This window comes from Mytilus galloprovincialis, chromosome 8 (assembly GCF_965363235.1).
Source record: "Mytilus galloprovincialis chromosome 8, xbMytGall1.hap1.1, whole genome shotgun sequence".
NCBI classification, from domain to species: Eukaryota; Metazoa; Mollusca; class Bivalvia; order Mytilida; family Mytilidae; genus Mytilus; species Mytilus galloprovincialis.
In genome coordinates this window covers 32,552,699-32,674,594 of record NC_134845.1, presented here as the reverse complement: position 1 = coordinate 32,674,594, position 121,896 = coordinate 32,552,699, and the positions used below count along the sequence as shown (strand labels likewise).

The 121,896-nt window shown below is 31.2% G+C and overlaps 6 protein-coding genes across 8 annotated transcripts; 2 read left to right on the top strand and 4 right to left on the bottom strand.

Moving 5' to 3' along the window:
• Positions 1 to 11,278: 11,278 nt before the first annotated feature.
• Positions 11,279 to 19,168, bottom strand: LOC143043239 (uncharacterized). The gene is made up of 6 exons (XM_076215641.1): positions 18,953 to 19,168; positions 16,862 to 17,017; positions 15,463 to 15,559; positions 14,312 to 14,445; positions 12,474 to 12,719; positions 11,279 to 11,625 (listed from the first exon to the last, which is right to left on the bottom strand). Exons 2-6 carry the CDS (start codon positions 16,917 to 16,919, stop codon positions 11,459 to 11,461), a joined length of 702 nt encoding a protein of 233 aa, XP_076071756.1. The 5' UTR covers positions 16,920 to 17,017; positions 18,953 to 19,168; the 3' UTR covers positions 11,279 to 11,458.
• Positions 19,169 to 19,542: 374 nt separating this feature from the next.
• LOC143043008 (exoskeleton protein RP43-like) lies at positions 19,543 to 67,443 on the bottom strand. Its single transcript, XM_076215504.1, has 8 exons — positions 67,273 to 67,443; positions 64,921 to 65,023; positions 40,779 to 40,906; positions 34,650 to 34,841; positions 32,641 to 32,737; positions 30,812 to 30,939; positions 26,515 to 26,706; positions 19,543 to 19,595 (listed from the first exon to the last, which is right to left on the bottom strand). Exons 1-8 carry the CDS (start codon positions 67,352 to 67,354, stop codon positions 19,543 to 19,545), a joined length of 975 nt encoding a protein of 324 aa, XP_076071619.1. The 5' UTR covers positions 67,355 to 67,443.
• On the bottom strand, positions 48,629 to 54,020 carry LOC143042909 (lysozyme-like). The gene is made up of 5 exons (XM_076215418.1): positions 54,003 to 54,020; positions 53,788 to 53,860; positions 52,609 to 52,643; positions 49,903 to 50,017; positions 48,629 to 49,023 (listed from the first exon to the last, which is right to left on the bottom strand). The coding sequence occupies exons 1-5, from the start codon at positions 54,018 to 54,020 to the stop codon at positions 48,821 to 48,823; spliced, it is 444 nt and encodes a 147-aa protein (XP_076071533.1). The 3' UTR covers positions 48,629 to 48,820.
• Positions 67,444 to 68,524: 1,081 nt separating the features above from the next.
• Positions 68,525 to 71,355, top strand: LOC143085587 (uncharacterized). Its single transcript, XM_076262040.1, has 2 exons — positions 68,525 to 68,597; positions 68,936 to 71,355. The coding sequence occupies exon 2, from the start codon at positions 68,948 to 68,950 to the stop codon at positions 71,258 to 71,260; it is 2,313 nt and encodes a 770-aa protein (XP_076118155.1). The 5' UTR covers positions 68,525 to 68,597; positions 68,936 to 68,947; the 3' UTR covers positions 71,261 to 71,355.
• A 3,151-nt stretch (positions 71,356 to 74,506) lies between these two features.
• Positions 74,507 to 92,641, bottom strand: LOC143085586 (dolichyl-diphosphooligosaccharide--protein glycosyltransferase subunit TUSC3-like). 2 transcript variants are annotated; one of them, XM_076262037.1, is made up of 11 exons: positions 92,485 to 92,641; positions 87,924 to 88,093; positions 85,839 to 85,956; positions 85,208 to 85,290; positions 83,293 to 83,350; positions 82,686 to 82,826; positions 82,116 to 82,205; positions 81,209 to 81,272; positions 78,382 to 78,456; positions 77,600 to 77,690; positions 74,507 to 75,072 (listed from the first exon to the last, which is right to left on the bottom strand). In XM_076262037.1, the coding sequence occupies exons 1-11, from the start codon at positions 92,584 to 92,586 to the stop codon at positions 75,057 to 75,059; spliced, it is 1,008 nt and encodes a 335-aa protein (XP_076118152.1). In that variant the 5' UTR covers positions 92,587 to 92,641; the 3' UTR covers positions 74,507 to 75,056. The 2 variants fall into 2 exon arrangements, with proteins under 2 accessions (XP_076118152.1, XP_076118153.1); XM_076262038.1 differs by lacking the exon at positions 81,209 to 81,272 and adding an exon at positions 80,566 to 80,623.
• An 8,847-nt stretch (positions 92,642 to 101,488) lies between these two features.
• On the top strand, positions 101,489 to 118,923 carry LOC143085585 (delta-sarcoglycan-like). 2 transcript variants are annotated; one of them, XM_076262035.1, is made up of 8 exons: positions 101,489 to 101,595; positions 105,281 to 105,512; positions 106,476 to 106,577; positions 107,018 to 107,105; positions 111,487 to 111,606; positions 114,515 to 114,587; positions 115,522 to 115,642; positions 117,116 to 118,923. In XM_076262035.1, the coding sequence occupies exons 2-8, from the start codon at positions 105,303 to 105,305 to the stop codon at positions 117,284 to 117,286; spliced, it is 885 nt and encodes a 294-aa protein (XP_076118150.1). In that variant the 5' UTR covers positions 101,489 to 101,595; positions 105,281 to 105,302; the 3' UTR covers positions 117,287 to 118,923. The 2 variants fall into 2 exon arrangements, with proteins under 2 accessions (XP_076118150.1, XP_076118151.1); XM_076262036.1 differs by having other exon boundaries at positions 101,508 to 101,609.
• The last annotated feature ends 2,973 nt before the right edge of the window (positions 118,924 to 121,896 follow it).

The window sequence follows — 121,896 nt, the reverse complement described above, 5'->3', positions numbered from 1 at the left end:
AGTAACAAAAATAACGAACTGTATTGAAAATTCAAAACAAAGAGTCCCTTTTCAAATGACAAAATCAAATGCTAAAACACATTATATTAAAGAAAAAACAAAAATAACCACACTGATCTTTGTACAAGGAAAAATGTATACACGGAACTTTGATAAATGCCTTTTAAAATCATAAAGCAAATCAGGAAAGTCTTTTGCTGACCACACGATGATTTAATGCTTTACGTAATGTCAGTATACGTTGTCTATTGTGTAGAACATGTAGAACTGTCACTCTGTTTAGAACTCTAGGTGTCTATTAACGTTTATGTCGTTGAGTTGTTTTTCCATTCCGATATATCCAAAGATCGTGATTAATACTAATATATGTTTATAGTTCAATAAATTACTCAAAGGAGATGTGGAAGATATTGCAAAATATATTTGAATCTATAAGTAGAAGATAAATAAAATTTGTTTCTAAAGAAGACAATAAATCTAAACTTTACTAGATTGAAGCTTAGAACAAAAAGGCCCTCAACTGGATGCAGTGCGGTGCGTTCACTTTGATGTCTTGATGTCTTTATGTTTTGTGTAATTGGATTAATGACATCATTGATGATTACACCGCATCTAAATAGCAACATTAACACTGCCAATCATCGCATACAAGAAACACGAACATTTACAAGAATATACGACACTGGTTTTTCACGCGTTCCATTGATTGACACTTTTTATTCTGTCAGTTTTTGTGGACTATCTTTAGATCTACTTTGGAGTTTGGTATTTTTGTTTTATATTTTTCAACTAAAGCCCCGGTCACAACAGATCGTACGATTTTTTGTCGTGGAAGATCTATAAAAAGGTTGTCGTGGCATTGTCGTGCAAAATGTCAAAATAATCTTTCGAGTTGTCACATCAGCTACGACAGCTAGAAAAAAATATGTAATTGTACTGTCGTGTGCTTGTCGCAAGTCGGTCGTGCGACAATCGTGAGTTGTTTTGGGCTATTTTGAAATTATAAATTTTCCCCACCTTAGTAGCAATATACCAACTTCACCTGCATATGGGATATATATTTTCCAACTTATTCGATATTCAAGATCTTGCAAGCACATATTACTTCAACAATTAAACGAATAACTAAGTTAGACCATTGAAATCTGACACAACTACCAGTACAGCGACATCTTTAAACATTTAATTTCTCCCTCTTCATATACGTCAAAGCTATAAAACTACAACATCAATGTTCCCTGCTGTCTTATTTCTTTCAGATATCCAATTAGCAAATAAAATTAGATATTTTTTGTGTTATCAGGTATACTAATGAAGCTACTTCCTACTCGTGTTATTAACGTGTTAATGTATCTGAAATATTTGTTCTTTTCATTGTCCTTCTTGTCATGTCTTTGTATCAACTATATTTTTATGCAGCTTGAAAGCGTAATGAATACCAATGATGGGCAGGATGTACATAAAAACCATGAAATATAATTATTTTTTTCATAGAACGTTAAGCCAGAGGATGGATTGAACAGGATTTGACTTGAGGTTTATAAATCAAAGGTATGTTTTGGTTACTTATCTATTTTGTGCCTGTTTTTAACAGTCAAAAAATAATTAAATCATATTGTTTTTTTATCTTTAAATAATTTAGTTCTTCAAATTTTGTACAGAAAATTTATATTCCTCTTTTTTGATAATATATTTTGATATCTACAGAACACACTAAAGAGAGTAATGTTTTTATTCGTGCATCCGAGTAAACAGAGTTAAAAGTTTATTTAAATTGAACAATACACATGATTTTCTTTTAAGTAAAATAAATTCAAAAATCTTCAAAATATCACCGTTATATCAACTTATTCTTGTTATTTGTAATTGTTCTAAAATAATCTCAATGGTTTTAAATGATACATTTAGATTTTGTTCGTCTAATGTTTTTACTATGACGATTGTAAAAGATATAGCGAATTACTAGTATATCACCATATAACAATCTATATAAACTCATCAAAGGTATAGAATTGTAACCTTATTTGGTACACAAGATCTCAGTTGTTCGTTTCAACTATATAAAACTTATCAGTGGTACTAGAATCAAGACGGTTGAAGGTGTAAAAACACTTTAAAAAGAATAATAAAAAAAGACAGCATGTAACCTTTTGTTTTTATATTCTTTTGTTGGTTACATTTCACATTCTGTTATTTGAATTTTCATTCTTAACTTATTCGTATTTTAACATTTGTTTGTAGTGAAATCATTTAATATTAGTCATTAGGAAATTAATTTCGTTTTGAAAATTTATTATTGTACTAGTTATTCGATCAGGGTTTCATTTTTGACATTAAAATTGCTGTTCACATCGTTTGGTTGATTAGTAGACAGTATACATTTCTCCAACCAGACATGCCAGTTTAAAAGAATTAAAGTATAAGAAAGCAAAATTAAGCACTTTGAGCATGCTTTTAGTAACTACAAGCTTGTTTGTTCTTGTTTTGTCTGTGCGTTTAATTTTATCAACTACGATACCTCTGTAGATAAACTTGATTACCGAAATATGCATAGAAGAAAATGTCAAGGAAAAAGTTGCAACACACGTACATTTATTGTTGTTTTTTATATTCAAAATGTTTCTTTTGTTTCTTAACCGTAAGCCTATGATTTACATGTTTTTTGTGCATTATGTTCACTTGTACTTTTAATCTGAAAATTATGATAAAGGGATGTGCGAAAGCAGATTTGACAATTATAGTCCTATATCAAGTTGCAAAACAAAAACTAAAAAGCTCGAAGTTCTCTGACAACATTTCCTAGATTTCCGCCTTTTTCGTCACTAGAATTTGTCATAATTATCAATTTTTCTTCTTTTGTTTTCCCAAGATCAAATTTATTACATCATTTTATAACACATTCCAACCTTTTAACCTCTATATCCCACTTCATCATTTTGTTTGCCTTTTATAACCCTCATCTCTACATTTTTATCACTTGTATCTCACATCTAAGTGTTACCACATCAACAATAAATAGTACTAGTCAACCGAATACGAACGGGTAAAAAATAATGTTAAAACAACAGGGTTAAGCATTATTTTCAAATATTTTCAAATATTTTTATATTCAAACTATATAAAATATATTCTTCACCTCAGGAACAAGCAAGCTTAACTTTTAAGACACATTCAACAGAAATCATATGTTATAAATAAATAATTTGGCCGAGTTCTACTTCCTTATGCTGTGCAAATAACAAGTTTCACTGGTTGTGCAAATACACCTCTTTAAGTGTAACCGATTTTGTCCAAAAATTTAGAAAGTTTTCAATCTTTGTTATTTGGCTTATAAAAACAGATATTCAAATTTGCCTTTTAAGGAAATGTTAAAATTTGCAAACAACGTTCTAAAAGAGAGAGAGAGAAAAGGATGCACATCATATATATAAGATGGAAGGAGGTGCCGCAGGAATAACTAACTAGGTCACATATTTTAGCTTGAAAATATTAAATCTTAAAAAGCAATCAGACCTATAAAGGTCTATAATTTTTACCTTTTGTTGTGTTATGTTTTAATTCTCCTTCGTCTATAATCTTTCATGATGTTCTAGGCTGTGTTCATATCCTCAAATTTCCCTCTTTTGACACTTAATTTGGCATTCTACTTTTTCAAAACACGAAACCCTACCAAAATATAGGACAAGACATGGTTTTACTGCAATTTGCCACCGACTTAAAAAGGGGCGAAATATACCAGAGGGACATTCAAACGTGATTTAACATCTCTTAATTAGTGATGTGTCCCTTTATAGCTCTTCAAGTGCTAAGTTCGGATTCTACTTTGGCTTTTTTATATAAGTTAACATTTCTAATAAAGGTAAATCAGAAAAGCGATTTGTACTCACAGTTTTTATAATACAGGGTACCTTTCATTTACGTTGCTTACAAATTCATTTATATAAAGTCAAAAATCATAAAAGAAGATCTAGAAGGTCACCGAGCCTCAAAATGTATGGCAAATACATATATGTTTGTTGCTCTATATTATATCTGTTTTTCGTTTATTGATTGTTTACATAAAACAGTCCGTAAAAAGTCTTCTCGTTTGCATTAAGTTACATCTCGTCGTATCGTGACCATTTATAGTTTACTATGCTGAGTTTTACTCAATATTTTCATTTTGTTTCTATTGAATAGTGTTCATATTGTCATTACTGTCACATCTCCTTATGTTTATAATCATGAAAAAGTCATGGAAGGTTATTATTATAGACAGACATGATTTAACTGAAATCATCTTGCGACCATTGTTGTTTTTACAAAAAAAGCCCTGCCATCAATTCCTGATGATCCCTGACCGATAGTGTGTGGTTTATCTTATCTATTCTCATTTACTCTCTGTGTTCATGATGTCGTTTGTAATTCAATAATAACATAGTATTTATTGGAATTTTTTGTATCCGTTGGCCTTTATTTCTATAAACCCACAATTTGGTGTTTATTATAAGGCAAACATACAAAACCACTGCGTACAAATGGTATCGATAATTAAAAGTAATGTTTTGATATCATTACACCAAGAAGCTAAACGAAACCAATAATGTAAAAATAAGGAGATGTGATATAATTGCTATTGCCATTTTACATATGACGTCGTTGTTGAATACGTTGACAACGGCACGTGTTGCCTTAGCTTCAAACGATAATTTTTTATATCACTCGACTCCGCTGAGAAAGAAAATTATCAGTCAGCAAGATCAGAGATAAAAACAATTATAGGTTACCGTACGGACTTTAACAACGATTAAAACCAATATTGTTTATTCTGCTATAACAGGCTACGACATGAAAATGGTTTAACAATTCAAACGATAAAACTTACGGCGTATTTATAACAAAACAATATACGAAAAACAGATATGACACACATGAACCAACGATAACCACAGTGACAGAACAATAGACTAGCTAATCGTAAGAACGATGAATTATAAACATGTTCACGAACCAGTGTTGTACACATATTTAGCGCAATAAAACCAGGTTTAATCCACCATTTTCTACATTTGAAAATGCTTGTACCCAGTCAGGAATATGACAGTTCTTGCCCATTCGTTTTTGGTGTGTTTTTTCATTTGATTTTGCCATGTTATCATGGACTTTCTGATTTAATTTTTCTCTGAGTTCAGTATTTTTGTGATTGTACTTTTTATAGTACGCTTATCTGCTAAGGAAATTCGAAGGCATCAAAAATGTAGAATTATACTGTTCACATATAAAGAAAGTGCCACATTGCTTTCATAACTAAAGTAGCAACACACATATACATAGAAAAGAAATACAAACCTAGAATTTTCGTTCAAAAATGTGCTAGATTGAAACACTAATGAAATAAGCAAAACGTGTTTTAGATTAATTGAAGACAAAAATAACATATATAAAAAAAAAACATATAGAAAAAACCCAGACTTATTTATCTGTGAAGCCATATCTTACAACCTAGGTACACAAATATAGCAGGTCGTGTCCGTTTTCCGGAAAACAATATAGGCATATCATTTATATAGACAATAAGTCTGGAGTTGTAAAACGGAAGTCGTTCAAATTTGTCACGTTATTATCAATGTGATAAAAACCCAGACGATGCATTTTGCTTTTTTTCTGTTTTGTATGTACAGACAGGGATTCAATTTATGTTAAAAAAGAATTTCTTTCATTTTCAAAAATTATATCAAAATTGGAAGAATATTTTTTTTATAATTTGACAAAACTCATTGCTAACACCCCATTAGTGGTCCGAACAGTTCTTTGAATATTGTTTTTTTTTTTCTCACGATGTTGTATTACGGTGAAAAATCTCCAATATAACTCTGAAATGTTAGTTGTTGAGAAGACATCAAACTGTACACTTAAGAACAGTTGGTAACAAGGATTTTCTTCTTGTTTTTTTTTTTTACAATAAAGAATCCGATTTAGTTAATGTAAATTCATTATTATTCTTTGGATAACAACTTTTATGGAATTCAAATGTTTAACGAATTACAAATTTTCTCTTGGCTTTATATGCAGAGATTGACAGAGCAATTAATTCAAAAATCCACGGAAATGCAAGTTTTCTCTATCCATGTTAAATGAATCAAGAGTAAATGAAAATATTATTTTTTTCACAGTTGAGATAACAATATAATTTCAAGTATAAGATATTTTCTGATTTGAGATATAGTCATAAGAAAAATTAGTTGCATACAAAAGATTTTTTTTAATCTAAATTAACATTTGAGCTATGTTTGATTCTAACTAATGATAATTAATTAATGAAATAATATCGAAAATGATATACACCTTTTACTTAAATGTTCAAAATATGGACAGTAAAGCAAGCAGTTTGAAGGATATATAGAAAAAAGCAAAATACCCAGAAAAACCGAACTGCAAAGGATATTCAAAACTGAAATTCCTTATAAAAAGACAAAATCAAAAGCTCAAACACATGAAACAAATGGAAAACAACTGTCATATTCCTGACGTGGTACGAGCATTTCCTTATGTAGAAAACGGTGGATTAAACCTGGTTTTACAGCTTGTTATACATTTATAGGTTTCACTATAAACTGCTATAAAAGCAGGTTTAATCCACAATTTTCAACATAAGAAAATACTTGTACCAAGTTAGTAATATATCAGTATAACAATTAGGACAGCAGAACAGATCCACGTGATGTCTGACACAAGACTGAATCGACGCCACAAAGTGACATCACACGTAAATCTCTAAAAAGTTTCTATAGTTCAAGATGAGGTTTGTAATTATGGTGTTTGATGTATTTTATAACAATTACAAGACTATAGCTACATGTATAAATATAGAATTGTTTTAGTAATAAGTTAATTTATTGTATTATTTAGCTTTGTCGGTATTTTTTCTAAATCAAACTGTAAAACAAATAAATTGTGTACGTTTAGTTGCTTTAAACAAGGATTTATATACTATACAAATCCTTGCTTTAAAGTAAAACCTTATAAATTAACTGGGTGATTGATTATCTTTACTTTTACATACGAATAGAAAGTGAAAAAAAAAAGAATTACAACTACAAACGATACGACATTTAACATTATCCGATCAGAATTACAAATACAACATCATAACTATATACATGAACGTTAAGGTTGGATAGACAAATACCGGGACACGTCTTATAGCAATGGTAATTCAAACTTAGCAAACAGTCATATTCGGGAATCGGTCATATTCGGTACTTAAAAGACCAGACGACGTAAATGGTAAATAACAATCTAAGGCGTGGTAAAAATGTCCTTAGTTAGTTTTGACAAAGACACATCGTATGGATCAACCAATTCCTGATGGTGTCCATTAAATTTACGGAGTGTCAAAACATATGATGGTATGACGTCCATATTACCAATAACAATGCTTGGTTAAATAGCTCTCATTTGTTTCCGGCATTATACATGTATGTGTAACTGCAAATTCCACATTTGAAATAGATCTTTTGTCGAAAAGTTAAATTCGTAATCCACTTATTCGTAAAAATCTAGATATTAATTCAGAATTCAAAAAGACACACATCATAAATGTTGTATACTATAATTCCAATTCACTTCGTTACATGCTATTGATAAAGCCTTCAAACTTTTAACTTTTAGTTATTCAATTTAATGAGATCATATACATATAGTGTCATCTTCGGATAAAAGATAATTATAGCATCTTATAGCATCTAATAAGTTTAAGAAAAATTAAGCACAGTTAAAATATTAGTCCCTCAAACGTTACAAACACCTTTTGGTATCCAAAAAATGAAAAATATTGCATCTGTTCATATTGTATATTTTTGTCAGGAAAAACTTTCATTTGTGTCTGTCCTCTTAATCAGAATCCTGTTATTTAGTGGTTGTAGTTTTTTTTACTGTATACCATATTTATTTTTCGTTTATTGTTTTAACATAAATCTTTCCTTTCCCTTTTTGAAAATTTTCAAATTTGTCATCTCTTTTATAGTTTACTTTATGGTATTGGTATTGCTAATTTTCTATGTGCCCTTTAGTTGTTACATTCAATTCACATTATCTCTAATAAATAGTTATCCCATTGGAAATCCTCCCACTTTTCCATTTTTGCTGTAGTGTTCAGTCTCTGTAAATGTTTAATCCTGCATGCTGAACCAAGATAGTGCTACTTTGGATTCAATGCAGAATAGTATGAGTCATCACTCAATGATTCAACTTAGAAAAAGACATACACAAAATAATTATGATAAAACAAACTAACCCCGTCACATTCTATTTGTATTTGCCTGTCCCAAGTCAAAAGCCTGTAATTCAGTGTTTGTCGTTTGTTTATGTGTTAAATATTTGTTTTTCGTTCATTTTTTTTAATGAAACTTAGGCCGTTAGTTTTCTCGTTTGGATTGTTTTACATGTATATTCGGAGCCTTGTATTGATGACTATGTGGTAGGGGCTTTGCATATTGTTGAAGACCGAACGGTGACCTATAGTTATTAATTTCTGTGGCGTTTAGTCTCTTGTGTATGGAGAGTTGCATGATTGGTAATCATACCACATCTTCTTGTTGATAATCCGTAAGATACAAGAAACAATATTCGAAAGAAAAAATGAAAAAGACATAAAACAGTTCAGTTGTTGAAAAAACCTTTTTTATAATTAAATTTGCATTCGTCTCAGTTGCCAACAACCACGGGCTGTTCAGGAAGTAAAATTGTTTATTATAATCAATTGTTCTTAACAGAAACATGTTAACAAATTAAAACAGATGAGTACTACAACACTGGCTCCTTTTGGTCTAAAAATCGGTACGATGAAGAATGACTCAAAACTCAAAAATCTAATTGAGCCGTGTGATTGACTTGCACTTTACATCGCCTTTAAATCATGTTGGTCGCATTTAAAAACATTAATTGAAATCAATCTTGTATACCAAGAAGATACCAAAAGGATTTGTAAGAAGAAAAATCACATACTGGCATACACCAGTCGATAAAACACTACACTGAAAATTGAAGCGTTAGAAAAATCTACACAACTACAATATAAGGATGGGGACTTTGTAGCCCTAAAAGGGTTAACATGGTTCTCTTGTTAAGATGTGTCGAAGCGTTTCATGCAGTGATTTTGCTACATTAAACCAAACCCAAGTCGTATATTTTATTCTAGGAATAGATATTTACGTTTATGGCAAGGTTTTTTTTAAGCAATTGTATTGTTGTTGTCAACTAATACGATATTGTGTCAAACACAATGTTATTCTTCATGACCTTGAAATTATAAAAATGAAAACATAATAAAAGCAATTTCAAATGACTTTTGAAACTTATGAATGAAAAAATAAGTAATAGTTTTCAGTCTGTAGGTATACATAGTGCAAATCACCTATTACTACGACGTAAAAAAGGTTGAAATAAGACTAGGCAGAGAACAGAAATATTAAAATGACAACTAACATGACTAAATATTTGATTTAATAAATGGGAGGGTTAAAATAACCGTGGTTTAGGATAAATTGATCTAAAACTTAAATTGTAGTATTCCTCAACATTGGTCTGGTAACATAAGTTTACTGATTTTCAGATGTCATTAACCAATTAGGCATACGAATCAAAATGACTAACTCACAATGACAGAATTCAATTGAATTAAAAGAATGAGGACCCCTGTTAGTCGGTATCGTAAGCGCCTTTGATATGCGTAAATCACTTGTCATGCGAATCCACAGGTATTCAAAATGTCACAATTGGAAAAAGGACACTATCGTCAATGTTAAGATACTCAAAAGATATGACTTTAAAAACGTATTGCTAGTTAGTTGATACACAAATTGAACGCATATGTAATTTTATTCGTGAACACTCTGTTGGCGACGTGTTATTGAAAGAAAACGCTACTGCTCATTTATTTCATATCGTGTGAACAAAAGAATATATATACCAAGACGACATGTACGAACATAACACTTCAATTGAAATATAAAATGCTATACAATGGGGCGCTTGGTGTGTTATTGCTTAGAAATGGGAAGATGCAATTGGAAAGTAGAAATCATTATTTATATTAAAATCGAGGAAATGATCAAGATATGAAACAAACCTTGTTCACTTTTGATATAAAATGTGAAAACATTTTATAATGATAGTTATTGCATGAATTTATTGATTGATTGGTGTTAAACGTCAACTTCAGTACTATTATACTATTTCGTGGTGGCCAGTTTGTATTAGTGAAGAAGACTGTATCCGGCAGTCACTTAAAGTTATCCTTCCTGTTCGTCCAATGTTCGTTTATTAGAAACAAAGAATTTGTGACATGTCCATCATCTCTTCACGATAAATGTTCCGGACATTATTGTCTTTTTTGAGTAAATAGTACTGTTACTAGTGTCCTATTTAAGAATAAGAATTAATTCACACTCATGTATTACCACATATAATAATATATCATATCAGAAGAATGCGATTTTCGAATAATAAGTCCTTCATATCACCATTGAACATTACTTTGAACATCAAATCTCTGAGGACTTACCTTGTTTAAATGGGATACATGAGCTTGAAAATACGCTACATTGCCGGCTCAGCGGCATGTTCTACAAAGCAATTGTCCTTCAGATTGAGAAACATTCTGTCTACAGTGAAAGAGATTCATCCGTAATAATGTGAAACTGATTGCTCGCGTAGTAGTATAAACTAATATGTAGATCATAAAAAAATTCTAAAGAGCTTCACAATAATTTTAAATCTTCTGAAATCATTTCTACCAAAAATTTAAATTCTCCAACCCTGTACACCATCATTTCCTAAAGCATAAGCCACAATGTTTTTTTAATATAAAAAAATAGCATACGTTATATTTGTCATTACTTTAGATACCATACGATATGTCATTTCATTTAACATATATACTTAGTCATCGTAGTAACAGAATCTCTGACAAAGTAGACTTTTAATTTGTGAAATTATCAATTTGCCCTTCTTTAGCAATATACCAAGAAGTAAAATCACATAAATACTAAACTCCGAGGAAAATTCAAAACGGGAATTCTAAAATCAATGGCAAAATCAACATTAAAGGAATGAATAATAACTGTTATGTTCAGGACTTGATACAGGCATTTTATTATAAAGAAAATAGTTGATTAAACCTGGTTTATATCTAGCTTAATCTCACTCTTGTATGACGGTCGCAGTAAGTTCCAATATATTGAAACGATATCTGAAAAAAAAACAGACATAATAGGTATAAATGTTTTAAAAAAAAGCTCCTGCATAGGAGATATACTCGTTAGGTAATCAAAAGCCCTGTGTATCCTGTCAGTTAAATATAAGCTCTTTATTATCTGATATTGAAATTATACTACTCTTCACTCTTATATTGGCAACAACTGAGGTATTCAATATTAATAAAGCAGAATAAAATAAGAATTTCTTCTTACTTATGTTTTCAACTGTTATGCTTGTTTGCATAATTGTCTCGGACTTTGCTTTCATTGTTACTAAATTTCTTCCAAATGATATAACATACGACACAAATGATTAACATGGCTGTAACTGCACATGCAACAGCTATATAAACTGGTAATTTACTATCAACCGGATCACTGTTTGTGTCTGAAAATATAAATATGAAATCATGAAAATTAAAGCAATACACACTTAGTTTTCAAAATCGTCATAAATATATTGTATAAAAATTAATGAAACAACAAATCAGTGGTAGTACTATTTTGCAGGGGTCAGTTTTTTAGTTTTAGGTACACGAGCAGTGGTATCAGTCCAGTGTGTATAAATCCAAATATTGCTATACTTCAATCATGCTAGACGAGCGTTTCGTTACGTCTTCATAAGACTGATAAATTGTCATGTAAGTAACAAATAAAATAGACCACATCAAACTCTAGGTTAAAGAGAATTTAAATATCAATGCAAAATAAGATAAAGGCCTTACACGCCTGAGAGTAGTAAAAACTTATTGTTGTGAGTAATTAAGAATGATATCATCAAACAGAAATAAACCATATCAATGAAACTTTATGACAACACAAAGTTTCGACAACTGCCTCGAATTTTTCCTTTTTTTTTTCGCTATTGCAAACCCACAGAAAACCATGCATTATGCAAGACGCAACTTCTTTAATACTGTGTTATTCGGAAATATTTACTCAAAGATCTAATTTATTTTGTTAACACCTGACTCGTATTTCATCTATGAAAGACTCATCAACAACAACCACACATGCCATAGGTCAGACGAATTACACAGCTGAAGAGCGTTGAAGACACAAAATTCTGAAAGTTTTAAAAATACATTTGTTTAGATATCAGTATCTTCCGATACGACTTCTTACATCCTTAGTATCTTTGCATGACGTAGAATGATAACTTTAACTTTCTATTAGAGTCAGGGATGTTATAAAGATGTACTGTAAAGTAATGAAACAAATTAATGGTCGGCTTACTTGTGATGATTCGTGCAGTTGTCATTGATGTTCTCTCTGGTATAAGTTTATTGGTGTTGACACGTGCAGTTGTTGTTGGTGCTCCCTCAAGTATGTAACTTATTTGAAAACCTTCCCTGCTAAATGTTTTGTCGGTTTGAAAAAGTATAAACATATAGCTGTTTGTGCTATTTACTTTAAATGGGACCGTGTCATCCAATGAGCTACAGCAAGTCTGTTTTCTTAGAGTTGCGCTTGCATTTGTACCTGTAAAATAAAAGAAGAAACATTTTTACAAGAAAGTCTACAGTTCTCCTCAAACAACATGTTGAATATAAATGTGACAATATGCAGGCTCTTGTATAGGAGTTGGAACTTACCGCGGGGAGGTAAGTGGGGAGAATGAACTACGAGGGTGACTAGAAATATTCAAGCAGAGTTGATTCGATTGCAATCTGTGATGAAACAGGCGATAATAATTTTCCAAATTTTTTAAAAAGCAAATATTATTTCTAAGAGTAATAAATTTATATCATATTTCCAATGAATTTGTGAGGAACTTTTCCACTTGATTTTTTCGCATTTTTGCATTTTTTGTCTGCTACATATCAGATTCATAATTTTCTATTGTTTCACAGACTTCATTAACCATCTTACTACCAGTAGTTTTTCTGGGTCGTATTTCGTGTTCCAGAAAATATGACAGCTCGATGCATGTTACACGGCATGCCCAACAATAACGTCAACCGATATGTGACGTCACGTCCTAATGACCGTCACATTTGGGAGTCATTGAACAAAAAATATTACACTGTTATATCATCTGCTTTTTATTTGAGAAGTTTGCATAACTTAAAACATGGATATATGATCGTCTGCATCAGATGCCGTCTTGTTTACAGTGTTTTTGACTAACAGGTTACAGGAAGTCAAATTCGGGGGCACTACTGGTTTTTTGACTTCTAGTGTCATTCTTAAATTCTATATCTTTTTTTTTATTTCACATAACTACATCCCATATATCTTATTAAACATTTTTCTACTATCTTTTCAGATAATTTTCAGATCGAAATAGCTATTTAAGGCTTAAATTAATTTGCCCTTGATATGTTTATAATTATAAATTAACTGTTACCAAAACTTTGAAATTTTGGAAAACTAAGGATTTTCTACCTCAGAAATAGATTACCTTAGCTGTATTTGGCAAAACTTAAAGGAATTTTTGGTCCTCAATGCTCTTCGTACTCTATTTGGCCTTTAAAACATTTTTTTATTCGAGCGTCACTGATGAGTTTATTGTAGACGAAACGCGCGTCTGGTGTAAATATAAAATTTTAATCCTGGTATATATAATGAGTTTATTTGCAACCACTGGGTCGATGCCAGTACTGGTGGAGATTTATTTCTCCGAAGGTATCACCAGCCCAGTAGTCAGCACTTCTGTGTTGACTTGAGTTATCATTGATATGTTCATAATTATACATTAACTGTTAACAAAACTTTGAAGTTTTGAAATACTAAGGCTTTCCTACCTCAGGAAAAGATTACCTTAGCTGTATTTGGCAAAACTTTTATGAATGTTTGGTCCTCAATGCTATTCAACTTCGTACTCTATTTGGCATTTTAAACATGTTTTTATTCTAGCGTCACTGATGAGTCTATCGTAGACGAAACACACGTCTTGCGTAAATATTAAATTTTAATCCTTGTACCTATGATGATTTTTTTTGCCAGAAAGTGAGGATATAAAGGACATAGAACAATCATTTTGTTAGATTGTGTTACTTATAAAAAACAAAATTGAAAAAAACAACACAACAAAACCAATGGATAGTAGGCACAATAAAACTATTACATACCATCATAAATATAAACGTTGTCTTCTATACAAATTCCTTTATTGTTACCCGTCTCCAAGACACATGCTTGGAATTCTATTGTGATTGTGTAATTAGGAATTTGTCCTGTAATCAACCAGTCGCGAGAATAATTTCTGAAACAAAATAAAAACATAGATATTCTTTAGACTCTGATATACGAAATATCAACTACTAGCTACCATTGATATTGGAAAACAAAAACCCTCATCCAAATTTAGCTCAAATTTTCTCATGTACATGACGGCCTTTTCGGGATTTTTTCGGCGTACACCATTCCAGTTGAGATTTCAGACATTCCAGATTATCAAAATCTAGAATATTATCACCTGGCCTACAACAAAATCTTAAGATCTTATGCTTTCAATCCGACAAATATGATATTAAAATATTAAAATTTACACGGATTATGATTTGGTTTTCGAAACGTGTGTTTTGTCTATATTAGATTCAACAGTGGCCGTCGACTCAAAACAGTTTAAAAGCAAAATAGAATGATAGACATTATCTTTATTCTCTTACGCCAATCAAGAAAGATTCAGAAAAGTGAAAATAAAATGCAATATACATAGCTTGATACATGGAGTAATTTATACAGAAGACAATGAAACAAATACGAAGCTGCAGAGCATAAACAAACCGAGAATTCTTAAAAAAAGTGTATCTAATAATTCATAGATATAAGAAGATTTGGTATGAGTGTCAATGAGACAACGTCCCATCCAAGTGAATCATCAGCATGTATAAACAGTAATTTTATCAACAAAATAACCATTATTGATATGAAATATTAACGGAACAATTCTGACTACTGGGCATTGTCTGGTGTTACCCTCAAGGCAAAGCCGTTAATGATTAAATTTCAGCAAGAGTCAATATCTATAAAACAAGTTTTGTCATTTTGATACATTGTTTCGATAATGATTGACTACTCATTAAAGGGGATCAATTATTATTGCATAAAACCAAGATTTAACAATGTTTAGTGATAGCGGTTGATCATTCTAAAGAAACTATAACGCGGTTGTCGTGATTGCTTGATAGAACGAAAAATGTCGAGATATACCTTTCTGAAAGATATATATCAATTATCACTTATCAAGATGCGTTATCTGATTATTAGATCAACTTACCCTTCTGGATAATGTGTTGTTCCATCGTACGAATCATGTGACACAAATGTCTGCAGATAAGGAGTTGCTGTCAGATGAATTGCCGTATTTACATTCTCTGTAATAGATTTGGGTTTTGTTTTTTAGTATGCTTTAGTGATCGACATATTGTAAAGCATTTTATTTACTGTTTGGAATACTATGTAAATCTTTAGATGTATATCAATATCGGTGCAATTCAACTTGTCTTTTTAGGGTATGTATTTTTCTTACGATTTTTTTTAGCTTTTAAAATTAGAAGGATATTTTGAAATCCATTAAGTGATACATATTTACTAAAACTAAGGTGTTATATTTTGTCCGTTTTCTTCATCCAAAAGTATGATTGGATAGTTCTATAAAAACATCAAAAGTTCACACATTTAGTTAAATGCCGAATTTTATTGGTTTTCATTTAAAGGGAATGGTAAATATGTTGTACTTTATCATTTACAAATACTTATGCGTGTATCTCAGCTAGACCACCCATTGAAATGATGAATACTTTTGATCATCATGGTAAAATAAGGGCTTTTTTTCTAAAACGAACAGAGTAATAATACTGGAGATTTATTGAAGAGGTTATTCCATAGACTCAAATTGTCCTCAATGACATAAGTATCATACATATATTACTTATACTTTAATACAAAGCTGAATTGTTGGCAGACTTTTTTTTTAAAAGCTCCGAATTATGCGTTTGTTATTTTACATTTCACTTATTTATTTGTCCGTTAATCTAGTGTGTTAGCTTTTAAATAATTAAAATTTAACTGTTGACAGTGGAGAGATATCGTAATACCCGAGTTATAGTGGTTGAATCTGTTTCTCTAATGATTTTTATCCTTTCTTTTCAAAGATTTGAGGAAAGCTGTGTACTTTTGATGTGACGTCTTCAGGCATGGTCACCTTTTTTCATGACGTCACAATAAGAAAATTCAGAAGAAAACAAGAAAATTCAACGTCACAATTAAAACTCAACCAACCATTTGCCGAGAACCGATTTTTATTTAGTGAGTAGAAATATTTTTCTCGCACCGGTCAGTAAATGTGAAAATAGCACAAAAATTAGAGAAATGTTATTTTCATCTTCAACAAAACAATACAGTAATTTTTACACGTTTATTAAACCCCGTTACGCGAAAAGCATAAACTGTCAAAATTAACACTGTCTACTTAGTCATCAAATCGCGCAAAATATCGACGAGAAAAACCAAGACATATGGATATTAATGCATTAAAAACAATCGCTTTTGACAGAAGTAATCAAATTTAATTATGAGTTGAGAATGTAGTTCAACAGTGTTCAGTGTCTTTTAGATACGTCACCAAAAGCTGTAGTTTTGTTGACAATATATAATTTTCATGCACACCAATTTACCTGTTATATGCATAATGACTGTGAAAACTGACAGACAAATGACAATAAAACAAGACATCTTCTTAGTGTTGGTATGGTATATAGTTTTTCAAACTATTAACTTCCTTCTTTACACAGGAAACCTTTGCGCAGGATTTTTCAGATTTTTCAAGTTCACTGAACAAATAATCATATAATTATAAATGATTTACAACATGATTTAAATAGAATATATAAATTGCAAAATTATAAGTAAATGTTGATTTTTATATCTAGGAATAATTCTTTATTTGGATATTATGTACATAGAATGGTTAACACAGGCATAACATATCAAATGTTTAAGTAAATATACTTCACTTAAGAATTGAATGCTTCTTTTTGTTACTTTATTGGGATGTAAAATCGTTGACCGAAGTACATTTTGTTCTGCGCTTCATTCTAAACATGTGCTAGGATCATGAAAACACGATTTCAATCAAGTTTTTATTTAATTTACCTGTGCACTTTATTGTGGGACCTCGTGTCATTATGAATGATAAATTTTATTGTATAATGAAGCTGCTTAAGGAATTACGCGAGATTGCAGTGTAGCCAATCAGATAAACGTATAATAATGAAACATACATCTAATGTAATTATAATCAAATCAAGTACGAAAAGACGCACATAATAGCAATTTTATATTATATACGTTTCAACTCATTTTCCACATAAAATAATTCATTATTAAGTCGTCAATATGAAAGTTTACGTTGCATTCAACTATCACAGGAAAAGCTTATGGCTAAATCAGATAGGCGGAAAAGCAGAAATGGAAAGCTGTCAATTAAAGGCGGAGGGGTATGTGCATTATGCAATAGGGTTTTGGGAGATTAGGCGAATTCGAATGTACTATGAGTTAAATGTTACAATTGGGAATACGACACAATCGGTATTATAAAAGATAAGACTCCGTATCGCTTAAATTCATATGTCGAAAATAAACAGACAATGCCATGGCTAAAACTGGAAAAAGTCCAAAAGACATACAAAAGTACACAAAACAGAACATACACAACTAAAGTCTAAGCAACACAAATCACACCGACAATTAGGAGTGATCTCGGGTGTTCAGGAAAGTGAAGCAGATACAACTACACGTGTTGCACCCGTCGTATTGCTCATGTTTATAGTGCAAACCCGGTAACAAGTATCATTCGGTAGATTACTGTAATGAAAACGGGACAAAATTGAAGTGGCGATTTGAGAAACATATTAGCTATCATCTGTGATACTAATATTCTATAGGTTGCATTTCTATAAATATCGACAATGCAATTCCCAATAGAAACTACTTTTACGGCTTAATTTGTACAATTTTTACTATGAAGTTTTGAAAACAAATATTTCCTATAATGTAATATTCATGTGCCCTTCTATTTTTTTTTAAAGGTCAAAATACGGGGATTTGCGGCATATCCTCAACGTGTATATGCCCCGATCTTCTACTTAAAGCTAAGAGTTAAGACTTATACTAAAATTCGATCTGTACTACACTTAGCTTGACCGTAGGTTTGCAATTGTCAACATATATCAATTTAGCCGATATGCATAATTATTATGTATACTTGCTGGTAACATTCCCAAGTTATGACTCTTCGAGATGAAACATGTAGATCATATCTAGGAACCAGTACGTTAACAAAATTATTCATCTATATCTCCACAAAAGAGGCGTGGTTTGAGAAACAGCTGTATTTACTCAGCACAAAAAAGTAAAATCACAAAATCACTGAACTCCAAGGAAAATTCGAGACCCTAATCAAACGGCAAATTCAAAAGCTCAAACACATCAAACAAATGGACAACAACTGTCATATTCCTGACTTGGTAAAGGCATTATCTTATGCAAAAAAAAGTGGATTAAACCTGTTTTTAAAGCTAGCTAAACCTCTCATATGTATGACAGTCGCATTTAATTTCATTAATTGACAGCGATGTGCGAAACCTTACAGCCTATTCTCCAGGACCCAGCAATTTACAAGGAGCAAACATAAGGTAATAAATATATTCACGTTTGAATATGCCAAAATTCGAATGAAAATTATTTAAATGAAAAAAAAGATTTACCCTTAATTTGTATTCCGTCTCTCAGCTTCTGCTATAGTGCTATCTTATTTCCGGTGTGTATGACAATGATAGATACACAGTGGTCATATGACACAAGTTCTGTCATGTATTAGTTCTTGGTATATACTCCAAGTCGAATATCTGATAAAATACAATAGACGAAAGATTATTAAAACAAAAAAAATAACCAATTTTACCATAAATCAAGCATAACAGGGTACATCAAAGTAACTTCTGAATTAAAAGTGTTTCAGTAAATAAAGATAACACTAGTCGATTAAAAAGAAATTTACAATATGATTAAAGTGGAGACAAATACATGTCAGAGTGTATAATAGAATGTTTCAGTATCTCAACATGAAAGCAAATTTTCATATCGATTTTGCAGCAATTGAAGATTTACCTGAGGCCTATGTGTAGTCTCCATTTCTGTGTACTTTCATTTTATATTTTATATCATTTTTAAAGCCGTATCGTGCCAGAATTTTTTACATTCTTGAAGTTTTAACACAAGCTTATTCACTATTTTGTTATTATTATTCTTTACCTTAAGCTGATATATCTACTTTTCAGTTTAACCCATACAGACCCTAAGTTGTACTACACTGCGTACTACACTTGTCTAATATAGAAACTTTCTGTACTACATGTATATTTATTAATAAATTACCACAAACTCATGTCATCAAATATATGCATTGCATGTCTGTATCTTATATATCATGTTAACCAACACGTGCCGCCTTAGAGACTGTGGAAGCAAAGCCAAACCGTGTTTACGGGAGTCTCTCCCTGTACAAAGGCAAACATAGACGTACCGCTGGTATATGTGTAACTTTTTCGGAATGTCAAATAAATGACGAAGGTTGTTTTATAATGAGCTTTGAGATTATTAATAGTAATATTTAAGAGTTTTTAAAGTGACAAAACCTTAATGATCTTTGGTTGAAGTATTTTTAAATGTAGAAATATAATTACACGCTTATATATGATAAATTAAAATTGTTTTGAAATTCTGTCTTGCCTTTTAACCAAGTAGAATTATTTTAATTAAGCAATTATATTCAGATTGACATCCGATTATATTATATCCGCACATGTTTTTTTATAACGAGTAAGATCTCCTTTAACGATCAAACTAGATATTTTCAAGATGTCAACTTTATTAAAAAGTCCCCCAGGAAAACAAATCCCTCTTTACTATACTAATCATGTTATTGACAAGTGGATAATCCATAGTTGCTCATTTCATATTTTTGTGTTTATTACCAAAGCCTCATGCATTTATTGCAGACATGTCAATTAGGGTAAAGGATACCACGTGTTGAACAGGATCAGTTTAACTTTTCGAAGGACATGAGATCAGTTGTTGTTATTTTTTAGCTTGATATGTTGTGTTTTGTAACATTGTTTTTTTTTCTTTTGGTCCTGTTTTTTTTTTTTTTTTTTTGTTTGGCAATGCGTTGTCAGATTTTGTCAATTTAATAGATTGCGAGTGCCTTTTGAATTTTTCACATCTCCTTTTATGGTGGATCATCATAAAAAGGACCCCCTTGGTTTTTGTTTTTATATATTTTGTAGATTGATTATACTTCGTTACAGTGTATTGAAATGTACATTTAATGGCATACCTTGCACATTTTCGTGTATGGCTGTTCAGTGCGTACAGCATATATAAAAAGAGAGTATAACTAACTAATACAGACTTTTTTCTTAAATAAAGTGTATGTGTAGATTTGAACATCTTTATTCAACAGATGCTTTTATTTTATATGATATTTTCGAGTCTCATAAATTCAAAATGTCCCATATTTCACGTTTGTTTTCTACCAAATTTATCAAACAAATCAACATTGCGCAGAAACTTTCGAAAGGAATTTCCTTTAAAACGATTATATTAAACTTGGGTTATATGGAACCTTTTTGACCTAAACATGAGGTCATCAGCCTTGTGCGCTTGGTACATCTCGACAAAGCTCACTTGTGCCCAGAAATTTGTACAAGTTAAAATACTATTCATCTTTACTTTATTTAATTCTACAAGTCAAATATTAAACGTGTTCAGCATAAGTAAGCATATCTTTTTTAAATGAAAACATATTCTTAATTGTCAGTTTAGGATAATTAACTTGTTTTTATACTAAAATTCTCCATTAGATATTTCACGCCTATCTTTACGTTACGAGGAATCTATATTATGAGGTCAGATGAAGAATCAATGGAGAAAACACACGGCGTATTTCATAACAGTTAACGAAAATAGATATGACAGATTAAACTATAGGTTCTTGAATTGAGACATGCACATAATGAATATGGCGGGTATAAAAAGGTTTGTCAGCGCTCATCCCTCCCCATAACCTAAGACTGTGGTGTTACAGCACAACAACAACAAAAAAACTGACTATGGCGGGCAACACTTTTTTACTGATTCTGTGTAGTTGATTCCAAATGCACTATATGTCATCAACACAAACTTAAGTATAACAAAGACTATTCACTACATCCAATTAGAGTATCATCCATGACAAAAGTATTTTTTGTTGAGAGCATGGCATGAAGGATCATTTAACATAACGGGACAAATCAACGACTGCCAATTGACAATAAAACACAGTTGGGGAAACTTCTGCCGTCAATGGTATATGCGGTTAAAAATTTAGTCAATAGAGTAGTTTGCTGGGAAGCAACGACGGTAAAAATATATACAATTTGGTTGAATCCATGCAAGAAATTATCAAAACTCGGATGGTGCTGTCACAAGCCTAAATAATTACCCCCAGAATGACATAAGAATGATAATAATGGTACTCAGGCTAATATATGGCTTAACAGGAGTATTGAATAGGCCATTTGCCGAAACGCCAGCGTTTTGATCGATATGTCGATTCAGTCAAGATTTCTATATATCAGGTGATTTTTTATTGATAGTTGGTCGAAGAATATTGAGGAGAAGCATCATTAACTTGTTAGCAGCTTAAATTGTATAAAGCATCAATGTATTGCTTTTATTCATTTTTATTTAAAGTTCAATTAACAAAAGCTGGTTTTCAACATTGAATCTTTTCCATTAAATTGATAATATAAATAAGGTGTACATTTACAAATGTATAATCGACCTATTTAATATAATCAAAGAGCATCGTATTACTAAGATATCACTAAGATAAAAAATCGCTGTAGGAAGCTTTTATTGGGAAAATAAAAAGAGAAAAACTGATAAACTAAATTTAGTAAAATAATGCAAAATTGCATATCCCAGGTATGTTTTACTCTAGAAATATTAGTTCTGGTATCAAAAGTCAATGATCCGACAAAGTGATAGTGCGGATTATATGAAGTCTCGAGACGAATTTATAGATTGTAATTTCAGCTATATCTGCTACAGCCGGCAACTCTTATTTTATTCCAATACCTTTGCAACAGCCGCTTGGACCTCCGTTATGCGTTATGGAATTGTCACAAGTAGTTCTGTATCACCAACCTCCGTAACATTCCATATAATTCTTAACACATCCTTTGGCACACTGCTCACTCTGTAAAATCTGCAGTCATAAGATATACTTAACTGAATTTCAGCTAATCATAATTTCTATTTACTTAGTTTTTAAGTTTTAATTTTAAAATATGTTACCTGTTGTACTATGCATGGCACGATGTGTTTCAGCATAAGCTCGTTAGAGATGAAAATGTGTAGGTGCACAGATGATTACACTTTTTTTAACAACACAGTTGCATAGGAAATAATAAAATCGTCAATTAGTCTAATATTATTCATGTTAGCCAATTGCTGCTCAGATTTATTACACCTATACATACAATATTGATTAAACACTTGAATATAACGAAACATTCAAATTCTTTTTGTATTGAAGCATTGACAACTGTGCACATTTGTGTTGATGATAACTCGTTATTATATGTTGTAGTACTGCCAAAAATGTATCTACAGACTTTAACTAGTGCAGGATAATTGAGTAAATATTACAACAGTTTGAGGAATAATAAGCAGTTGCGAATAGATTAATCTTTTCATACCGGTAATCCAATTCGCCAAACAAAGAAAAATGATAGACATGTAATGAAAAGAACAATGCTAGTTATCAAAATATATCAAAACTACCGTCTTATCATGAAGCATCAATTTAAAGCTAATTCCTGAAAGACATGGTCGTCAAAAAGCAAAAATTAAAATCTCAAAAATACTTAACTCCGAGAAAAGTCCGAAATTAAAAGGCAAAACACATCAAATGAATGGATAACAATAGACAAAACTGCAAGCTTAGAAAAATAAGATATTAGATTAACTGTCACAAATTCAATCATCAGCAAAAACATTAAAAGCTGATGACTTACATGGATTTGATTATAATTGTAAGCCTTTTGATCGAATACATCCATGGATTTCATATTTTTTTTCGATTTAAGTCTCTGATTCTATAAACCCAGAATCGCTTAAGACGCAAACAATTTATGTCTTATCTTCATTTAGTCGTACAATGTAAGGTATTCGTATTGTTTTTCTCATAGCATATTATTGCGCAAACCAGTCACGTTCGATGGAAACAGTGTTGTATGCGTTGTTTATATCAACCGTGGAATGCATGATGAAATTAACACAAAAAGCATATGTTTTATGTAGCTTAATCAACATTAGATATCGATGAAATACAATATTTCTGTTCCTTTATTAGTAAGTATAAAACTGAAAAATCACCAAATTAAAATTACTTTACTCAACTAGTATTCAAAGAAAACGGATAGTTGTAAAACATTTGTTGCAAAAATGCCATAACGATTTTCAATCAAACTCGAGCTCCACGAATGTCGTGATAGCCTGTTATGAATTACTCGCATGAAAGATTTGTCTTGCATCCCACGGAGTGTGATATAAATAAGTGATCGGAATTGTACCTTATGGAGCAATCATTTGATATTTATAGGAATGACTAGGATGAAATTTGACACAAGACAGGACAGGAGTTTTGAGTAAGAAAAAGGCATAATGAACATTTTTGCCAAAATATAATTCAATTTCAATAATGTGAATCACTTGTGAAGTGTTGTTTTTATAATACAAAAATAAAATAAAAAAGTTAAATTGATGTCAGCAATATGCTAAACTCACTCTTATAATTCACATATTATATACCTATATGGAGTTATTTTCTTTCAGAACGACAGGTCATTCTTTTTCAGAATCAACCCGGACGATACCATGTTTCAATGATATATGCTCCAAGGCATAAAATAATGACCTGTGTGAGGTCATTATTTTCCTTGATAAACATGCAATCTATGATTTACTTCAAAACTTTATTCGTCTAATAGTTTTTTGTTGCCGATTTGGAAATTTATTTTTTAAAGTTCAATTGATGAAAGGTGTAAAAGAAACCGTCATTGTAGTCCCGTATTTTAATTTTAGAAACAAATAACGTGAAGTTTTGTTAATTTATCGCTGTAATAAAGAAACATTATCACATATGTCAGATGAATTTTAATGTAGACTTTCATAAAATAAATCCAGATTTAACATATTCGTGTGTCCAGTGGCAAATATTTCATGCATGTTCAGAACGAAACACACTGAATAGGAAATCATACTGTGACCTACATGTATTTATATTCGTCTTCGTGTCAGTTCTTAACTTTTTAAAATTTACGTATACCTTTTACTCTATCAAATGATCAACTAATAAGATAATCTTATATTCTATTGAATAACATTAACGTAAATCACGAAAGGGTCAGGTGCGGAGGGTATATAATTATATCCAGATTATCTTTTAATAAAATGTATTGCTATTCAAAAGACAATCTCATTCGATTCAAACAAAATTGTTAAAAAAATAACCACTTTTCCGCGATAGAAATAACATAACAAATAGAAAAAGAAAACATACCCCTCCCCCTTTTCCATAAGCTACATTTGTATGTGGTACAATAAATTACTTACAATTACAATGTGTCTTGTATTTGTCATACACCGTTATCGGATGGTAACAATACATTTGTGTCTTACTTCATGCAGTTACAGTAATATTTTTATTGTGTATGGATAATAATTTTTAAAAGGTTTATATCTAAACTATTTATTGAGTGTTATTTCACATTCTAAATGAGCCGCAGGGCGTATTTAAAACCTGAACGCATTAGAAAGGAATATCCCACTTTAGTGTTGTCGGTTAAATAGGATACTGAATTTTAAAAATTTTTATAAAATTAATATTTTTTGACGGTATATAAGTCAGATAATGCATATTTTAAGGTTTTTCTTGTCGTTGAACGTACCGAGGGGTGTCATGATTGTTCAAAGAAAGACCTCCCTCCGGTCGGTCTTTCATTTGATCAATTTACAAGAAAAACCTTAAAATGCATTATCTATAACGTATACTAAATCAGCGATGTATATTGAGCTACAATAACTTACAATAGAGTAGATTCATTAATGTACAGATATCCAAATAAGTTGAAATACAGGTAGACTTACCATGTTTTCTGAAAACTATAAATGTAACAATCTCTCTCCCTCTCCATCAAATAAATACTTGTTTATTTCAAAATATATATAAATATTAATAAATTCGAAAACAAATGCATTCATGAATCACACAATTGAAATAGGCAATTATAAATAACGGCTAAAACTGATGAACGAATTATTCCTAGAAAAAAACCAAACACACGCCGAAGAAAACAAAAATAAATATAGCCGCTGTTCAGTCATGTATTGTTTTATAGAAAAATAAGTGAAAGGTTAGAAAAGCCGTATCATAGCTTATTAAAGTATTGTCTGACTTTTCATCACAAATTTTGGTGATTAAAGTATCAAATACGATATAATAATGTCGATATAGATTTAGCTGAATCCTACGATAAGAATCATGCAAATTTATTTCAGTTTTTAAATACATCCGCTTAATAATTGAGGTAATCAGTGATTGAAAAAATCAAAAAATCAAAACTCATAACGCATAACTTTTATTCCCCCACTTGTGTGCTATCAAAATTTAATAATTATATTGATACACATCGTGAGCAGTTGAAATCGCTCCCAGTTTTTTCTTGTGTTAGTGTTGCCCTGTCTCTAGTTTTCTATGCGATGTTTTGGGGACTTGTTTTTTTTCCCCGTCGTATTTCGTATTTTGAAATTGCCTTTTAATATCTGTTCTATTTATTAGTTTTAAATTCCCCCTTTGATTCTTTCCGTATTATTTTCATACTTACAAACACATTTATGTATATACTGATGTGTATTTGAAATCGTGCAGTGACATCTTACTGCAACTTCGTCAGTTCCAGTTAAATGTCATAATGAATTTGATGAGACAGAACGTGAAATGAATAAATGGAAGAATGATTTATTATTACAACAATGAAATGTATAAATAAGACACAAAATTAATAAAATGCATTTTAAAAAAGAGGTCTTTTTATCTTGTACAAAGTGTCACTATCGTAGTAAAAGTTAACATATTAATATACTTCAATTTGATAAGTGATGAATAGTTGATTTATTAATGAAAGGGAATAAGTTTTAAAAGAAAGAATGACTGGTTTACCTGTTGTGACTTTTACAGTTGTCGTTGGTGCTCCCTCCAGTATATAACTAATACGGAAACCTTCCCTGCTTATTGTATCGTCAGTTTGAAAAACGACATATAAAGAGCTGCATGTGCTTTGCAATGAGAACGGGACATCATCACCAGTACCACAACAAGTCTGTTTCAAAAGGGGCGCGCTAGCATTTGCACCTGTAAAATAAAAGCAAGAAATGAAAAGGCAACAGCTACTCCTCATTTATATGAATATGCCACATGTCGCTAAAGAGTTTGAAAATAAAACAAAGATATTAATATATAAATTATTGACGACGACGATTATAAATTATCAAACATCTGTGATTGAATAAGTAATTACCCCGAAGTTACGATATAAAAATTTATCATTTTCCTTATATTTTTTTAAGAAATAATATCGTATGTATCGTCCTAAAATACCAAGTTTTTAAATGAAACATATACTCATATATATTTCAAGTTAATGTTGCTGTTAAGCAAATATTTGTATGCACCGTGATGAAATAAAAGGAATGGAATATGCAACTTTGTACCGAAGCAGTTTAACAATTTAGGCACATATACAGTTACATCTTACCATTAATGTATGGTTACAAGTATTATAATATGTTAAATATCGCTAAATCTAAATCAAGTTAATAATATCGTTGCGGGCTACATGTTTCCTCGTTTGTTGTCTTAAGTTATGATTGACAGTAATTACTTTTATTTATTAGTTAATTAATTGACTGTTGCTTGACGTCCAGAGGTGCATATGTAATGCTTGTTCAGGTTGAGTATCAATTGACAATAAATACAGTATCTATGTTCTGTAAAAAGGTAGGAAGATATGGACTGTCACCGGAAAATAGGTTTATATTGGAAAAGGAAATCATATTTGCATTCAAACAATCACTTACGTACCACTCGAAAAGCTATGGCAAGGCTTCTTAATGTGTATAGAGAGAGGAGTTGTATCTACACATTTGATTTAAAGCCCTTATTCTCATCGGACATGGCTGTGTAATTGTACATCCAGCATAGCTAAAGTATTCCTCTCTCTGGCAATATATTTACTGTACGTTGAAAGATGATCAAGAGTGATCATATTTGTATTTTCAGTTATCAGTTGGAGGAGATTACGTTTGTGGATATTTTGTTGGCTTTATAAAACAAGCTTACTTTTGATTTGAGATTTTTCCTGCAATTTTCCTAAAAATCATATGAAACGAGTTTCTTTCAATTATACTATTGAAATTATTTAACAAATGCATTCATGTATACTAAACTAAGTCCTGTTTGCACGTAATTTACATTCATCATGAATTTATAAGGTAAAATGGATAAATAATATGACATTCAGTCCGTTTTGATCACAGGCTCCGCATCTTATGAATTTCTTTCCGAATTTTACCGTATTGTGACAATCAACGCAGAGCACTTGAGGCTTTTAAAAAAAATAATGAATTGTACGAGCTATGATGATGATGTTTTTCTTTTATACTTTCATTGCATTTCCATTTGACAAAATTATTTTAAAATGATTTGGTGTATTTAATTTGTTCTTTAAGAACCATCAATTTCCATTAACCTTGCAAAGCATATTATTTTCATCGACATGGTCATAATAATAACTTTACTATGAACAAAAGTTTGCAACTTTCTAACCAAGGAAAAGATAACATTAGCTGTATTTTGAAAAAAAATGTTTAGAAATTTATGGTCATCAATGCTCTCCAATGTCGTACTTTATTTGTCATTTTCAACTGTTTTTATTCGAGCGTCACTAATTAGTCATATGAATACACAAAGCACTTCTTCCCCTCGCACTTGCGCTGTGCTTGCGGTGGCTGAAATTCTTACTAGAGGTTTTGTTGTTAAATTCCCTGCAAACGGGAAAAAAACATCAGCGAAAAAGTGTACGGGAAGACAAGTTTTTATGAAGATTTTTATAACATTAAATACTAGAAAGTTCACGTACACTTGTTTTAAAGTAAAACTTATTGATGTAAGGGACTTTCAGTTATGAATTTGCCTCTTGGAAATCACTATTTGTTTCAAGTTTTAAGCTTATCTAGCATAAAAAAAATATTTCATTATTTTTATTGAATATAAAATTTCACACATGACATTGAATAGCTTTTGTCTGTTCTATGGTCGGGTTGTTGTCTCTTTGACACATTCCCCATTTCCATTCTCAATTTTATTATATTGACACGACTTTGTTGCTCTTCTCAGTCCTAATTTGCATCAAGTTTATGAAACCATTCAATTTGATATTAATTTTACAAGTTTTGACTAATCCAGTTATGGTAATGCCTCCCTTTTCGGATGTATATTTCGATTTGTTGTATATAGATATAGGAAGATGTGGTGTGAGTGCCAATGAGACAACTCTCCATCCAAATAACAATTTATAAAAGTAAACCATTATAGGTCAATGTACGGCCTTCAACACGGAGTCTTAGCTCACACCGAACAACAAGCTATAAAGGGCCCAAACATTACTAGTGTAGGGAAAACCAACGGTCTAATCTATATAAAAAACGAGATAAAAAACTCGTCTAGGAGTAACGATAAACACGTATAAATTACATAAACAAACGACAATTACTGTACATCAGATTCCTGACTTAGGACAGGTGCAACCATTTGCAGCGGGATTAAACGTTTTAATGGTACCGAACCTTCTCCCTTTTTCTAAGACAATAACATAACATCACAATATCGAAAAACACACGATAAAATATCAATTTGCAGGCTTAACTCAATCAAAAAACGTAAAATAACACACTATGAATATGCATTTTATTTAAATTTATTGTGAAATTTATGGCCACTGTTTCAAAGTTTACTAGGACAGGAGGCGGAGCCAGACTGTGCAATAACAATTTTCGGTTCGGGCATTGATCAAAGCTCTACATATTCTTAGTTTTTCCCATGATAAGCGGTATAATGTTAGTTTGGGAAATAAAATAACTTGAAAATTATTTATAAAAAAGAACATGTGGCATGATTGCCAATGAGACAACTATCCACAAAAGACCAAAATGACACAAAAATTAACAACTATAGGTCACCGTACGGCCTTCAACAATGAGCAAAGCTCATACCGCATAGTCAGCTATAATAGGCCCGATAAGACAATGTAAAACAATTCAAACGAGAAAACTAACGGCCTTATTTATGTAAAAAAAATAACGAAAAACAAATATGCAACACATAAACAAACGACAACCACTGAATTACAGGCTCCTGACTTGGGACAGGCTCATACACAAATAATGTGGCGGGGTTAAACATGTTAGCGGGATCCCAACCCTCCCCCTAACCTGGGACAGTGGTATAACATTACAACATAAGAACGAACTATAAAAATCAGTTGAAAAGGCTCTTAAATTCTCCCTCGCCCTGCTCGTCCGAATTTAAAGTATTTCTACTCTAAATTCAATAGGCTTAAAACAAAACAAACACAGAAATAGAGTTAGTTGCTCGCAGTAACATTATTATCTTCTCTTGCGATACAAATGTTATTTCACTCTATAATACAAGTTTCTTCGATACAAACAACATAATATAAATACATGTAATAAACATAGCAGCCATTAATGTGACTAACTTCGTACTATACGACCTAACTGCGAGCACCTTCGATACTAATACATTTAAATGCCAAACTTTATATAGTACCCCACCCGTAGAAACCGCCAAAACTTTACTCGTGCCTTGTACACGTAACATCAGACTTTATAAATAGTACATACTCTTGCAGAACTAGTTCTAAAACTAGTTACACTAGTTCCCATCTATATATAATTACTACAAATACCTAACGGGAAAACCCCAATTTCAAACGAAATGAAATATATAACTTATCAGATGGACAAAAATACAAGTAGACATGAATTCCTCTGAAATAAGCAAAAAGTAACTCACTCCAAATGCAAGAAAAAATATCTAGTTAACCTCTATATGTACATGTTGAAAAGCGTTTCGAGTGTATAAAAAACCCGACAAATGTTAACATAGTGTTGAATTTTAATCGAGGAAGCATAAATAAAAAAAATACGTTACAATAGCCAAATTGAATTAAAAAAGTGTACTTTTCATTCTATGGAAAACAAACAAAGTCACCGAATCCATTTTTGTCCGTCCTCAGTTTCTATAAATTTCTTAACAGACGAAAGAAATATGTGACACAAGAAAAACTTGTCAGCTTGTATAAATTACAGAAATCTGAGGAAAAAAACAAAATGTGTACAATTGGTTAGATTCGTCGTTAGTTAAAGCTATTACGTACCATCATAAATAAAGATATCATCAAAAAAGCATACTCCCTTGCTGTTCTCCAGGACACATTTGAGGACTTCAATAGTGATTTTGTAATTAAGATCTTGTCCTGTCATTAACCAGTCCCGAGAATAATTACTGAAAAGAAAAAAAGAACATAGCACAAACCTTAGACTCAGTAGGATTGACGCTCCTACTTAAATCTGTCTCTAGTTCTAACGTTTCTGAATGTCTATACATTATATGTATTTAGCAAAACACTAAAATATAAAAGCTTACAGTGACGTTTCTCTATGCCATTGTATCTAGGCATCCATTTTTGAATATGACAATCATTTAAAATAATATACAATTTGATAATAATATATAAATGAAAGTCATCAAGAACAATATATATACGGTTAAAATCTTCTAACGTACTAGACATGTTTCAAAAAGAAAAAAGAAAACACCAGGTCCCATTGACATACGCTTCAATGATAAAAACATGTTATTAGTATTCATGTTTTAAGAATCGAACAATTTCTGTGTTATATGTTTAAAGAAGAAAAACTGCAATGTTCACTGAGGTGTCTATATAAGTTTGTATCTCAAATTTAATCGTAGTTTAGTTAAATATTGCGATAGGGTATATCCAAGAGGCAACGTATATCTTTTAGTAATATCTATCAAAACCTTATATTTTTGTACGCTTGACATTACTATTCCCATGATTAATTGCAAGATTGACTTAACTGCCCATTTAATAAAGCTTTTTCTATAAAAAAAAAAAAAAAAAAAAAAATTGGAAACTTAGATTTAAATTCCTTGTTTCAGTTAAACAAACAATTTTCTTTAAAAATCACACTGATTCTAAACTCAAATACCCCGAAAATATTATCATCTTCAGATCGACAATATTGAGCTTGATGGAATAATATATCAACAGAAAGTTGTTTTCCGAATATGTAAATTGCAATTTTTTTTTCATTTCACTTACGAATATATTGATGATATCCTGTCGCTCAATTTATCATAGGGAACTTCAGATTAAGGTTACTACAGAAACTTTTCATTTTTTACATAAAAAGTGCCGTTAGTTTTCTCGTTTGAATGGTTTTATATTGTCATATCGGAGCCTATTATAGCTGACTATACGGTTTGCGCTTTGCTCATTGTTGAAGGCCGTACGGTGACCTATATTTGTTAATCTGTGTCATTTTGGTCTCTTGTGGAGAGCTGTCTTACTGGCAATCATACCACATCTTCTTTTTTATATTCATATCTTGATCTTGTCCGCGATATTGACACCGATGGTTGACCTCAAACTATGATATATGACAGACTTGATGCTTGTGACTTTCCTGTTGTCAATGAAATGTTTAAATGATAAGTTATGTTCCTTAATACTATGAATTATTAGTTTGCTATACTCATCCGTATTGTAGGGTTCAAAATTCATAACTATCAAGCACAAAGTAGTTACCATGATAGTCTTAATACAACGAATGTTGATATATTGTTTGGTTCATACTATGTCTAATAAGCCATATCCCCTCCCCTCCAAAAAGAAACTCGACACTTACAACACAGCATACAAATTACAACAACGAGAGAGATATACCGACAATCGGTGCGATTTACCATTTCAATAGATACTAATTATATACGAAACCCACTTGAAATTGTAGTGCATTAGAATTTGAATGTATCATTTTAACTTGTTATTTTAGATAGACAAAGACTTAACAATGTGCTTTTGTTCTCTATTGTGGGGTTTTATTGAGTGCAGAAAACACAACGCTCACTTTTTACTTTGATTTTGACTATAACTTTTATTAATCAGTCTTACAGTCTTACCCTTCCGGATAATAAGTTGTTCCATTGTACGTGTCATGTGATACAAATGTCTGTAGGTAAGGAGTTGCTGTCAGATGAATCGCAGCATTTGAATTATCTTTAAAAGAAATGCAATATGTATAGCTATTACTAAAACATATAGCCCATCTAAAATATTGTATGGATGATTTGCTTATTGTTAGGAAGTGTGTGTTGAACTCAAAATATCTATAGCTATTGATGTTTATGTTTTTCTCATTGTGGTATAACCCAAATTACTTTTTGATAATAATTTAAAACGTTAATAATGAAATAGATAATTTATGATTACCTAAAAGATAGACGGACGCTTTCAAAAGAATATTGAAACTCATAAGTGATAGGCAAACTGACAATGCAACGGCAAGACACTAAAAAAAAGGACGCACAAAAATCAAGCAACTGTCTAAAACTAAACATAGCCAAATGTTTTCTTCTCTTAATTTCATGGTCCAAATACAGAAATAAGACGTTCACACCTATTTCAATTATTTTATTTTTATTTTATTTTTTGTGAGAAGGATTTCAATGTGTTTTTCTGACTACATCCATTAGCGGGTTTTATATTTTCACCTTTAAAACGTCCTGAAATTCCTCAATCTCACCAAAATCCAAATTTTACACTGGTTTTTGAATGCAGAGCAAGGTCCTTAATGGAAAAACATTAAGGTGAAACGCAATCGAAGTTCCATGATGCTTCAATTAACGTTGTTGAAAAAAAATATCATTTTAACGAAATTCTAAGTAAACTATAATAACCGGCGTTGGTAGTAAACGATAATACATCTCCTACAGGGTCGGACCTGCTGTTTATTATCAGTACGTATAAATAATGATTAGTTAGATATACATCATTTGACTGTAGTGAAACTAAAAGTAGCCTCTTAGAACAAAGTTTACCTTAACCAATGTTGTCTGTTTTGTTCGTCATGTTCTTAAAAAAGGAAAATACCACATAAACATTTGAAACCAAATTTCAAATATAACGAGCACGCGACTCCGAAAATAGGGACGACGAACAGTCAAAAACAATATCAAAACACCAAAGATATTGTAACTTCAAAAAGATCACCAAAAACAAAAAAAAATATTTTGAAAAGAAAGAGAAGATATGGTACAGCCGCATTTTGCTGGCTTTAATTGAAAAATCAAAAATCGAAACTTATACTTCTTATAAGTTCAAATTCTTTGGAAATTTCAGGACAATTTTTTAAATGACTATTAGGATGCCTTTTCCTTTCAGTAACGAGTAATGAGAGCATTTTTTTTTCAGCTGCATTACCTATTTTTTGTATGTGAACAAAACTCATAATGTTGATGAAAATAATTTCATTGTCATGCGCACTCATTTTACTTTTCGTTTGCAAAATGACTTTAAAAGTTGCCAAACAAATGACTGTCGTAAGTGACATCTTCTGAGTGCTGGTATCCAACTTACGACTTTTAAATGACCCCCCCCCCCTTTTGTATTATCAACCTTTTTTCTAAGGTGACGCATTAATTGTTGACTTGATGTGTATTAAAAATTTAACAGTGACTTATATTAAAATTGTGTATTAACATGTATTAACATGTATTTAAACTTTTGTCAGTCTGAATCAAACTTAAAAATTAATTGCCAGAGCAGAAAGTGAAATGAATTAACTGAAAAATGACAAATCTTTAATTTTGAAAATACGTATTAGAACAGCGATGACATTTACGTAAGTAAAACAAGTTATAAAAATTAATGCTTAGAAAAGAAGTTTGCACTTTTATTTTTACCCTGTGACACATCTTGCTTCCTTAGTAATCGCATCTATAAATTTTTGTTTTATTATCATTTTTGTTAAGGGTTAATTTATTAACATTGTCAAACTCACATCAACATCAACATCAATGATTTATTTATGTAATTATTTACTTTATATGAGTATCGAAAGAGAATCTTGATCAATATGGAAGGGAATTTGTTTTAATCTAAGAAAATAAATAGAAAATGACTGCTTTACTTGTTGTTGCTTCTAAACATTTCGTTGGTGATTCCTCCAGTTTATAGCTAATGCGGAATCCTTCATAGCTATCAGTATCGTCAGTTTCAAAAACAACATACAAAGACTCGTCAGTGCTTTGCAGTGAGAACGGGACTATGTCATAAGAACCACAACAAGTCTGTTTCAATAGAGGTGCGGTTGCGTTGAAACCTGTAAAACCGAAATGTAAAATCATACAGAGTCAACATCTACTCCTTGCACTATACAAACAATACAAATATTAAAATTAACATAGCATTGCCCATTTTGCCAAGGAGTTTGAACTTATCATCACATGGATATTTAAAATAACGACGATGATTATAAATCATCCAACATATGTGATCATACATATATGATTAGATAAGCTATCACCTTCACGTTGATTTTTTGTAATCAAATTGTTTCTTTATCTTTATTTCAGAAGTAATGTCTAGAATATCAATATACCAAACCAAGTTATTCAATTCAACATATACTCTTTTCAAAAATATATGTCTAGTTGATGATGAAGTCAAGCAAACGTTTTAATATTATTCCCTGGGTTGAAAGTTAAAATTTGGAATAGGAAAGTTTGGTTCCAAGCAGTTAAAAATAAAGTTACGAAAACAGTTGAATCTTAGCATTAGAATAGTATGTGTTGTTATTTTATGCAATTCAATTGGGTTTTATGCTTCATTCAAAATTTGATAGTGGATGTAAATGCTCACCAAAACACTAGGCTAGTAAATTTGAGAAAGACGCGAGTTCCATCTACATAAGAATCATCAGTGGATCTCGAATTAATATAGTTGGTAAGTCGAATAATATCTGAAGTTGTAGAGCCTTAATTACCGAACAATCGTATATAATGTAGTAAAACATAAATGTTTCGAAAATTGTATATGCAGTAGAGTTTCGAATGCTAGAAAATTTTAAATACAGGAGATTTGTTTACAATACAACATTTTAAAGAGAGATAATTCGCAGAAAAGAATTCATATTGATTAAACGTCATGTCTACAAAAAAGTTGACTGGTTTGGTGATACCCTCGAGAAAGAATCTTCAACCAGCAAGTGATTTAACCCAGTTTTTGTAATTATAAAATGTCTACCAAATATGCCAGGCTAAACACGTTATACACCAGACTAAGTTTACATAATAGTCATGAGCATGTAATTCAGTGGTTTTTGTTTATTTATGTGATAAATATTTGTTTTTCGTTCATTTTTGTATATAAATAAGACCGTAAGTTGTCTCGGTTTGAATTGATACATTGTCATATCGGGGCCTTAAAGAGCTGACTATGCGGTATGGGTTCTGCTCATTGTTGAGGCCGTACGGTGACTTATGGTTGTTAATGTCTGTGTCATTTTTGTCTCTTGAGGACAGTTGTCTTATTGGCAATCATACCACATCTTCTTTTTCATAATGTTGTAACTTCAATTAGTACAGTTTTCGTCAACGTCATTGATAACAGCGTGGAATTATTAAGTATCTAGTTCTCTGTAACCTGTTTGTTGATTCATTTTCGCGATATGTGTATCCATTCTGTCTTATTTTGAACCCCAGGTTTTGAAATGACTGGTTTTCAACATGTTTCATTCAATTACAAAATATTTTTTTTAAGTTAATAACTGAATCGTCATACTCTTACGTCGTGTATAATTTTAATAATAGGATCATTTAGGCGAAGTACACATCATTGCACGACTTTAGTCACACGATATATCTCCATTACTCACATGTAAGAGAAAATACATCGTGCGATCTTTTAACAAATAAAAAATGTATGGTGTGCTGTTTAAAGTAATATATGAATTACTACAATCAGAAATCTAAGTATCAAAATATCTTTCCGTTTTAAATTTTCTCCGATTTCAGTACTTTTCTGATTTTACTTTATGTTTAAGGCATGCAGGATAGTGTACATAATACAAGTGAAACGGTTTTAAAAAATATGAACAAAAAGACATAAAAAAAATTATGCTTCTATTCCTACGAAATTAATCAAAATCAAACCAGAATTGATATCATCAATGTTTTTTGAAGAATTGAGTTTCCACTACACTGCATTACTCATGGTGGCGCAAAATTGGAGATCACGAATTATCAAACAACATAAGAATTTGTGTGTTGAACAAGAAAGACGTTGAAGTAGGGGTTTCCATGACTTTAAACAATCAACGACATCAAACAAAACATTACATAGAAACTAAGCATCGTCATCGGCGGCATCATCATCATATCATCATCATTGTATTAAGGCAGTGAACAGTGGCGGGCAATTGTCTTATTGGGAATCATCAAACCACATTTCCTTGCTTATATCTTATATTGATAAAAACACACTGGGTAAATGTTTGCATTATACTGGATACATTCCCATAACATCGTCATAGGTACATTCATATAGCATTACACAAGTACATGTATAACATTAAATTATGTACATTTCTTTAGCAATACTCGATACATTCTCATAACTTGAGAAAAACTAGAGGCTCTAAAGAGCCTGTGTCGCTCACCTTGGTCTATGTGAATATCAAACAATAGACACAGATGGATTCATGACAATATTGTGTTTTGGTGATGGTGATGTGTTTGTAGATCTTACTTTACTAAACATTCTTGCTGCTTACAATTATCTCTATCTATAACAGTACTTTCTGTGGAAAATGTTATTGAAAATCTTCAAATTTTAAGAAAATTGTTAAAAATTGACTATGAAGGGCAATAACTCCTTAGGGGGTCAATTGACTATTTTGGTCATACTGACTTATTTTTAGTTCTTACTTTGCTGTACATTATTGCTGTTTACAGTTTATCTCTATCTATAATAATATTCAAGATAACAACCAAAAACTGCAAAATTTCCTTAAAATTACCAATTCAGGGGCAGCAACCCCATAACGGGTGGTCCGATTCATCTGAAATTTCAGGGCAGATAGATCTTGACCTAATAAACAATTTTACCACATGGCAGATTGCTCTAAATGCTTTGGTTTTTGAGTTATAAGCCAAAAACTGCATTTTACCCCCTATGTTCTATTTTTAGCCATGGCGGCCATCTTCGTTCGTTGGCCGGGTCACCGGACATATTTTTTAAACTATATACCCCAATGATGATTATGGCCAAGTTTGGTTAAATTTGGCCCAGTAGTTTCAGAGGAGAAGATTTTTCTAAAAGATTACTAAGATTTACGAAAAATGGTTAAAAATTGACTATAAAGGGCAATTACTCCTAAAGTGGTCATCTGACCATTTTGGTAATGTTGACTTATTTGTAGATCTTACTTTGCTGAACATTATTGCTGTTTACAGTTTATCTCTATCTATAATAATATTCAAGATAATAACCAAAAACAGCAAAATTTCCTTAAAATTACCATTTCAGGGGCAGCAACCCAACAACGGAATGTCTGATTCATCTGAAAATTTCAGGGCAGATAGATCTTGACCTGATGAACAATTTTACTGGTGTCAGATTTGCTCTAAATGCTTCGGTTTTTGAGTTATAAGCCAAAAACTGCATTTTACCCCTATGTTCTATTTTTAGCCATGGCGGCCATCTTGGTTCGTTGGCCGAGTCACCGGACACATTTTTTAAACTAGATACCCCAATGATGATTATGGCCAAGTTTGGTTAAATTTGGCCTAGTAGTTTCAGAGGAGAAGATTTTTCTAAAAGATTACTAAGATTTACGAAAAATGGTTAAAAATTGACTATAAAGGGCAATTACTCCTAAAGTGGTCATCTGACCATTTTGGTCATGTTGACTTATTTGTAGATCTTACTTTGCTGAACATTATTGCTGTTCACAGTTTATCTCTATCTATAATAATATTCAAGATAATAACCAAAAACAGCAAAATTTCCTTAAAATTACCATTTCAGGGGCAGCAACCCAACAACGGAATGTCTGATTCATCTGAAAATTTTAGGGCAGATAGATCTTGACCTGATGAACAATTTTACTGTGTGTCAGATTTGCTCTAAATGCTTTGGTTTTTCAGTTATAAGCCAAAAACTGCATTTTACCCCTATGTTCTATTTTTAGCCATGGCGGCCATCTTGGTTGGTTGGCCGGGTCACCGGACACATTTTTTAACCTAGATACCCCAATGATGATTGTGGCCAAGTTTGGTTAAATTTGGCCCAGTAGTTTCAGAGGAGAAGATTTTTGTAAAAGTTAACGCAGGACGACGACGGACGACGACGACGACGACGACGGACGACGACGGACGCCGGACGCCAAGTGATGAGAAAAGCTCACTTGGTCCTTTGGGCCAGGTGAGCTAAAAAACAGTTGTTAAGGTTTTTTTTGCATCAACAGACTTCTCGATCAATTTTGAATACTGTATCAATTTTAAAAAGAAATTTGTGGATCAACAAAATATAAAATATTAAAAATACAAAGATATCTTGCGATCTTTTTAGGATGATTTTCCCTCTCTGTATCTTTTATAATTTTGGCGTAGCATGGTGTTAATGTCAACAGCTCGTTTCTGAAAAACGATATTGGTACTCGCTTTTTTTATTTTATTTTCTGGTGTAGTTTTATTAGCAGATTCCATATGTAAAATTTTAAAAGATCTGTAGGGTACAGTTCGCATTAAGGCCACACAATCCAGTTTCGATTCCATGATGAAATTTTGATGAAAAAATTTGTAAACAAATATATCTTCATGTGCTACTTACTGGGTAAAATGAGGTCCAAATTTCAGATATTTGCTCTAAATTCGGATAAGTGGGCGTATTTTTCCTTTGACAGATATACATAACTTCGTTTTAAAAGATAAACACAAGCTGTCTTATGTTAAATTACTTGAAATTTTAACTTTATAAATAAACTCATCATAGATACCAGAATTGAAATTTTATATCTACGCCAGACGACGCACGTTTCGTCTACAAAAGACTCCTCAGTGTCGCTCGAATAAAAAATGTTAAAAAGGCCAATTCAAATTAAAAATTGAAGAGCATTGAGGAGCAAACATTCCTAAAAGTTTTGCCAAAAACATCTAAGGTAATCTATTCCTGAAGTAGAAAAGCCTTAGTTTTTCGAAAAAGTTTTGTTAACAGTTAATGTATAATTATGAACATATCAATGATAACTCAAGTCAACACAGAAGTGAAGGCTGGTGATACCCTCGGGGAAACAAATCTCCACCAGCAGTGGCATCTACCCAGTGGTTGTAAATAAACTCATCATAGATACCAGGATTGAAATTTTATATTTACACCAGACGACGCACGTTTTGTCTACAAAAGACTCATCAGTGACGCACGAATCAAAAATAAACAATTTCTAAACGATTTGCCAAATACAGCTAAGGTAATATATTCCTGAAGTAGAAAAGCTTTAGCATTTCAAAACGTTTTGTTAACAGTTAATTTATAATTATGAACATGTAATGATAGCTCATGTCAACACAGACTATTGGGCTCATAATAGATACCAGGATTGAAATAAGAGTATCCTATTAATTTATGCATTTTTATTTTAAGAAAATAACCTATATTCATCCAATGTTCATGAATTTAGAAAGAAACGTCATGTTGTGCTGTATATTTATTTATTTTTTTATTTTTTAATTGCATAGTTGACGTTATCATGAAAATAAGTACAAACGTCATTTTGAAAAGTGGGATCCACGAACTCGTTTTCAATCTAAATCCGTTTGAATGATACATATCATTAATAAATGCATCTTTTCCCGAAATATCACAGTCTAACGACGCGAAAAATAAAATTCTACTTTAGCAACGTCATTACTTCCCTTTTAACTGTGACATATGCCCTTACTGAAATGTTGTGTAACAAATGTGGTTATTGATTTTTAATTATACAAATGAGGGGGAAATGATATTCAGTTACCATGATTAAATTATAAAAGTAGTTATCAAAGTTATCAGGATTATAATTTAGTACACCAGACGCGCGTTTCGTCTACATGAGACTCATCAGTGACGCTATTTCACTTTCTTATTTTTATTTTTGTCTTTGTTATTGATTACTTATCACCGTAATAAAAAAAAGTGTGTCATAAGAAAACGAAAGACATAAAGAATCATTAAAGAATGACGGACGGCAATTCAGTCGGTTAGTTAAACTACTACATACCGTCATAAATAAATATGTTATCAAATAAACAAATTCCTTTAGAGGTCTCTAGGGTACAGTTTAGGATTTCTAATGTGATAACGTTATTCAGTTCATGTCCTGTAATCAACCAGTCGCGGGAATAATTTCTGAAACGAAATAGGAACATAAAATTGACTCAAAGGAGTAAATATTTCGTTTTCTATAATCTATAGAGACTTTCAAAAACAATGTTTCGCAGGCATGCTTGTGTTATAGCTTGTCTTTTTAATCAGTATAAGAGATGAAAATCGCTAAACCTCGGTTTCCTATATTTAAAGCTCACTTATATGTTCGTTATCGATTTGAATGATATGAATGTAAACAGAAAAGAACGTTTTTTTTTGGTTTTTTTTTTTGTGTTTTTTTTTTTGTATAAAAACACAATTATTCAATGACAGACAGTCGAACACCGATTTTTTTACCTATGGTTTACACGCAAAAAATTCTGTTTCTTTTTATTTCAATTCCGTTGTGATTCGTCTATTATATAAGACAGTTCAGTTTTACAATCTTACTTACCCTTCAGGATAATATGTTTTTCCATCGTATGTATCATGAGATACAAATGTTTGCAGGTAAGAGGTTGCTGTTAGTTGAATTGCGGCATTTGCATTTTCTGTAAAAACGAATGCGAAATATACAATTAATCCAAAATATTTGAGTATTTGTTATAAACAACAATCAGAACGGTTTAGAGTTAAGCATACTGTGATAATTCTGTTTTTATTGTAAAGTACTATGCATATGTCTAATAATGATTTAGATTTTTGTGTCATTAAGATTTTTGTTTTTTGTTTTCTCATTATGGTATACCTAGTGGGATCCGTTCTATACTTACAATAAATACTTATAGTGCAATAAATAATCAATTGCTTCAACGAAGGGTACAATTATACAAGCTGTTTTATGTTATGTTTATAAAAGCTGCACAATAAACATAACATATATTATTGACAATTTACTGACATCGTGCCAACTGGCATTAGTATCTTCAGACAAATTAAATACGTTTGTGTCGGTTCCGTTTCTTGTTTACTGTCAGTCTCAAATCGCTAGTAATTCATCAATTGAAAGTATAAAATCTGTGTAAAATGTTCTTCACCGTTACAAATGTCTGGTGTTTTAATGTCCTTTTTTATATTGACGTTCTTAAATTAACCGAGAGAAAAAATCAGAAAAATCGACCATGAGTACAAAATCGTGGCCGATACTAAAAAAAGATCTAACGATCAAAAACAATACAAAACATGCATAAAACAAACAACAAAGATTGAACAGTAAACAGACACAAGGTGTAGAGGTACAGTATACAGATACCATATGTTAGGCAACTCATCACCATCCACAAATGATATTGACTCATTTGTTCCATATTTGCTTAATGTTCGATGGAGTTTTCTACCCACTTTAATCATCTTCAATGAACCCACTAATTGGAATTCCAGAAACAATGTTTGGATGCACTGATACATGACCAAGTTTTTATCACTTTACCAATAAATCAAAAGGAAAACAATTTCTCATTATAAAACTCGCCATTAAAGAAATAGATAAATAAGAGGTATATATATTGGACAAATAAGTAATTTTCGACTGCATGTAATAAAGTTTATGATTTTAAAATGTACCTTTCATTTGCATAATGACTGCAACAACTATGAGGCAAATGGTTAATGCACGTGACATCTTCTGATAATTGGTACTCGCATAAACCTTCTAGGCGTGTAAACTTTTTTTTAAACTGGATACACTGAAAAAGATATCATTTATTTATGAAAAAAATCCTTGCAAGCCGTAGATGTGTTGACAGTTTACACAAGGCCAGGGTAAGCAGGCGACAGCATAATCTATCGGCCTATAACCTGCCAAAGTGAGTGCATAAAGCTTCAAGAAAACATAGAAGCAGCTATAAAATGGGAGAAAGACTGGCTAGTCTTTCCACCAGGACAAATGTAACATCTTTAGAGTATCAACAAAGAAAAATCAAAGACATTTCTATTATAACATGCATGGTCATATGTTAGAACAAGTATATATTTAGGCATTACACTTTCTTCAGACCTCAAATGGAACAAACACATTCAACAATCAGCAGCAAAAGCAAACCAATCATTAGCATTCATCAGACGTAATCTAAAAATAAATTCAAAATTAGTGAAGGAGCCTACCAAACAATAGTTAGACCAAAACTAGAGTACTGCTGTACAGTTTGGGATCCACACACCTCAGAAAATATGTATAAATTGGAATTAGTACAAAGAAGAGCTGCACAATATACTTGCAACAGATATTACAATACCAGCAGTGTATCTGAAATGAGGTGCTCCTTAAAACATACTCTCATCTAAACTAAATGTGCTTGTTGTTTTTATCTTATAGTTATAAAAAATATATATAAAAAATGTAAAAAAATAAAACTTAAAAAATTGTAAATTTCATATATAAATAAAAGTAAAAAAAAAATAACTTAAAACGACCTCATACAGGTATGCGCCGGAAAGTAATCCTCAAACAGTTGATGGTATTCCGTAACTATAGAAGAGGAAGAAGCATACAACAAATGTTTGGCCTGTAGAAATATGTGAATTTTATTTAAAACTGATAATTCAAAACTGAAAGTAAAAGATAAGTGTGCGTTTGAACAATATGAATTTCCAAATCACTACCTTTAGTTAACATATTTTTTACGGGAATTTCAGCGACTATTCATCCACATTGGATTTTTTTTTAAAGTGAGGAAAGTTGTACATCGAGTCTGCATAGATATTAATTTAATAACAGTAAATCAAAGCAAACATATATAATTGGTTTAGATGAAAGAAATTCTCACCTTGTTTGTTGATTCTTCCTCTCCTCTAAGATGTACTCAATATAGCTGACTATTGAAAATAGTGGTCGTGTGAGCATCGTAATTATTCATACGAAAACTTAAAGATGAAATTAATAAATCTAAGTAACCTAAGAATTTGAGTTTTAATTACCAATTAAGAATTTGATTAACTCAGACATGCATAGGTCTTACATAATTTTTCAGTATTACAGTCTAAAATTACGGCAACAATACTTATACTTTACAGATTCATGGATATCATACATCGATTAATTAAGAGGATAAATCACACTAAATTTGGGAAATGAATGAACTTCAATAGAAGCGATCCCGGGTGTATCGACAGGGTACGATGATTAAGAAGAAATTAACCTTTTAATCAATTTTATTTTATAACATGTGTAGGCTATGCTATTGTGAAGAAAGTGACAGTTTGATTAAATTTTAGACATATACAATCAGAGTATATCATAGAATGCTTCAGTATCTAAGTATTAAAACCAATTCATGACATTGATTGGAAGAGGTTGCAGATTTATCCTGGATTAGGTTCCTTATTTCTTATTTCTTATTTTCAGGGCCTTATGTGTATGCTCATTTCTAGAACGATAAACGTGACATGATATCTTTGATACCATGTTAACCAAGACATCATTTGAAAACAATTTTACTCAAAGCCAAACCGAGAATTGTGCGATATTTGGTTTCTCTTATTCTTATAGAAGAGTATTATAACACTTTGATATGATAGGGAGCAAAAATAAGTATATCATGTAATCAAGTTTAGAAAATTTATTGTATTCTGATTAGCTGATATATTTTTGATATCCGATATCCGCACATGAGTCACTATTTTGACTTAAATAAAGTGTAAGATATTCCTCTTACATCAAATTTTACACTTAAGACACATTGTTATGTCGGTAAAGGAGAAACTGGTTTTATTAAAATGACAGCTTTGCCACAAGAACATAACTTCAAAATAATTATGGATTTTATTGAGGACTACGCCAGATCATGGGATAATTAATGAGAAAAGGTTGAAATGGACACTTTTAACAATATAATCTATCAAATCAATCAGGTCGCATTCTTAAGTAAATGTGTGAATAATCGACCTAATGCAGTTTTCAGAGACAAAAAGGCTATGAAATGTCTATCATCTCTTCACAATATGTATATTGTTATGCCTGCGGAAAAACCTCCAAATGATATTGTCTTTGTATCAATTTTAACTATAACGAGTGTCTTGTAAAAGTACTGAGAATAATTAAGTGTAATTCCACATACAAAAACATATCATTTGACAAGGATGAGATTTTGGCGAATCATATGTCTTTCACTGCTTCAATTAACATTACATTAAACAGCAAATCGGAGGACCTGTTTGTGCCTTAATTTTACACAATTTAGTACAAACAACGCTACATTGCCGGCTCATCTGAATGTTTGACTAAAAAAAAGAACTAAAGTATATCTGGATATACCGATCTCGTCAGAGATTTGTTCTATCAAAAATTTTGATTTTTAGATTCCGTATTTATTCCCCATGTGAAATTGAAAAATCGTCTAAAAGAAATAATCCACAACATTGCAACATAAATACGGTAGAATAAACTAAAAATTCGTTACATTCGGTATATTCTGTGAATAAGAAGGTGAAACATGCTACACAGAGGAACAAGTGTTGCGTATGCTGATGCTTCTTATTGACCACATATTTGTTGAAAGTAAAAATCTTCAACAAATTGTCGGTACACCACTTCTTATTATTATATGAATCGAAGTTCATTTATACAGACACTTGTCAAAAACAAAACGACCAAAGAAGCCAGATCATTTGATTTCACATTCAGATAAACATGTATTGATGGTTTGTCCATTAACAATCCAAACTTTTCTGATTTGGTTACATTAATATATCCCTCAGAGCTAGAATTCCCAAAAAACAAAAGACACGACTTCCGCTTCTCCCGCCTTATTTTTATACTTTTATCTCGAATTTGACATACACGGTCATCTAAGTACTAGAATCTATGAAAAACGAGGCGATTGTAATTTTCAAATTTTCAATTGCTCCACCTTTGTTGCAATATGCTAGCTTACAAACCTGCTCGTGCATTTTTCATTGTTATTCGTGTGGGGGCGTTCGCCTCGAGAACGGGAGGTCATTTAATTTGTTCGAATTCCGAACGGGTCAAACAAAGACGTTCATTAAATTGGTATTCTATTTCAACGCTTAGCACGTGGCATCATAAAGTAAGAGCACAGACTGGCCGGCTCAGAGTCGGAAATGTGTCCGGGTCGGGTGACTTTTCTTCCTGCGAACTAATATCTTTTGAACTTACACGATAAAAAAAAACCGACTCAGCTTGTCAGGCTAGTAAAAAACGGGGTTAATACTCTTATTATATTAAACGTAATCGTTCTAAATATTAATTTTATTCACCGCTGGTCGTCATCCATTATCATTATTCATTTTACCGTTTTATTATACAGTGAAGTGTTTTTCTTTTACTGGTATATATTAATATTTCTTAAATTTTCACCAATCAAAATTAAACAATGGCGGGTAAAATTTTTCAAACACTTGTGATTGTTGGGATTATTACCTTTGACGGTAAATAATATTAAATAAAATGTGCCTTTTCGGATATATAATATTTGACGGAAAATATTATTGAATTAACTCCGTATAACTATTATTTAGTCATGGGTCGGTTTTTAGCTTATTATTCTGTATACGGAATGTTCTATAAAAAAAAAGACCGTATGTTGACTCTAAATATTTTTATTTATCTGTGTCTTTTGGTTGCTGTCGCATTAATGTATACCTTTATCTCCTTTTTCAAAACCAAGATTCGCTTGGGTATAGAAATATTGACATCTCTAGACCTCTCCAGTCCCACAGTATACCCTTGCTAAATAGGTGCGTTCCTTTAGCCTATTGGCTATATAAATACGCAGCTTTGTCCGATCAAAATATAATAGGAATAAATATCAGATGCCTGGTGCAGTGAGAATTCCACGCTATCTTTACCTTAAAAAACATTAGAGGGAAAGACGATCTACGCACGAGTTGAATGATTGAAATGTGTAAACAACAAGAAAGGTCAGCTTAATCGTTTTAAATAAGTCGCATGGCTGATTTTAACAACATTTTTTGTGACTTTTGCTAGAACAATAGTAGATGAAAAAAAAATATAACAAAACCGATCAGCAAGACAATATATAAAAAAAAATGAAACGCTCAAAATAAGTTGAATCTTTTTTATAAATTGTAGTCAACCTTTTTTTTACCAATTTTTGTTGCTGCTTTTATGACAACTATTATACCAGTCTGAAATATGAATATACTTGAAACAGCAAATGGTGTCACCTAGACGAGACAGCTGTCATTGTACGCTTCAATATATGAGTTATTGCCACTCAATAAAGATTGTTTTACTGTTCTAGTCCCTCCTCTTTTAGTTTTGCTGGAAATTATACAATGTAACCCCTGATGTGTACTACAACATTTTTTTAATATTAAAAAAAAAAGATTAAATGCAAAGAGAAATATGATGGAAGAAATGCTAAGATTTACGCATAAAAATTCAAATGTAAATAAAAATGAAATATATAAAAATTGGAAAACTGTTTGGAGACTATAATCAACTGAGGACAAATGATTATAAATCACTAAATGAAGCTGATTAATTTATTGCTCCTTTGTGTCCAGTGGCAAATATGTCATGCATATTCACGACTAGATTCAAAATGGATCAATTTGAAGCAAATATTTACAAATTTAGAGTGGCACTTCTTACAATAAGGCAGAGCGTTCGCTAGAGGTAAAACGTATCCCGTAACAGAATAGATTTGAACCATAATGATCGAACTCGTAAGTTAAGCTCCTTTCTTCTTTTTCTCCACGAAAGACGAATGCCATAAACAAAACGTCTTGAATTTACAATCAATAACGGCCACTATAAGTAAATGAGATCCGGACTTTATAAATGAATTCCGTTTGCAGCCAACATTTCCCGGTTCGGGACAGGTTATTTATTTTTACAAAATACCGCCCCTTCGGGCTCGGGGATCTGAACACCCCTTTTTGTTCGGAGGTCTTTTAATATCAATATTAACTTATCATTGAACTTTTACTATTACGTAACCTGCATATTGATATACATTTTCAAACTTATTCAATATTCAAGAGCTTGCAAATTCTACTCAGACTTTGTAAAACGGCAACAGTGTATAGGCAGAAAGTTGATGAACCAGGAGTGTATCAAACAACGTCTCGTCCTTTTTTCTAAAATGGTTTATCGGAAGATAACAACCCCTTATTGATAAATATTCCGTATCAACTTCAAAAATATTACACGATGGTCATGTAGTATAGAATATGGTGTGTTTGAGCTTAACATTTTTATATTTGATTAGGATCTTTACGTTCTAAATTTTTCTCGGACCTCGCTATCATTGTTATTTTACTTTTTAAATTGGATCTTTCCGTTGCTTTTTATACATTTTGCACAAACAAAGTCATCCGTAAACATAGGGTTAACTTTCTGAGTATTCGTTGTCCTTATATTTCTTAACCAAGTAACTGTGCGGTGAGATTGTATACAAAGACAAGAAGTGCAACGAATTTCAAAAAAAATGTAACACATAGGTATTAACAATGTCATTTCAACTGATCGGGCGGAGCTTACGTTTTAATTTGCATAAGGACAGTCTATTTGAAGATGTGTGTGATAAGGATGATAGCCGTTATAATTATTACTGATTTCTAATCACCTATCAGTGTCATCAAAGGAATTTAAAAAAACAATGACTGGACACTTCATTGATGAGTTTATCCTAAAACACCTATCTATAGATGGACTGGTTTATTGTGAGCGAATCGGTTAAACTCCGCCCAGTCAAGTGAAATAAATTGAGTAATATCATTTTCAAAACAATGCATAAAATCGGACCATTAATATAATACTCGTAAATGAATAAGACAAACTTCGATATAGGAACCATTTATTGAGAAAATGAAGAGCGTAATAATGCTAAAGAAATTTTAGGAAAATTTTGATGAGATACATATACATTGTATGTTATATTTCTGAAATGTTAGGTCTTATATCAAAAAGTCAATGACAAAATGACAGCGCCAATAACATTAGGTCTCTAAAAGAATTTATAGAATATGATTTTAGCTATCACTACTGCAACCAGCATTTCTTATTTTATTCCAATACCCATCAGTAGCACTCTTTTTACAGCCTTTTGGACCTCCATTATGCATGCGTGCATAATCTTCACAAGTGGTTCCACATTTCCAACCTCCATAACGTTCCATGTAAGCCTGTACACATCCTTTGGCACACTCATAATCCTTTGTACACTCTTCATAACCTGCAAAAATAAAAGTTAACTTTAATAGAATTGTAACTAATTATGTCTGTTAGGAATGGCAGTGAGTATTACAAGTTTTTGGCTAGCAGTGAAACCAGGTTCCACTCACCAATATTTCTTGCAATGTCCTGTACAATATGAAATTTGTTATATTCAGTCCGTTTCTATGTATGTTGGCGTTTGATTTTGTTGAAGTTCAGTGTATCTGTTGTTCCATTGTTTTCCTTTATTTGTTGATGCGTTTTACTCGGTTTTAGTTTCTATCAGAATTTGTTTTTGCTTGATCGCATATTGACCATTGAACAGTAGTATACTACTGTTAACTTTTTTTGTATAATCTTCTTCGAACGCTTACGAGTTATAAATTTTGAGAGGAATAATCCATTAGACATTTGGGAATATCAAAATCACAAGTGCCTTGGCATACTAGTTATAAAGCCGAAGAGTAAGTAAGCCAGTTGAAATTGTTACATCATGCAATTTTAGTACAACTAGTTAATTGATAAATAAAACTTGAATTAGATATAAAAGAAAATAGACACTTAAATTATATCAGTATCGAAGTATTGGCTACTCGGTGCGTTAATAGGTATAATACATCATTTTGTGATAATGATAGTACTGAATACCTTTTTGCGGACTGCAATAAGTAAACGATAGTTATTATTGAGAAATTATCATAAACTAAAGAGTTATTATTAACAATTGCCAAGAACAAATCGGAAATTTCAGCATTTAAGTGTCAACCTAAATTTAACTGCCTCTTAATTCAGTTTAATTTAAGTAGACCTTTGACGATTAAAGAATTTCGATTGAAGGACGACTTAACTTGTCACATCCGATTAAGTGACTCGTTTCTTAAACTTGAATTGTACTTACTGTCACCTGGTCTACCACAGTCAATCCAGTACACTTTCTTTATTTGAAATGGTCCACAGGAATCCGATCCGCCATCATCCGCATATCCAGTTTCTTTGTCACAATTTGGTTCTACCTATAAAGTAAGTAGCAAAACTGTCATACCACTAATCGAAATTTTAGAATGAAACGGTTGAGATAAAAGCGCTACGTTACTTTTGTTTAAAATTTTGATTAATAGTACGTAGTAACTGATATTTACTCCAGCGACAAAGCTCTGGTTTGTTGATCAAAATGATCACCCTTCTTGATTGACAATTCTAATTGCACTATGAATGTGACCCATACTGAGATAAGCTGTACCTCTGTTGCTGATAACATATGTAACACAAACAATATGTTTATAGTAGCAGAGGATAATTTAATTATAACATTTTCAGTTTTAAAGTGTTATACAGAATAATAAATCACAATACAAGTCAAATTATGATAAATACACAAAGAAGGATTATGTCCACAGCATTAATTTGTTTCTCAGTTTTAATCTGTAGTCTTCAATTTTCTGAAATAAAAAATAACCTCTATATAGATATAAATCAAAATAGTAATATTTCTAATTCAACTAATTATTGAATGGTTTTGATTATTACACACATTCAAATGGTAAATAGTTTAGCAAGTTTATTTAAAGTCTAAAGAAAAGAGTGAAATTGTCCCTAGTTTATGGTTCCAAAATAATGAAATTTTCACATTTGACAGCTTGCATATATCATTTATATGTTCATATAGCAAAAGACTAAATCATCATGAATTTCCTGTTTAAAAGTTCCTTTCAGATGGATTTTACATAAAGTACATATGAAAAAATCAAAAACATTTTGCCATTATTTTTACAGTGGTAAAAAGCAATATTAATTAGGCATCTACCATTCTTATAATATGGTCGGCAATTTTTTTAATATCTTTTTTTTATTCAGAATTTTAGAAAAAAATTATTTGCTTCATAAAACATTTTTTTGCTTTCATTATAGTCCTTGAAAAAACCCATGCCTCCTCAAAAGACAAATGCTTCATGCCTCACTATTAACTTACATTTAATATAACTCCTAATAAATAAATGAATAAATATAATATTGTAATATTTCAGACATGAAATCAAAGTACCTTGGAGTAGAATGTGTCTGTACCCTTTTGCCACTTTTCCCTTTCTGTGGTGTGTCCAGTAACCTCCGTTTTGTTGCTCTGCTCTTTTTGTTGTCCGACTGTTGGCATTGTCTCAGTTTCTCCTTGAGTGTATTTTCTTCTATTGTGATAAGTGATTTTTGATCTTGGATAAATGTTTCCGATCCCAGTTCAATCTGAATAGATCCATCGTCCAGTTTGCTTAAACAACCTTTGGAAATAAAGTTGGGTAAAGATGCGTCATGATGTCCTATTGTTTCAAAGTAATCCAGTTGACATTGTACTACATGAAAAACTAGATGACTCATTTACAATGTTGTGAATTGAAAGATTTATTTGAAATATTTAGTGTATACAGATAGTAAAAATACCAACAGTAGCAGAATCTCATGTTATCAGATTATGGTGACAGATTTATTGTTTTAGTTAATTTGTGAAATGAGAGATGCTACATAGGTAACGCCTACAGTTTAAAAACAAGGCAGTTTGTCGCTGGAGTATATTAGCAAAAGAGAACGCAATCTGTGAATATACTCGTATCATGGCTATAGAAAAGACTGAAAACGAAATATAACATTTTTTTAGAGGCAGCCTCTTTTAATAAGGTTATGATCACAAAACTGATTGATAGTTTTGAATGATTGAGTAATTGATTGACTTTCTTATTTCTTTATGTAAGTACAGCCTACAATTTTTAAATAAATAAAATGAAAGCTTTATGCACCATTTGTTTCAGTTTTATGTTTGGTTAATTCGGGAATCAACGCAATGACACATAACACTATACATTCTCTGAGCAAGGACACTGATTCTAATATTCAACTTTCCCATGACAAAAACAACAAATGTCATTTATAGAATTGAGAATAGAAATTGGGAATATATCAAAAGCAGATAACAGGCAAGGGCCACCAATGCGTCTTCAAAACAGTAAGAAAATTTCGCACCCGGAGGTGAACATAGTCGTCATACTAAACTCCAAAATATAACAATGAACTACAATTATTAAAAAAAAAGACAAGACTAGCAAAGGTCAGAGGCTCCTGACTTGGGACAGGCGCAAAAAAACGGCGGGTTCAACATGTTTTTAAGACCTCAGTCCTCCCTCTATACCTCTAGCCAATATAGAATAAAGAAATATACAGCAATTCGAACAGTAAAATGCAGTTTTAAAAAAGTTCCAGACCGATAACAGAATAGGTAACAAAAGAAACTAAGCAAAATAACAATGATACAAGTTTGCATATCTTTTTTATTCTACCAAGATTTTAATACCGCAATAAAGCATGTGTACATATACTGTAAGATGAAAACTTCAGGTACAACTACAGAGTATGAGGTCTATTTAACCTATATTCTTTCTCCTTTCATCAGTCAACAGGAATGAAGTTACAAAGAAAATCTATAGCATTGTATAAAAAAACATAATTAAAACAGTAAGCCTTTTAGTCCAATCAATTTTTTTAAATGAAAATATCATAACCTTATAAGCGGGATAATAAAAAAATGATTTGTATAGGAATCTCTAGGATATTATATACTTACTTCACAAATACAGTCTAAGCAAGTGTTTGAAATTCCTGAAAGTAAAACTAATTTGTTAGGGGGAAATAAAATCGATTCGGCTATATATATATCAATATGTGTCAATGCCTTTTTCACTCTTTATTCTTTCAATGATTCATATAATAGTATAAAATAATTGCTCTTTGTTCATAAAACTATCATGTGTCCGTTTAATCAGAATAAGATTTACAATGTGTCTTGAAATTCTCATTATAGTTTAAATAAATGATTTTATTTAATCAAAAATGAATACTTATATAAAGAAATCTTATATATGTATAGTTCAATTCAGAAATAAGAAGATGTAAGCAGTAAAATGCAACTTTGTGGCCTTCAACAGTGCGAAAAATCCATGCAATATAGTCGGCTATAAAAGGCCCCGACATTGAATGTTGAATTTAACTGCGAAATAATGGTAGACTACTAGGAATTTGAGTACCGTTTTAACATGTGTCTCTGAAGATGATTTTTACTTGTGATAGCTAGGTTGAAATAGAAATAAAAGAGACTAGGATTATTAACTTTAGTTTGTAATCCTCAGTATGAGGACATTAACACTGCAAAGTTTAAGCATGTATTCAGTTGAACATTACAACGATTAATCCAACTCCCAAAAGTCGCAAATAAAAATTAATAGCCCTATTAGAGTTAAGATATGAAAATAATAAGATGAGTTATAAATGCCTATGAGACAACTATCCACAAGAGACCAAATGACAAACCCGCCCCTTTATAATAGACAGTGAAATAATACAATATAATAATAAATTATAAGAAGAGCTTAACACATTACATCGATACAAGGCAGAAACACGTATAAAACATATTGCTGGCGTGGAAGGGTATATAAACATTAATACAATCAGTACACATCCAAATACCAATTGATTTAGTTGAAGTGTAACAAATAGAGAAAAACACGAAGCCTGGCAGAGATTGGTCTTAATTGTAATATTATTAATTGTTTTATAAGAAAAGATTATCGCATATTGGCTTACAGGTCTTATAATTTAAATGTCAAACGACATACATTATTTGTGTATAGATCACACAGTAACTATTTAAACGCACACGAGTCTTTGACTATCCCATTACGATAACATAAACTTGTACAGCTCCGACATTGTCTCTAAAATTTGAAAAGATTTTGTAACTTACCTGCATCTATCAACCCACATTGATAGTCAAAACTATTACCATGATTTGCAGAGATAACTGAATAAGAGGCATCCTGAAACAAACAAAATTGAGCATCAGGCAATGAAATCAATTGAGTATTGCAATTTGATGAAAAACAAAACAATCAAACCGTTAAAGCTGTTGTCCTAACTTATTGTTGTTTATCATCTGTTTTTTGCTACATGAATTTTTACAATATAACATAATTGCATAAAGCGTTACCAATTCCAAACGTCAATTATGCGCGCGTATATATATTTAGACTTGATAGATGAAAGTGATAGAAAAACATTCTTATCCCAGGCATAGATTACCTAAGCCGTATTTGGCACAACTTTTTGGAATTTTGGATCTTCAATGCTCTTCAACTTTGTACTTGTCTGGCTTTATAAATATATTGATATGATCGTCACTAATGAGTCTTATGTGGACGAAACGCGCGTCTGGCGTACTAAGTTATAATCCTGGTACCTTTGATAACTATATGAAACTTCGCTATTTAACTATTTTTTTAAAGATACATTTGCTTACCTGAAGCTATCTTTATTTTCCTATTCCAACCAAATTACTGCCAAACTGTTGAGAAGTGTTTAAATACCTTTGGATACAACAACAAAAAACAATAAATGATTCTAGGCGGTAACATTAAAAACTCTAAATTACTAAATGTTTCCAAATTGAACAAATTAGAAGGTTAATAAGAAAATATTATTCGAATAACAACTAGTAAGTAAAAATGGGGTAATGCAAATAATATATTAATTTTCACTTCATGTAATTTTTTAATACTCAATTGTGTCAATTTTTAATTTTTCTGTCTCTAAGTTTTATTTGAAAATAAATTAAAATGTTTTATTGCGTCTTATATAATTAAGTTTTAAGCCAGCATGCATGATGTTTTATATTTTAACAGTAATAATCATGCAAAAGTCCATTAATAGGTGAGTACTGCCGATATCATATGTACCTGTGAATGCATTCAATCATTATTTTCTGAGTTATTGACAAAATCGTGTTCAATATGTATGTTTCATTCATATTAAACATGCATGTCTAACTTTAGTATGCGTCAAACGAGATAGTATTGCCTACGTATGAGATCAAGGCATTTAAGTTAAGGCTTTTTTTTTCCTTTTTTTTTTCTTTTTACTTTTTGTAGTGCAGTTTGTTAAAAAAAAAAACATTATCTACTGTAATCAGCACATTTAAATAATGTTACTTGTATAAACATTTCGCTTTTAAATTCAAACACTCACCTTTGAAACTGTAGATTCCTTGATACCGGCTAAAGGACTTGTGCATGTTTTATAGTGTTGTCATCTGTTAAAGTATATGTCCAAAAAAGGTAATGAAAAATTTGAAATACAAAGATCCAATGATTTGTATAATTTCTAAAGTGGTGTTTTTTTCCCATGTTGCCTTCTATATATGGTTATTTGAGCAATTGTTTAAACTTTGACATTTACATAATTTGACAGGGAAGTCTATACAGTGTCATCATCTTGGATTCAGGAAAGACCTTGAGAATGCAGCTGATGTTACAAAAGTATCATTTGCATGCATTTGATATATCATTTCTTAATAAAGTGTTAGAGGGAAAGTCTGTTAAAATTAAAATTGTTTAAGGCGACTAAATTATGACATACTGAAAGAATATCGCCTCACATCATTTTTCTGCAATTTGAAATAAACTTTCAACTTGATTAATGTTTGATGACATTTATTCTCTCTAGTCATACGAACGGCAAAAAGACTTCTTACCTAAAACACATTTTGTACTGGTTTGGCTTTATAACTATTTTGATTTGAGCGTCACTGATTAGTCTGTCGTAATAAATTGAAAGCCTGGTACAATTGATAACAATTTGAAAACAATTTCTATGTTAATTGAAAAATATCGTTCGACATTTTCTTTATCAGTTTGATATCTAGAATTTCAAAAGGCCACAGTTGATAATCATTTTAGCAAACACAACTGACTCCCATATAATTAGCTAGTTTGTATGTGGCATCTCTTTCTATTCGAGTGTCTAAGCTACATAAATTATTTTGTTTATGAGTATCAATGGTGACATCGTGGTTTTAAATATATCTTAAAATACTTCCAGAAAATCATATAAAACTTTTGATTCATTATAATGAACAAGACACTATTATTTCACTGTTTGTGTGTAAAATATAATCGATTGAGCTTGATAAATTGATTGTTAATTGGTATCAAACAATCAAACATCATCAATGAATCTTTCAGGTATAGTGTAGTATAACTAAAGAAAAAAGTAAAGCACTCCTGCGTTATTTCGAATTAACCAATATTAAGATAAGGGTCATGGGATCCCGGTACAATTGGTGGCAGCAATAGTAATGCAGCCTGTTTGGACATAACATTACATTACCTTAAGGAAAAACACAACAAATTGCAAAAAAAATATAATTTAATGAATAGATTGAGTTGCCGCATAAGCCAGTTGCCTTTAGCATAATGGAAACCCATCTGACGTCCAATAGCTTTATAAGATAACCCTGATGACCGCATGCAGATAATCTCCCATCTTTGAAACTCCGATATTAGTCTTCGTACCATGTTCCCAGAGTGGGAATATAATTTTCAACTCCTCGGAGTTAAATACTCAAATTTGAAGCGCGGGAAAACTGCATTTTGTAATTTGCATGGAAGACATGGTTCGCGTGCATTATACATCGATATCTCAATGACCTGTCACACCTGTATGGTCACATCTTTCAAAGGAACATAGGTTAAAATCAATATTTATATTTAAATTGATATTTTTGGTTTAAACTATAATGTAATACATCAGGGGATGGTTAACTTTTTTCTTTGTGTATATTAAATTTTGTAAAATCTTGATTAAGACGAGGAACTAGTTTTGTTATGTGAGCCTACTTAACACACGAGTAAATATAAACTGAATATGTCTAGCAATGTTTTCTCCTACTTGTAGAATTATTTACATGGAAACAAGCATCTGTTTTCTCCTTATAATTTATAAAGAGTTGAAGGACATGGTAATAAAATATGTTGATCATGTGTGGTTTTTTTTTATTATTATTTTCAATTACATAACCATAGTTTAATAAATTATATATTTGCTTGAAGATAGAAACAGCGTAAAGCTCGATTTTGCTACAGAATTGAATGCTTCTTTTCTATTCAAGTTAGAAATATGTCAGTTGTTTTTAAATTGTTTCGTCGAATGATAGCTATGGATTTTATCAGTATTCATGGACTCTATGTTTTTAAATTTGTCTTGTAGTGTTGTATTTTTGCTGTATTTTTCTTCTTGGTTTATTTATATATAAAATTATTAGCGAAGAGGCGTGTTGTATGCAAAAGTGAGGCGCTTTAAATTAGTTTTTGAATTACTGGTAAAACATATGTCGCGGTTTAATATGATTGGTTCTCCTACAATTTGAAACTATTTTGACATTTAACTTGACAAATATATTTCCTCCAGGCATAACCGAACATCTTTTTTTATAAAACGTCATATTTGCGTAAAGATGTACCACCGCCCACCGTCCTCATAGTCCGTGTGCTTTTTCTTCTTCTTTTTCTTAGTTGTATTCTCAATGCCATTGATATTTGTATAACAAAAACATGTTCGTTCAAGTATTGTGGTGGAATATACATCATTGTATGTACTGTGTACGCAAATGACTTCAAAAAGGAGTTTTACTTGTGTCAAGTCAATGTTATAAGCTTATGGAATACATGTAAATGAACTAGCATTTACATGTACTATCAAAAGGAGATTATTTCAGTAACAGAAACATTTATTAAAATTTTATAAATTAATGAGTGCGTAATTGTTTTTAACACACACATACAGTAATAAGAGATTTTTGGGAATCATTTACACTGTCAAAAGGTCTTTCTTGGACTCCCCAAACAAAGTGTTTAAAAGATTTTGCCATCATATCAATGAGAAATGCAGTACATTTTGTATATTACTACTATATGAATATTTAGAATCATAACGACTGGATAATATGAACCAAGTCAGGAAAATAATAGTAGGTATCTATTCGGTTGAGGTGATTAGGTTGTTTTTTTTATTATGCCAGTTGAGGTTGGACTCTCCATTTTCATATTTCCTACGAAATTCGGTATTTTTATTATCTTACTTTCACTTGAATATATATAGACAAGTGTATTCACCATATTTAACGATCTAAATCATTTGTAGCTCAATAGCGTTAAATATCAAATTCCGCCATCAACACTCATTTCGTCAAAGGTAGAAACGTTATCGTAGAACACCAATGACAATGTTTTAAACATTGGAAAGGCTCATCTATATGTGGTTGTGTTAAACTAGTCTAGTTGCACTCATCATATAGTAAAGTGGATTAAGAAACGTTAAATGGATAACCTTTATCAAATAACTTTATAACACAGTAATAATAGAAAGAAGAACACAGTTTTGAGGAAAAACATCAATAAATTACTAGTATACAACACCAAAAATATTAGTAGCTATAGGAAAACGGCTTATTATGGTTTTATATTATTCAAAACTTCATTTTATAAATTATTCCAAAGTTTCAAGGCTAGGAATAAAGGTAATTTACAGCTTGACACAAAAACATCGTCGTACACTGTTCGCTTACCCCTACGTGCTTTTATTTATTTATGTTGTATAACTGCTAGTTCGATGATGCATACCTCACTTATTTTTCATTCAATTAATGTATATCAAAGATCTGATATATAACCTATACTGTACTAAAATCGAATTAAGATGGCTAATCATGCATTTAATAGTTCAATGTTGCCAATTCATCACTTTTTCCGAATTTTGTTGATTAGAGTCTTTTAGGTTTTTATTTCATAATTTTCATAGTATTGAGTATTATCACCACTGGTTGTGTTCCTTTTATAATAACAGACAGCAGAAATAATTAGTATGATTAAAGCTACAAGCATGCCACATCCAACAGCAATATACATTGGCAGTTTATTGTCTTCTATATCGTGGTTTGTGCCTGAAAAATACAAATATGAAATCTTGTAAGATGAAGCTACGTTCCATCAGAAAGCCGTATTAGTAATAGTAGTTGAGTTAGAAATGCACCTTTACACGTAATTATCAACATATATTTAATATTTGTAAAAGCTCCTGATATTATTGATGATTTATCGTGTTACATTTGACCATATTCATACTGAATTTCGATGTTTTTATGATCACTTATTGTCCTGCATTATGGTATGTCGATATCTATATTTTTGCACAAGGTCATGTTTTTCTCATGTTTTTAATTTTTTACACTTGTTTTTGGTATCTGTGCGTTTTAGTTTACAAGTCAGAGAAAACATAATGGTGCATAGTTGGCTTTGTCTATGCTCTCAGTAACTTTGAGTACACCTATATTGGGTCTTTATGTATTGTGTATTTTGTATAAGTGTTTCGTGTCGATCTGATGATTGAAGCTCTTTCCTACTAATAAAATCTGTTCTTATTTTTTTACATTTTTATGAATGAAAATAAGAAAGTATCAATTAGTACACATCGAATGGGTAAAGACGTCATAACCACTCTAATAAATAATGACCTTGTGCAAAGCATCGACAGTATTGATAACTGTAACTGTAAATATCTGTATGTCAATATTTGAAGCTTACTTCCCTTTTTTAAAGCGGATGTATGAAACCCTTTTAATTCGAAAAAAGTCAATATTGAAAAATCGTATAATTAGTGTCAACTGATATGACAGTTATTCACTTTAATTTTACGTAACAAGTATGATATGAAGCAAAACAATAAATCAAGCAATCAATTTGATGACACTTGTTTCCTAATTTATTTATTTTCACTTTAAATATTCAAACAGTCCATTTTTTCTTCGTACATCAGAATATGTTTTGCATACTCCAAAAACATCTTTCTGTGAATATTATTTTCTGTTTTTTGATACTTGGAAGGTATCACTGATTTTGAAAATAAAAATACTGTCTTGGAAATACTTAAAAGTAATCTTACACACGATAGGACGAATAATATTACAATAAAAATAAAATACAATTATTTGCGTTGCCTTACATCAGGTTAATATGAATATTTCGTCAGCAAATAGCTACTTTTAATGATGTGATTTAGAAGACACTATCACACTAACGTTGAGATCAACACATGATTCATAAATGATTTTAAAAGTTATATAAAAGTGTGGAAATTTATTCTTTATAACTATGTAAAGGTTAAGTTTGAACTGTGAAACTAGATGGTTTACTTATGATGACACGTGCAGTTGTCGTTGGTGCTCCCTCCAGTATATAACTTATACGAAAACCTTCCCTTGCGACTGTGTTATCAGTTTGAAAAAGAACAAACATATCGCCGTATGTACTCTGCACTGTGAACGGGACTGGGTCACCAAGTCCACAGCAAGTCTCTTTAAGTAGAGTTGTGCTTTCATTTTTACCTTTTAAATAAAACAAGAAAAATGCATTGGACGCCCGGCAGATGCTACTCTACGATCTATATGAACATGAAGATATGAATCACAAGAAATTTGTACTTAGTGCACATAAATTATTTTGGACACTTTTGATCAAATAACAGTTTGATATTCAAATTGTATAGGACTAAATATTTTGTGATCAATTAGAGGCAATAGAAGTTAATCAACATCCTTTTTTAATGTTCAGTAGCACATGTACATTCAATATTTTACATATCAATACATTATACCAAATTGGTGGTATACCATATATTCATTTTGAAATTTGTTTCTCGTCAATAATGTTCCAAACCAAAATAATTCTATTCGCAAGGGAAATTGTCAGTATAAAGCTTTTGTTCAATTCAGCTTAAAATCATTCAAGCTGTTAAATTTTTCGATTGAGGCATATAATTTCACAAATCTTACAAAAAAACTCATCAGGTACGCTTGAATAAAAAAAGATTGTTTTAATCAAAACAAATAAAGTACGAGGTTGATGAGTACTAAAGAACAAATAAGTCATATGATTTTGCCTAATATTGCTATGATAATCTATTCCTGTGGTATCAAATCAGATTGTCTAATAATAGATAAATTGATTAAAAAACTTTCTTTTCATTCTTCGCAAAGCCGGAGACATTATCGTTCAGTCTTCATTTGAAGATCAATGTGTTAGGTTGTGTTAAGCATTCCAACAATTTTAGGTACAAAAAAACAATGAATGGCCGTCAAGTCAGGAAAAAAACTATTACATACCATCATAAACAAATATGTTATCGTCTATACAAACTCCTTTATTATTAGCCGTCTCTAGGACACATGCTATAAATTCTATCGTGATAGTGTAGTTCAGAATTTGTCCTGTAATTAACCACTCTCGTGAATAATTTCTGAAACGAAAAAAAAACATAGCATGTGCATTAGACTCAGAAATCCAGCTCAACAAATTATGTCTATTATTTACCATTCGTAATGTGACTCTCCCTTTCAATAAATTGTGTATATATTCGGCAAAACAAATCTTTTTTCATTGCCTTTCTATTTTTTTATAATCTACATTTGTATATTTTAAATATTTTTATATATTCGTTTATTTAAAAGCAACACTTTAAATATATATATGTACTATTTTATTTTGTTTAATTTGGATCTGCAAATGCGAGTACTTTGAAAGACACTCTTTATATCAAAATCATGTCTCTGTTATTACCTTAACTACAAGATAAAAACAGCAAATTTCCTAAAGGTATAGAGCAACACGTGTGTAACATTACACAAATATTGAATGTATATGGACTAAGTAAATTGAAATATATCTTCTATAGGTGACTACTACCTATATGCATTTTCTAATAATTTATCATAGTTTTTGAGAGAAAAAATGTAACTTCTCGAATATTTGTCAAAAATTTTCATTAAAAGGGCCATTTTGTCAAATTCTTGTTCACTGATTTTACTCCAATTATCGTATTTGATTGATAGCATACTACTACTTAAATGTATATCCAAATTACAATCAGTCTAAATATAAACAAATCACAATATAGATCAGTATTTTATATGTATCTTATTCTAGACGCCATATCATTAACCATCCAGATGACTGCCATTCGAAGACTACCGACGATCATATAACCGGATATAAAAAAAAGACATAATCATGAGTATATAGTCTTAACATCAGCCCAACAATGTTGAATCTGTAAATTTGCATTCGCCATTTTTTTTCTCCCCTCGCCGGGATTCGAACTAATGAAAACAATGTGGTCGAGTAGTCTAGCGCGTCAGTTACAGTGTAGGCGATTTGGTAGCATGACGTGTCAGTAGCATGAGTTCAAATTTCGACAGGCGAAGAACAAAAAAAAATTGCAAAGAACAAAAAAATGGCGAAAGCAAAGGAGTAGGTCCGGTAAGGACCGATTTTGGCCTCAAATTTCAGGTTCATCTAACGAAAGATTTTGACCACTTTTTAAACACTCAAGTGTCTATTTTATTTGAATTAATTAGTTAATGTGAAAGATTTTAACAGATTTAGTCATTAAAAACGATCCGATTCATGCTCAAATATGAAAAATCTACATAATATGCCGAAAAATGCCACTTTTCAGCTGGTTTTTGGTAAAAATGAAAGTGGCCGCATCCGTGTTCATCCTCAACCTTTATATATGTTATGTATTATCATAAAATACAACTTATATTTCAATATTAAGGATGAACACGAAAACCATCTAAAATTTAACTAAAATGGTAGAATTATGAGGATTTCAGTAATTTAGCATGACTTAATGGTGCTAGTACCGGATATATGTGCATTGTATTGTCAAAAACAGCCCATATTTATGTAGCAGAAGCATTCTACTGTCCAATAAATAACTAAAGGTTTACATTTTAACAATTTTGTAAAACTGCTATATTTTGGGGCCAAAAAGGGGTCTTACTGAACCTACTCCTTTACAGATCTAACATTGTTGGGCTGATTTTTAGACGAGTTGTATATATATAGATTCTAACATTGATACGAGTGGATTATCGGATTTAACTATCGAGATTGGATAAATCCGATAATCCACGAGTAATTATGTGAGAATCTGTTTCTCTAATGATTAAAAAATACATTTTCTTTTTTTTTTGTTAACCGAAAATCCCCTTCGAGTGCCTTTCACATTGCACGAAGTTGTCAATTTCATTAACACCTGTCATAGCATATTTTGATTCATCCAGTTAGCTAAAAAGGTCATGACCCTTAAAATCATCCAATTATCTGTTGAGATCACCGGCAACCACACGTTGATTAATTTTTTTTATACAATGGGTTCGGAAAGGGATACATTTCAATAGTATTAGAGAAACAGAACGTAAACAGCCGTGTATCACCAATACTGCTGGCGATCCGATGGATAAATCTGTTTTAGCGTTGTCACTGGTTCAGACGTACTTGTATCTATATATATATATGTTACAAGCATTTTGTAAAATGCCTGAAAACTTTAGGCAATTTCTAAAATGCCTGCAACATTCAGTCATTATACATAATGACTAATTTTTCTAGGCATTTTACAAAATGCCTGGAAAAATTGAAAGGCATTTTACAAAATGCATGAAATAAATTTATAGAATGAAATGTTAAAAAAGCAATTAAACAAATTGATAACACGCTTTAACAAAATGGATCTTTATATCAATTTAATACCAAACAGTCAACAATACACTTACAGCAAAGATGGTAAATCACAAACATGAGAACATGAGGTGCTAAAATTTGAACACCTCATCCGGATTTCGACAAATAATGTCTCTTCAGTGATGTTAGGGATTGAAAAGTATTTGGAAGGCCATATAATTTATCTGAACTTAGTATAGACTCTTGAATTGTAAAGAGTCGAAAAAAGGATGAAGGGTTATATAAGCCGGAGGGAAAATATAATACAAGCCCAAACGAAATAATTATAAACAAGTCTAAATTGAAAACAACGTTTAAACCTACGATTGTGTTCGATAAAAACCGCTATATATATGTAGAACTCAAATCTATGGCGGGTTCCAAATCTATGGCAGATTCCTAATATATGACAAACGCCAAAGAAGTCAAATCTATGGCAGATTTTTGTTTTCTCCAAATCTAGGGCAGATCTGGAGAAAAGAGTAAATATAACGTCACAATTGAACAATGCCAAATTACATCTTCGACGCCACTAACGATGGCGGAACCCATATATTTCAACACAATACCATTCAAAATTAAGGCAATTCCCTGAAAACAATTATCAGGAGGTTTAAAGATAGATGTGACTTATTATCACGAAGAGTGACAAAATGTTCTGTATCGGTCGATGACCGCGACGAATAAGGGCATTGCTATTTTCGGTACAGCATATTTTAGAAAAGGAGTTTTATAAGTAGTTAACTGTTTACCGCTGACACAGTTTATAAAGTGAATATTACATTACCGGATACAAATTTTGATTTAAATTGTTATTAAATAAAAGAAGATGTATTAACGATATCGCTGAAATAAATATCATTAAATTCAAACTGTTCATTTTTTTTTTGTTCCTTTTTAACTATTTTTTTTTTATAAAAAGCGGCCTTCTTGATTGTGATAGGACTTATTAGTTCGATTAATGAATGGGTTAAACAGGTACCATGCACATATTAAAAAATGTTTATTTTTTTACATAGCGCATCATTTTAATCTTGAAGTCTGCATTAAGGTATATGAATTTATTTCTTTTTTTTTTGGTTGACCATTATGGAATTTTTATTTCACAAATGTTAATAGACATGCCCCCGGTGTCGTATATTTTCACTTGCTTGAGACAAATCATTGATTGGTAGAAAATGTACTGTATTGTTTTCCGTTTGCACAAATTTGCCATAGATTTGGAAACAACAAAAATCCGCCATAGATTTATAGGAAATTACAAAAACTTGCCATAGATTTGGATTTTTAAAAATCTGCCATAGATTTGGGATGGCATGACGTCACATTTACCATAGGTTAGGAATCTGCCATAGATTTGGAACCTACCATAGATTTGAGTCCTACATATATATATCATATTTGCACGGCCTTAAAACGTATTTTTTTTTTGTGTTTGTTTCTTTTAATGGGAGTTGGTTAGCACATCTATCGGTCTATCTCACCCTTCCGGATAATATGTTGTTCCATTGTACGTGACATGTGATACAAATGTCTGCAGGTAAGGAGTTGCTGTCAGTTGAATTGCAGCATTTACATTACTAGTATCTATAAAAGAAATTAATTGGTTTACCAAAGTTATTAAAATCGTGTACGCCAACAGATCTTTGTCTACAAAAGTCTTATCGGTGAAGCTCGAATCAAAAGAGTTAAAACGGCCAAAGAGAGTACGAAATTACAGAGAATTGAGAATCCAAAATTCCAAAATGTGACGCCAAATTCAGCTAAGGTAATTTATTCCTGTGGTAGATTTATAATCATGACCATATCAATGATAGTTTATATCAACACATAATTTTTTCATTTTTAGCCATGGCGTTGTCAGTTTGTTTTAGATTTATGAGTTTGACTGTCCCTTTGGTATCTTTCGTCCCTCTTTTGAAACCCTTGCAAGGGATTCAAAAGGTAAAAAAAAAAAGGATCAAAAATAAAACATTAAAAGATCAAGAATTAATAAGCAAATTAGCTGGCATGTTAGTAACTGCTAGTCGTCCTTTGTTATATATGTATCATTGTCATTTTTGCTAAAGCTCTTCTGTAACCTATTCTGACATCGGACTCAGAATTCTTTTAAACTGAATTTCACTGTGAGTAGTGCTGTGTGTTCATTTTAAATTGGCTAGAGGCATAGATGAGTTAGTCTTGTATGATTTTTTCTAAATTTAGGTTCATGCATATGTTGTGTACAAGTTATCATTTTGTACAAATTATAATTTATATTTTGACTTTGTACAAATTGTAATTTGTACAAAAGTGCCTGTACAAATTACAATTTGTACGAAATTTGACGATATTTCACTTATAACTTGTACAATATTTTATAATATGTATATTGGTGAAAAAATCATTGATACACACTACCGAATTTCTAATAAATTACTTCATAATTCACCTTTATTTATCAAATACTAAAATAAATCTTTATCATTCGTTTGCGATGGCATTGGGAAATGCACAACATCTGATAACTTTCACATTTTTACATTCAAAAGTACTGTACCCGCCTATGCATTAACTTAAAAGAAACCCCAAAAAACCTGTTTTTTCAAAGGCAGTTTAACTATTTCACATAGCGAAAGTTGAAGCTCAAGAACCGTTGCTGTGAATAAACATGTGTCTTTCATAGCTACAATTTAACTTTAAGAAATAAATATCCTGTTAAAATTTATACAGCTTTTCCTATTTGGTAACCAAAATCTCCAGATTCAACAATTACGCCTAAGATATATCGCCTTAGATTTATCGAGGACAGGTTTGGACACGATCATACTGAGGAATATGTATAATGACATTAACCCCAAACAACAAGTTGTGATAGTTACTGAATGTTGTTTTTGTGGTATGATATTAGTCTTCAATCTATTGTCAACAGTGCACACTTACTTGCAAGAATATTGGGTGTTTCAATATCAGTGTCTTGCCCAATTTAGAGTTTTGGACAAATTTCTCCTTGTGATCAACAACGTCATCCATGTTAACACATGTTATTATATCAATTGAGAACTGACTAACATGTAAAAGAGTGTAAATAATAATTCCTAGGATATATAGCTTTGGCAACTTATTAAAGAATTTGACCCCAAAGTAAGTGTTTAAGAAGAGATAAATGTGAAAGTCAAAAGATTCATCCCCGATGCCATAATTCAATCACCTGCCCAAACGAATGATAAAGAACAATTTTGAATTTTGAAAATAAGATTTACAGTCATGGCTGTATGGTCCTTTAATAACAGTGGTATGTATCAATGCTTTTTTCACCAAAATCCATATTATGAATTATTGTACAAGTTATAACTGAATTTTCGTCAAATATTGTACAAATTGTAATTTGTACAGGCTCTTTTTGTACAAATTACAATTTGTACAAAGTAAAAATACAAATTATAATTTGTACAATTTTTTTGTACAAATTATAATTTGTACAAAATGATAACTTGTACACAACATGCATATGTTTTGGAGTTTAGTGTGACGTCTACTTTAACTGAACTACTAGTACACATTTTTGTTTAGGGGCTAGCTGAGTCTCGCCACAGGATGTGGGAAATTCTCGCTATGTTGTATACTAGTACCCGTTTGTGATCTTGAAATGCTCTTTGGTCGGGGTTGAAGTCTCATTCGCCATTTCTATTCTCAATTTGTAGTGAAGTGTAGTGCTAATATAATTATGATAATTCTTTAATTAAAAAAACGGTTTCGTGGTAAGTCTTTTTTTTTGGGGGGGGGGGGCGTTGGAAGGGGCAGCTAGGGTCATTTTTTTGTTAGGAAAATGTTGGTTTATGAAGTTATAAATGTACCTTTCTTTTGTATCATGACTGTGAATACTGTCAGACAAATGACTGCTGTATGTGTCATCATATGAGTGCTGAAATGGCCCATATTAACTTTTTGGTATATAAACTTCCTTCTTTACGCTTGCTATAAATACTCTCTTTGTGAAAGGTTTTCGGTACTTTCTATCCTATACATTCAATTATAATAAACGAATGTTAACATATTTTATTATAGCGTATCGATTAATTCATTTAAATAGTGTGCATGAAAAATAAGATGTGGAGTATTCGTCTTATATGAATTAGAATGTACATGATATTTTTTATCTGCATAATACATTTATATACTGTCGATTCATTATCATTCGTTGGTTTTCGATTTTCGTAGTTTTCTTTAGTTTAGATAGATCATAAACTTAAACATGTTAAAAGTTGGCGATATCCGTTGTTTTTGGGTCTATATGACCAAATCAGAATGTTTTTATGTTTTGTAATCAGAATAAAACTATTACATGACATCGTGTCTTTTTTAGAATGCCATTGCATATATTAATTATAATATGGGGAACTGGATGGTGGGTCTTTATTTCTGTATTCTTAAAGCTTAAGGCCATATCTTTTCTAGCCAATATTTGTAGCTAATTATTCTTTTATTTATCAAATTTTCGCACCCAAATATACTCTTTTGTATTTTATGCTTGATGTTCTTGGCCCATAATTAGCTGGCCTGTATATCCAAAATCGACCCTTTTATGTAATATTCTAGCTTGATATTTCTACTTTTCGTACTTATTCTTAATAATAAGACAACCAAAACACATTTCTTATAGATAAACATAGCATGAGGCATGATGGATGTAACTTACTATATAATAGAAATATGTGTTTGTGTTTGTTAGTTTAGAAATTGTTTTATTCAAATTTTGAATTGGTTTTGGAAACAGGCATAGCCATTAACACAAATTTAAAAGTTATTTTGACAAAATTGACTGCTAGTTTTCGACAAAGAGTTGTTATTTGTAAATACTATGTAAAATATAATTTTGCTTCCCAATTGCCATTTATAAGGAACTGTGGCACGATAAATACAATTGACCATATCCAGAAGCGTGTTTAATGTCTAGAAGTATCATATCAAATTGTGTCCTCAATATGATACCATCCTAAACAGATTGACGAAAACATTTGTCATTAAACAACATTTTATTGTAGTTAGTTTCCTTTTCTTTCCGTCGTAAATCCGGTTAGAAATAACTCCTCGTGTTGTTACGTCTCGAAGTATGTACTAACTTGTAATTATCAGACACATATATTGTCATAATTTATACAGTGTACGAGATAAGATTGAAGTAAGTTGGTGAATATCTATCATAAGATTATATTGAATAATATTCATAATTTTAAATACGAGGTTAATTGTTAAACTTTAGCGTAAGACATTGGTTACTGCTTTAATCATTTTGATACATTTGATTTGTTTCTTCTTGGTTTTATCAAAGCGCATGATCTTATAATACATGCATGTATGTATTTTGAACGAGACAATAATGATAAACAGCCAGATATATTTTCTTTATATTTTCTGTATATTTTCATATTAGATACTGTCTCATTTATATTTACTTTCAAACTCTCGTTAGTAGTTGTTGTGATTTAAATACTCATCCAGAATAATTAATTGTTTCAGGTGAAAACAGAGATGGAGAAAGAGTGCCTGCTTCTTCTTGTGTTTATACTGTCGGTTTACTCTTGGGATCCTGATGCTGGGTATGTTCCATCTTGGACCAAAATGCCGGGAGTGTCTGTAAAGGCTACATCTGGTGCAAACCATGCTGCAAATATAATAGACAATGATGACAACACACATTGGACTTCTGGATCATGTCTTCCATCAGGGTATGTACCACGTGCTGACGAAAACATCCTACTAAATGCCTGTAGCAATGGCCATTGTAGTGCTGAATGTGGATCTGCAAATGACCTGGTAAAGATGACGGATGGAAATTTCTATACATTGTCAAATGTAAATGTAAACACTAACACAACAGGTCAACAAAAAGCCAAAATGATGATACATTTCCCAACTCCAATAGATCTACATTTATTATCGGTATGGGGTATCTATAAAACTGAAACAGAGCTACGTGTTACTTACTGGAATGCAACAACAGAAGTTTTGAAATCTTTGCAGCATGCTGACAATTATAAACAAATAACAATCACGAAGGTTCTCGACAACGTAAAAGAAATATTATTGGAATCAAATAGCAACTTTCAGCTGAAAGAAATCGCCTCAATTGGCTCAAAGGGCTGCAGGGAACGTATAACCGTGGATTTGGGAACGCTAAGAGAAGTCGGAATGGTTCGGACAAGACATTGGGCCGGGTCTAATTCCGCAACTGTTCTAACGATGCTATTTTCGGCTGACAACATTGCCTTTACTCATACCGTGTCATTAATTCCAAATGCACTGCATGCCGTCAACACAGACTTAAGTCCAGCGAGGACCGTTCGATACATCCAACTAGAGTATCAACTGTTCCAAAAGAACTATGAAAAAGTTTATTGTTGGGAGATTGACGCATGGGATCATTTAACGTTATGGGGCAAACCAGTTATTGCTAATACACAGAAAAACACAATAAGGAATATACTTGGAGTCAATGGTATATGGGGGTGGCAACACAGTAAATACAGTAGTTTGTTGAACAGCAATGAAGGTCCAAATTTATACAATGCCGTTGCTTCACATGCAAGAAATTATCATAACTTAGACTGGGACGTTACAGATCCAAGTAAAGACCCTCAGTATTGCGAAATGGAAAATAACCATGGTACCCAGGCTAAAAGTTGGCTTAATTGGGATACTGAATATTCCGCATGGCGAAAAGCAAACCTTGTGATCGATGTTTCATTTCAGTTTACGAATAAGTCTTTTCCTCAGAAAGTTTGGCAAAGCCCCGAAATAGAAGCGTTCAATTTAGGGAAACAGTTTGCTCGCCATTTTGGTGCAGCTCATGGTAATGGCCTGGTAGACGCAGTTGAAATCGGTAACGAACCTTGGGATTATGAGGCGAGTTTTTACAATAAGATTTTAAAAGGTATGAGTGCAGGTCTAAAAGAAATCGATCCGAAAATCAAAATTCTTCCTGGCGCTTTCCAGGCTCACGATAAGCATGATACTGGAAACTACATTGGCACTCGCGTTACACAGAATCTTGCTGTGAACATTAGTGTGGTTAATTTTCACACCTATAGCTTCAGAACAAACAGTAACGGAGTTCGCATAGGAACTTATCCAGAACACCCAGATTCTTCATTTAACAGCATAAGAAACATAGTTCGATGGAGAGATAGTAATATGCCATCAAAACCGATATGGGTGACTGAATGGGGATGGGATGCCGATGGTAAAGGAGAAAGCTGCACATTTCCTGAGTGTGTATCGGAAGCAGCGCAAGCATTGTACGGTATAAGAGGACTTCTAATTCTCGCGAGGTCTAACGTCCAAAAAGTCACATGGTTTTTCTATGCAAATTCGCAGTATTGTCATACATTGTTCTGTCGAAGTGGCTTAACTGCTTCCACGACGCATAACTTTGTGAAGAAAAATGTATTTTATGCTTTCGAAGGAATACTTAATCTTATTGGTGACAAGTACTTCTTAGGAATTTACCAAGAAAATGACAATGGTTATGTTTATTTATTCGGGTCATCTCAAGCTCACGTTACAGGGTCGTCTATGTCACTACAACAACTCCTCCAGCATGCCTCACACATTGTAGCATGGAAACCTGTAGATATTTCTGAAGTGTCTATCTCAACGATTCGTGTACAGCTAGGTAGTGCCATCAATCACGTTTCGGTACATAAATTTACAGGTCAGTTTCCCGCAATTAATAAGACGAATGTATCTGTCAACGGAACCGTCTTGGATATAAAAATGTCTGCACATCCAGTTGTTGTCGAGCTTCGTCCGTCAAATATTGGCACTGGGCAGATTGTTGGTTAGCAAGTGAATTATTTTTAATCATATAACTCCAGTGATTTCTAAACATTAAAACTGGTTTTGCACATAATGTTGTTAATAAACACGATAAAAGGTAATTTTTAAAATTGTCTGATGTTAAGAGAACAAAATTTAAAAAAAGAAAAACACTGCTTGGCACAATGCTCAATCAAACATGAGGTGAACGCCATAAAAATCAAAATTAGTTATTGTCTTTTCCATTTCTACATCAAAAGATTATTTTCTTAAGGACAATGTACCCTTCTGTTGATTCAATGCTAAACATATGGAAATTTTATAGAAAATCCACAGCCTTTATCCTTGTACTATCATATTTAGCAATTTGATGACTGATAGATATAGGATTATTGCATGTTAACTTGTGCTAGCATTGATTTCGGTAAAACAAGTTTATTAATGTAGCTATTGGTTAAAACAGATAAAAATATGGACCAAATCAAGTACACCTTTTAGGGTGCGCTCGACTTTTGTGACTCAGCACGAGGTATTTGGGAATTTACAGCTAGGTTGGTTAGAACTTTTGGTAAAAAATAAACAATAGCACATCATAAAAAAGCAAGTGAGTAATCTATGTTTCAAATTTTATAACAAAAAGCTCTGTTTTAAAGGCTGTGGGTTTGTAATAAATACTCTCATATAAACCATATCAAAAATACAGTCGAGGAAAAAAAAAGCATCATAAAACAAATGAAAACATATGTAATGTAAATTGGAAGTAAATATATGAGGACGATTTGTCCATCATATTGTTAAATATAAGAATCGATATTGAAGGATCTACAGGTAATAAGAGATGCAGACAAAAAATATATTGATCGCTATATAACTCTTTCTCGAAAATTTCAACACATAGGAAATTCACAATATAATAGAGCATTAAAGATTTTGTTTATATCATGAGATGTCAACTTATCATTCATAAGGTATAAATGGATAAAACAAATTTACGAAAAAAAACCCACTCTACATCTCATTCGAATATGGATAAACAGTTTAGGCTTTACAAAAATCTAATGCATCGAGTTTAGAATGGGTGAAAAAATGAATGAATTAAGTAGTGAAGTTTAAGAGTGTGGAGTAAATGAATGAACTTTGTGTAGAAAAAAAAACATAACTACACTATATTACTCTTTCTAAAAAAAAACGGTTAAAATGGTTTCAGTCTGAAATCCTGAGTATCGACTGTACAACGAGTGTATTCAATTATTACAGAATAGGTCAAAAGTAAAATCACAAAAGTACTGATCTCGGAGGAAAATTCAAAACGGAAAGTCCCTAATCAAATGATAAAATCGAAAGCACAAACACATCAAACGAATGGATAACAACTGTCATATTCCTGACTTGGTACAGGCATTTTCTTATGTAGAAAATGGTGGATTGAACCTGGTTTTATAGTTAGCTAAACCTCTCATTTGTATGACATTGGCATCAAATTCCATTATCTTTTGAATTGTTTCACATTTTCGTCATAACCATGCTTTTTAAAGTGGACTATACGGTATTGGTTTTAATCATTGTTGAAGGTTATACAGCGACTTGTAGTTATTTATATATTCGACCTTTGGTCTCTCATTAGAAGTTGTTAAGAAGACATACATACTTATACTTATGCACACACAAAAGATTTTAAAAAAGATAAATACTCGCAATTTAAAACAATATATCATTTCTATAAGGATTTAATTAAAGATCATATTTGTAGATCTTGAATTGCTGAATTATTGGCTGTCAACAATTTCTGTTCATCTATAACAGTTTCCAAATGCAGGCTTATAGCTAAGCAAACGTGCAATAAATGGTAAAAAAATGTCATTTCAGGTCAATAATTCGCATAAGAAAATGTTAGATGCCATTTTATCAGTTCCGCTGATAGTTGATTTTGCCCTCTACAGTTTGTTTTATTATATTGTTATATGTCTTAAATGGGTTTAAAGTTAATATGATCATTCAAATGGTCTTTTCAAGACAAGCCGATCCATTCCAGAGAATAAAACTAATGTTGCCTTACAAAGTCTAACCACGGTTTGACTAAACTAGCTTGTCTGTTTGTCTTTTCAGAACTGAAATTCATGCCATACACCGAATATAGTTAGGACTTTTGCATAAAAATGAGGCTTCTGAGAAACAGCCCTTTTTTGGGGCCCTTTATAGCTTGCTGTTCAGTTTGAGCCAAGGCTCCGTGTTGAAGACCGTACTTTGACCTAAAATGGTTTACTTTTATAAATTGTGACTTGAATGGAGAGTTGGTCTCATTGGCACTTCTAAATACGAAAATTTTAGAAACATTGAACAATCAACTATAAAATGAAGCCAAGTTCAGATGAACATTGCAAGAAAACATGCAATCATTTCATACACCAAATAAAGTTGGCCTATTGCATATGGTATCCGTCATGAATACTTAACATTGACTAATTATAATGAGGCCAATGTACCATGAACATGTGGTCAGTGTCAAATGAACCCTGTCAAACAGACATGTTCACTTTACCATCATTCCAGGCATCTAATGTAGATGACCATTTTGATTATTGTATATCTTAAATATGGACTTGACTCCAAAAACTTAACCTTGATCACTGATCTATAAAATGAGGTTGAGGTCAGGTGAATCCTGTCTGATGGAACAGTATACGAAATATAGTATTCTTTTACTCATAAGGGAGTAAATTAAATTTGCAGATGATGAAAAAGTCAAATAAATGTCACATGGTACATGTATAAATAAATAATATAACACAAACAACAGATAGATTTTATTTTTATTAAAAACGATATCTCCCATTAATTAATGTATAAACCTGACAACAATTAACAATAATTACAATTTTCAATCTTTGCCCTTACAAATGTTTAAAGAAAATCGATAGAACCAAAATTCAAACTAAATAATATTTTTCTAAATTCACATTGGAAAGCTAATCCTTTTCTGGGATTATTTAAATCTTTTTCTGATCCATAATTGTGTGTACACTATAAAGTCAATGAAGGAGGTATGATCAAGATCTTTATGTGGCCCTTGATATTCCAAAGAGAAAACATTTCTTCCAACACTTTTTAAACTATGTTAATTTCATTGATAAATAGGATACTGCCAAACAAATGTCATTTGTAATGATAAACATGTTATGATTGACAATATTACCACACAATAAACAGAATACAAACATTTTTGGGTTAAATCCTATAGAATCTTCAGGCCAACAAACAACAATATCACATTCAAAATTTTCAGTACAAATTCATATATATTTCATTTCACTCATTTCCTAGTGGAAAGTAGTTTTTGCAATTTGTCTTGAAAGTCAAGAAATTTTGTGGATTCAACTAAATATAAGACAAATATTCACAAAAGAATTTATTAATGTCTGACTGACTATTTTTTTAAGCTCCTTATAATTAGAGCTCATGTTACTCTTTTTGTCTTGTACATATGTCCCTACTTAAAATAAAATTACTTTCTATTTTACTTATCTGAATGTCATTTGAATTATTCATAATATTTTGTGATTTCAAAATATTAGGGGCCAAAAAACGAGCCATATCAAACATTGTTTAATTGATAACTGTGAAGACATCATTCATCCAATAACTTTCTGCGTATAAGGCTAAACTGTGGATGTACAGTACTGTAATAATTCAACAGCTTTTGCAGACAAACTTTCAGTCAACATTCATATTCTAGCTTTCAACAATATAAATTTTAATAAAATGTTCTAGGCAGTCCTTGATTGCATCTTCACGACATCCACAAATAAAAACCATCATAGCACATCTACTTGAATAAAAAGCTGAAAAACAAAGAGAACAGAAATATATATCAAATTGTTTAATTAATTTAAAAAGAACTTCTCATGAAGTTTCAAACAAGTTAAGGATAAGATATAATTCTTTTTTGTAGTGCAAATCAAAATTTATTATATGCTTGAAACAACCTGTACAGTAATCTCAGCTTTATGTCTTAAATTCTGTGTTAAGATTTCATATGAATTGTTTCAAGCTATTTTATGAAGTGTTGACATACCAACAGATGAATGTATGAACAGAGAATGGTATACCAGAATACCATACATTCCTTACTATATCATACCAAATTTATTTTTGCATAAATTTTGAACACATCCAAAACTATAGTAGCCAGATGCTTCGCAGGGTGCAGCTTTATATGACCGCAGAGGTCCAACCCTGAACAGTTGGGCAAGTATGGACACAAAATTCAAGCTTGATACAGCTCTGAATTTGGATTGCGATTAAATAGTTGACACAGAATGAATGTGGTCTTAGAACTTAAAAAATTTGATTGGACATTTACCTATTATGGTCCAATATCCAAAATATAAATGCATGGTCAGATTCAGCATATCAAAGAACCCCATATATTCAATTTTTGTTGATATCAAACAAAGTTTAATTTTGGACCCAAATTTGGACCAACTAGAAAACTGGGCCCATAATAAAAAATCTAAGTACATGTTAAGATTCAGCATATCAAAGAACCCCAAGAATTCATTTTTTGTTAAAAGCAAACTAAGTTTAATTTAGACCCTTTGGAACTTAATGTAGATCAATTTAAAAACGGGACCAAAAATAAGAATCTAAATACACGGTTAGATTCAGCATATCAAATCACCCCAATAATTCAATTTTTGATGAAATCAATCTAAGTTTAATTTTGGACCCTTTTGGACCCTAATTCCTAAACTGTTGGGACCAAGGGTCTGGAAACGGTCATATATGCCAGACATGGCCGATTCGGAAACTCAAAAGTCCTAAATCATTTATTGTGATTTAGGTCAAATTTTATTTTTCAACAGAAATAATTTCGGTCATTTCGTTGAGATTGAGTTTCAAATCGCCATTTTAAACATATTTTTGTTTTGTTATCAATTTTATGTAATTAAAATGCCACTCCAGTGAAGTGTTATAATCCTGAGGGCCCTCCTAATAACTATATTAATGCCTCGGGGAGCTATTGGCTAATGATCGATAATCTCTTTACCTGTGTTTTTAGTTCACACCTGGCTATTTATCACAAGCTCCGAACTAATATTATAAAGAAATTAAAATTCTATACCAACTGTCTTCATTATTTAATTACTTTTCAGCTAAGACAATTGTCAATAATGATTTAAAATTTAATTAAAACTTGATTTAATTTACGTAGAAAAAAGATTTTTTTCACTACTAACACACGTGCTTTGTTTAATATGATACGCATGCCTGAAATTCTCTTCCGCAGATTTGACACTAAATCGTAAATTTAAAATGATTTCTTGCTAAATAAAGCAAGTGCAACTATTTTCATTAATATTCTTACACTATTAAAGGTAAAATATTAAAAAAACGATGTTTTCCTGTGAATTTGATAAACAAAACTAATCCCGGAAATAAGTCCGGAATTGTTCGTTTTAGTATTGTCGCATTACATCCGGTTTGAATTTCGACTTCAGAATCGAAAGAAACGTAAGCGATGACTGAGAAAATTACGATTTTGAGTCATTAAAATCATTTTATTCTTAAACTGTTGCCTTCCCGTAATTGCTTTTGATCGATTTTAGGAAAATGGTAGGATAAATCATGAAGTAAACGCGATGCAACAGTGAAACAAGTTCGTTGATGCTACGAGTATGAGCATACTCATGCAGTATTGAGATTTTGACAATCTGTTTTTGAAAAGGGGCACCAACTTTTATGTTATATGAAAATGACCGAAATTAGGTGAAAAAATTTCCGGATCCTTGGTTGGGACCATAACTCCCAAAATCAATCCTAACCTTCCTTTTGTGGTCATAAACCTTGTGTTTAAATTTGATAGATTTCTATTTACTTATACTAAAGTGATTGTGCTAAAAACCAAGAAAAATGCTTATTTGTGCCCCTTTTTGGCCCCTTATTCCTAAACTGTTGGGACCAAAACCCCCAAAATCAATCCCAACCTTCCTTTTGTGGTCGTAAACTTTGTGTTCAAATTTCATAGATTTCTATTCACTTATACTAAAGTTATTATCCTGAAACCATTTGTCTTCGTACGACGCTGACGATGACCACGTGATACCAATATACAACCAAATATTTTTAATTTTTGCGGTCGTTTAAAAAGTCTAATAGACAGAATAAAGAATGGAGAAATTGTTTTTAAAGTGTTAGAATAATGCAAAAGACATCTTAAAATGATCTATTGAATTATGTGTATGGCTGTAGGCAAATCTAAATGGTTTAGTTTTTTCCTTAATTGATTACAATAATTTTTCATTAATTTTATTAAAAACATGAATGTAAGTGCTTTATTTTGTACCAATATATAGTATGCATACAAACCTGTAAGGATATCCTTGATATTTGGACCTAAACACAGATAACAGTAAACTAAAGAAGAAGGCAACTAGTCCTAGGCCAACTAATGCTAGTACTGAAATAAGAACAAAAATTTATAAAAATCATCTCATTTACATTATGCCAAAAAAATTATAAATTTAAAAAACAAAATCTGACAATAATACAGGATAAAATTCATTACAGTCATGAAGATTAAAGTTTATTAACTCTGGAACAAAATAATTTGAAAATCTAAACAGAAAGCACACTGATTTTTATGGAACATATTTTGTAAAACTATGAATAATTTATAAATTATTTGGAATGAACATTTTTATATTACATCAAAATGGAGCTTGCTTCAATGGATTGAACACAAGAATGCTAGAAGTATTTCAGAAAGACCCAATGACCAAAGTTAAGCTGATGAATTAGAAGACAAGCGTTAAATTTTTTAACAAAATTCTATAACAATGAACAAATTAAATTCAGAAGATAGTCAAAACTTAAACACAGCTGATCATATTGCCAAATTTGTATTTTACAAATACAAACATTCAAGTCCCATTACTATGGGACTACATTTCTGAAAATTGTCAAATTCAAAAGCGAGCTGATTGTTATCAAATTTCATCATTGTGATCAATTTTTACGATGATTTTTTAAAGAGCAAAAGAGACAATTTTTGCTAGATAAACATAACTAAATTGTTTTCCATTATTGAATGGCATTTAAAAAAAAAAAAATTCTATAAACGACCTAAATATTTTCAGACTTTTACTTACTTCTTCTTTTTCCACTGTCTCCTTTGATATTATTAGCTTCATTCAACATGATAAACCCTCCAACCACTGCTGCATCTAAAATCTGGTTAAGGATCATTTTCACATTTATAGATTCAAATATTCTTTCTACTAGTATCTCATTTCTTCCCACTTAACCCTCTTAAAGTCTATTCATCTCCCTAACCTTCTTTTTTTCACAACTGATTTCCTTTTACAGCCTTTAGGTTACAATATATAAGGTATTTAACCAGAAAATTCTATTACCTTATTAATGTATATCTCTATATAGCTTCAGTGTTTAGTATGGATATTGTTTCTGTATAACATGCTCAATTTCATTAAAATATAATTTTAGTGATATCATTTGATCAAAATAATTTTCATTCAGTCCAAAGTTAATATACTTGCTTCTTTAATTTTAAATTGACTCTACATTCACTTCATTTAAACTCTGGTAGATAATTGTCTCAATGCAATCATACTTCATTTCATATTTTTTTCAATCAAACAATCTTTCATGTAAATATGAACTTAGACCCAGTTTTAATATAATTACAGATTATAAGTATGGAAAAAATAAATAATAAAATTCTGCAAGCCTTTTATATCTTAAGCATGTTAAAAAAATCTTTAAAAAAAATTAAATTAAACATACATCATTTGCCCTTTCATGCATGTAATCTTATTGAAAATTCAAAATACATTTAAGAATGTACCGTATTCTTCTGACGTTTCAGTCTTGTTGAAATCTCGTTCTTGATTTATTTCCAAAACATGTGATACAAGTGGAAAATATCAATGAATTTTAAAAATATTAAAATCAAACATAACTCTGTGAAGAAATTGTGTATTTACAATGAATAGTTTTTGAGTAATCCAGTTTTCAAATTTTATGACTAATCAAGTCAGTCTTTTTAGCCAAAATTTTGAGAAAATGGGTGAGGGATACAAAAAATGATTTTACAAGAATCATGTTCATCCAATATCATTATTGTCTTTTTAAATTTCTTAGATATGTATTTTTTCAATCAAATTCAAAAAAGTTGAAATAATATGCATCTTGTTTCTAAAATTGGGAAAAATCACAAATTTACAAAATTGACAGCATGGTAAATTTGACACAAAAAAGCTTCAAAATATGATAAAACTTTCTTATATTAACACCTACCTATAGTTTTGTAAGTTAAATTTATTCAGATTGGTCCACATCATCTTTAGTGAAAATATGAAAAAATTTTAATTGTGGAACTGTGATTTTTTTCACGATAATAGCCTAAAAGTAGGTAAAAATTTATGAAAATGGGAAAATCATCAAAATTGGGTATTTTCAAAGAGCCGTAGCAAAAAAGAAGTGCACCACCATATAATGTTTTTTTCACCAATTATTTTTTTACAGTCTTATAAACCCAAAAATCAGGTTAAGAAAAATTTTTGGCACCTCAGAGGTGTACATCCTAAAAAGAAACAAATTAAAAAAAAAATTAATATAAAATACTGTTATATTTAACTCTGATTCATAAAGGTTAAATTGTAAAATAAAATTGTTAAAAGTTAAACCCTGAATGCAATGTTTGAACTATCCATAGTAAGTAACCTTAAGGAAACCATTTTATCTGAATAATATCGAGTTCAAAACTGACAACTGATAAAATACTCTTAAACAAGAATGTGTCCATAGTACACGAATGCCCCACTCCCACTATCATTTTCTATGTTCAGTGGACCTTGAAATTGGGGTCAAAACTTTAATTTGGAATAAAAATTAGAAAGATCATATCATAGGGAACATGTGTACTAAGTTTAAAGTTGATGTAACTTTAACTTCATCAAAAACTACCTTGACCAAAAACTTTAACCTGAACTTTGCACTATCATTTTCTATGTTCAGTGGACCATGAAATTGGGGTCAAAACTATAATTTGGCATTAAAATTAGAAAGATCATATCATGGGGAACATGTGTATTAAGTTTCAAATTGATTGGACTTCAGCTTCATCAAAAACTACCTCGACCAAAAACTTTAACCGTAGGTGGGGCATAAAAATCAAATTCCACTGACCATTTGAAGAAAAAAAACAAAAAAAAAGTATTATAAAAGAGAAAATAATAAAGAGTTAGTATGATTGCCAGTATCTGTTAATATGTCACCTTAAACCAGCAAAATGTGAGCAACATGAAAGATACTAAGTAAACAAACTATACCCGATTCTAGGATTGTCTGTTTCAGAGGGTCAGAGTCTACCTGTATGTTATTAGAACAATCAGTCTAGATTTAACATGAATATGGTAGCAACAACACAAATGTTAAGATTCACATATATTAAATACACTACATGTAATGCATGATTAGTGAATTAGCTGAACTTTTTACTCACAGTACTTTTGTCATTATACCATACACACATTAATGTTTAATATTTCTTAGTTCTGAAAATATCTACCTCCTCAAAACATAATAAAAAGATATTGAATTTACATATATTGTTTAAAAACTACAATTTGGGAAATATAAATGTAAAGTATCAAACTTATCTTGGTGTCTCCAAAATGTATATACGTTTGAAAATCAACATACTACCTGACTTTCAAAATGTTAAAACACTCTTCTTATATCAATGTATATGTTGATGTCCAGTTTATTTGTTTTTATGTAACATTAACATTTTAACATCCTCACTTTTGAAAAGATAGCAGTATGTTAACAAAGGGATTTATCTATTATCATTTAAAATTTGAAATTCCAATGATTGATCGATACTTTTTTTAAACATTTTTCTAGAAATTATGAAACCAACTGTTAGATGACCTGATTCTAATTGCAGGATACTTAATAAAAATACTATATATGTTTCTGCAACAAATTGTCCCTGGCTACTACCATGTATGTAATTCTGCAAAACATAGAAGAAAAAAAACATGCAAATATCAAAGTAAATAAAATGTTAGATCACATTCATATTTGTCATGTTTGTTAGTGCCAATTCCTTATAAATTTAATAAGTTCAAAAAGTCATGCAAAAGACCAATGCCTTAAAAATATAAAAGATTCTTTGTTTATTTTTTTAAGAATAACATGATTTTTCTTCATATATATATATATATGTATAATTACATATCAGTTTCATTAATTGGGGAAATCAGACTGTTGCTTGCCAAGATATAACAAGTTAGGGATTACCTAGTAATGTCATTTAATCCACATGATAATCAGATTAAAACACAACAGGAAATTATCTCAGTGAATGCAGATATAGTTTTTTAAATATTCTATAGGTAAAATGTAATTGTGTGAAAAAAAATCATTAATTAGATGTATGATATCACTGGCAATCACCCTGCTTCAGGTCAAAGTGAATCACACAAAATCTTCTATGACACACTGTACATTGTGTACTGTATATGGTTGAAGTGGACATTTCCTCAGCTTTTTTTTCAACTTTTTTTTCTCTTAAGCTTCTTGGTTTTAAGAATTTGAAAACCTTTTTTTTGAAAACCTACAATACTATTTACAAATTCTGAACAAATTTTCTATTTTTCAATAGTAAAAAATTATAAAAAAATTGACATATCTGAACATCCGGGTCCTTTTTTTACAGTTCATCTTTTAACAATAAAAATATTTGGGTTTTCCTTACAATTTCAAGAGAGAAAAACATGCAATATAATTTTATATTTTTAAAAAATAAGAAATAAACACACCAAATTAAAACCCTCGCGTAAAAACAAAAACTTACAATCTGGCCAGTTTGTGGATTTTTATGCATTACAGGAGGTCCTCTGATATGGTTCCACATCTGTCCTGATGTCATGGCGAAAATGATAACCTACAAATTGTTTAAATATAGAAAGTCAGTGAAGCTTTGCAAATTACAGGCTGTCCCAGTAACTAATCTTGTGAGCAAATATAAAGGCACTTGTATTTAAATAGATGATGTGCAATAACCTATCAAGAAGTATGTTCATGTTTTTGGAATCAGATAAAATGTCCTCCTAGACAAGATCAATAGTATTTTCTCTATGTCAGGTTATTAATAGTAATTTCATTACTCATAAAGAAAAACTAGGAATATGTCAAACTATGTGTTAATATTTGACAACACACAACTGTACCAGTAAATATTTACAGTCAATCTATAAAATAACAAATATTTCAAATGTACAAAATTATCAAATGTACTTGGGGAACAAATAATTCAAACATTTTTTATCAGAATATCAACTCATTGATTTGATGCAAAAGTTATCTCATTTTTTTAGGTAATGTCCTACAAATTTCAAACCTTTATATTAAAAAAATATCTTACCAGTGCACTGATTCCCCAAAATGTTTTGTTGTAGATAAATTCTAAATTGTTTCTCTTCAAATACAGCAATCCACCAATCAAGGCAAACAGCAATGCTAAAGCAAGTGTTCCTGAATAGTTAGGAGGACGGAATATTCTGATCTGTAAAATAAAATTAATTTAAAATCATTTGTTAAATTATTGGCAATGTGATATTTAAAAGTTTTGTTTTGTGTGTAAAGCATTGCAGGCAGATTTCTAAAATTGAAAATTTATATAGTCACCATTAGATAATGTATAAGAAAATGAAAAACATGTACTTTTTCATAAGTGACCTTTCTTTTCAGAGCATTAGCGTATTCTTAAAGCATATAGCTCAAACTCATGTCTGTTTATTCAATACAGGAGCAAGGAATTCTTTTATTTTTTTTTATTTTTAGCTCTGTCATGACCTGCAACAAGAAGAAGTCAGCTAACCTTTAAAATATTGAAAGCCATAAGATAAAAAAAAAAGATTTTGTATTGATAGAGGCTGTATTGTAATAGCCTGCACATCGACCAAGGTTACATCTGTAATAGTACATATACATTTATATTTTACTGAATAATGTCATCAACATAACACTACCTGCACATCAGTCCTCTCTTGTACCCATTTAGCAATGGCTTCTGCAGAAAATCCTACTCTGAAATAAAAAAAAAAAATTTCACAAGAAGGACGAGATGGCAGAGTGTTATTGGCTATATCAACTTTTCAACCTATATAATTGTTAAACACATAAAAAGATACATATAACACGTTGTTGTCAATAAATTGGAATTTTAAGTGATAAGTGAGAGATTTAGCTTGCTATAAAACCAGGATTAATCCACCATTTTCTACATAAAAAAATGCTGTTACCAAGTAAGGAATATGACAGTTGTTATCTATTTGTTTGAGGTGTTTGAGCCTTTGATTTTGCCATTTGCTTAAGGTGGTACCCAACACGTTCACTAAAATTAATTTGGCTCGTTTAATTTTCATAAAATTTTGACGAAGTATTTACTTTGACCCTTTGACAAAAATATAAAAATTTCAAAAAATTTTAACCAAGCATTTTATTAGAACAAGAGTGCACACGCTGAAATGTCTCGCCTTCTATACTAATCATTGATATTATGTTGATAGTCCTAAGTATAAAGCTTAGTTTTATTACAACTGTCTCATAAACTTAACATAAATCAAGATAACTAAACAAAGAAAATGAGGTCAAGGTCAGATGAACCATGCCAGGCAGACATGTACAGCTAACAATGCTTCATACAACATATATAGTTGACCCATTACTTATAGTTTAAGTAAAATAGACCAAAACACAAAAACTTAACATTGTGCAATGAACAGTGAAAATGAGGTCACCGTCAAATAAAACCTGCGCGACTGACATAAAGATCATAAAATATTTCCATACACCAAATATAGTTGACCTATGGCATACAGTATTAGATAAAAAGACCAAAACTCAAAAACTTAACTTTGACCACTGAACCATGAAAATGAGGTCAAGGTCACATGACATCTGCCCACTAGACATGTACACCTTACCATCATTCCATACAACAAATATAGTAGACCTATTGCATATAGTTTGAGAAAAACAGACCAAAACACAAAAATTTAACTATAACCACTGAACCATGAAAATGAGGTCAAGGTCAGATGACACCTGCCAGTTGGACATGTACACCTTACAGTCCTTCCATACACCGAATATACTAGCCCTATTGCTTATAGTATCTGAGATATGGACTTGACCACCAAAACTTAACCTTGATCACTGATCCATGAAATGAGGTCGAGGTCAAGTGAAAACTGTCTGACAGACACGAGGACCTTGCAAAGTACGCACATATCAAATATAGTTATCCTATTATTTATAAGAGAGAATTCAACATTACAAAAAATTTGAACTTTTTTTTCAAGTGGTCACTGAACCATGAAAATGAGGTCAAGGACATTGGACATGTGACTGATGGAAACTTCGTAACATGAAGCATCTATATACAAAGTATGAAGCATCCAGGTCTTCCACCTTCTGAAATATAAAGCTTTTAAGAAGTGAGCTAACACCGCCACCGCCCCCGCCGCCGGATCACTATCCCTATGTCGAGCTTTCTGCAACAAAAGTTGCAGGCTCGACAAAAATTACACTGGTTATATAGCAGTTTGACAAACACTAATTTTGATCATTGAGAAGCTTATTATTCCCTTAAAACACGTCATTAAAACGTTTAGGTGATTTTACAGAGTTATCTCCCTGTAGTGTTAGGTACCACCTTAAGGACTTTTAGTTTTGAATTTTCCTCAGAGTTCTATAATTTTGCTATTTTACTTTTTTTTTATAAATGAAATTTTATAGAAATATTTCAAAAAATCATCAAGAAAACATCAATTAATGAAAAAATGTCTTTGATAGTAGTCCATTGTAATTTTTCAAATGTCAATTTCTGCAAAGTTTTGTTTTTAATTATTCATGCTATATGGTAATTCTGTTATGATAAACCTGTTAATATCCAAAGTGTCTCCTTTCTTTGTTTTGCCTTTTTCTGGGAAGTGCATAAATACTGGAGCAGTGTTCATCTTCAGCTAGAAAAATAAAGTTTATACATTAATACAATAATGGTGCTCACTAGATAGCACAAGTCTTTTCAAATCAGAGAACATTTTTGGTTCGTCAATGTCAGAATAACCTACATAACCTATCAAGGATGGAGTGGCAGTGGAACTTAGGAATAATAAATAATCAGCTACATGTACATGATTTAGTTTGTTTAAAATCTGACTCAACTTGTCACCCTAGTGCAAAGCAGAATTTATATTGATGTCATATTACCATGTTCTTCCTACTTAATTTGATCGAAACATTATCTGTTGAATGTTGTTTGAACTTCCATTTATCCTTATGATTCTGATATGTTGTTTAATAATTATATACCGGTAGGTAGATTTATAAATAATACAATTTTTATTCTCTCTATCTATTAATTTAAAACTATTAAAATTTTCCTTATATTTGTAATGTACTTGAAACATTTTAAATTAAGAAGAATTTAGAAACACTTAATTTTTTTGTTTCTAATACGTACACAGCAATGCCATTCAGTTTCTTATATTAAATGTATAAAATATTCTACCTGTGAAAACACATCTGCACCATCATCATAATCAACCATAGCGAAAAACAGTTTGTTAGAATACTGCTGGGAGTACCTCCAAGAATTAGCCAGGATTACATACTCTTCATTAGCCTGTCTGAAAAGAAAATAAAATGCAGGAAAAATTTTAAATATGAATGTGGTTCTTTTGCCTTGAAATGAGGCAGTTGAACAAATTTTTTATGAACAGGATCAAGATTCTATTAGCCGAGTCTAGAAGTGATAATGTTGGTACTAAAAAGAATTAAATTTACAACCTAATAGTAATATACATATCTTCATTTCTTACCAATAAGTATGAAACAATGGTATATTCAATTCAATCCCTATCCATTCCAGTGCCTTTGTATCTACATGTATGCTAAGTGTGCCCTAAAAGTGTAATTGGCCGTGCAAACAGTGCCCTTAAAATGTAGCCAATCGCACTAAGAGTGCCCTCTGAGATAAAAAAAATTAACCTTCCCTTTTCAAAAGCTGTAGGAAACACTAATACCCAGTTTCATGAAATGGTTCAACCTCAAATATCTTCCTGAATATGAATAAAATGTTAGCCCATGGAATTTCAGCAAATAACAAGTAATCACTACCAGTTGATAAAGGATGAATAGCAAGCATCTTTCAACTACTGTATGGCAAGTTATTTATATAGGTGTTTATTTTTGCTTATTTTGGCAGGTAACCGGGAATCATGAAAGGCCCGATCAATTTCGTAACTAATCAACTGTAATATTTACCAGAATTTGTACACCTGTGACAAAAAATCGAAGTACTGGTATTCTATTGATTAGATGTATTTCCATATAATCAGTGAATAAAACAATCATTTAACCATAACAATCATTGACAATAGACAATTTATATAAAAAATTAACTGCAACCATTTCTGTCATCGCCAAAATATCTAACATGATAAAAGAGTCCGCCAAAATAAAAACTGCTCAAATTCTTTGTATACTTTGATGCCCCTTAATCGAGAAATCTTACGGTAATACCCGCTGAAATAACCCATTATACCATACATGTATATGGTATATGAATGTAGAATTTGTAACATTTACAACCGAGGTGTTTTGCAAAATGTATATGTATGATTTAGTTTTATTGATATCCAACAGTCAGGGGACTTACTGAAATAAGTGATTTTTAAATCACTTATTTGAGTAGCAAATTCAAAGTTTTGTCACAAATTGGGATTTTGTAGTTTTTTTCAAAATTTTAAACACATAGGTTTAAATAATATCTTTTAATTAGTAAAATTGAAAAAAATGAACTTTTTGCTTCTTTTAAGTAGCAAGGTTTATGCCTTTGATGCTATCATTTAGCTGAAAATTCTATTTTAGTTGAAAAAATGCTATAATAATGGCTTTACATAATGAACTGATACTTTCTTAACAGATTTTTCCCAGCAGTGGGAGTATTTTTCCTGTAAAGTTCAAGGTTTCATCTTTCAGATTATGTTATAAAATTCTACTGTTCGCGATAAAAATTTCACTGTTCGGGGATGTTGAAATTAGTGGGGGTTATTAAAATAATGATACTTAAATAAGTGATTTTTGGGAAGGAAATTGAGGTATGATACTTAAACAAGTGATTTTAATGTCATTATCCTAGATTCAGTACAAGATCATCACCTGAAATGACCCGGTCATCCTAGACAACACAGATGTTGGTTCTGATAAGTTTAGAAACATAATTAGTCCCTGGATCATTTGTATTCTATATTTAAAGCTACAATAAGATTAAATCACTTCTTCTGGTGATTAGTTTGTACTACTTAAATAGGTGATTATTAAAGAAAGACAACTCTTACTTCCAACTTTTATGGAAATAATGTTACTTAAACCAGTGATTTAGAAAATCACTCATTTAAGTAAGTCCCCTGACTGTCCAAATTTCCATGTCAATCTTTGTACTTTGTAATAACATCACTTAAAACTGTGTATCTGTATATTAATGAGATGAAGCATTTGAAAAAAATGAACGTTCAGTTTATCATTGCTTAAGAACATATATAAACATGATATATGTATTGAGTTAATAAACAATAAACACCATAAAACTTACTTGCATACAGAACACTGTCTTTTAGGCTGTAGAGCAGTTAACATGACGATAACTGAATAATTCCTAGGTGCAGTTCTGACATACTGTTTAAATTTATCTCCATTAAACTTGATAACTGATTTCTTGTTGTTCCATTCTGTCATCTGTTGTACCTTGTCAGTCAACAAATCCTATAAGACAACATGAAAATAATAAACTTTTTTTCATCAAACATATTTTGATATGGGAATTTTTTTTAGTATCAATTCATAGATTTAAATAACAAACATGACAAAAACATTGGTGTGATTTAAGCCTTGACATATTGTCTAGGTAAGATACTTTTTTGTTGAAAACTGCATGTACATGGCATTGATAAATATATGTCATGTATCTGTATACAATTTAAGATAAGGAGATGTGACAGGATTGCCAATGAGAAAACTATCCATCAAAGTTTAAATGATGTGGATCATTCAATGCAAGTGGATGTAAGCAATTATAAGCAACCATACGGCCTTCAACAATATGAAAAAATCCTATCGTATAGTCGCCTAGAAAGGCCCCAACATGAATAATATGAAACAATTCAATTAAGAAAACTACATTTGTAACATCCTAATTTATAACATAAACAAATCAATAAACATGATTAGCAAAAAATAAAAACTATTCAGGTGGTAATACATGTACGTGTACTAGTTTTGATGTCTCAATCATTGTCTAATGTCAATTGCTAAATCTTTTTCTTTGAAATTTACTGCAAAATTAAAGTAGATTTAGAAGTGGATATGGTGTATTTGTGATTAGATTTTTCCACAGACACTAAGCCGTCTCTTGCCAGCGAAAGCTTCTGTTTAAAGGTCATAAAATTCACTGAAAGTTTGAAAAAAGTTTTTCCGCTTTTCAGGACATTGATTTACGATTAATGCATTTTGTATGCAGTAAGTTTATTATATTTTAGACAAAGAGAGTGTTAAAAAATAAATAAATATATAATTGTTCTTAAACACAAGTATCGTGTAGTCATCTGTTCTCAATAGTAATTGGATTTCGATAGCAATGCACGTTGTAAGAATAAAAGTAGTTAGCGAAATCACACGTTTTCTTATTTTCGGTATTTCAAAGACAGAATAAAAGCTCGCTTCAAGCATGCATAAATTTCAACATTTCAACAGTCTGCACAGTTAGCCACTAGTCCGATGCCCCACACTAGTAAATATTGATTGAACTAGTGAAAATTTTTTAAATTTAATATAGTCATATAAGGACAAATTTTGATATTTAGTTTCCGGACTAAAAGATGAAAAAGTTTTCTGTGCAGACTGTTTCAAGTTTTCAAACATTTTACAACAGTAAAAATAATATTTTCCGATTTTAACATACTTTTCATTATTCCCAAAACAACCCCAACTTCATCCCCTCGGTTCATAAATAGCATGTTTTCAAATGTAAACAAAACTTAGCTCGAAAAGAAGGTCAAATCCACATACGTAATACACAATTGTAAGATGTGGTGTGACATCACTATGGAAAAAACTCTATGGAACGCAGTTTGGGCCATATCTTATGAACTTTAAAATTTAATTCAATTCAATTATCGGAAAAGTAATGCCCTTTAATATTATTACTGTGTCAGTAAAATATTAATAACAGCTGTGACAACATCTTATAACATATAAGAATTGGTTCAATAATTTAAAATCATCTAAAATATATTGAAGATTAATATTGAATGCAAATTTTTGTCTTTGACTGGCTTGAGGGATAATTCCAAGGATATCTGTTAAATATGATTGAATTGATTGATAAGGCTAAAATTCAAAAAAAAATATGTTTCTAGAGATATTTTTCTTCAATTTGCATAATTTTAAATCTTCTATTTATATCAAACATGCTTACCATACTATACTTTTCACAACTTTCGAGAACTGATAACGTATTGCACACAATGTCAAAATTGAGCACAACAACTGTTACAGATGTTTTGATTTTTCTTAATTAACGCAAGAGAAAATCATGAGGATAAAAATATTAATAGGAAATGAATTAAAGTATCTACAAAATTAACACAATCAGCTTTGACCACATTTATTTGAAGAACTGGGCATACGGAGCAAAAGTTTGTTACACTATCGAGAACAGATAACAGTAGGATACATGTAAAAATTAAAAGCATTATATGACAAGGAAATTTCTATATCTATCAATAAAATAAAAACTAGAGGCTCTAAAGAGCCTGTGTCGCTCACCTTGGTCTATGTGCATATTAAACAAAGGACACAAATGGATTCATGACAAAATTGTATTTTGGTGATGGTGATGTGTTTGAAGTTCTTACTTTACTGACCGATTTTGCTTCTTACAATTATATCTATCATGAACTTTGCCCATTAGTAACAGAGAACTATATTTGGTAAAAATTTACATAAATTTACCAAATTAATGAAAATTGTTAAAAATTGACTATAAAGGGCAATAACTCCTTAAGGGGTCAATTGACCATTTAGGTCATGTTGACGTATTTGTAGATCTTACTTTGCTGAACATTATTGCTGTTTACAGTTTATCTCTAACTATAATAATATTCAAGATAATAACCAAAAACAGCAAAATTTCTTCAAAATTACCAATTCAGGGGCAGCAACCCAACAACCAATTGACCGATTCATCTGAAAATTTCAGGGCAGATAGTTCTTGACCTGATAAACATTTTTATCCCCTGTCAGATTTCCTCAAAATGCTTTGGTTTTTGAGTTATAAGCCAAAAACTGCATTTTACCCCTATGTTCTATTTTTAGCGGTGGCGGCCATCTTGGTTGGTTGACCAGGTCACGCCACACATTTTTTAACTAGATACCCCAAAGATGATTGTGGCCAAGTTTGGATTAATTTGGCCAAGTAGTTTCAGAGGAGAAGATTTTTGTAAAAGATTACTTTAATTTACGAAATATGGTTAAAAATTGACTATAAAGGGCAATAACTCCTAAATGGGTCAACTGACCACTTTGGTCATGTTGACTTATTTGTAGATCTTACTTTGCTGAACATTATTGCTGTTTACAGTTTATCTCTATCTATAATAATATTCAAGATAATAACCAAAAACAGCAAAATTTCCTCAAAATTACCAATTCAGGGGCAGCAACCCAACAACCGATTGACCGATTCATCTGAAAATTTTAGGGCAGATAGATCTTGACCTGATAAACATTTTTATCCCATGTCAGATTTCCTCAAAATGCTTTGGTTTTTGAGTTATAAGCCAAAAACTGCATTTTACCCCTTTGTTCTATTTTTAGCCGTGGCGGCCATCTTGGTTGGTTGACCAGGTCACGCCACACATTTTTTAAACTAGATACCCCAAAGATGATTGTGGCCAAGTTTGGATTAATTTGGCCAAGTAGTTTCAGAGGAGAAGATTTTTGTAAAAGATTACTTTAATTAACGAAAAATGGTTAAAAATTGACTATAAAGGGCAATAACTCCTAAACGGGTCAACTGACCATTTTGGTCATGTTGACTTATTTGTAGATCTTACTTTGCTGAACATTATTGCTGTTTACAGTTTATCTCTAACTATAATAATATTCAAGATAATAACCAAAAACAGCAAAATTTCTTCAAAATTACCAATTCAGGGGCAGCAACCCAACAACCGATTGACCGATTCATCTGAAAATTTCAGGGCAGATAGATCTTGACCTGATAAACATTTTTACCCCATGTCAGATTTGCTCTAAATGCTTTGGTTTTTGAGTTATAAGCCAAAAACTGCATTTTACCCCTATGTTCTATTTTTAGCCGTGGCGGCCATCTTGGTTGGTTGACCGGGTCACGCCACACATTTTTTAAACTAGATACCCCAATGATGATTGTGGCCAAGTTTGGTTTGATTTGGCCCAGTAGTTTCAGAGGAGAAGATTTTTGTAAAAGTTAACGACGACGGACGACGACGGACGACGACGGACGACGACGGACGACGACGGACGACGACGGACGACGGACGCCAAGTGATGAGAAAAGCTCACTTGGCCCTTCGGGCCAGGTGAGCTAAAAAGGTAAATCACTTTATTACTGCTGTGTTTTAAAATAATTATGTCAATGCATATTTTTTAATATATTTATTTTAATAAAAAAAAGTTGCTAGTCTTCTTGACACTAATTTTTTTTTTTGTGGCTTCTTGACACTTTTTGTCACTAATTAGTGAGACCGAAAAAACATGCATAGTACACGTAGTACGAATTCATGAGTACAAACTATTGTGATCTGTCATCAGAAGTTTTTTCATAATATTCATATTCGTCAAAAGTACAGTCATGACAGTACATAAAGCTAACATGTAACAGTATAAGTTGCGATCTCAACGTTCGACACCTGCTTCATATATGAAATTAATGATATTCATGATATTAGAGTATTATATTGACTGGTAGGCCGGTATGGTAAACTCATGGAGAGTCATGAATGTAAGCCGGCAAGATTGTGTCCGATTCTCCGTTTTGCAGCGCAGGATTTCCTTTGATAATTCTCACAAAAAAAAAAACAATGCGTAATCAAATAGACGGATAATTTATATACCTGTTTATTTTTCTGCACAGCAAATGAATTCTGAATAAGGCTTAAACAGAAAACTGTCAGAAAAACTTTCAACAACGTCCACATCGCTGCCATATTGCACATCAATACTTCCTTTTGCGTAGAATTGAAGGAAGAATCTCGATGCGTCCAAAACGTTGATACGTGTTTGTTAAAACGTCTCTGATTGGATGATAAACATTTTACGGCACTGACCACCTCATATCATATATTTTACTTAAAATTTGTGAAAAGAAATAATACAAACATTGTGGAAAAGGTTAGATTTTAAATTTTTAAAAAAATAAAATAAAAAATTCTGAATTAGAAACCCCATTTATAATACATGCAACCTAAACACACCTAGATAAAACCAATTATGAATAAATGTGGAAAATTAAGTTGGATTTTAAAATCTTAAAAAAAATTAAATTAAAAATTCTGGATTTATTGAACCCCATATAATACATGCAGCCGAAACACACCTAGATAGTAGTCATGAATATCGTAAACACAGAGAAGGTTACCCCGGCAACCTTCGCTAAAAAGGATCATTCTCTCTTTTTCCTTTTTTTAATTTTAATTAGATTGGAAAACTTTATTTGAGGGTTGAAATCGGAGAGCACGAGAAAAAAAAACGTGTGTGTGTGTCCTACACTCTTTAGATTGACAGGGGCAATACTTTGTTTTCAATTTTGTAACGTTTGCTCATTGGATCGTTAAAAACTCTGTCAGTGGTTCAAAGTATTGCTTGTCAAAGACCTGTCTACTAAGTTAACGAATTCTGCATTCGAATATGCATGGACTGCTCCATTCCTTCTCAGAAATTTTGCAACTTTTTGACATAGAAAACACCCTTTTCTGTATAAAATAGATATTCTACATTATAACATGTGTAAGGTGTCGAAAGTAATTTAGTTAGTAATGGAACTTATATAACTTTGAAAGTTTAATTTGTTATAAGACTGAAACAAAAAAAGTTGCCACATATATAATATCATATTATGATGGAGGGATAAATCCTACTTTGTAAAGGATCACTCTGATTCAAACAAAAAATTCTCTGAAACTGATATTATCAAGATGCTTGATTGATTGATTGATTGATTGATTGTTGGTCGCTTAACGTCCAGTGGCAAATATTTCATGCATATTCAGGACGAGAACAAGTTCACAATAAATACTATAGGTAGGTCTTGAAATAATAGAGGCCATCTGGGATGATGGTCTGGGAAATTTGGACTGCCACTGGAAAATGAGGGTATATTGGATAGGGACAGGAATTTTGCCTTGCAACAGGCCACCTACGGACCCTTTAAAGAGTTGTTGCAAGGCTCCTTAACGTGCAAAGAGCGTGGCACTCTCTTTACACGAGGCATTGGATTTAACGTCCCCGATCTGACCGAACGTGACTGCGAACTTAATACATCCCGCACAGCCAAACGGACGCCTCACTTCGGTAAGCGTTTTACTTCCGGTCGGAAGAAGACCAAGTGACCATATTTCTATTCTCCAGTCACCCTTGGGGGTTTTCTTGATTGACAACATATTTGTTACGTTCGGAGGACGTGTTTTTCAACAGACTGTCGGCATTCCAATGGGAAATAAACTGTGCCCATCTACTTGCCGACTTGTTTCTTTATTATTATGAGGCTGACTTCATGCAGGAACTTCTTAGGAAGAAAGATAAGAAGTTAGCAATATCCTTTAACTCTCGGCCTAGCCAAGATCAGATGTGCATTTTGTGTTTCACATGAAGTCAAAAATGAGTATCACCTCAGGGAAAAACTCTTTTGATATTTTGGTTCAAAAATGGTTTAAATTATGAAAAATTGCTATTGTTAGGCTAACACTGGAAGCATTTATATAATTACATGCAGTTTTTGGAAGAAATATTTAATATTTTTATTAAATAAATGGTGTTTAAAAACTGTATAATTTTCTTTAATGGTTGGCTTCAAGACATGGTCACCAGTGTCAGATCTTAGGTCAATGACAAAGACAACAAAATATGTTTAGAATTATTGAATATCAAACATTTTAATTGAAAAAAAAATGACAAGAACATGTTTAACTCACAGTTATTTCAAACAACAGTAGCTTTCTTTGATCATTAATCTTATCTGATAAAACAGTATCTAAAATTATCTATAAATAACAAAACTTCCAAAAAAAACCTTTCTTTTGGTGTATAGAACATTAAAATAACTTGATGCATATTCTTACAATAAACAATCAAACTTAGCAATACAATTTATATGTTTTGTCTACGGACAAGACATTGTATTCATATTTAATGAAATGCATTATTAAAACCTAATTTTGATATAGCTGAAAGTGTTCTCTTGAAAAAAAAACATATATTTTATCAGGTTTATCTATCAAATGATGCTTAACTTCGAGGAAAAAGGAAACAAATACATTTTGATAATGTCTACGGACAAGACATTTTATTGATATTCAATTAAATGCTTTCAAAGATGATTGTTAAAGTTAAGATTAAAAGTTACTAATTAAATTTTAAGCTGTGTTTTTTAAATTTTGGAAAATATAAAAATGTACCCATAATTCTTTACATATCTCAATAATTTATTGATTAAGCCAATCTGAAGACATATTCTTTTAACTGAAATCCATATATCTGACTGCTTAAAACAATCAAACAATTATTAAAACTCAATTTTGACATAGTTGAATGAGTTCTCTTAAAAAATAACATACAATTTACCTATCAAATTAGGCTGAAATCAAGGAAATTGGATACAAATATATTGTGGTAATGTCTACGGACAAGACAATTTCAGTTAAAAAAAAAATCTGTTAGAATTAATTGTGACTATATTCATGTTGAAAATACTGAGTTTTAATTTGAATAGATAACTTTCATCACCTATAAATAAGATTTAAGTTCCATAGCAGACAAATAATTGAATTTAATACTTGTTATGTACAAGTGTCTTGTCCGTAGACACTTCCTCATCTGCTGTTAATACTGAAATGCAAAAGATAAAGTTAGAGAGAGAGAAATACTTTTTCTTCATTTGATTTAGTTAATCTTTTAAGATATGCAGCAACTGGAATAAACAATATTGAAGTAAAATAAGGTATGCTTTTTATGACTGATAATCTGCCACTTTTTAAAATCCACTCCTGTAAAGTAATTTTACAAAAATTGAGAACACTTAAATTACCATTTATTTATTAAAAATAAGATATTTTTAAGTTTAAACAACACATAGGACTAATTAAGACCCATAAAGCCAAGCAATATTGATAAAAAGACATGTCTACGGACAAGACATGTGTCTACGGACAAGACATTCTGACATATTTTTGAATTTTTTCCTCTATTAATAGATGGTAGAAAAAATGTTAGTAGTGTTTTCATATCTACAAAAGAACAGGAACTTAGCAATGCAACATTAATGTAATTATGCTTCCAGTTTACTAGGGAATGCATGTCTACGGACAAGACATTTTTTCACTTTATTTGTATATCCAACTTTGATGGCATATACCTCCAGCTAGGGTGCTGCAATTTTGATAAATGAGGTAGTTTTTGATAATGTATATACTAGAAGAGAAAACAAAACACATAATAGCATAAATTTGATTTATTTTTCTCTTTTATCACTACACTGAGCAAGCCAAAAACAAAAGTGCAAAATTGCATAACAAGCGAATAGTATTCAACTTTTTATCATAACTTTGTAACCACTGAAGATTTTTTGTTGCAACAACCAGTAAAAGAAAGAAGAATAAATTGTCTATAACAGTGAACCAATAATGTAGTTCAAATTAAGTTCACTTATTAACTATCAATTGATAAAAACAGGTAAATTTTAAATGAAACAACATAACGTGTAATTTTGCCCATTTTCAGCGTGTATTTTAGTGGTTTTTTTTCAAAACGGTAACACCTATACATGATATTTGATATTCATTGTGAAACCCTACATTCTCTTCTTCAGTTCAAAGATGTATTACTTATGTATAGTTTATCTTCTTGTCTTTACAAGCCCATAACATAGACCCAATATGAAATGCACATCTGATCTTGGCTAGGCCGTCTACTTTCCGCTATATAGATGATGTTCTTTCACTAAATAATTCAAAATTTGGTGACTATGTGGAACGCATCTATCCCATCGAGCTAGAGATAAAGGATACTACAGATACAATTAAGTCGGCCTCATATCTTGACTTACATCTAGAAATTGACAATGAAGGTCGGTTGAAAACAAAACTTTACGACAAAAGAGATGATTTCAGCTTTCCAATTGTGAACTTTCCATTTTTAAGTAGCAACATTCCAGAAGCACCTGCATACGGGGTATATATCTCCCAATTGATACGCTATTCCCGTGCTTGCATTTCCTATCATGATTTTCTTGATAGAGGGCTGCTGCTCACAAGGAAGCTATTAAACCAAGATATCCAACAGTGAAGTTGAAATCATCCCTTCGTAAATTTTACGGACGCCATCACGAGTTGGTTGACCGTTATGGAATAACAGTTTAACAAATGATATCGGATATGTTCCTTACGTAACTACAATCCCCTTCCCTTTCATGAATTGACTTACCGAATTAGACTATTTACCGGATTTGTTATCACATAAGCAACACGACGGGTGCCACATGTGGTGCAGGATCTGCTTACCCTTCCGGAGCACCTGAGATCACCCCTAGTTTTTTGGTGGGGTTCGTGTTGTTTATTCTTTAGTTTTCTATGTTGTGTCATGTGTGCTGTTGTTTGTTTGTCTTTTCATTTATAGCCATGGCGTTGTCACTTTGTTTTCGATTTATGAGTTTGACTGTCCCTTTGGTATCTTTCGTCCCTCTTTTATAGAAAATAGAAAGGCAAAGAAAAAGAAAAAAATGTTGTGCAGATTAGATATACATTTTATTAACAGGGAGAGACTCTCGACACCTACAGTTGAGAACGACTACGACAGGTAAAATGTGAAGGGTCGTCTCAAAAATTAAAAAAAAGAATCATTATTGATTTTATTACTTTCGTTGACAAGGATACAACTTTCCTACAGAGTCCAAATAACATGGATTTTTTTTAATAGTTTTATATATATAAGGGAAATGATGGACTTTAAGTCACATTTCATCTTTTGAGACGTTGAGCTTCTAGCTGTCCCGGTGGAATTTGGAAAATGAAAAGAACAAAGCATGCTTAATTGTGGTTACAATTTACTTAAACAGTGTCTATATATGTCTATTGAAAAGGGTGGCACATGTTTCCACAATGTTTGTTAGTTTTGGCTTGGGGTGCCTGCATAATGTACTCAATACTTTATATATTTTTAATTCAATATTTTGGTGTTCCACTTGAATTCTGTATTCACCAATCACGCTATTAAATTTGCTGCTTTTTTCTCAAATGTTATGGCGTACGATTAATTTGAGGTGTTGTAAATAGTGTAACTAAAGGATGACAATTTGGATAAACCTTGTCTCTAAGGAGAACACAGTCCTCTGGGAAATGCAGCAGACCATTTCTCCTTATTTTGATCCAAAACATCCCTTATGTACGGTCACAGATGAGATAAAAAAAAATCTTAAGTACGAAAAAAAAGATGGAAAAAGGTACAAAAACTTTGTTCCGCAAATTGGATATAGAGAAACAAATTCTGACCCGGTGAAAACAAAACAAAATACAGCAATGACAGTGTATAAATAAAATCAATGAAATTTGATCAACTTCTTGTAAGAAACCAAAAGGTCATTTTCAGGAACAGGGGAAGAACACTATGACGAAGGGACAAGGTATATGTTGTTTTCGGGACATCAGCCGTTGGTCTCCAAGCCCCTGCTTAGCAATGACCATATTGATTTTGCAATGTCAACGAGCTCTATAGTATTAACTAACAACTTGAAATATAAACTCAATACGCATGTATGTAAAACAAAATATGTACTGCTTAGATGTTATAACATTAAAATGAAAAGTCAATTATATTTTTTTTCAAAATTCATCATGAAAACATCAACTCTAATTAAATAACTTGAAGCGGAGAAGTCCGCTGTTGATAACTTGACAAAATGATAAAAATAGATGTGATATTTTCCTTAGACCTTCAAAATCTATATGTGATTATCCATCCAGAAATTGAATATGTACATCAACTAAGGTGAAGACCGGTATAAAATACCAATTTGGGTCGTGTTCTCAAGTTTTACATACTTTTGATTTTTTAACCCTTTACGCTAACATTGCCTATGTGAAATTTTAAATTGTTTGTATATACATTGAACGACAAATATATGTGACGTATAAAATTTTCTGACGTTAATGAATGTGTTTGTAGATAGATGTTTTTGTGTTCTGTTAAATTGTTCCTTTTAAAATTGTTATATACACGATGATGACTGCTGTACCCATATTTTGACTATTTTATTTATTCTGTCTGTTTAGTTCACGCATCATTGTAAATATAACGGAATTTGATGAGACTGTCATCAAAGTGAGAGGGTTAGCGCTATAAAACCAGGTGTCACATTTATCTTTTAAAATACTACCGACATATAACATTATAAGGATCGTAATGGTGCTATATGGATATATTTATCGGTTTTCAAGAGCAAAATTGGCAGCGCGTCATCCGTACGATGGCTTCCATTTCAGTCTATGATTGTGAAAATGAACTGGCGTAATGGGGAGATAATTTTAACAAAGTAGAATCCAGACTGGATGCGGTTTTTTAAAGCTTGGTCACTCATGTTTAGAAAAGGAGAAATCCAAAGAATTACCGACCAATAACAAACGTTGTTGCATATTTGATCTTGTGACGTCAAAGAATTTCCCATAATGCAATTATTGCATATAAATAAAAAAAAAAAAAAAAAAACAACAACACTACTTTGCCAATCGAACCGACCGTGCAAGGTCTGTGTAGCCAGTCAAGGTCGTTAAAAACTTTCATTAGTTGTTTGGCAATTGAATAAAAAATATTGCATAAAAATGAAAATTTAAACCAATTGAATAAAAAAAAAAAATGCATTTGAATGACAAATTATACCATTTGAATCACAAATTATACCATTTGATTAAAAAATTGCATTTAAAAGAAAAAATATAGCATTTAAAAGAAAAATTATATCATTTGAATAAAAAATATTGCATTTAAATGAAGAAATATCAAATTTTCGCAACCAATACCATGCAATATGACAGAGACATATGTATGATGTATTTTATATATGTCTCTGCATATCCATATCTTCTTCTTTCTTACTAAAGACGGGATTCTTCACTGTTAATAAAAGTGTTAAGAATCTGAACACTTTTTGAACGCTCTTTTGTAACACTTCTAGAACGTGTAACAGTGTTCTAAACATTAACATTGAAGTGCATGGTGTTCCAGTTCTTAAAATTATGTGTGCATCTTTCGAACGCTATGTGTTATTCTTGAACGGATAGTGTGTACTCATTGAACGCCTAGTGTTTGAATCTGGAACGCATAACAGTGCAACATGTTCTAAATATTAACTTTGGTGTTCCAGTTTTTAACATCATGTGTGCATCTTTAGAACGCTATGTGTGTTATTCTTGAACGGATAGTGTGTACTCCTTGAACGCCTAGTGTTTGAATCTGGAACATGTCCTTGTGAGCAAATTTGTATGCCGTTACGCTTTCCAAGCCTTGTAACACTTCTGGAACACTCGGACTGCGTTCCTGAAATATGTGTTAATATCCAGAACATATAGTGTATATTACTGGAACACAATTTTACATGTTCCAGAAAAAAGTGTTCTATTCTCTGATATTTAAACCTTAGTGTGGTCTTGTAAAACAAATAATTTAATTAATCAAAAACGTCTTTAATTGATTAAAGTAAAAAGAGGTAAAATTTTAAAAAATAAGTACAACACAATGTGAAACATTGAAGCAACTTTAAAATGACAAGTTCGACAAGTTAAAAAATATAACATCTGCAATTTGCAAAATGTGTCCAAATATTTAATCATAAACAAAATGTTCATATTTAAAATTGTTATGTGACACAATCTCTAGATAGTGGCTTATGAACACAGTTTAACTTATCGTTTGCAACTTCTTAAGTCAAGCACTGTCCTGAATTTCTTTTCAAAATACTGATGTCAATCACCCGTTTATCACAAATATTTTCAATAATCCTCAGCCTGCATAGCACTCAGATAGTCAATATCAAAAAATATAAAATACCCTGTGTATATGCTGCTAGTTGTCGAGTCAACGTTCATGTAACACTGCTACCTTGGGTACTTTTAAACATTTGAGTCGTCTACAACTGATTTTGAGCTTCCATTTTTTAGAGGATTCGTCTCCTTGGGTTATAACTACTCTTTAACCTTATTATCCATCAACCGCAAGTTCTAGAATGTAAAATATTAAGTGTATGAGTAAACAAATTATGAAATTACAAAAATGAAACTGGTCGATAATTTGCTGCTATATGTTTTTCTCCTTTTTTGGATAGTGGGACTATTGTTGCTTCTTTCCGGTTGTTTGGTATTTCACCGTTGTCAATGGTGGTTTGGTAAAGATCAGTGAGAAAGGATGGGAGCCATCTCATTTGCTGCTTCTTTAAGTACTAGTGCTGGAATGTTATCTGGTCCTGTAGCTTTGTGTTGTTTAAGGTCCTTATTATATCTTGTTATATCATGTATCACGTTTCATTTACAATCATGTTATAAAATTATTTTTTTTTTTTTTATCAAAAATTAACATTATAAGAATATCTTTCATACATTCTTAATCAAAACACATATTTATCAATAAATATAAATTAATGATTAAAATGTATTTTTTTTTTTTATCCTTTCTGATTCAAAAACAGTTATGTAGCCTTCCTTTATCATTTATGACAAAACCAATGGTCAAAACTACTTTATACAAAATATGTCCGAACTAGCCGTAAGTCCGAACCGGTTGAGGCCGATTTGACAGAGTAGCCGATCTTTCATTTCTTACACAGTGAAGTGCTCCATATACAAAGGAGGAAGATACAATACAAGTAATACGTAATTTTGAACCAATGAACGTACAGATTACAAAACGCAATTGGGCTGCTGAAACTGAGAAGTTGAAAAACTTTCGAGCTTTGTAATCCTAAAGTTGTAAGTTATAAATGGTGAATTAATTAATTGTTTTTGTCCCATTTGCGTTGACGTATAATGTCAAAATCTAATGGAAATTAGTCAATCTTTTTTTTAAATCATTAACAATGATCTGATGATTCTTGTGCACCTGTTAATCTAGTCCAAATAATTATGACGTTTTGAACCGTCAGAGATATAACTCTCAGTGGCGGATTTACCGGGGGGCACAGGGGGTACGTGCCCCCCCCTCCCCACCAGTTCAGGTCACCAAAAATTTTTTCTAACATAATTTTATTGCTACTGAAACTTCTTATCTAGTGAGGAAATTGTCACAGCTTGATTTAGATTTCTTGAACTGGCTAATACACCTTATCGCTAATCCCGGCTGACCCGACTGACCCAGCCGCTTCAACTTTTGACGTCAGCAACAATCACTTTTCCATTGTGGCGTCAGATATTTTGTTTTATGACGTCAACATTTTACGGGAACCTGTGTGATATCCAGTAATGGCGGAGAAATAGCGATAAGGTCTATTAATACCAGTGTCCACATGCCTGATTTATGACAACTTATCACTTGGTGTGTAAATATCGACACCTGTGTGTAATGTCTCTATGCAAAAGTTTTTATGTAAAATACATTTACATTTTGATTGGAATAGCACAAATTTGTATTAGTTTATAATATAATACCGATTAAGATCGATTACCAGGTCAAACTTCTATGTGTATTTGAAGAAAAGGTACAAATTTATGTTTAATGTCGATAATGTTGGAATACATCTATTTTTGGGTATCTCTTCATTCCAAAATACAGTACTCACAATAACATTTCCTGTAAATGTACATTTTTTTTTCAAAACTGTCTTTTGTGAATTTTCAGCAAATAATTAAACTATCTATTTGTTGATAATTTACAATATATGTTTTTTAAACGGAATGTCATATTTCATTCCACTCTTATTTTCAAGGGAAATCAACAATTTGTTTTACCCTTTCCCCTAATGCTTTCCCCCGGTCCAGGAGAAATGAATTGACATTTCTTAATAAATAATTATTGATAAAATGCTATTTAATTTTCGTTAAAATTTACTTTGTAACAGAATCTAGGACTTATACATTTCCGTAAAGCCCAAGCATGCAGTTATACTTGTTTTTATTTTTCTTGTTTCAATTACCATTTACATACATGTATGAGACTATGCAAAAGATCACCATTTATAAGGATATGAAGGTCAGTGTATTCAGTGTTAACCCCAGGCCGTTTTAGCGTCGCGGTACCGCGACGCTATATTTTCTTCCTGTGATGCTATAATAATATCCGTGACGCTATAATAATTTCCACGACGCTATAATTATTTTCAGGATGTTATTTTTCTCGTTTCTGTATGGCAAAGCCATGTCCTAAATTGTGAACTTTCATCTAATTACCGCTTATGATCATAAAAAAAATAGATCACCGTTAATTGTAATCCCTTCAAGTCGGACAATAGAGGCAATTTAAAGTGATTACATACATGTAGGTGTTAATTGCCCTTTGGGTGATAACTGGTTGGATACTAATACCCCAAGCTTTCACTTGTGACATGATTAATACCACGTGGTATGCAATCGCAAATTTCGACAAGGAGAAAATGTAATCAGAAAATCATAAAATAAATCAAAATATATGTTTGCAAAATGAAAATTCAAAGAAACAAACATTTTTTCTCTTTTGAAAAGAGATTGAGTCTTATCTTTTTATGACTTTCAAAAAATTAGTATTACTTTCTTTCTCTTCCTATTACTAGTTGTAAATCGAGAGTGAAATTTTTTATTTTGAACTATATAAGTTTTGTACTTTCTTTAGAAAGTGATCATAATTGGCTTAAGTTTATGTTTCATCCATTTAATGCATTAAAAACGCCATATTCGTTCCCAATCTCTTGTCAAACATTGTTTTATTTTCGTATTTTTCATTGCTTTCGGCGGCCATTTAATATTTTAGTGTAAACTACTGATCGGAATCGGACCAGATATGACAAAAATCCGCATTTTACGGTAATAACTACATATCCACAAATGGCACAGAAGACAGAAAACAATACTTAAAGAGAAAACTAAGCATTAACAGACTATTTATTAGATAACTTTGTTAAAATTATATATCATTTTGATAAAAAGAAACAACTGGAACCATGAACCAATATATTTGATAGACATGATAAAGAAAGTTTTTTAATTTAAATTTTATTGCTATATGATACTTTCTCTTTCCTTTTTTTATTATAAGAACCAGTGTTTTTTCCTACACATTTAGTGCAATTGTATCTATACACATATATTTTTATTTGGCCCAAGAGAAAAAAAATAATTCTGGAACTATAAAATGAATACAGAAAACATAAACTGAAAATACTGTTATCATGGTTTTAGTTTAATTGTATTCTCAGTTATGAATTCAACAATATAGATACAAAGAATAGGGTGGAATAGAATATTTTATTCACCAAAAAAAGGGCCTGTAGCATACAAACAATATAATACATTTTGTAATAAACAATAACGTATATAACAAAAAGGAAATAGAGCATTACCACGACGCCACAAATTACATTGAAAAAAATACAATTAATTTTTTTGCCAAATGTGATGCTATCCAAAATTTCTGGGGAGAACACTGAGTGTATTACAGATATTAGAATAATGTGGAAAAAAGTAAGTCTGGAAGCGATGCCAAAAAAATATAGATAATAGAATATAGAGGACTTTTAGAGGTGATGAAATATAAAGAAAATATTGATTGATTGTTGCATGGTTGTTAAATGTCCAGTGACAAATATTTGAAGCATGTTTAGGTCGAATATAATAAAGATCAATTGGCAGGAAAATAAAGAATAAATTGAAAAAGTAAAAAAAATAACAGAGAAATATAGAAACGTTGATCTGACCCCCCCCCCCCCCCCCCCCCCAACAAAAAAAAAACATAAAAAAACCAAAAACAACAAACAAACAAACAAACCAACAAACTAACATAACAACCACGCACACTCGCATATATATATCGCTAAAAAGAAATGGTTCATGGTGCCCCCCAGACATTGAGGTCCTGGATCCGCCCCTGACTTTATAGGATTATTCCAGAAAATAACTTGCATGTGTTATTTATGCTTTGCTTTACATGCCAAGAGAAATGAACTCTTAAAGAACTTACCGTCTAGCAAGAGCCAAAGACTGTAGCCAATGTAACGTTCTCAAGATAATGAATCGTTTATGTCTAAATTTCTTTAATTATCAATAAAAAATTGATGTTTCATCAACTTGGTAAGAATTGAAAATGTCCTTTGGCGGTAGTGACTGAAAGCGAGTATCGTCAAGAACAGGGCGACTTGTTTTCGCTTTTGGGGGTCGGGGAAAGCGACTTCTTTGCCCAAGTAGCGTGAGCCCTGTATGTAGGATAAAGGACATTTTTTTAGGGTTCTTAACTGTATAGCAATACATGAAGTGATGTTTGAATTTATATAAAACTAAATTAATGGATACCAATAAAGACAACATTATAAAAATCTAAATCCCACAGTGTCACACCACCTGTATCATCTGAATCACATGTAATTTGTTGTATGCTGTCATGACTGCAAACATTGTTTACTTTTGTTACACATTCGAAAGAAAATTTTATTTTCCTTTTATATAATATATATTCAAAAATTTCTTTTCAAAGTTTACTCCAAAATGAAGTGAAGATGGGCAAAGGAAGAAGTAGGACATCAAATGATAACAGTAATTACCATGCCGACAGGGATACAGAACTGTTAGATGATAGACCTCAACCAGTAGGAATTTATGGATGGAGAAAAAGATGTCTCTATGGATTTATATTACTGCTGGTTATCCTGACTGTATTAAATCTTGCATTGCTAGTTTGGATGCTGAGAGTACTTAATTTCAATTGGGTATGTTATATTGCTGTAGTTATAGTTACATTAATTGATCTTAGTAATTCAACGTATAGTTACATTAATTGATCTTAGTAATTCAACCTGTGTATCTTGGATACTATAATCCAAATACATTTGTAGAATCATCAGTTTGATAAAAAAAAGTTTCATTGTACAAATCATGCAAGTATTTTGTATGAAAAAGGAGATGTTGGGTATACATCAATGAGATAGCAACCATAAAAGCACAAACATCAATAGAACATCTGAAGATCAACATACAGTCTACAATTAAGGACTAATGTTTACATAATATATATTTCACAGTCTAAATCATAGACATGATACAGAGTCCCGAAAATTTGTAAACAAATACAATGTATAACAGACTGAAATATCTGCTTGTACACATGAAACAAACCAATAAAAAATAAGATTCAAGGACAGATACATTTGTAAGCAATCACACAGCTCTTTATTTGGAACAGGCACATGAACATGTAGCTTTTAAAGAATCATGTACATGACTACAAATATGCATGTAAGTATTGTATGATATATATTTTGATATTAAACTGGCAACAACATAAAATAACAAATCTTGTTCTACTTTATATCTACAATCATGACAATAGAATCAGTCTTCACGATGAACTGTTTAATCTACAGGCCCGGAACTCAATTTTTGAAATTTTTTAGTTATATTCTGTGGGCCTGTAGATATGATTTTTACAGGCCTGAGAGCAATTTTACAAGTCTGGGCTGCCAGGGCTGCCACTCAGCGTGAAGACTGTAGAATGTCTTAATATTTATCACTTAATTTTTCCAATCATGATTAATATGAATTTCTTCATTTTTCAAATTTTGAAATAAAAAAATGAATCTCATATCAAATTTGAATAAAAAGATGATGATTTAAAGATAAATGTGCATTTTAAATTTGATTTAACCATCTATTCAATATGGTTTGACTTTCAGGATGGAATAAAGAATGTTAAGTTTACTGAGGATGGTATGAGAACAGAAGGACAGGTAGAATTCCTAGATTCTTTATATACTGAAAACATTCAGTCACTTCAGGTAAATTATGGTCAGAAATGTTTTAGCTCTATAGAAAAATTCAAAGCAGGTAACAAAATTTCTTTCATGAAATATAAAGATAGAAATTTGGAAAGTGTATGAAAAAAAAATAAGTTATACATTGTCCACATAAGGGACTATATTTGTAGACAACGAAAATCAAATGATGCTAACTGTGTCTTCAGACAAGCTAGAGAAATTTGCTAGAAAAGAAATAAGTAAATAACTTGCATTCTGATCTTATGTTTTTTTATTTTTACATGAGATCGAAAAATGAAATTCTGCTGAAAAAGTCAGATATAATTTAATTCAGTTGATGATGTCGATATTAAGATATTAGATAAATTTAATCAACTAAGAAATATAACCCCAAAAGTTAATTTTGATATATACATTATATTCATATTAGTTAATAAAAGTTGTGTTTTTTTATCCTCCAGAGTACAGCATTGAAGATTGATTCAAGTCGAGGTGTACATATAAGAGCCAGAAATGAAGATAATAATATCACAAATCACTTTGTTATAGGTGAGATACATGCTTATTCTTTTGGAAGTTGTTTGATCACACATTATTGATATGTTAATCGTTTGAAACCAAGACTTAACCATTGTCTTTTACTTTGTCATCTTTCAAATTATGAGTATGGAACAAAAAATCTAAAAATGTTTTATGTTGAAGAAATATAAGAGTACTTGTATACACATGTATATATTTTAATCTTATCAAATTAGATCTAAATTCTTTTTATACGACCGCAAAAATTTTAATTTTTCGTCGTATATTGCTATCACGTTGGCGTCGTCGTCGTCCTGCGTCGTCTTGTGTCTTGCGTCGTCGTCGTCCGAATACTTTTAGTTTTCGCACTCTAACTTTAGTAAAAGTGAATAGAAATCAATGAAATTTTAACACAAGGTTTATGACCACAAAAGGAAGGTTGGGATTGATTTTGGGAGTTTTGGTCCCAATATTTTAGGAATTAGGGGCCAAAAAGGGCCCATATAAGCATTTTCTTGGTTTTCGCACTATAACTTTAGTTTAAGTGAATAGAAATCTATGAAATTTTGACACAAGGTTTATGACCACAAAAGGAAGGTTGAGATTGATTTTGGGAGTTTTGGTTCCTACAGTTTAGGAATTAGAGGCCAAAAAAGGGCCCAAATAAGCATTATTCTTGGTTTTCGCACAATAACTTTAGTGTAAGTAAATAGAAATCTATGAAATTTAAACACAAGGTTTATGACCATAAAGGGAAGGTTGGGTTTGATTTTGGGAGTTTTGGTCCCAACAGTTTAGGAATAAGGGGCCCAAAGGGTCCAAAATTGAACTTTGTTTGATTTCATCAAAAATTGAATAATTGGGATTCTTTGATATGCCGAATCTAACTGTGTATGTAGATTCTTAATTTTTGGTCCCGTTTTCAAATTGGTCTACATTAAGGTCCAAAGGGTCCAAAATTAAACTTAGTTTGATTTTAACAAAAATTGAATCCTTGGGATTCTTTGATATGCTGAATCTAAAAATGTACTCAGATTTTTAAAGCAATTGCTTTTATGCCGTCGCGTATGGCCATCTTTGTGACCCAGATCAGAGACTCCGCCCAGATCAAGCCATAGTATTTTGTTTAACAGGCTCCTGGTCAGTCATTCTTTAACACCTATGTATGTTTTCTAATGCAATACATAGCTTGAAACTTTAAAAAAAAGTTAGTGGATTTAAGAAGTTTCAGAATATGTTCTTGTAGATGTATTTTTGTATTTAAAGGGTCAACCGTTTGACTATCAAATAACATAGAAGTCCGAGTGAAAAAAAGTACATTTTTTATAAATGCGATTCCGTTTTCCGCCGTTCGTACGATGTTTCAACAAAATATGGATTCATTTCAGTTGTTGATTTAGTATTGAAAATTTAACTGAATTATCTCCTAATAAATACGGTTTTTTATGTTTAATTTGTGTTTCTTTAAGAGGTCAGGTGCTCTTGTTCATTCATAAAATTATCGTTCATTCATACATTTATCGTAAAATCAAAATCACTACACAGGTTAATGCGTAGTGTCAAATTATTACCTGTAATCTAAAAATAGACAAACTTTATTTGCGCAAATAATTTAGCGGAACGAAACCCTTGTTGAAAACACATAACAATAAGTTCGTTTTCCTTTTCTGTCAAAACTCCGTAATATTTATCGATCACCTTACTAATGAAATGGACCCGTCCAAACGTAGCAGATGCCAAGTCGGCCCAGATCAAGAGATATTTACAATTTGGACTTTTCTAGTTTATTAATACATAGATTGAAAAAAAGTACGTCTTTTTAAATATCATGATCAAAACTGGGTTTGCATAACAAATGTCAGATGAAACCATTATCCTCGTCTTTTCAGTGAACAAGTCTACTACGTTTGTTGACACCCGACGGTCCACCGTGTTAGCAATTTTATTTCACATGTTTTCGAAATATTGAAGATCATTTTTCGCAATGTTTCCTGAAAATTGATAAATATCAAAGCAACGTAGAGCTGTTTGTTCTTGTTCGTATAATAAAATTGAGAATGGAAATGGGGAATTTGTCAAAGAGACAACAACCCGACCATAGAAAAACATACAACAGCAGAATTAAGGTCACCAACAGGTCTTCAATGCAGCGAAAAATTCCCGCACCCGGAGGCGTCCTTCAGCTGGCCCCTATACAATATATATACTAGTTCAGTGATAACGATTTAATGTCATGTTTGTCTGTGATGACCCCCCTTTTCGGGATTGCAAGAGAATTGTAGTTATCTCGTACCCACATGCACTTGTTTCTATCCATAGGAAGGTCGACTATCCATATAAAACTATTTATATGGATAATCGACCTTCCTATGGATAGAAACAAGTGCCTGTGCTTGTACCGCATCAGAAGGACACATATCAACTGAGCAATAATGTTTGGAACTTAGTTTTAAAAATGATGACAAAGTAACATTATGAAAATATTTTTATTAAGCTGAAATATACATTTATTCTTTACATGTTTATGTCTTGTAAGATATTTTATTTCTTTCCCGTTTTTTAACATTTGCGTCTGGAAAGTTGAAATGTTTTAACTTAATCATTTGTGTTAATGGTTAAATATAAATTAATAATGAAAATTGTTAAAATTAAATCAATAAAGGAAATTATTGCCAAGGAAGTTACAAACACTACCAGGGGATAATCCATGATGATTTCTTTTTGAGTTATATGTTTCAGCACATGTATATTTGACCCCAACTTTAGCCTGGTAAACGTGTTGTCTCCTTGTGAAATATAAAACATATTAAAAATGACTTTCTGCTAAAGTCTTTTATTTATATAAAGTTAAAACCTTCTTACTTTTAACTAGACAACACTCATGTCAGGTTTAAGTCTTGTATATATGTGGATGAAAAATAAAAGTCCCCAAACATTAACATGGCAGCAATTGCTTTTACAGCCTTTAAGGCTTTGATTGATTATTGGCCCAGTTTTCAAGTTGGTCCAAATTGGGGTCCAAAATTAAACTTTGTTTGATTTCATCAAAAATTGAATAATTGGGGTTCTTTGATATGCCAAATCTAACTGTGTATGTAGATTCTTAATTTTTGGTCCCGTTATCAAATTGGTCTACATTAAAGTCCAAAGGGTCCCAAATTAAACTAAGTTTGATTTTAACAAAAATTGAATTCTTGGGTTTTTTTGATATGCTGAATCTAAACATGTACTTAGATTTTTGATTATGGGCCCAGTTTTCAAGTTGGTTCAAATCAGGATCCAAAATTATTATATTAAGTTTTGTGCAATAGCAAGAAATTTTCAATTGCACAGTATTCACCAATAGCAAGAAATCTTCGATTGCATAGTATTGTGCAATAGCAAGAAATTTTCAATTGCACAGTATTGCGCAATAGCAAGAAATCTTCAATTGCACAGTATTGTGCAATAGCAAATATTTTCAATTGCACAGTATTGTGCAATAGCAAATATTTTCAATTACTCAGTATTGCGCAATAGCAAGAAATATCTAATTGCAATTTCAATTGGAGTTATCTTTCTTTGTCCAGAATAGTAGTTGAATCAACTTAAATCTTTGTTTTATACAATACAGATATATAATTAATATTTCAATTGGAGTTATCTTTCTTTGTCCAGAATAGTAGTTGAATCAACTTAAATCATTGTTTTATACAATATACAATGTATATATTCACTTTTTCTACCAACTGATAAATTAAAACAATCTTTACCATTCAGTGATAACAAGCACTTTATTTTACATTTTAATATTTTATGATGTATTTAAATGAGTAGTTATTGTTGCAAACTCCATTAGAAATTTGAATTGAGATCAGTTTTGGAAAAAGGGAAAGGGGGATGTGAAAACAAATGGGGGTGGGGGGTTAAATTTTTCTCATTTCAGATTTCATAAATGAAAAGAAAATTTCTTCAAACATTTTTTTGAGAGGATTAATATTCAACAGCATAGTGAATTGCTCAAAGGCAAAAAAAATAATTTAAGTTCATTAGACCACATTCATTCTGTGTCAGAAACCTATGCTGTGTCAACTATTTAATCACAATCCAAATTTAGAGCTGAATCCAGCTTGAATGTTGTGTCCATACTTGCCCCAACCGTTCAGGGTTCAACCTCTGCGGTCGTATAAAGCTGCGCCCTGCGGAGCATCTGGTTTAATATTAATGTATAGAATCATACACTCTAAAAACTTTCATTTAAGCACTTAAAACTACATTTTCCTTCACAAACACAAATTTTTATAGCATAGGTGTACTGAATATTCAACTATTTCTCAAAAATGCTCTATATAGTGTTACTTCAAAAATATGTTACTTAATCTAAAGACATAGTATCAAGTATTAAACCATTATGTCATTACTTTTTTCTCAGCAAACAAGACTGTATCATCAAGATGTGAATTATTTGAGATAAAGAATAGTAAGGGTCAAACAAAACTCAGTGTGTCCAACAATGGGGTCAAGTTTGGCAATATGGATGTCACTTTCACAGGTATGGACACATTGAAAATATTCAAATCTGTCAATAAGTATTATAGAATAAAGAATTATTTGAAAAAAGTTTTCGTCTGAATTTGGTTTAGTTAATTGTGATATTGTTGCAGAGTTGTTATTAAGCTAGAAAAAATGAAATTATTTGTTTTTGCACACACATTTCGTCCTAAAACAAGTAAAGAGTTAAAAGCAGTGTAATATAATCTATACTAGCAAGTCTCTACAGGGATGACATTGGAATTGATATTTGCTTCTCTAGTATTAAATTTTCTATTCCCCCTTCCAATCCCCAAGTTCAAATGATGAGGCAACTACAGGTTCATATTTTCAGAAACCATATGTATTAGTCAGACCTGCCAACTTTTGAAAATCTCCATGGGGGATTTAGTGCGCGACCAGATTTTTAAGGGTTACAATTTTAGCAACTTTTCTGTGTGCATTGTTTTTTACTCCTAAAATAGTCTAAGTTTTCTTCTTTTTTCTTTTGGTATACTAATGATGAGCTTGTAGGCCTTGATTTCTTTTATTTGCATGATTCTTGTACTATTGAATTATAAAATTGACAAACTAACTGAATAAAGAAAAATGGCATTAAAAATAAAGGATTCAAAGTAGACCCCCCCCCCCCTTTTCCCCCCTCCAAAGACCTTCTTATCAATGAATCTTGACTCAAAAGACCTAAAACTACATGTCCTAAAGTTAGAAGGATGAAGACAGATTTTGATTTAGTCTTACTTATGGTCTTATCAGTATCAATGAGAAAATGGATAAAATTTGAGTTATCTTTCTTTGTATTCAGAGGTGCTCTTACCGGTGGAGGTTTCACAGTAACACAGTAGAAGTGAATACAAAATGGTGTCGATTTTAAATCAACAGACACACAACGTCTGGTTTCAAAAATTAAACGGATTTCAAGATAAACGATGTTTTCTTGAGAGTTCATTACAGTTCTCATCTTTCTATTAATTATGATTTTGTTGTGGAACTACGGCAAATGTTGCAAATTATGCTAGTATGATAAATTGATTAAAATTGAAAGGCTGTTTGACCAAATTTGTGTATACAAATTAATTTTGAGGACTGTTACGACCCATTAGGTTATCTGATTACATACAACCACTAATTATGACACCTGTTGTGACTGTTGATTAGCGTAGGGTCGTTAACTTATCATAATATGTCCCCAGGTAAAATTATAGATTTTTTAAAAATTGATCAGAAAAACTTCAAAATCGGTAAACAATAATTTTTTCGGGTATATTTGGTGAAAATTGGGATTTTGACTAGTTTTACGATCCCGATATCGGGATTCGGGTTGAGGGATAAAAATCAGGATGATACCGCGAAAATCGGGATAGTTGGCAGGTCTGATTAGTGTAAGAGGGGATTTGAAATATACAAAAGCAAAATTATCCCCCTTTGCATACAAACATCCCCTTTATCTGAAATATTCAAAGTATTTCTTCCTTATGTTGCTTTACACCTTCCAGTTTTGTTTTATGAATGAAATAATAAAACTTTTATGAAAATAAATGTTCCTGTCCTTTTATTTCTTTTGTGGCTAGGCTATCATTTTGCCTTTTTAGCTCACCTGACCTGAAAGGTCAAGTGAGCTTTTCTCATCACTTGGCGTCCGGCGTCCGTAAACTTTTACAAAAATCTTCTCCTCTGAAACTACTGGGCCAAATTTGACCAAACTTGGCCACAATCATCTTTGGGGTATCTAGTTTAAAAAATGTGTCCGATGACCTGGCCATCAAACCAAGATGGCTGCCATGGCTAAAAATAGAACATAGGGGTAAAATGTATATTTTGGCTTATATCTTTAAAACCAAAGCATTTAGAGCAAATCTGACAGGGGTAAAATTGTTGATCAGGTCAAGATCTATCTGCCCTGAAATTTTCAGACAAATCGGATAACCTGTTGTTGGGTTGCTGCCCCTGAATTGGTAATTTTAAGGAAATTTTGCAGTTTTTGGTTATTATCTTGAATACTATTATAGATAGAGATAAACTGTAAACTGCAATAATGTTCAACAAACTAAGACCTACAAATAAGTCACCATGACCAAAATTGTCAGTCAACCCCTTAAGGAGTTATTGCCCTTTATAGTCAATTTTAACAACATTTTCGTCATTTTTTGTAACTTGTACAAAAATCTTCTTCTCTGAAACTACTGGGCAAAATTTAAACTTACTTGGCCACAATCATAATTGTGGTATATAATTTAAAAAATGTTTCCGATGCCCCACCTACCAAACAAAATGGCCAACATAGCTAAAATTATAACATAGTGGTAAAATGCAGTTTTTGCTTTATATCTGTGAAACTAAGACTTTTAAGATTTAAATGTCCATCAGAATAAGATCTATCCTCTCACAAATTTTCAGATGAATCCTACAACCCGTTGTTGGGTTGCTGCCCTAAAATTGATAATTGTAAGGAAATTTTGCAGTTTTTGGTTATTCTCTTAAATACTATTATATATAGAGATAAACTGTAAACAGCAATAATGTTCAGCAAAGTAAAATCTACAAATAAGTCAACATGATCAAAATTGTCCGAGAACCCTTTAAGGAGTTATTGTCCTTTATAGTCAATATTGAACAACTTTTCGTCATTTTTGTAACTTGTACAAAAATCTTCTTTTCTAAATCTATGGGCCAAATTTAACTAAACTTGCCCACAATAATTACTAGGGAATCTATTTTAAAAAAGTGTCTAATGACCCCGCCTACCAACCAAGATGGCCGACATCAGTAAATACAGTAACAGGTGAGCAACACAGGCTCTTGAGAGCCTCTAGTTTACTTATTTAAAAGAAAAAAAATTACAAAATGTATATGATAGAAATAAATTTTAAATGTACACTTTTTAACGATATTCATTCTGTTTGTATATTTAGGTTCATCCAAAGTAAACTTTACAGGATCTATAGCCACACCTAATGTTAGAGGACCTGTGTCAGAACCATTGAGGTAACTAATATATTGTAATATATGAAACTAGATTCATACAATGATCAATTTGCTCTTTGTATGCTCCCGCAATATAATATAGTAATTGACATATGCTATGTAATAGCGGTATATTCTACTATATTTTTTTGGATATAGAACTAATAAATTAATGGTGCAAATAGATGTAATAAACTTAAACAACTTTGAATTTGAACTGTTACATTGATTGTATTCTCAGATATGAATAGAACAATATAATAAGAAAATAAGATATGGCGCTTTATTACAAAGTAAAAACTAAACATTGTAGGGCCCTGAGTGAACAAGCAATTCTCTTTCAAATCTCACCACTTCTCCCCATCAGTTTCAAAAATCAAAGTCACTTCTCCCTATGATTCTGAAGTAGTTTGAGCCCTGTATAGCATTTACTACTACTTCAGAGGACTTAAATAAGCATGCTTTTATAAGGAAGGGTTGTTAAGATATGGAAATACAACCTTAGTTGTGCTATAGTGGGAAGAAAGTGAAGAAAGAACTGTGGAGAATATTTAATGAGAAATTGAAAGTTATACGGTTTGAATCGGAAACTTGTCATCCATAGTCTGAGTTGACAATTTCCATGTTTTCTTTATGGATTGTGCTCTGATGTCCCACAGCCCACCAAGTCCTAAAACACAGCTGTCAGATGTAAATTTATATTTGTAGAAGAGAAAGCAAGTAATTTACTGAATTGATAGTTGTAAAATTCTATGAAGCATAAAATTGACAGAAAAGGTAAGCAATAAAAAAAGTAAAGAATATGCTAACAATAATATTTGTGCTTGCTTATTTGTACAATGGTGAGGTTTACAGAATGATATGATTGTTAGTGTTACATTGTATGTCATTTTGTTTGTTGTGGAGAGTTGTCTCATTGGTACCTATACCACATTCGACTTTTTATTTATTATAGAGTAGAAGCAATAAGTACTCAATTGAGAGTAGTGGGTGATGAAGGGGTATATGTTACGGCTCCAGCTGGTAAAATACTCATAAAAAGTGCTAACCAACTCAGTCTGATTGCCAATAAAAATGTAAGTAGTATTTTATAATCATCTGGATTTTCATTGACATCTGAATATCTGTTAAATAATGATTAGATGAATGACTGATAATTTTATTCAAGAAAATGTTAAATACAATGCAGGTACTGTAAACCAACCTAGTTTTGTGGACTTTTGTAACAGTATAAGAGACGAAAAAAGTTTGACAAAGGAGTAGGTCCGGTAAGGGCCAATTTTGGCCTCAAATTTCAGGTTCATCTAACGAAATATTTTGGACACTTTTTAAACACTTAAGTGTCTATTTCAATTGATTCAATTAGTTAATATGAAAGATTTTAACTGATTAAGTCATTAAAAACGCTCCGATTCAAGCTTAAATATGAAAAATCTATAAAATATGCAAAAAATCGTCACTTTTCAGATGTTTTTTGTCAAAAATGAAAGTGACTGCATCTGTGTTCATCCTCAACCTTTATATATGTTATATATTATCATTAAATACAACTTACATTTCAATATTATGAATGAACACGAATGCGGCCACTTTCATTTAAGACGGAAACCGTCTAAAATTTAACTAAAATGCTAAAATTGTGAAGATTTCAGTAATTTAGCATGACTCAATGATGTTAGTACTGATATATGTGCATTGTATTGTCAAAAACAGCCCATATTTGTGTAGCAGAAGCATTCCACATTCCAATAAATAGCTAAAATATTACAGTTTCACAATTTTGTAAAACTGCTATATTTTGGGGCCAAAAAGGGGACTTACTGAACCTACTCCTTAGCAAGGATTTATATATTGCTAAGATAATGTTGATTAACTTCTCTTTTAAATCACATGAATAAATTGCTTTAAATAAATTTGAGAATGGAAATGGGGAATCTGTCAAAGAGACAATCACCCGACCAAAGAGCAAAAAACAGCCAAAGGCCACCAATGGGTCTTCAATTCAGCGAGAATGCCACATCCAGAGTTGTTCCTCAGCTGTCCACTTAACAAAAATAGGTACTAGTTCAGAATGGATGTCCTACTAAACTCTGAAATATATGAATGAAACTAAAGTTAAAAAACATACAAGACTAACAACATGAACAAAGGCCAAATGCTTCTGATTAGGTTAAAAATATTGTTTAGATATAAACTGTTAAAATTGAATTTACAGTACATCCATGCATCTTTTAACCCATGTGAGTAATATCAACTCATTAATTTATAAATCAAAAAAAGAAATCAATGTTTCATTGACAATTTACTTTCTTCATTATAGGTATTGCGTTTACAAATCTGGGCATTGCATATACAAAGGCATATTTTATTAGTCCAATTATGGTGTCCTGATGAATAGACCAGTGTAATAATTCATAACTAGATTATTACAAAAAAGGAAGCAAAATAAGATTTTTATGATTTTTCTATTTTTGAATTGCTAATAATGTTGATAAAGGTTAATACAAATTTCTTCATTGTTTTCAATTTCAAATGTTTTGTATTTGTAGATGTATTTACAGGCAAAAGACTATTATATCAAAAAGCCAAGAGTAAGCAGTCCACAAAGTGGGACTCCATACACTGGTACTGTTTATGAGTTATGTATTTGTGAGAGTGGACGATTGTTTTTATCCCAACCTAACTCTGACTGTAAAGCAACAGATACCATCTGTCAGTAATGATGGAAATATTTCCCACTGAAATTGTTTCTCACATTGATAAACATTTTATTAATGATATTCGGTAAATAATTGTAAAAATTAGTAGCAATGGCTTCTTGAAATTGTATATCAAGAAGAATGACAACCATTTTACTACCAATTTTCTTTTAGAGAAGAAAAATGGAGAGCATTTTTTTTTAGCTCCTTAACCTACATGGTCTGAAAACAAATTAAATTTAGATAGAAGACATTCAACATTAACACTGAATCGATTTTGTGTTTCATGAATGTTTAGAACTTTTCCCTTGGATTTGTTATTTAAAAGTTTTAATGGATGTTTCAAGCCAGAAAAAGTGACTGCAAACCTGAATTATTACCCAGATTTACTCTCAATCAATTGATATTATATATATTTTATTTTAATTAGAAAGATCTTAATTCCTAAGAATGATTCAGAAATCCATGTATCAAATGATGATATTTTTTTGATAAATATATATTTGTAAAGTAACATAGTATTTATAGGCTTTAATTATCAATTACCTCACTATCTAGTTAATTTAGAATACTTGGCAGCAATCAAACTTGATATTGCTGTAAAATTAATAAGTCAAGTTAATATAAAAAAAATATAGAAAATAGTGCAATTTTTAAACAAACTTTGTATTTTATATACGTTATGATGTTACAGTGACGGTCTTTTCCCCCACCTATATATATATTATCAAAAAATTTTGTAAGATTTTAATCTTAGCATTGTCAATTTATTGAAATGAGTAAAGTATAAGACAGTGACATATTTTTAAAACATTTTTATATCTTTATATTTATTCATAAATTATGATATTATTATTATTCCGTCCAAGGAAGACATGGAAAATAGGTTGTATTTTTAATGATGTTAATTTTTAGAATATTTTTTAAGACTATGAATAAATTTTAGATTTTCATTTGAAACCGTTGATATATAAAACTCGACATATCTATGGGAGAAAATATTTACAGATTGCATATTATTTTTTGTTGAATTTATTATAAAACTATTAGAGTTATATATTATTGATTTCAAAGTTACATACATACAGTATATAAGATAAAATTTAGCTATCTATAATCTGGCATTATATTTTTTGAAGGTCATAGACATTTTATTTTTGTACAATTATACAGTACTTTAGCAAGCATTTATTATTTTGCTAGGAAATCGTTTATGTAAGCTTTAATAATTTTATACATATATATATGTCTGTGTTTTAGTTGTTTTATATCAGTCATGTCTGAAGAATTAGAAAATTAAAGTGTTTTTAGATTTAATAAACAATATTATTGAAATGATATTAGAATACTCGGTGCTGATTTGTCCTATTAAATAATGTATTAGAAGTTGTTTTAATGTATGCTACGTTAATATTAAAGTTAATTAATTGCATTTAGTATATACAAATTATCGAAAATAATTGTGTTTCAAATTTGTTTATCTAAAAAAAGGTTCATAACCATTTAAATTTTCAAATGATGGCCCTCCTTTCAAGAGTCATAGATCCCATGTAAAGAATGCATTGCCTTGCCTTTACAATCTTAATATCAATGGTTCACTTCATTAAAGAAGAGGAAGGTCCCACAACAGGAACCCACACTTATTCTCCCTTCAGGGGTTTCATTATCTTTCATGTTGACTGGTACTTTCCACATTTCTAGGTGGTACTTTTCAATTTATTCCATGAATATCTTATATAAAAATTTCTACCTTTAGGCGGTACTTGTCAATAGCATAGGAGGGTAAAAGTACCGGGTACCGCCTCCTAATGAATGGCCTGCCCTTTAAGAATGTAATGCATTCTGGGTAACATTTTCAAAAGAATACATTAAAACACTGTGATTAGTAATGTTATTTACATTTTGGTGTACAAACAATGAGATTACCCATAGTTCTTTCAATTCTGAAAGGCAAATTTGAACCCTTATACCCTCTAACTACCTCTTATCAGAACTGTTTATATCTGCACACAAACTATTTGATTTGGCATGACCATTAGAAGTTTCCTTCCATTCTGTTTTTTGACATCGATATTGTTCTATTTTAAAGCATTTCTTTGCAATTTGAGGATGGGGAGGGGAGAAGGGCTGACAATAAGTAAGAATTCAATGTTTTACAGATTGAATTATTAATGACCATATTATCCTTTTCCTCCATGAAATTTCTATTTACATACTTGATTCGCATAGGAACTTTTCAATAACAAAAAAATATGCAGGTTTAATTAAATGCATTGCGAAAAACGAATATTTTATCAATGAAATTCCAGTCAGATATTCTCATGAATATCCTTTTTTATATTAGATACAAATATTAAGACTGATACAGATTTTTCGTAGGTAAGATGTTTCAACTGAGGCACAACACAGGCGTCAATATGGAGTTATGGGGATGGTGTCAAAAGGTGTCATACATGGAGGAAAGGCATAAATAATATAATCTTTTACAGTTTACCAAAGTGATTTATCAAAGTTCATAACATATGTACATTTATTATAAAAATATAACAAATTTAAACTTTATACTGTTTTGGTGAAATTGCTGTACTCTGATGTTATTTAATGAATGACTGCAATATTTTTTTCTGTCTAATGTTGTGCACACTTATAAATAACCTGTTACTCAGGTTATTCATTGTGCACCACATATTTTAGGTTATTTTGAATAGATAGAAAAAATGTTACAGTCATTCCTTATAATTTAATTCGTATTTCATCTCAAAGGAGTATATCATTAAAAATAACATTGATGGCATCATGGTCAAATGACAAAATTATGTCTATGAGCTTATAGACAAAAAGCTCTAAGCCAATGAGAAGAAGTCTTACATCCCAAATTAAATTATACCTAAATGTAAACAACTTTATTTCTTTTAAATACCTTTCCTTGGTGCAAACAACTTTTTTTTATGAATAAATGATGTGTTGACTTCATGTCAAATTGTATATTACAAACAATAATGCATTAGAACATATCGTTTATATATATCCTGATGGTGCTAGATATTTATTGTCCTCATTTAGCATTATATAGATTAATGTCATTTGCTAAATGTTACTTTATATTGTATTTTATAGTATAGTTGAATAAATAAAAATAATAGGACAGTGGAATATCCAAATATGAATTCTTATATACATTTAGTTTTACGTTTTTGTTTTCATTATTATTTTATATTTAAAAATAGAATTATTCATTTTATTCAAATGTAATTAATACCAAATTGATATTATTTATTATATTTGTTTGCTATCTTAAGCTTATACCTGCATTTTATGATAAACCTGTTCTTTTAAACATTGGTTGCATTAAACAGTATGATTGTTATTGTCTTATGGTTGTAGTTAGACCAACATAATTTATATTTTTAAATATTTTTTCTTAACCGTTTTTAATTTCTCAAATTTTCTTGGTTCAAGAATGCTTGATGAAATGGTTATACAAGGTACAGAAACCGAGTTATATTTTATTTTGCCCTCAGTAAACAATTTTAAGGCAGTCATTCGTGTGCTATGTGTGTTATATTATATTTGTTTTAAAAGTTGATAAGATTATCAATACAGATTATCAATAATTTATATACTGTACAATAGAACCTTTACTGAATTAAAACATAAAAAAAGAATCACTTTTACTCTTACTAATTTAGCCGAAACAAAACTAAAAGTAATTGTAAACAATTGCACTCATTCTCATGGATGGTTGGTTTACCTTAATATTGTGACACAGGGATTCTGATTTCTTAAATCCAGCTTCTTTTTTTTTGTAATTTTTCCCACTTCAAATTTTACTTTCATTTTCCAAGATCCTATGTATCTTATGCCCCTGCTGTATTATAGTTTGCTTAAGTGTTACTGATGTTAGTCCGTACAGAACATCAGACAAATTGATTGGCATTCTATTACTTTAGTTTGCCTCTATCAAATGTTATAAACTTATACACAATGCTTATGACCACAAAACACAACTTAATTTTGAAATTGGGTGACATGACTTTTACCTTTATAAGTTATGTTCCTTTATAAACATAAACAAAATGTTGAATATTTCATTTCTGTTTCTCTAACTTTTGTTTGCCTCAACCAAATACTATAAAACTTATATACAATGCTTATGACCACAAAACACAACTTACATTTGAAAATGGGTGGCTTGACTTTTACCTTTCATGAGTTATGTACCCTTATAAACATAAACAAAATGTTGAATATTTCATTTCTGTTCTCTAACTTTAGTTTGCCTCAACCAAATACTATAAAATTTATACACAATGCTTAGGATCACAAAACACATCTTAAATTTGAAATTGGGTGGCATGACTTACCTTTCATGAGTTATGTACCTTTATAAACAAACAAAATGTTGAAAATTTCATTTCTATTCTCTAACTTTAGTTTGCCTCAACCAAATACTATAAAACTTATACACAATGCTTATGACCACAAAACACAGATCAGGATTGTGTAGCATCACCTTGATTGTCCTTTAGTTATGCCCCTTTATAAATGGAAAAATTGCTAAATCTGCCTTTTTTGTTCTCTAACTTCTGTTTGTCTCAACCAAATGTTATGAAACTTGTACACAATGATGA

Bases quoted from the DNA above. Each gene is read 5' to 3' on its own strand.
- LOC143085586 (XM_076262037.1), bottom strand. From the start codon at position 92,586: ATGTGCAATATGGCAGCGATGTGGACGTTGTTGAAAGTTTTTCTGACA. The intron at 85,957-87,923 runs GTAAGTTTTATG...TTTTCTTTTCAG, and splicing joins AGACAGTGTTCTGTATGCAA to ACAGGCTAATGAAGAGTATG. The intron at 81,273-82,115 runs GTAAGTTTTTGT...TATGTTTTGCAG, and splicing joins ATCCACAAACTGGCCAGATT to AATTACATACATGGTAGTAG.
- LOC143043239 (XM_076215641.1), bottom strand. From the start codon at position 16,919: ATGTCTTGTTTTATTGTCATTTGTCTGTCAGTTTTCACAGTCATTATG. The intron at 14,446-15,462 runs GTAAGTTGATCT...ATTTTGTTTCAG, and splicing joins ACAACACATTATCCAGAAGG to AAATTATTCTCGCGACTGGT. The intron at 11,626-12,473 runs GTAAGCCGACCA...TTATATTTTCAG, and splicing joins AACTGCACGAATCATCACAA to ACACAAACAGTGATCCGGTT.
- LOC143085587 (XM_076262040.1), top strand. From the start codon at position 68,948: ATGGAGAAAGAGTGCCTGCTTCTTCTTGTGTTTATACTGTCGGTTTAC.
- LOC143042909 (XM_076215418.1), bottom strand. The intron at 52,644-53,787 runs GTAAGTTACAAA...TTTTACTTTCAG, and splicing joins ATGTGGGTTGATAGATGCAG to GAATTTCAAACACTTGCTTA. The intron at 49,024-49,902 runs GTAAGTACAATT...TTATTTTTGCAG, and splicing joins CTGTGGTAGACCAGGTGACA to GTTATGAAGAGTGTACAAAG.
- LOC143085585 (XM_076262035.1), top strand. From the start codon at position 105,303: ATGGGCAAAGGAAGAAGTAGGACATCAAATGATAACAGTAATTACCAT. The intron at 107,106-111,486 runs GTGAGATACATG...CTTTTTTCTCAG, and splicing joins CACAAATCACTTTGTTATAG to CAAACAAGACTGTATCATCA. The intron at 111,607-114,514 runs GTATGGACACAT...TTGTATATTTAG, and splicing joins TATGGATGTCACTTTCACAG to GTTCATCCAAAGTAAACTTT.
- LOC143043008 (XM_076215504.1), bottom strand. From the start codon at position 67,354: ATGGGCCATTTCAGCACTCATATGATGACACATACAGCAGTCATTTGT. The intron at 65,024-67,272 runs GTACATTTATAA...TTTCTTTTATAG, and splicing joins AGTCATGATACAAAAGAAAG to ATACTAGTAATGTAAATGCT. The intron at 34,842-40,778 runs GTATGTAGTAGT...TCGGTTTTACAG, and splicing joins TAACATATTTATTTATGACG to GTTTCAACGCAACCGCACCT.